We start from the raw sequence: 144,179 nt of genomic DNA, 5'->3' as shown, positions 1-144,179 counted from the left end.
AAATACTGTTACCAGGAAAATTAACATCATTCTTTGTAAGAGTATCTGTGTGGCTATTCAATTATTTAATTATACTATGTATGCTGATTTGTAACCCATTCTGTACTCTTTTCGGAGGATGGGCTAAGCAACCAAATAAATATATATATATTTTTAAATGCTTATAAACAAATTTTATGCTGAATTTCAAATCTTTGATTTATAGGTGCTATTCTAGATAGTGCCACACAAGGACGCCATTGCCTAATAGAGATGACTATATTTAATAGCTCAGTGCTGTCCTCCTGTGATCATTCCTCAGATTGCACATTGAATTGCTTAAATTTGTTAATAATAGAGACTTTCCCAACTGTGCAGAGCGACTGCCTGCTCTGCCCTCCTCAAACAGGCTGTGCAGCTGAAGCTCCTCTCCTTTTAAATATAATAATAACTTTATTCTTTTATACCGCCATAACCAAAAGTTCTAGGTGGTTTACACTAAAAAGAACTGTACAATCAGCGAAATAAGGCTTCCAACTGGATCCAGTGCTGGGTTTACTCCTTTGCAGGTAAGGACTTGGACTTCTGAGTTCCCCATTGCATTCCCTAAGAAAAGCAAGATTTAGAAGGGAGATCATAGGTCAGTTCAGGGTTTCTGACAACCTTATCCTTGATGCCTTTGATTTTCAGCACAAAGTTCAGAGGGTAGACTGGAACTGGGCAACTTGGTAGCCCTGGGTTTGTTTGCTTACCAGCCTTTAGGAAAGACTCGACAGTTTCTGCATAGCACAGACTGTTTCAGTAGATTAAGGGCTTGTTTAGCGAGTCTGAAATGTGACCTTGGATTTGCTATGCCATCCCAGGTCGACTAATCTGATCCAGTCCTGAATTTTACCCTACTGTGTGCAGTATCACTGAATTGGGCTTCCCAGGCTCTCCTTGACTTCTGTTTTTCTTCTCTTGGCACTGCATACGCCGGGTAACTCTTTATAAATTATCTGACTTTAGAAAAGCAGTAAAAACTATTATTTTCACATGAACTGGACTGCAATTATAGACTTTTAAATTGTTATCTGAATGAGTCTAAAATGTATAGTGTATTTAGCTGCAATAGTAAACCTTGTATTACATGTGTGCATACATAGGGCAACTGATTTGGTATAAACATGTGCATATAAGTAGGATGATGGATTATTGGCAAAGCAATGCCGGCATTAATAACTCTGTAACATCACCACAGAGCTCTGTGTTTTTCAGTATAGAGCCCATGCATTGTAACGCCTCACAACTCCTTATGGTAACATCTCTACAGAAGCTAATGTTGTGTGGCGCCTTTGAAGAGGCTGATGTAGACCGCTCTGAATTGATTCCACTGTCATTAGTTGCGGTATAGAAGCTCTCAATAATCATCATCATAAAATACTGTTAGCAGGAAAATTAACATCATTCTTTGTAAGAGTATCTGTGTGTGTTATGCAATTATTTCATTATACTATGAATGCTGATTTGTAACCCATTCTGGTTTCTTTTGGGAGGATGCCCCTCAGGATTGTGGGGATCCCACGTTTTGGAGGCAGCTCAAGCCGAGTGGCTCTCGTCTTCTTTTTCTGCCCTCCTGCTAAAAAGAACTTACTGCATGCGCACTAGGAAGAAACCGATCCTCCTGCTAATTTGTTCTTGCCCATTCCAGCCTTGAAATGGTAATACAGTCTCTTGTTTTCTACAATGCTCCCAGACACAGCAGCTTAGTTACTCAGCGAGTATCCACCCACTGGCACCCTATTGCATCATTCTGTCCATTCAAACCGGAAAGGTACCGCCTCTTCCCTTAGAGAGGAACCAGATTGGCTATCTGCCATTCTTTGAAGACGTAACTAGCCCACCTAATAAGGTAGGTTGAGTTCTTGCTACTTAGCTTCCCTTATACATTTGAACTGATTAAAGGAGAGAAGGTGGGCATGGATGGCGGCATCTTTAAATTGGTGGGACCCTGAGGGATTAGTTGCCATAGTATATCCTGGTTAGAACTGATCACAGTGGGCAGATTAGCGTGGTTTAAAAATACAAAAAAAAAAAAAAAAAGGAGCAAATGGAGGTGGGAAAAAAAGCATTGTTGAAGAGAAGTAATTGATCATTTCTGAGTTGTATATTGACCATGCTGTTCTTCTGCTTGCTATCTATTTTTAAATTAACTAGGTTCTGTAGTTCAGAAGGTAACTTCCGTTGCTGCATAGCCAGTCTTCTGTGCCTTTTTATTTACGTTTTAAATTGTTAATGCTTTTTGAAAGTTGTTAAAGACTAGTTACTTTTAGCTGAGGTTTTCGACTGTTTATGTAGAAACTATGGTCTCTTAATATAGTACCTCTTTGTATTTCTATACTGGTCCTATTATCTTTATTGTGCTTGTGTAGGTTACTGTCAAGCTAGCAAGAGTATACTAGTCAAGTCTCAGCTGCCCTTTCCTATCGTTTCTGTTAAGAAAGAGGTACCATATTTAAAGGGTTGAGGGATGACCGCAGCACTATAGAATTATTGTGTGATTAGAATTGTGTTTTTTTCATATAAGAGTTAATAAGGAGCTAAATGAGGGTCAGTATCCGGCAATGGAAATCTGAAAGAAAACAACTGAAGGACTAAATTTCATTCAACAGCTATGTTTAGAAAACAACTGCCTCCAATAAGGAGTTACCCTACCTTTTAAAATGTATTTTATTATAGTATAGCACGCCATATGTGTGTCAGTGAGAGGGAAAGAAAGATGGTGTACACGGGGAATGGAAGAAAGTGGAGAATTTTTGGTCATTGGGAGAGAATGAGGTACAGATAGGGAAGTGAAAGATGAGAGGGAGAAATGTGGTGGAAAGAGAACAGTGGGAAAGATTGAAAGGGATGCAAGAGGGAGGAATGTTGGACATAGTGGTGAAGGGAATGGAGGGAGAGATGTGACATGGTGATGGAGAGGGGTGATAGAAGGAGAAATGTTGGGCATGGGGCTGGTGGGCAGGGGCAAAAGATGCTGCACATGGTCTGGGGGATGAGCCATGAGAGAGGGATAAATGCTGGACCCTGGTAGGAGGAACCAATGGACAGCAACAGAAGAATTTACAGAAGACGGGAAAGCAGAAAAAAAGAAACTGGGACCAACTTGATGGAAAAATAAGTCTCCAGACAACAAAGGTAAAAAACAGAATTTATTGACTAAAATATGTTAGCTTTGGGAAATGTATATAGCAGATGTCTTTGTATTGTGTTCAAAAGAAAAGGAAATGCATTTCTGGTTTTATTTCTACAGTGTAGTTGAAGTACTTGCTGACCCCTGGCTGTGGCTGCTGATGATCCCCAAGCACTGCAAGCAGAGGACCTCTTCTAGAGACAGCCAGAACTCCCTTCCACCAAGCGCAGCAGCCACTGGCAGCATCCATGAGACACTGAGGTGCCAGCATCTGTGACTCAGGGACGCTACTGCTGCCTGCCAAGCTTGGTAAAAGGGAGCCTTGGCCACCTTCAGAGGAAGTCCTCAGCTGACATAGCTTGGGGGGTCCTCATAAGCTGAATATTTATATTTTATATTTACATTAGAGGCTCTGGTAGAAACCATTTACAAAGTATGTATTCTTCCCAATTAATATTTCCAAATTAATAAAGTGTCTTTGCTTATTTGTAAATGGGTCTCTACCAGAGCCTTTAATTCACTAGCATAATTAAATGAAATAACTAATTCTGAAGTTTATAGGGATGGGCGGGGACGGATGGGATTTCTGTCCCCGTGCAACTCTCTAGTCCAGAGAAGAGTGGCTAAAATGGTTAAGGGGCTGGAGGAGTTGCCGTACAGTGAGAGATTGGAGAAACTGGGCCTCTTTTCCCTTGAAAAGATGAGATTGAGAGGGGACATGATCAAAACATTCACGATACTGAAGGGAATAGACTTAGTAGATAGGACAGGTTGTTCACACTCTCCAAGGAAGGGAGAACGAGAGGGCACTCTCTAAAATTGTACAACCAAATGCTTCCCAAAACCCTTCAAAAACACCCCAGGGTTACTCCCCTCCCAGCACCTGTACCCAGCCCTCTACCTACCCAAGGTAGTGTAGAGGAGAGCAACAAACCCCGGGGAAGTCCAACCTGGGTGCAGTTTGGAAAACAAACTGCACCCCAGAGTCCCCCAACAGACTGCCAGCAACATAAACATCCCCTTCAAGCCAAACAGGTTAAAAGTACAGACATTCTATAAAATCGTGTAATATTAGAACAAAAGATGAGAGCCAAAGGCAACAGACAACCACACAGTGGCTTTGCTGGCTCACAAATAGCTAGAAAAGCACATGAACAGCAAACCCCCCCCCCCAAAAAAAAATCAAGTGGCAGATCTGACAGGTTTCTTTCCAGATCTCAACACTGTAGTCCATGTCCCGCTCGGCCTAGACGTCACTGCTATCTCAGGAAGGTTCGTGCAGCCCAGATCTTTCATCTCCGACCATGCTTCTGCAACGGTGCTCACTCGCTTAGATCTTCCATTCACAGTCAACCACACCCCAAAGGGAAATAGCCAGCGAAACCTATGTCCACCTGCACGCAAAGCCTGGGTGACTTCTTTAAAGGCCTTGTGTTTCTGTAGCGTAGACCATGCTAGATCCTGAAATACTCCCACCGCCAGATCTTGCCAATGAAAAGTCGCCTGCAAAACACGCTCCTTTAAATTATAATTGCCAAAGCAAGCGATAATATCCTTAGTGCCCAGACCTCTAGTTGGCCCCAGGCTACGATGTGCCCGTAGTAAAAGCATGAGATCCGGCACGTCTGCTCCATCAGCCCACAACAATTGTTCGTAATACTCCTACACCACCATTTTGCAGTCCCGATAGGCCTCCACCTCTGGTTTGCCTTTAAAATGCAGATTACTGTGCCGGGATCGATTTTCAAGATCCTCCGCCTGCGCTTGTAAGTCTTGCAGTTCAGTAGATATACGATCGGTAGATTCTTTAATCCCAGACACCGATGTAGAAAGGGTTTCCATGTGGTCTTCAGAGCTGGAAACCCGGGCACCCAACTCACAAACATTGGAGCAGAGTTCTATGCTTTAACATCGACGTGGATCCCAATCATCTCCTCCTTCAATGCTTTAAACCACATCTGTGAGCCTCCTCCATATCTGAATGAGTCGCCTGCCCTGCCACCAGCTTTTTACTGGTCAGAATGGGAATGACCCAGGTGATCATAATCTCTTCATTCTCTTAGGGTTGTGGGTCCCCCTAGAGCTCTTCCAGTCCAATGATGCTAAAGTGTTTACAAAGTTCCCATAGGATGTGAGATGTTATTTCATTGCATCTTTCATTGAAAATTACTACCCTCAGCATCTTGCAGGAGTCTAAAAATAGGGTAACTGTAACTAGCAGTTACATTTCTGGTTTTCCATTTTCCAACTCCTGTATTTGCTGCGATCCGTATCTCCCGTAATGCACTGTCCTGGGTTGCAATTTCCAATTTCTTATCCTTTGGTTTCAGTTCTCCTTTTCTTAAATGTGTCCAGTTTTGTTTGATTTACATTTCCCACTCTGTTTCCATATTAACCACCTGTTCTGTTTTCGATGCTGATGGGGGTGATGTTGAAACTCTGCTCAGATAGAGGGAAAATGTTTCAGCGTTTATGCTATACATTTGCCACAGGAGGGCAGCACTGAGCATCTTTGCAGTGTAAAGACATTGAAGAGATACCTTCTTAATGTTCTGAATGTGATAATCATAAAAAGAATGAAAAGATACCTTTTAAATGTTCCAAATGTGATAAGTATAAAGCCAAATACTGAAGAGATACCTTTTAAATGTTCTAAATGTGATAAGCATAAAAAACAATGAAAAAATACCTTTTAAATGTCCCAAATGTGATACATATACAGACACATACTAAAGTGATACGTTTTAAATGTTCTGAATGTCACATAAAAAAAAAGAGATACCTTTTAAATGTTCTGAATGTGATAAGTATAAAGACATGGAAGAGATACATTTTAAATGTTCTATTTATTTTCAAGCATAGAATAAACAACGAGTAATCGTTGTTTATTCTATGCTTGAATATAAATAAAACTTTTTTGAACTTAAAAAATGTTCTAAATGTTATAAGCATAAAAACAATAAAGAGATACCTTTATGCTAGACATTTGCCACAGGAGGGCAGCACTGAGCATCTTTGCAGTATAAAGACATTGAAGAGATACCATCTCAATGTTCTGAATGTGATAATCATAAAAAGAATGAAAAGATACCTTTTAAATTTTCCAAATGTGATAAGTATAAAGCCAAATACTGAAGAGATACCTTTTAAATGTCCCAAATGTGATACATATACAGACACATACTAAAGTGATACATTTTAAATGTTCTGAAAGTCACATAAAAACAATAAAGAGATACCTTTTAAATGTTTTAAATGTGATAAGCATAAAAACAATGGAGAGATACCTTTATGCTAGACATTTGCCACAGGAGGGCAGCACTGAGCATGTCTGCAGTATAAAGACACTGAAGAGAAACCGTTTTAATGTTCTGAATGTTATAAGTATAAATACACTGAACAGATACTTTTTAAATGTTCTAAATGTGATAAGTATAAAGACACTGAAGAGATACATTTTAAATGTTCTAAATGTGATGTGTGTTTTTTTAGTTCAAAAAAGTTTTATTTATTTCAAGCATAGAATAAAAAACGAGTAATGGTCATGTCACAATAAAGCAGTAAAATAACAATAGTAGGGATTGTATACAGAGCCTGAAGAGAAACCGATTTAATGTTCTGAATGTGATAAGCATTAAAAAAATGAAAAGATACCTTCTCAATATTCTGAATGTGATAAGAATTAAAACAATGAAAAGATACCTTCTCAATGTTCTGAATGTGATAAGCATTAAAACAATGAAAAGATACCTTCTCAATGTTCTGAATGTGATAAGCATTAAAAACAATGAAAAGATACCTTTTAAATGTCCTGAATATGGTAAGTATACAGACGCTTACTGAAGAGATACCTTTTAAATGTAATAAATGTGATAAGTATAAAGGCACTGAAGAGATACCTTTTAAATATTCTGAATGGGTTCAGCATAAAAACAATAAAAAGATACCTTGTAAATGTTCTAAATGTGATAAGAATAGACATTGAAAAGATACCTTGTAAATGTTCTGAATTTGGTCAGCATAAAACAATGAAAAGATACCTTTTAAATATTCCGAATATGATAAATATAAAGACACATCACATTTAGAACATTTTAAAAGTATCTGTTCAATATGTGTCTTTATACTTATCATATTTGGAACATTTAAAAGGTATATTTTCATTGTTTTACACTTATCACATTCAGATCATTTAGATGGCATCTCTTCAGGATGTGTCTTTATACTTATCACATTCAGACTATTTAAAAGGTATTTCTTCATTCTTTTTATGCTTATCACATGCAAAACATTTAAAAGGTTTCTCTTTAGTGTCTTTAACATCACATTTAGAACATTTAAAATGTATCTGTTCAGTATGTTATTTTTATACTTATGACATTCAGAACATTAAAACCTTTTCATTTCAGTTTCTTTAAATTTATCACATTTAGAACATTTAAAAGGTATCTCTTCAGTATGTGCCTATAATACATATCATATTCAGAACATTTAAAGCATTTCTTTTCAGTGTCTTTATGCTTATGACATTCAGAACATTTAAATGGTATTTCTTCATTATGTGTCTTTATATGATATTGCAGAGACAAAGCATGCCTATAATACATATGACATTCAAAACTTTAAACTGTTTCTCTTGAGTGTCTTTCAACTTACCACATTTAGAACATGTAAATGGTTTCTCTACAGTGTCTTTAAACAAATGTATCTGTTCAGGTTTTTTTTCATACATATGACATTCAGAATATTTAAACGGTTTCTCTTCACTGTCTTTATACTGCAGAGATGCTCAGTGCTGCCCTCCTGTGGCAAATGTCTAGCATAAAGGCTGATCCATTTATCCCCCTATCTGAGCAGAATTTCAACATCACTCCCGATTAATTAGGCTCATACTTTATCACATTATATTTAGAGAATGCCCTCTTCCCCAACTATGGAAAGCATTTAGAACATTGGTTCTTAACCTTGTTGTCATTTTTGCAACAAAGTCTGTTTCCTTTCTTCATTTTTATGTCCAGCATCCTCGAAAAGGATTGCTCACAAAGATATGTTGTAACAAACGGTATGAAAATTTCCAGAGCTTTCTTAGCAATAACAGGGTATGTTACCAATTGTTGACACCAAAACGTTGAGAGCGTTGTTGTTCTGAAGAGTTGCTGTTGAACCTGGCTCTGCTGAATTTCAATGATTTCATCGAGGTATTCATCATTGACATCTGTTGTCTCAACACTAAACGTGAACGGCTGTCTCACCTATGCTGGATATGACTCTCTTGTAGGGAAGTATCTGTCGAGAGACTTTGCAAGCTCATCTAAGTGCGTGGCAATAGTTTGCTTCAGTTCCGCAAGTACAGAAATGTCTCCTATTCCAGATACATCTTCGATCTTACTTACACAGTTGTCTAGCAGGGGAAAGTTTGCGAAGTTATCATTTTCTGTTCGTCATTTCCATAATGGTAGCTTTTTTTGAAAAGCTTTCAGGTTTTCTTCCGCCTTGATGATGTTGACTCCACCACCCTGCATCTGCTTATTGAGATGATTGAGAGCTGCAAAGATATCAGCCAGAATTTTTGAAGCAATCTGCATGACAATGTTGCTGCTCTTGCAGAAACAGAGCTAATTCCACAAGCATGGCAAAAACACAATTCAGCACCTGTCCCAGGGATAACCACCGAACGTTAGAATGGTACAGAAGTACCTCAAATTCAGATCCCATTTCTTTACACAGCTCCTTGAAGATGCGATGCTTCAGAGCATTATTTCGTACATAGTTCACACATTCCACAACAATTTTTAAAACTTCTGCCAGTTTTGGAGGCAAGGTTTTTGTTGCCAACGCATGCCTGTGCAGAATGCAGGTAAGAAACTTCGTACGATGCTGTGAGGATCGGTTTGTTGATGGGTACAAAGCCGAGAACATGCAGAGTAGCCTTTTCATCGAATCTTGCTCTCTTCACCTTGAATTCAGTGAGCGTTGTGTTCTTATATTTTCCATCTCCATGCAGCTTAAGGAAGTGTTCCCTTAGTTTTGCAGGAGCTAGACTAGAATTACTCAACTTGGCATTACAAATCATGCAATTAGGACACTGACTCCCATCACGTTCCGTTATACATGTGAATCCATATTGTACATATTCATCAGACCACTTTCGTATTTTGCTCGACATAGTTAGTAAGGGATTAAAATATTAAGAAATGTATCACACGACGTACCATCACAACAGTTACAATTCGACTACTGTGCGCATCAAATCCCCTGCAGCACAGATAGGCCAAGCGATGTTGCGTGATCACCTGCAGCCAATTATGGACAAGCGGGGCGTATCATCACGAATCATAAGCGCTTCGGTCACGTTCAATCATCTATCAGTTAAATCACAAATTTTGATCAGGAATTGATTGATGTATATAAGGCGTTAGTTACAGATTGATAGATCAAGAAACCGAGTACACGATCAGTCTTGATCAAAATCACTGAATAACTGACAGATGATTGAACGTGACCGAAGCACTTTATGAGTTGGAGGTGTGTTTTGACCTCCGCCGGACCTGCGAAACTGACTCACCGAACCCCTGGGGTTCAGTCGAACCCAGGTTAAGAACCACTGATTTAGAAGGTATCTCTTCAGTGTCTTTATACTTATCACATTTAAAACGTTTTAAAAGTATGTTCAGTATAAGTTTAAAAAATGAAGAGAAACCGATTTAATGTTCTGAATGTGATAAGTATAAAGACACTGTAGAGAAACATTTTAATGTTCTAAATGTAATAAGTATTAAGACAATGAAGACAAACTAATGTATCATAACACCTTTACAGAAGCTCATGTAGACCACTCTGAATTGACTCCACTGTCATTAGTAGCGGTATAGAAACTCTCAATAATCATAATCATAAAATACTGTTACCAGGAAAATTAACATCATTCTTTTTAAGAGCATCTGTGTGCGCTATGCAGTTATTTAATTATACTATATATGCTGATTTGTAACCCATTCTGTGCTCTTTTGGGAGGATGGGCTAAGCAACCAAATAAATATGTTTTTTTTTTAATGCATATAAAGAAATTTTATGCTGAATTTCAAATCTTAGATTTATAGGTGCTATTCTAGATAGTGCAACACGAGTGCACCATCGCCTACAAGAAATGACTAATTTTAACAGCTCAGTGCTGTCCTCCTGTGGTCATTCCTCAGATTGCACATTGAATTGTTTAAATCTGTTAATAATAGAGACTTTCCCAACTGTGCAGAGCGACTGCCTGCTCTGCCCTCCTCAAACTGGCTGTGCAGCTGAAGCTCCTCTACGTTTAAATATAATAATAACTTTATTCTTTTATCCCACCATAACCAAAAGTTCTAGGTGGTTTACACAAAAAAGAGCTGTACAATCAGCAAAATAAGGCTTCCAACTGGATCCAGTGCTGGGTTTACTCCCTTGCAGGTAAGGACTTGGACTTCTGAGTTCCCCATTGCATTCCCTAAGAAAAGCAAGATTTAGAAGGGGGATCATAGGTCAGTTCTAGGTTTCTGACAACCTTATCCTTGATGCCTTTGATTTTCAGCACAAAGTTCAGTGGGTAGCCTGGAACTGGGCAATTTGCATGCAGAGACTTGTTCTAATTGTCCACTGATTTCTTGAAACAATCAGCCTGGCACTCAGTGGGGATAAAAGGTGGACTGGATCCATTCATTAACTAATCCAGGGAGGGATGGATGCTTCAAATATTGCTGTGTTTCCACTGCATTTGAAATGGGTCATACAGGACATCACTGTCTCTTAGCTAATGATGTTTATAGCTTCCCTGGGCTCGACAACAGTGGCACCAGGTCTTCAGGGCAATGGGAGCCTAAGGAGAAGGGATGGGATTGAGCACCTGACACTCCTGGAGTTTGGAGAAGAGTACAGTTCCTCTGAAGAACATCTTGCTGTTAGATATTTTTAGAGAGGGTATATCCTAGTATCAGTGGGTTCAGTGGGTAGCCTGGAACTGGGCAACTTGGTAGCCCTGGTTTGCTTGCTTACCAGCCTTTAGGGAAAACTCTACAGCTTCTGCATAGCACAGGCTGTTTCAGTAGCCAACCTGAGGGCTGGTCTAGCAAGTCTCAAATGTGACCTTGGATTTGCTGCACCATCCCAGGTCGACTAATCTGATCCAGTCCTGAATTTTACCCTACTCCGTGCAGAGACTTGTTCTAATTGTCCACTGCTTTTCTTCAGATAATCAGCCTGGCTTTCAGTGGGGATTAAAGGTGGACTGGATCCATTCATTAACTAATCCAGAGAGGGATGGAGGCTTCAAATATTCCTGTGTTTCCACTGCATTTGAAATGGGTCATACAAGACATCTTAGCTAATGAGGCTAAAAGTTTCCCTGGGCTAGACAGCAGTGGCACCAGGTATTCTTGGCGATGGGTACCTAAGCAGAAGGAATGTGAATGTGAATCGACACTCCTGGAGTACAGATCCTCTGGGAACTCTGATGAGCCAAGCCTATCCCGCTGAGGCGTTTGCTGTGTATTTTCCACTACACCTGACCTGTTTCTGTTTGCAATGGTAATTATTGGCAGGGAGCTTATCCAGGCACAGGAACTGTGGCTGGTGCCTCCTGACAAGAAGCATGCCATAGAATATTTGGGGTGAAAAAGGGAAGTATAAGTGCATCATCTCATATTCACCGCCCTCCCTAGATGAATGAATTGGCGTAATAATAATATCCAACCTATTAAACAAAGATGTATATCACTGATGCCTGACATAACATGTCCGGAATCACAAAATTCTGAGGGTTCCAGGATAATTATTCTAGAATCAGAGAAAGATGGGGCTGGGAGAGACCGCGGGGATTCTGTTTTTCTTATCTTGGCACTGCATACTCCGGGTAACTCTATATAAATTATCAGACTTTAGAAAAGCAGTAAAAACTTTTATTTTCACATGAACTGGACTGAAATTATAGACTCTGACTTCTAAATTGTTACCTGAACGAGTCTAAAATGAATAGTGTATTTAGCTGCAATAGTAAACCTTGTATTACATGTGTGCATACATAGGGCAACTGATTTGTTATAAACATGTACATATAAGTAGGCATTAATAACTCTGTAACATCACCACAGAGCTCTGTGTATTTCAGTATAGAGCCCATGCATTGTAACACCTCACAACTCGTACAGACTCCCAGATTAACATGCCAAGTAAAGTGATTATTCCAGTAAGTTTCTTCTAGTTATCTAGTGATTGAGAGATGGGGAAAGGGAGAGAGAGCAGAGAAAGTTTCCTGCACAGAATCTCTCTGAGATGAAGAGAAGTGGCATTGTGAGTATTAAAAGTGCAAGTTTAGTTTAGACATCCCGGCCAAGTTATGTTTCTCTGAATTCTAAATTGAACAGAAGCTGACACAAACTCAAAAGTGACTGGGCTAATGGCCAGCTGCTGCAGTTGGTTGGTTTTTCCAACCACCACCTGTGGTAGTGAAAAACCGATATCCAGAAGGAGCAACAGGAAGCTGCACGATCGAGATAGCGGCGATATTCACACCACTATCTCTCCACTGGCAGCCACACGAAAGGATGACTCATCTGGATGGTTCTCTGTGACGGTCTCTCCCATAGCCCCTCCTCCTCTGAGCTCCAGGCATTTTGGCCCAAATTCACTAAACCTCAAAACAGTGTGCGATCCATTTCCGTTTGCATGCCGGCCGACAAATTCACTAAAGGCCTGCATGCAAATGGGGACGATCGTTAACACGCCCCCTACCCACGCCCAGAGCGATCCCCGCACTTGCGCACACCCTGACGGCAGTGACAAGAAAAGCAACCTCCTGTCACTGCTATCAGGGCTCAGCCCCAATCTCTCCTGCCTGCTCCCGGACTCTCCTGCTCTCTGCCGCCGTTCCCTGCAGTGCAAGCCTCTATTTATATGTTTGGTTTATGTATATCACATGGAGTCTTACATCACATCCCATTGTCACTCTATCACATTACTTATGTCATTGTTTTTATTCATTTATCATCACACCATATGTCCATTTTTCATGTCTTTATACATCTGTAATTGTATATTCTTAGCAATCTTTATTTATATTTGTTCAAACCCCAGAGGAAGATGTGTTTACTGAAACACGGACCGTGGCGGGTCCTTAGGTTTGTTTGTAGGGTGGTAACACTGACCGCATTTATATTTGATATAATAAAAATAGTCTGCATCTTGTACATTTTCTCTGCAGTCCTTTTTGGTTTTTGTTTGTAGGATTTTTTTCTTTTGTTTTCGGTAACTCCGTTACTGACAGGTCTGCAGCAGTCGGGTTTGCCAGTAGTAAAACCGATTCGAAATAGCCAAGCAATTGTTAGTGAATCAATCGCTTGGCTATTTTGCATGGGGTTTTGCTAATTTGCATGGGAGGATCGCTACAGGCTTTAGTGAATGGGGTTGGAGAGAAATTTGGACGCAAAGGGCTCCAAGTTTCCAAGTGTATTAATTTTTTAATATCCCGACCATCAAGTGAATATCTGGCCGGTTAACAATGTTTTGTATAGGCTAAAAATATTATAAGATAAAGTGAACATAGATGACATAGACTAGACAGACTGGATAGTGAGGAAAGTGGGGGGAGGAGGGGAGAAGTTACAAAATTTAGAGAGAAAGGGGGGGGTGGGGAAAGGATAGAACGAAAGGGATAGGGTGGCATTGTTGAAGCAAGTACTCATTCGCAGTAGGAGGTAGAGAAAAGGAGAGGGAGAAACAAAAAAGAAGATTTGAAAAAAGTGATCTAGGTTCAATTGAAAGCGTCTTGAAATAAGAATGTCTTTAAGCCTGACTTGAATTTAATTAGATTTTGTTCGTCCCGTAGCAATTGTGGGAGAGAATTCCATAGTGTGGGGGCGGTTACTGCAAACCCAACAGTACACGATCAGTTTCCTTAGTGAATTTGGGCCTTTGTCCCTGATTTTGTGCATGTACACATACACGCGTGTGCACACACAAGCCACAGCAAATAAATAGTACCAAACAGTTCAGTACTTGCCCAGGGGAGTTCCTTGCAAAGCTCAGAGTTACAAAAGCAGGATCAAACCAGGAAAAACAGGGTTTAAATCCCACTGACCCCAATAGCAATCTTTTCATCCTTCATTGCCTTGGGTACAGAACCTGTTTGTACCTACTTGAAAAATTGAAGGTGGACAAAGCAATGGAAGCGGATGAGACCCATCCCAGGATATTGAGGGAGCTTAGAGAGGTTCTGGTGGTCCTATTAAAGATTTGGTCAATAAATCTTTGGAGACGGGAGTGGTTCCTGGGGATTGGAGAAGAGTAGTTTTGGTGCCAATTCACAAAAGTTGTCACAAGAGATGAAGCAGGAAACTGCGGTTCTTGGAAAAATAATGGAAGCGTTACTGAAAGAAAGGATAGTGAAATTCCTAGAATCATATGGGTTACAGGATCCAAGGCAACATGGCTTTACTAAAGGTAAATCGTGCCAAACAAATCTGATTGAATTTTTTGATTAGGTGACAAGAGAATTGGACCAAGGACATATGCTAGATGTAATTTACTTAGATTTCAGCAAAGCCCTTGAACAAACCTGATGGGCTGAAGTTAAGACCTAAAACGGTGAACTGGATTAGAAACTGGTTGACGGACAGAAGCCAGAGGGTGGTGGTTAATGGAATTCGCTTGGAGGAGGGAAAAGTGAGTAATGGAGACCTTCAAGGATCGGTGCTGGGGCCAATCCTATTCAATATGTTTATGAGTGACATTGCCGAAGGGTTAGAAGGTTCGCCTTTTTGCAGATGATACCAAGATTTGTAACAGAGTAGACACCGAGGAGGGAGTGGAAAACTTGAAAAAGGATCTGCAAAAGTTAGAGGAATGGTCTAATATCTGGCAACTAAAATTCAATTCAGAGTAATGTATTTGGGGATTAATAATCGGAAGGAGCTGTATATGCTGGAGGTGAGAGGCTGATATGCACAGATGGGGAGAGGGACCTTGGGGTGATAGTGTCCGAAGATCTAAAGACGAAAAAACAGTGTGACAAGGCGGTGGCTGCTGCCAGAAGGATGCTGGGCTGTATAAAGAGAAGGTGTTGATGCCCCTGTACAAGTCATTGGTGAGGCCCCACTTGGAGTATTGTGTTCAGTTTTGGAGACCGTATCTGGCGAAGGACGTAAGAAGACTTGAGGCGGTCCAGAGGAGGGCGACGAAAATGATAAGAGGTTTTCACCAAAAGACTTATGAGGAGAGACTGAAAACCCGGAATATGTATACCCTAGAGCAGGAATGTCCACCCTTTTGGCTTCCCTGGGCTGCACTGGCGCCAAAAAATTTTTCTGTGGCTGCGCAAATGTTGCAGCAAGACATAGGAGGGAGCTGGCAAGACAGTAAACACCCGGGGGCAGCAGAGGAAAACACTGCATCGCTCTTGACCGGGGCCGCCCAAAATACTTCACGGTGTCGCATGCGGCCCTCGGGCCACAGGTTGGACACCCCTGCCCTAGAGGAAAGGAGGGACAGGGGAGATATGTTCAGACATTTAAATACTTGAAGGTATTAACGTAGAACAATATCTTTTCCAGAGAAAGGAAAATGGTAAAAAACCAGAGGACATAATTTGAGGATGAGGGGTGGTAGATTCAAGAGCAATGTTAGGAAATTCTACTTTACGGAGAGGGTGGTGAATGCCTGGAATGCGCTCCTGGTGGAATGGTTGTGGAGAGGAAAACGGTGACAGAGTTCAAAGAAGCGTGGGATGAACACAGAGGATCTAGAATCAGAAAATAATAGTAAATATTGTAGAACTAAGGCCAGTACTGGGCAGACTTGCACAGTCTGTGTCTGTATATGACCATTTGGTGCTGGATGGGCTGGGAAGAGCTTCAGTGGCTGGGATGGTGTATGTGGGCTGGAGTGGGCTTTGGCAGGGACTTCAGTAGTTGGAACCTAAGAACAGTCCCGGGCAGAGCTTTGGATTCCTGACCAGAAATAGCTAAGAAGAAAAAAAAACCCAACAACAAATTTTTAGGTTGAATCAGGTTGGGCAGACCGGATGGATAATTCAGGTCTTTATCTGCCGTCATCTACTATGTTACTTCAAAGGTATTAACATAGAGCAAAATCTTTTCCAGAGAAAAGAAAATGGTAAAACCAAAGGACAAAATTTAAGGTTGAGGGGTGGTAGACTCAAAAGTAATATTAGGAAATTCTTCTTAGCAGAGAGAGTAATTGATGCATGATACCTATGTGGGATCCCTACGAGGGTCGAACTAGAACATCAGTCGCTAGGTATAGACTTAAGAGGATGGGTCAGCAGACTTGATGGGATGATTGAGACCTGCATCGTGTTGGACTTTAAGAATAAATGGGACTTTAAAAATAAATGGGATGCCTATAGGGGATCCCTAAGAGAGTCAATCTGAATAAATAGTTACTAGGTATAGATAGACTTAAGAGGAAGGGACAGTAGGGTGGGCAGACTTGAAGGCTATAGCCCTTTTCTGCCGTCATCATCTATGTTTCTATGGAATGCGTTCCCGAGGGAGGAAGCAGAGTTCAAACAAGCATGGGATGAACACAGAGGATCTAGAATCAGAAAATAATGGTGTACTGTATATTGAAGAACTAAGGCCAGTACTGGGCAGACTTGCACGATAGAGGATGGGCTGGGTAGGGCTTCGATGGCTGGGATGGTTTAGATGGACTGGAGTGAGTTTCGATTGAAATTCCAGTAGACAGAGCCTAAGCACAGTACCAGGCAGAGCTCTGGATTTCTGGCCAAGAAATATCTATGGAAAATGACCATTTAAATTAAATGTTTAATTTATAGAGCGTGATTGGATGTGTCAACTACTAGGATTTTAACCCAGAAATGGATAAATATAAGTTCCGAAAAGGTCTATCTGTGAAAGCTTGGCTGGCTCAATGGTTGAGTGCTGGGTTAGTAACAGGGAGCTGAGGGTTCAAGCCTCAGCTAAGGAGAAGGGTTGATACCGTACCAAAAGAAGAGGATAGTAAACTGAAATTGAGGGTTCAAGTCTTTTTGTGTCTACTACTAGGATTTGAACCTAGAAATGGATAAATATAAGTTCCGAAAAGATCTAGATGTGAAAGCTTGGCTGGCTCAATGGTTGAGTGCTGGGTTAGTAACAGGGAGCTGAGGGTTCAAGCCTCAGATAAGGAGAAGGGTTGATACCGTACCAAAAGAAGATGATAGTAAACTGAAATTGAGGGTTCAAGTCTTTTTGTGTCTACTACTAAGATTTGAACCTTAAAATGGATAAATATAAGTTCCGAAAAGGTATAGATGTGAAAGCCTGACTGGCTCAATGGTTGAGTGCTGGGTTAGTAACAAGAGACTGAGGGTTCGAGTCTCAGCTAAGGAGTGCTGGATTAGTAACAGGAGATGTAGGGATGATGCTGTGCCAAGAGAAGAGGGTAGTAACCTGAAGTTGAGGGTTCAAATATTTTTGGGTCTACTACTAGGATTATTTTGAACCTAGAAATGGATAAATATAAGTTCCAAAAGGGTCTAGATGTGCATGCCTGGCTGGCTCAAGGGTTGAGTGCTGGATTAATAACAGGGCTGAAACTACTCAAATTTAGTCCATTTTTCATAGTGAAAAGTAGCATAATCCCCAACTGCTGCTGGTGGCTCTTGCAAAGATGTGAAGGGAAAAGGATGAAGGTTCAAGTCTCAGTTTAAGTGAAATTTAGTTCATAGTAAAAAGTAGCTTAAAATGTCTACTAGATTTCTTGCTTTCACTGTAGTTACTGAACTTCCTCTGCCCCTTCTTCCTCCTCCGCCCCATACACCCACCTCTTCCAGTCTATCTAATTCCTTCACTTACCTGCTATTGTCCCATCTAGCTTTGGACTAAGCTAGACTCGAACCTGTGACCTCCTATATTGAGGTCAAGCCCTTTAGCCACTGAGCCACCAGTCAGGCAGGTACTAGGTGTTTTCGGTTTCTTCCCTTTATTCTTTTCATGCTTTGATTTGGATTAAAATTCAAACATCCAGTCCCGGGAGTCGAACCCAGGTTTCTTCGCTGCAAGGTAACAAAGCATTCCTCTAGTCCAACACTGGACTCATGAAAGTTGGGTTAATTTTTCTCTTCATTATACTTCTCCTTCCTTGATTTGGATTTTTAAAATTCAAATATCCTGTCCTGGGAGTCGAACCCAGGACTCTTCGGTGCAAGGTAACAAAGCATTCCTCTAGTCCAACACTGGACTCATTAAAATTGGGCTAATTTTTCTCTTCCTTATACTTCTCCTTCCTTGATTTGGATTTTTAAAAATTCAAATATCCTGCCCTGGGAGTCGAACCCAGGACTCTTCAGTGCAAGGTAACAAAGCATTCCTCTAGTCCAACACTGGACTCATGAAAATTGGATTAATTTTTCTCTTCCTTATACTTCTCCTTCCTTGATTTGGATTTTTAAAATTCAAATATCCTGCCCTGGGAGTCGAACCCAGGACTCTTCGGTGCAAGGTAACAAAGCATTCCTCTAGTCCACCACTGGACTCGTGAAAATTGGGTTAATTTTTCTCTTCCTTATACTTATCCTTCTTTGATTTCAATTAAAAATTCAAACAGCCAGTCAGGGGAGTTCAACTCAGTACTCTTTGGTGCAAGATAACAAATATTCCTCTAGTCCACAACTGGATTGGTGATGGTTGGTTCACTTTTTCTCTTTCTTATACGTCTCCTTCCTTGATATGGATTTTTAAAATTCAAACACCCGGTCCTGGGAGTCGAACCCAGGACTCTTTGTTACAAGGTAACAATCTTTCCACTAGTCCACAACTGGACTGGTAAGAATGGGCTTACTTTTTCTCCCCCTTATACCTCTCCTCCCATCATTCTGGTTTAACTTTCAAACAACTCAAGAAATAGGGGATTTCAACCCACATCTTTTAAGTACAGGTTAGGTACACAGCCACCAAGCCACAAGCTGCTTCATATAATGCTACTAATTTTGCTCCCTCTTATACCTCTCATTCATAATATGAATTTAAAATTCAAACAGCTAGTCAAGGATGGGAATTGAACCCAGGTCTCTCTGGAACAAGGTAACACACTAGTCCACTACTCCATCACTGGACTGTCAAAAAACGTTGTGCTTTTTTCAGTTTTTGTAAATTGGTAACACTGGTGCTGATTGAGGGCAATTATCCGGTCACATGATTACAAATTGCTTCAGTGCTTCTCAGGTAGTACCAGGGTGGTCTGTGGGCAGAGTGAGAGGTCTCCAGTGTTACTCAGTTATCAGATGATCTTTTTTTTAATTCCATAATCACAGAACTACCCAGGTATAGAGTTAAGACAGTATAAAGAAGTTTCTAAGTGTATTTGAATAGCACTAGCTCTGACTGCCTCTCTGGATAAATGCACTGACTGTGTTTAATCTACTGTGGTAAGATTTACAAAAAAAACAACAAAACACTGATCACCTCAGCTGTTCTTCTTTTCCCTATGATTTGTTGCAGCATATCTCAACTATAGAAAATAAAAGATCTCAAGTGATGGGATTATTCTCAAATCCCAGGCTCTCCACTGATGTCGTGTACAGTCTTACAGAGGTGTGAGGGCTTAAAGTCTGGGAAGCTATTGATTCAGAGACCAATTTACAAAAACTGAAAAAAGCACAATGTTACATTAGCTGTTAGTGAGCCAAATTTTGACAGTCCAGTGATGGAGTAGTGGACTAGTGTGTTACCTTGTTCCAGAGAGACCTGGGTTCAATTCCCATCCTTGACTAGCTGTTTGAATTTTAAATTCATATTATGAATGAGAGGTATAAGAGGGAGCAAAATTAGTAGCATTATATGAAGCAGCTTGTGGCTTGGTGGCTGTGTACCTAACCTGTACTTAAAGGTTGTGGGTTGAAAGCCCCTATTTCTTGAGTTGTTTGAAAGTTAAACCAGAATGATAGGAGGACAGGTATAAGGGGGAGAAAAAGTAAGCCCATTCTTACCAGTCCAGTTGTGGACTAGTGGAAAGATTGTTACCTTGTAGCAAAGAGTCCTGGGTTCGACTCCCAGGACAGGATATTTGAATTTTAAAAATCCAAATCAAGGAAGGAGAAGTATAAGGAAGAGAAAAATTAGCCCAATTTTAATGAGTCCAGTGTTGGACTAGAGGAATGCTTTGTTACCTTGCACCGAAGAGTCCTGGGTTTGACTCCCAGGACAGGATATTTGAATTTTAAAAATCCAAATCAAGGAAGGAGAAGTATAAGGAAGAGAAAAATTAACCCAACTTTCATGAGTCCAGTGTTGGACTAGAGGAATGCTTTGTTACCTTGCACCGAAGAGTCCTGAGTTCGACTCCCAGGACAGGATATTTGAATTTTAAAAATCCAAATCAAGGAAGGAGAAGTATAAGGAAGAGAAAAATTAACCCAATTTTCATGAGTCCAGTGTTGGACTAGAGGAATGCTTTGTTACCTTGCAGCGAAGAAACCTGGGTTTGACTCCCGGGACTGGATGTTTGAATTTTAATCCAAATCAAAGCATGAAAAGAATAAAGGGAAGAAACCGAAAACATCTAGTACCTGCCTGACTGGTGGCTCAGTGGCTAAAGAGCTTGACCTCAATATAGGAGGTCACAGGTTCGAGTCTAGCTTAGTCCAAAGCTAGATGGGACAATAGCAGGTAAGTGAAGGAATTAGATAGACTGGAAGAGGTGGGTGTATGGGGCGAAGGAGGAAGAAGGGGCAGAGGAGGTTCAGTAACTACAGTGAAAGCAAGAAATCTAGTAGACATTTTAAGCTACTTTTTACTATGAACTAAATTTCACTTAAACTGAGACTTGAACCTTCATCCTTTTCCCTTCACATCTTTGCAAGAGCCACCATCAGCAGTTGGGGATTATGCTACTTTTCACTATGAAAAATGGACTAAATTTGAGTAAAACTACCCCCTTGTCTTCACATGGAGTAGTTTCAGCCCTGTTATTAATCCAGCACTCAACCCTTGAGCCAGCCAGGCATGCACATCTAGACCCTTTTGGAACTTATATTTATCCATTTCTAGGTTCAAAATAATCCTAGTAGTAGACCCAAAAATATTTGAACCCTCAACTTCAGGTTACTACCTTCTTCTCTTGGCACAGCATCATCCCTACATCTCCTGTTACTAATCCAGCACTCCTTAGCTGAGACTCGAAACCCTCAGTCTCTTGTTACTAACCCAGCACTCAACCATTGAGCCAGCCAAGCTTTCACATCTAGACCTTTTCGGAACTTATATTTATCCATTTCAAGGTTCAAATCTTAGTAGTAGACACAAAAAGACTTGAACCCTTAACTTCAGGTTACTACCATGTTCTTTTGGCACGGTATCATCCCTACTCCTTAGCTGAGGTTTGAACCCTCAGCTCTCTGTTACTAACCCAGCACTCAACCATTGAGCCAGCCAAGCTTTCACATCTAGACCTTTTCGGAACTTATATTTATCCATTTCAAGGTTCAAATCTTAGTAGTAGATACAAAAAGACTTGAACCCTTAACTTCAGGTTACTACCATGTTCTTTTGGCACGGTATCATCCCTACTCCTTAGCTGAGGTTTGAACCCTCAGCTCTCTGTTACTAACCCAGCACTCAACCATTGAGCCAGCCAAGCTTTCACATCTAGACCTTTTCGGAACTTATATTTATCCATTTCTGGGTTAAAATCCTAGTAGTTGACACATCCAATCACGCTCTATAAATTAAACATTTAATTTAAATGGTCATTTTCCATAGATATTTCTTGGCCAGAAATCCAGAGCTCTGCCTGGTACTGTGCTTAGGCTCTGTCTACTGGAATCTCAATCAAAACTCACTCCAGTCCATCTAAACCATCGAAGCCCTCCCCAGCCCATCCTCAACCGTGCAAGTCTGCCCAGTACTGGACTTAGTTCTTCAATATATACTATTATTTTCTGATTCTAGATCCTCTGTGTTCATCCCACGCTTCTTTGAACTCTGTCACCGTTTTCCTCTCCACAACCATTCCACCAGGAGCGCATTCCAGGCATTCACCACCCTCTCCGTAAAGTAGAATTTCCTAACATGGCTCTTGAATCTACCACCCCTCATCCTCAAATTATGTCCTCTGGTTTTTTACCATTTTCCTTTCTCTGGAAAAGATTTTGTTCTACGTTAATACCTTCAAGTATTTAAATGTCTGAACATATCTCCCCTGTCCCTCCTTTCCTCTAGGGCAGGGGTGTCCAACCTGTGGCCCGAGGGCCGCATGCGACACCGTGAAGTATTTTGGGCGGCCCCGGTCAAGAGCGATGCAGTGTTTTCCTCTGCTGCCCCTGGGTGTTTACTGTCTTGCCAGCTCCCTCCTATGTCTTGCTGCAACATTTGCGCAGCCACAGAAAAATTTTTTGGCGCCAGTGCAGCCCAGGGAAGCCAAAAGGGTGGACATTCCTGCTCTAGGGTATACATATTCCGGGTTTTCAGTCTCTCCTCATAAGTCTTTTGGTGAAAACCTCTTATCATTTTCGTCGCCCTCCTCTGGACCGCCTCAAGTCTTCTTACATCCTTCGCCAGATACGGTCTCCAAAACTGAACACAATACTCCAAGTGGGGCCTCACCAATGACTTTTACAGGGGCATCAACACCTTCTCTTTATACAGCCCAGCATCCTTCTGGCAGCAGCCACCGCCTTGTCACACTGTTTTTTCGTCTTTAGATCTTCGGACACTATCACCCCAAGGTCCCTCTCCCCATCTGTGCATATCAGCCTCTCACCTCCAGCATATACAGCTCCTTCTGATTATTAATCCCCAAATGCATTACTCTGAATTGAATTTTAGTTGCCAGATATTAGACCATTCCTCTAACTTTTGCAGATCCTTTTTCAAGTTTTCCACTCCCTCCTCGGTGTCTACTCTGTTACAAATCTTGGTATCATCCGCAAAAAGGCGAACCTTCTAACCCTTCGGCAATGTCACTCATAAACATATTGAATAGGATTGGCCCCAGCACCAATCCTTGAGGGTCTCCATTATTCACCTTTCCTTCCTCCAAGCGAATTCCATTAACCACCACCTTGGCATCTGTCCGTCAACGAGTTTCTAATCCAGTTCACCGTTTTAGGTCTTAACTTAAGCTCATCAGGTTTGTTCAAGGGCTTTGCTGAAATCTTAATAAATTACATCTAGCATATGTCCTTGGTCCGATTCTCTTATCACCTAATCAAAAAATTCAATCAGATTTGTTTGGCACGATTAACCTTTAGTAAAGCCATGTTGCCTTGGATCCTGTAACCCATATGATTCTAGGAATTTCACTATCCTTTCTTTTAGTAACGCTTCCATTATTTTTCCAATAACCGCAGTTTCCTGCTTCATCTCTTGTGACAACTTTTGTGAATTGGCACCATATCCGCTCTTCTCCAATCCCTAGGAACCACTCCCGTCTCCAAAGATTTATTGACCAAATCTTTAATAGGACCACCAGAACCTCTCTAAGCTCCCTCAATATCCTGGAATGGGTCTCATCCGCTTCCATTGCTTTGTCCACCTTCAATTTTTCAAGTAGGTACAAACAGGTTCTGTACCCAGGGCAATGAAGGATGAAAAGATTGCAATTGGGGTCAGTGGGATTTAAACCTTGTTTTTCCTGGTTTGATCCTGCTTTTGTAACTCTGAGCTTTGCAGGGAACTCCCCTGGACAAGTCCTGAACTGTTTGGTACTGTTTATTTGCTGTGGCTTGTGTGTGCACACGCGTGTATGTGTACATGCACAAAATCAGGGACAAAGGCCCAAATTCACTAAGCAAACCGATCGTGTACTGTTCGGGTTTGCGAGCCCTTTGCGTCCAAATTTCTCTCCAACCCCATTCACTAAAGCCTGTAGCGATCCTCCCATGCAAATTAGCAAAACCCCATGCAAAATAGCCAAGCGATTGATTCACTAACAATTGCTTGGCTATTTCGAATCGGTTTTACTACTGGCAAACCCGACTGCTGCAGACCTGTCAGTAACTGAGTTACCGAAAACAAAAGAAAAAATCCAACAAACAAAAACCAAAAAGGACTGCAGAGAAAATGTACAAGATGCAGACTATTTTTATTATATCAAATATAAATGCGGTCAGTGTTACCAGCCTTCAAACAAACCTAAGGACCCGCCACGGTCCATGTTTCAGTAAACACATCTTCCTCTGGGATTTGAACAAATATAAATAAAGATTGCTAAGAATATACAATTACAGATGTATAAAGACATGAAAAATGGACATATGGTGTGATGATAAATGAATAAAAACAATGACATAAGTAATGTGATAGAGTGACAATGGGATGTGACGTAAGACTCCATGTGATATACATAAACCAAACATATAAATAGAGGCTTGCACTGCAGGGAACGGCGGCAGAGAGCAGGAGAGTCCGGGAGCAGGCAGGAGAGATTGGGGCTGAGCCCTGATAGCAGTGACAGGAGGTTACTTTTCTTGTCACTGCCGTCAGGGAGTGCGCAAGAGCGGGGATCGTTCTGGCCGTGGTTAGGGGGCTTGTTAACGATCGTCCCCATTTGCATGCAGGCCTTTAGTGAATTCATCGGCCGGCATGCAAACGGAAATGGATCGCACACTGTTTTGAGGTTTTGTGAATTTGGGCCAAAATTCCTAGAGTTCAGAGGAGGAGGGGCTATGGGAGAGACCGTCACAGAGAACCATCCAGATGAGTCATCCTTTCTTGTGGCTGCCAGTGGAGAGATAGTGGTGTGAATATCACCGCTATCTCGATCGTGCAGCTTCCTGTTGCTCCTTCTGGATATCGGTTTTTCACTACCACAGATGGTGGTTGGAAAAACCAACCAACTGCAGCAGCTGGCCATTAGCCCAGTCACTTTTGAATTTGTGTCAGCTTCTGTTCAATTTAGAATTCAGAGAAACATAACTTGGCCGGGATGTCTAAACTAAACTTGCACTTTTAATACTCACAATGCCACTTCTCTTCATCTCAGAGAGATTCTGTGCAGGAAACTTTCTCAGCTCTCTCTCCCTTTCCCCATCTCTCAATCACTAGATAACTAGAAGAAACTTACTGGAATTATCACTTTACTTGGCATGTTAATCTGGGAGTCTGTACGAGTTGTGAGGTGTTACAATGCATGGGCTCTATACTGAAATACACAGTGCTCTGTGGTGATGTTACAGAGTTATTAATGGCAGGCATGGTTATGCCAATAATCCATCATCCTACTTATATGCACATGTTTATAACAAATCAGTTGCCCTATGTATGCACACATGTAATACAAGGTTTACTATTGCAGCTAAATACACTATACATTTTAGACTCGTTCAGGTAACAATTTAGAAGTCAGAGTCTATAATTTCAGTCCAATTCATGTGAAAATAAAAGTTTTTACTGCTTTTCTAAAGTCTGATAATTTATATAGAGTTACCCGGGGTATGCAGTGCCAAGATAAGAAAAACAGAATCCCCGCAGTCTCTCACAGCCCCATCTTTCTCCGATTCTAGAATAATTATCCTGGAACCATAACCCTCAGAATTTTGTGATTCCGGACATATTATTATTATGCCAGTTCATTCATCTGGGGAGGGTGGTGAATAGGAGATGATGCACTTATTCTTCCCTTTTTCACCCCAAATATTCTATGGCATGCTTCTTGTCAGGAGGCACCAGCCACAGTTCCTGTGCCTGGATAAGCTCCCTGCCAATAATTACCATTGCAAACAGAAACAGGTCAGGTGTTGTGGAAAATACACAGCAAACGCCTCAGCGGGACAGGCTTGGCTCATCAGAGTTCCCAGAGGAACTGTACTCTTCTCCAAACTCCAGGAGTGTCGATTCACATTCCCATTCCTTCTGCTTAGGTACCCATTGCCATGAACACCTGGTGCCACTGCTGTCTAGCCCAGGGAAGCTTTTAGCCTCATTAGCTAAGATGTCCTGTACGACCCATTTCAAATGCAGTGGAAACACAGGAATATTTGAAGCCTCCATCCCTCTCTGGATTAGTTAATGAATGAATATGGATTAGTTAATGAAAACAGGAAGCAGAGAGTGGGCATAAATGGGAAGTTCTCAGACTGGGAGAAAGTGACTAGTGGTGTGCCCCAGGGCTCGGTACTTGGGCCGATTCTATTTAATATATATATCAATGACCTGGAAGGCGGAATATCCAGTGAGATCATTAAGTTTGCAGACGACACAAAGCTATGCCGGGAAATCAGATCGCAGGAAGATAGCGAGGAACTCCAGAGCGACTTGTATCAGCTAGAGAAATGGGCAGAGCAATGGCAGATGAAGTTCAACGTGGAGAAATGCAAAGTAATGCATTTAGGTAGTAAGAATAAGGAACACGAGTATAGAATGTCAGGAGCAACTCTGGGTAAGAGCGAACAAGAAAAGGACCTGGGTGTACTGATAGATAGGACCCTGAAGCCGTCGGCACAATGTGCGGCAGCGGCAAAGAAAGCAAACAGAATGTTGGGCATGATAAAGAAAGGAATCACGAGTAGATCGGAGAAAGTCATAATGCCGCTTTATAGAGCAATGGTCAGACCACACTTGGAATACTGTGTACAACATTGGTCTCCCAACCTAAAGAAGGATATAAAACTGCTGGAGAGGGTGCAGAGACGAGCAACGAAACTAATAAGAGGTATGGAGAAATTGGAATATGAGGAACGACTCAAGAAACTAGGATTGTTCTCCCTTGAGAAGAGGAGGCTGCGAGGGGACATGATAGAGACGTTCAAAATACTGAAAGACATCGATAAAATAGAGCAGAAAAACAAATTATTTACATTGTCCAATGTGACACGGACAAGAGGACATGGTTTGAAGCTAAGGGGTGACAAGTCCAGGACAAATGTCAGGAAGTTCTGCTTTACGCAGCGAGTGGTGGACGCATGGAATGCTCTTCCACAGGAGGTTATTAAGGAATCCACTGTGCTAGGATTCAAAGGCAAATTAGATGCACATCTCCTTATGAGAGGCATAGAGGGATATGGGTGATTAGAACAATCAGGTGTATACCTGACTGGGCCTCCGCGTGTGCGGATCGCCGGACTCGATGGACCATGGGTCTGATCCGGAGATGGCAATTCTTATGTTCTTATGTTCTTATGTTCTTATGAATGGATTCAGTCCACCTTTAAACCCCACTGAAAGCCAGGCTGATTGTCTCAAGAAAAGCAGTGGACAATTAGAACAAGTCTCTGCACGCAGTAGGGTAAAATTCAGGATTGGATCAGATTAGTCAACCTGGGATGGCGTAGCAAATCCAAGGTCACATATGAGACTTGCTATACAAGCCCTCAGGATGGCTACTGAAACAGTCTGTGCTATGCAGAAGCTGTCAAATCTTCCCTCAAGGCTGGTAAGCAAACTAACCAAGCCAGTTCCAGGCTACCCACTGAATCTAGGATATACCCTCTCTAAAAATATCTAACAGCAAGATGTTCTTCAGAGGAACTGTACTCTTCTCCAAACTCCAGGAGTGTCAGGTGCATCCTTTCTCCTTAGGCTCCCATTGCCCTGAAGACCTGGTGCCACCGTTGTCGAGCCCAGGGAAGCTTTAAACATCATTAGCTAAGAGACAGTGATGTCCTGTATGACCCATTTCAAATGCAGTGGAAACACAGGAATATTTGAAGCCTCCATCCCTCCCTGGATTAGTTAATGAATGGATCCAGTCCACCTTTTATCCCCACTGAATGCCAGGCTGATTGTTTCAAGAAAAGCAGTGGCCAATTAGAACAAGTCTCTGCATGCAAGTTGCCCAGTTCCAGGCTACCCACTGAACTTTGTGCTAAAAATCAAAGGCATCAAGGATAAGGCTGTCAGAAACCCAGAACTGACCTATGATCTCCCTTCTAAATCTTGCTTTTCTTAGGGAATGCAATGGGGAACTCAGAAATCCAAGTCCTTACCTGCAAGGGAGTAAACCCAGCACTGGATCCAGTTGGAAGCCTTATTTCGCTGATTGTACAGCTCTTTTTAGTGTAAACCACCTAGAACTTTTGGTTATGGTGGGATAAAAGAATAAAGCTATTATTATATTTAAACGTAGAGGAGCTTCAGCTGCACAGCCAGTTTGAGGAGGGCAGAGCAGGCAGTTGCTCTGCACAGTTGGGAAAGTCTCTATTATTAACAGATTTAAACAATTCAATGTGCAATCTGAGGATTGACCACAGGAGGACAGCACTGAACTGTTAAATATAGTCATTTCTAGTAGGCAATGGCGCACTCGTGTTGCACTATCTAGAATAGCACCTATAAATCTAAGATTTGAAATTCAGCATAAAATTTCTTTATATGCATTAAAAAAAAACATATTTATTTGGTTGCTTAGCCCATCCTCCCAAAAGAGCACAGAATGGGTTACAAATCAGCATATATAGTATAATTAAATAACTGCATAGCGCACACAGATGCTCTTATAAAGAATGATGTTAATTTTCCTGGTAACAGTATTTTATGATTATGATTATTGAGAGCTTCTATACCACTATTAATGACAGTGGAGTCAATTCAGAGCGGTCTACATGAGCTTCTGTAAAGGTGTTATGACACATTAGTTTGTCTTCATTGTCTTAATACTTATTACATTTAGAACATTAAAATGTTTCTCTTCAGTGTCTTTATACTTATCACATTCAGAACATTTAAAAGGTTTCTCTTCATTTTTTAAACTTATACTGAACATACTTTTAAAACGTTTTAAATGTGATAAGTATAAAGACACTGAAGAGATACCTTCTAAATCAGTGGTTCTTAACCTGGGTTCGACTGAACCCCAGGGGTTCAGTGAGTCAGTCTCGCAGGTCCGGCGGAGGTCAAAACACACCTCCGACTCATATAGAACTTCGGTCACGTTCAATCATCTATCAGTTATTCAGTGATTTTGATCAAGACTGCTCGTGTACTCGGTTTCTTGATCTATCAATCTGTAACTAACGCCTTATATACATCAATCAATTCCTGATCAAAATTTGTGATTTAACTCATAGATGATTGAACGTGACCGAAGCGCTTATGATTCGTGATGATACGCCCCGCTTGTCCATAATTGGCTGCAGGTGATCACGCAACATTGCTTGGCCTATCTGTGCTGCAGGGGATTTCATGCGCACAGTAGTCGAATTGTAACTGTTGTGATGGTACGTCGTGTGATACCTATCTTAATATTTTAATCCCTTACTAACTATGTCGAGCAAAATACAAAAGTGGTCTGATGAATATGTACAATATGGATTCACATGTATAATGGAACGTGATGGGAGTCAGTGTCCTATTTGCATGATTTGCAATGCCAAGTTGAGTAATTCTAGTCTAGCTCCGGCAAAACTAAGGGAACACTTCCTTAAGCTGCATGGAGATGGAAAATACAAGAACACAACGCTCGCTGAATTCAAGGTGAAGAGAGCAAGATTCGATGAAAAGGCTACTCTGCCTGTTCTCGGCTTTGTACCCATCAACAAACCGATCCTCACAGCATCGTACAAAGTTGCTTACCTGCATTCTGCACAGGCATGCGTTGGCAACAAAAACCTTGCCTCCAAAACTGGCAGAAGTTTTTAAAATTGTTGTGGAATGCGTGAACTATGTGCGAAATAATGCTCTGAAGCACCGCATCTTCAAGGAGCTGTGTAAAGAAATGGGATCTGAATTCGAGGTACATCTGTACCGTTCTAACGTTCGGTGGTTATCCCTGGGACGGGTGCTGAATCGTGTTTTTGCCATGCTTGTGGAATTAGCTCTGTTTTTGCAAGAGCAGCAACATTGTCATGCAGATTGCTTCAAAAATTCTGGCTGATATCTTTGCAGCTCTCAATCATCTCAATAAGCAGATGCAGGGTGGTGGAGTCAACATCATCGAAGCGGAAGAAAACCTGAAAACTTTTCAAAAAAGCTACCATCATGGAAACGACGAACAGAAAATGATAACTTCGCAAACTTTCCCCTGCTAGACAACTGTGTAAGTAAGATCGAAGATGTATCTGGAATCGGAGACATTTCTGTACCTGCGGAACTGAAGCAAACTATTGCCACACACTTAGATGAGCTTGCAAAGTCTCTCGACGGATACTTTCCCTACAAGAGAGTCATATCCAGCATAGGTGAGACAGCCGTTCACGTTTAGTGTTGAGACAACAGATGTCAATGATGAATACCTCGATGAAATCATTGAAATTCAGCAGAGCCAGGTTCAACAGCAACTCTTCAGAACAACAACGCTCTCAACGTTTTGGTGTCAACAATTGGTAACATACCCTATTATTGCTAAGAAAGCTCTGGAAATTTTCATACCGTTTGTTACAACATATCTTTGTGAGCAATCCTTTTCGAGGATGCTGGACATAAAAATGAAGAAAGGAAACAGACTTTGTTGCAAAAATGACAACAAGGTTAAAAACCAATGTTCTAAATGCTTTCCATAGTTGGGGAAGAGGGCATTCTCTAAATATAATGTGATAAAGTATGAGCCTAATTCATCGGGAGTGATGTTGAAATTCTGCTCAGGTAGGGGGATAAATGGATCAGCCTTTATGCTAGACATTTGCCACAGGAGGGCAGCACTGAGCATCTCTGCAGTATAAAGACAGTGAAGAGAAACCGTTTAAATATTCTGAATGTCATATGTATGAAAAAAAACCTGAACAGATACATTTGTTTAAAGACACTGTAGAGAAACAATTTACATGTTCTAAATGTGGTAATTAGAAAGACACTCAAGAGAAACAGTTTAAAGTTTTGAATGTCATATGTATTATAGGCATGCTTTGTCTCTGCAATATCATATAAAGACACATAATGAAGAAATACCATTTAAATGTTCTGAATGTCATAAGCATAAAGACACTGAAAAGAAATGCTTTAAATGTTCTGAATATGATATGTATTATAGGCACATACTGAAGAGATACCTTTTAAATGTTCTAAATGTCATAAATTTAAAGACACTGAAAAGAAAAGGTTTTAATGTTCTGAATGTCATAAGTATAAAAATAACATACTGAACAGATACATTTTAAATGTTCTAAATGTGATGTTAAAGACACTAAAGAGAAACCTTTTAAATGTTTTGCATGTGATAAGCATAAAAAGAATGAAGAAATACCTTTAAATTAGTCTGAATGTGATAAGTATAAAGACACATCCTGAAGAGATACCTTTTAAATGTTCTGAACGTGATAATCATAACAAAAATGAAGAGATGCCTTCTAAATGATCTGAATGTGATAAGTGTAAAACAATGAAAAGATACCTTTTAAATGTTCCAAATATGATAAGTATAAAGACACATATAGAACAGATACTTTTAAAATGTTCTAAATGTGATGTGTCTTTATATTTATCATATTCGGAACATTTAAAAGGTATCTTTTCATTATTTTATGCTTATCACATTCAGAACATTTAAAATGTATCTTTTTATTGTTTGAATGCTGATCACATTTAGAACATTTAAAAGGTATCTTTTCATTGTTTATATTCTGATCACATTCAGAACTTTTAGAAGGTATATTTTTATTGTTTTTATGCTGAACCCATTCAGGACATTTAAAAGGTATCTTTTCATTGTTTTAAATGCTTATCACATTCAGAACATTGAGAAGGTATCTTTTCATTGTTTTAATGCTTATCGCATTCAGAACATTAAATTGGTTTCTCTTCAGGCTCTGTATACAATCCCTACTATTGTTATTTTACTGCTTTGTTGTGACATGACCATTACTCGTTGTTTATTCTATGCTTGAAAATAAATAAAACTTTTTTGAACTAAAAAAACACACATCACATTTAGAACATTTAAAATGTATCTCTTCAGTGTCTTTATACTTATCACATTTAGAACATTTAAAAAGTATCTGTTCAGTGTCTTTATACTTATAACATTCAGAACATTAAAACGGTTTCTCTTCAGTGTCTTTATACTGCAGACATGCTCAGTGCTGCCCTCCTGTGGCAAATGTCTAGCATAAAGGTATCTCTCCATTGTTTTTATGTTTATCACATTTAAAACATTGAAATGGTATCTCTTTATTTTTTTATGTGACATTCAAAACATTTAAAAGGTATCTCTTTATTGTTTTTATGTGACATTCAGAACATTGAAAACGTATCACTTTAGTATGTGTCTGTATATGTATCACATTTGGGACATTTAAAAGGTATTTTTTCATTGTTTTTTATGCTTATCACATTTTGAACATTTAAAAGGTATCTCTTCAGTATTTGGCTTTATACTTATCACATTTGGAAAATTTAAAAGGTATCTTTTCAATCTTTTTATGATTATCACATTCAGAACATTTAGATGGTATCTCTTCAATGTCTTTATACTGCAAAGATGCTCAGTGCTGCCCTCCTGTGGCAAATGTCTAGCATAAAGGTATCTCTTTATTGTTTTTATGCTTATAACATTTAGAACATTTTTTAAGTTCAAAAAAGTTTTATTTATTTTCAAGCATAGAATAAACAACGATTACTCGTTGTTTATTCTATGCTTGAAAATAAATAGAACATTTAAAATGTATCTCTTCCGTCTTTATACTTATCACATTCAGAACATTTAGAAGGTATCTCTTTATTGTTTTTATGCTTATCACATTTAGAATATTTTAAAGGTATCTCATCAGTGTCCTTATATTTAACACATTTAAATCATTGAAATTGTATCTCTTTTTTCTTTTTATGTGACATTCAAAACATTTAAAAGGTATCTCTTTATTGTTTTTATGTGACATTCAAAACATTTAAAAGGTATCTCTTTATTGTTTTTATGTGACATTCAGAACATTTGAAAATGTATCACTTTAGTATGTGTCTGTATATGTATCACATTTGGGACATTTAAAAGGTATTTTTTCATTGTTTTTTATGCTTATCACATTTAGAACATTTAAAAGGTATCTTTTCATTCTTTTTATGATTATCACATTCAGAACATTGAGATGGTATCTCTTCAATGTCTTTATACTGCAAAGATGCTCAGTGCTGCCCTCCTGTGGCAAATGTATAGCATAAACGCTGAAACATTTTCCCTCTATCTGAGCAGAGTTTCAACATCAGCCCCATCAGCATTGAAAACAGAACAGGTGGTTAATATGGAAACAGAGTGGGAAATGTAAATCAAACAAAACTGGACACATTTAAGGAAAGGAGAACTGAAACCAAAGGATAAGAAATTGGAAATTGCAACCCAGGACAGTGCATTACGGGAGATACGGATCGCAGCAAATACAGGAGTTGGAAAATGGAAAACCAGAAATGTAACTGCTAGTTACAGTTACCCTATTTTTAGACACCTGCAAGGTGCTGAGGGTAGTAATTTTCAATGAAAGATGCAATGAAATAACATCTCACATCCTATGGGAACTTTGTAAACACTTTAGCATCATTGGACTGGAAGAGCACTGAGAGGACCCACAACCCTAATGAAGAGATTATGATCACCTGGGTCATCCCCATTCTGACCAGTAAAAAGCTGGGGCTGGGCAGGCGACTCATTCAGATATGGAGGAGGCTCACAGATGTGGTTTAAAGCATTGAAGGAGGAGATGATTGGGATCCACGTCGATGTTAAAGCGTAGAACTCCGCTCTGATGTTAGTGAGTTGGGTGCATGGGTTTCCACCTCTGAAGACCACATGGAAACCCTTTCTACATCGGTGTCTGGGATTAAAGAATCTACCGATCGTATATCTACTGAACTGCAAGACTTACAAGCGCAGGCGGAGGATCTTGAAAATCGATCCCTGCACAGTAATCTGCATTTTAAAGGCAAACCAGAGGTGGAGGCCTATCGGGACTGCAAAATGGTGGTGTAGGAGTATTACGAACAATTGTTGTGGGCTGATGGAGCAGAAGTGCCGGATCTCATGCTTTTACTACGGGCACATCGTAGCCTGGGGCCAACTAGAGGTCTGGGCACTAAGGATATTATCTTTTGCTTTGGCAATTATAATTTAAAGGAGCGTGTTTTGCAGGCGACTTTTCATTGGCAAGATCTGGCTGTGGGAGTATTTCAGGATCTAGCATGGTCTACGCTACAGAAACGCAAGGCCTTTAAAGAAGTCACCCAGGCTTTGCGTGCAGGTGGACATAGGTTTCGCTGGCTATTTCCCTTTGGGGTGTGGTTGACTGTGAATGGAAGATCTAAGCGAGTGAGCACCGTTGCAGAAGCATGGTCGGAGATGCAAGATCTGGGCTGCACGAACCTTCCTGAGATAGCAGTGACGTCTAGGCCGAGCGGGACATGGACTACAGTGTTGAGATCTGGAAAGAAACCTGTCAGATCTGCCACTTGATTTTTTTTTTTTTTGGGGGGGGGGGGCTGTTCATCGGCTTTTCTAGCTATTTGTGAGCCAGCAAAGCTACTGTGTGGTTGTCTGTTGCCTTTGGCTCTCATCTTTTGTTCTAATATTACACGATTTTATAGAATGTCTGTACTTTTAACCTGTTTGGCTTGAAGGGGATGTTTATGTTGCTGGCAGTCTGTTGGGGATCCTGGGTTGCAGTTTGTTTTCCATCAGTTTGGGAAGGGTTGGACTTCCCCGGGGTTTGTTGCTCTCCTCTACACTACCTTGGGTAGGTAGAGGGCTGGGTACAGGTGCTGGGAGGGGAGTAACCCTGGGGTGTTTTTGAAGGGTTTTGGGAAGCATTTGGTTGTACAATTTTAGAGAGTGCCCTCTCGTTCTCCCTACCTTGGAGAAGGTGAACAACCTGTCCTATCTACTAAGTCTATTCCCTTCAGTATTTTGAATGTTTCGATCATGTCCCCTCTCAATCTCATCTTTTCAAGGGAGAAGAGGCCCAGTTTCTCCAATCTCTCACTGTACGGCAACTCCTCCAGCCCCTTAACCATTTTAGCCACTCTTCTCTGGACTAGAGAGTTGCACGGGGACAGAAATCCCATCCGTCCCAGCCCATCCCTATAAACTTCAGAATTAGTTATTTCATTTAATTATGCTAGTGAATTAAAGGCTCATGGATGCTGCCAGTGGCTGCAGCGCTTGGTGGAAGGGAGTTCTGGCTGTCTCTAGAAGAGGTCCTCTGCTTGCAGTGCTTGGGGATCATCAGCAGCCACAGCCAGGGGTCAGCAAGTACTTAAACTACACTGTAGAAATAAAACCAGAAATGCATTTCCTTTTCTTTTGAACACAATACAAAGACATCTGCTATATACATTTCCCAAAGCTAACATATTTTAGTCAATAAATTCTGTTTTTTACCTTTGTTGTCTGGAGACTTATTTTTCCATCAAGTTGGTCCCAGTTTCTTTTTTTTTTTTGCTTTCCCGTCTTCTGTAAATTCTTCTGTTGCTGTCCATTGGTTCCTCCTACCAGGGTCCAGCATTTATCCCTCTCTCATGTCTCATCCCCCGGACCATGTGCAGCATCTTTTGCCCCTGCCCACCAGCCCCATGCCCAACATTTCTCCTTCTATAACCCCTCTCTAGCACCATGTCACATCTCTCCCTCCATTCCCTTCACCACTATGTCCAACATTCCTCCCTCTTGCATCCCTTTCAATCTTTCCCACTGTTCCCTTTCCACCACATTTCTCCCTCTCATCTTTCACTTCCCTATCTGTACCTCCCTCACTCCCTCCCTATGACTAAAAATTCACCACTTGCTTCCATTCCCCGTGTACACCATTTTTCTTTCCCTCTCACTGACACACATATGGCGTGCTATACTATAATAAAATACATTTTAAAAGGTAGGGTAACTCCTTATTGGAGGCAGTTGTTTTCTAAACATAGCTGTTGAATGAAATTTAGTCTTTCAGTTGTTTTCTTTCAGATTTCCATTGCTGGATATTGACCCTCATTTAGCTCCTTATTAACTCTTATATGAAAAAAACACAATTCTAATCACACAATAATTCTATAGTGCTGCGGTCATCCCTCAACCCTTTAAATATGGTACCTCTTTCTTAACAGAAACGATAGGAAAGGGCAGCTGAGACTTGACTAGTATACTCCTGCTAGCTTGACAGTAACCTACACAAGCACAATCGAGATAATAGGACCAGTATAGAAATACAAAGAGGTGCTATATTAAGAGACCATAGTTTCTACATAAACACTCGAAAACCTCAGCTAAAAGTAACTAGTCTTTAACAACTTTCAAAAAGCATTAGCGATTTAAAACGTAAATAAAAAGGCACAGAAGACTGGCTATGCAGCAACGGAAGTTACCTTCTGAACTACAGAACCTAGTTAATTTAAAAATAGATAGCAAGCAGAACAGCATGGTCAATATACAACTCAGAAACGATCAATTACTTCTCTTCAACAATGCTTTTGTTCCCACCTCCATTTGCTCCTTTTTTTTTTTTGTATTTTTAAACCACGCTAATCTGCCCACTGTGATCAGTTCTAACCAGGATATACTACGGCAACTAATCCCTCAGGGTCCCACCAATTTAAAGATGCCTCCATCCACGCCCACCTTCTCCCCTTTAATCAGTTCAAATGTATAAGGGAAGCTAAGTAGCAAGAGCTCAACCTACCTTATTAGGTGGGCTAGTTACGTCTTCAAAGAATGGCAGACAGCCAATCTGGTTCCTCTCTAATGGAAGAGGCGGTACTTTTCCGGTTTGAATGGACAGAATGATGCAATAGGGTGCCAGTGGGTGGATACTCGCTGAGTAACTAAGCTGCTGTGGCTGGGAGCATTGTAGAAAACAAGAGACTGTATTACCATTTCAAGGCTGGAATGGGCAAGAACAAATTAGCAGGAGCATCGGTTTCTTCCTAGTGCGCACGCAGTAAGTTCTTTTTATCAGGAGGGCAGAAAAAGAAGACGAGAGCCACTCAGCTCGAGCTGCCTCCAACCCCACAGGATCCCCGCAACCCTGAGGGACATCCTCCCAAAAGAGTACAGAATGGGTTACAAATCGGCATACATAGTATAATTAAATAACTGCATAGCACACACAGATACTCTTACAAAGAATGATGTTAATTTTCCTGGTAACAGTATTTTATGATGATGATTATTGAGAGCTTCTATAACGCAACTAATGACAGTGGAATCAATTCAGAGCGGTCTACATGAGCCTCTTCAAAGGCACCACACAACATGAGCTTCTGTAAAGGTGTTATGATACATTAGCTTCTGTAGAGATGTTACCATAAGGAGTTGTGAGGCGTTACAATGCATGGGCTCTATACTGAAAAACACAGAGCTCTGTGGTGATGTTACAGAGTTATTAATGCTGGGCATTGCTATGCCAATAATCCATCATCCTACTTATATGCACATGTTTATACCAAATCAGTTGCCCTATGTATGCACACATGTAATACAAGGTTTACTATTGCAGCTAAATACACTATACATTTTAGACTCATTCAGGTAACAATTTAAAAGTCTATAATTGCAGTCCAGTTCATGTGAAAATAATAGTTTTTTACTGCTTTTCTAAAGTCAGATAATTTATAAAGAGTTACCCGGCGTATGCAGTGCCAAGAGAAGAAAAACAGAAGTCAAGGAGAGCCTGGGAAGCCCAATTCAGTGATACTGCACACAGTAGGGTAAAATTCAGGACTGGATCAGATTAGTCGACCTGGGATGGCATAGCAAATCCAAGGTCACATTTGAGACTCGCTAAACAAGCCCTCAATCTACTGAAACAGTCTGTGCTATGCAGAAACTGTCGAGTCTTCCCTAAAGGCTGGTAAGCAAACAAACCCAGGGCAACCAAGTTGCCCAGTTCCAGTCTACCCTCTGAGCTTTGTGCTGAAAATCAAAGGCATCAAGGATAAGGTTGTCAGAAACCCTGACCTATGATCTCCCTTCTAAATCTTGCTTTTCTTAGGGAATGCAAAGGGGAACTCAGAAGTCCAAGTCCTTACCTGCAAAGGAGTAAACCCAGCACTGGATCCAGTTGGAAGCCTTATTTCGCTGATTGTACAGCTCTTTTTAGTGTAAACCACCTAGAACTTTTGGTTATGGCGGTATAAAAGAATAAAGTTATTATTATATTTAAAAGGAGAGGAGCTTCAGCTGCACAGCCTGTTTGAGGAGGGCAGAGCAGGCAGTCGCTCTGAACAGTTGGGAAAGTCTCTATTATTAACAAATTTAAGCAATTCAATGTGCAATCTGAGGAATGATCACAGGAGGACAGCACTGAGCTATTAAATATAGTAATCTCTATTAGGTAATGGCGTCCTCGTGTGGCACTATCTAGAATAGCACCTATAAATCTAAGATTTGAAATTCGGCATAAAATTTGTTTATAAGCATTTAAAAATATATATATATTTATTTGGTTGCTTAGCCCATCCTCCGAAAAGAGTACAGAATGGGTTACAAATCAGCATACATAGTATAATTAAATAATTGAATAGCCACACAGATACTCTTACAAAGAATGATGTTAATTTTCCTGGTAACAGTATTTTATGATTATGATTATTGAGAGCTTCTATACCGCTACTAATGACAGTGGAGTCAATTCAGAGCGGTCTACATGAGCTTCTGTAAAGGTGTTATGATACATTAGTTTCTCTTCATTGTCTTAATACTTATTACATTTAGAACATTTAAATGGTTTCTCTTCAGTGTCTTTATACTTATCACATTTAGAACATTGAAAACGTTTCTCTTCAGTGTGTTTATACTTATCACATTCAGAACATTTAAATTGTTTCTCTTCATTTTTTATTCTTATACTGAACATACTTTTAAAATGTTCTAAATGTGATAAGTATAAAAAATTAAGAGAAACATTTTAAATGTTCTAAATGTGATAAGTATAAAGACACTGAAGAGATACCTTCTAAATGCGTTCCATAGTTGGGGAAGTGGGCATTCTCTAAATATAATGTGATAAAGTATGAACCTAATCCATCGGGAGAGATGTTGAAAACTCTGCTCAGGTAGGTAGGTAAATGGTTCAGCCTTTATGCTAGACATTTGCCACAGGAGGGCAGCAATGAGCATCTCTGCAGGATAAAGATACTGAAGAGAAAAAGTTTTAATGTTCTGAATGTCATATGTATAAAAATAATATGCTGAACAGATACATTTTAAATGTTCTAAATGTGATAAGTTTAAAGACACTGAAGAGATACCTTTTGAATAGTCTGAATGTGATAAGAATAAAGACACATCCTGAAGAGATACCTTTTAAATGTTCTGAATGAGATAAGCATAAAACAATGAAAATATTCCTTTTAAATGTTCTGAATGTGATAAGTATAAAGACACATACTGTTAAAATGTTCTAAATGTGATATGTCTTTATACTTATCACATTCAGAACATTTAAAAGGTATCTTTTCATTATTTTATGCTTATCACATTCAGCACATTTAAAAAGTCTTTATTGTTTTTATGATTATCATGTTCAAACATTTAAAAAGTATCTCTTCAGTGTCTTTATACTTATCACATTTAGAACATATAGAAGGTATTTCTTCAGTGTCTTTATACGTATCACATTCAGAACATTTAAAAGGTATCTCTTCATTGTTTATATGCTTATCACATTCAGAACATTTAATAAATATCTCTTCAGTGTCTTTATATTTATCAAATTCAGAACATTTAGAAGGTATCTCTTTATTGTCTTTATACTTATCACATATAGAACATATAGAAGGTATCTCTTTAGTGTCTTTATATTTATCACATTTAAAACACTTAAAAGGTATCTCTTCAGTATCTGTCTTAATACTTATCACATTCAGAACAATTAAAATGTATCTCTTCATTGTTTTTATGCTTACCACATTCAGAACATTTAGAAGATATCTCTTCAGTGTCTTTATATTTATCACATTTAGAACATTTCAAATATCTCTTTATTGTTTTTATACTTGTGACATTCAGAACATTTAAAAGGTATCTATTCATTTTTTTATATTTATATTTAGAACATTTAGAAAGTATATCTTCAGTGTCTTTTATACTTAACACATTGAGAACATTTAGAATGTATCTCTTCAGTGTCTTTATATTATCACATTCAGAACATTTAAAAGGTATCTCTTCATTGTCTTTACGTTATCACATTCAGAACATTTAAAAGGTATCTCTTCAGTATATCTGTATACTTATCACATTCGGGATATTTAAAATGTATCTTTTCATTGTTTATATGAATATCACATTTAGAACAATTAGAAGGTATCTCTTTAATGTCTTTATACTTATCACATTTAGCATATTTAAAAAGTATATCTTCAGTATGTGTCTGTATACGATATTGCTGAAACAAAGAATGCCTAAATACATATCACAATCTGAAGATTTAGAAGGTACCTCGTCGGTCTCTTTATACTTATCAAATTTAGAACATTTAAAAGGTATCTGTTCAGTATATGTCTTTATACCTATGACACACAGACTATTTAAAGATTTCTCTTCGGTGTCTTTCTACTTTTGACATTCAGAACATTTAAAAGGTATCTCTTCATTGATTTTATGCTTACTACATTTAGAACTTTGAAAAGGTATCTCTTCAGTATGTCTTTATACTTATCACATTCAGAACATTTAAACTGTTTCACTTTAGTATCTTTATTCTGCAAAGATGCTCAGTGCTGCCCTCCTGTGGCAAACGTATAGCATAGAGGCTGAACCATTTTTCCCCTTCCTGAGCAGAGTTTCAACATTACCCCCCACAGCATGAAAAGAAACAGGTGGTTAATGTGGAAAGAGAGTGGGAAATGTAAATCAAACAAAACTGGACACACTTAAGGAAAGGAGAACTGAAACAAAGGATAAGAAATTGGAAATTGCAACCCAGGACAGTGCATTACGGGAGATACGGATCGCAGCAAATACAGGAGTTAGAAAATGGAAAACCAGAAATGTAACTGCTAGGAACAGTTACCCTATTTTTAGATGCCTGCAAGGTGCTGAGGGTAGTAATTTTCAATGTAGAAAGATGCAATGAAATAACATCTCAGATCCTATGGGAACTTTGTAAACACTTTAGCATCATTGGATTGGAAGAGCCCTGGGGGAACCTACAACCCTAAGAGAATGAAGAGATTATGATCACCTGAGTCATCCCCATTCTGACCAGTCAAAAGCTGGATGCAAGAAAACTGGACACAGTGGTGAAAGAGAAAAACTCCAGATGGGCATTAATCAGCAAAGTTTCTGCCCTTAGCGGTAACTCTATAAGCTGCAGAAAAAGAAAGAAGTTCCGGTCAGCGTAGTTGCCAGATTTTTACATCCCGGTGAATGGCTGCCTAAATCGAGAGCTCTATAGGGGCTGATGAGAATTGTGGAGTTAAAAGGCTCCAGCGCATAGCAATCTCTGACTCTTGGGAGGTCGAGGGTCAGTAATGTTATGGAGAAGGGGGTGAGAAGTGCTCTGCAGACCTGCCTGGAGGTCCACTGGAGAAAAATAAGATGGCGGCAGGGCAGGTGACTCATTCAGAGTTGGAGGATGAGGGTATCCCTGCTCAACAGTTGGAGAACAGCGATGAGGCTCACAGATGTGGTTTAAACATTGAAGGAGGAGATGATTGGGGTCCACGTCGATGTTAAAGCGTAGAACTCCGCTCTGATGTTAGTGAGTTGGGTGCATGAGTTTCCACCTCTGAAGACCACATGGAAACCCTTTCTACATCGGTGTCTGGGATTAAAGAATCTACCGATCGTATATCTACTGAACTGCAAGACCTACAAGCGCAGGTGGAGGATCTTGAAAATTGATCCCGGCGCTGTAATCTGCGTTTTAAAGGCATACCAAATGTGGAGACCTATCGGGACTGTAAAATGGTGGTGTGGAAATTTTGCGAATAATTGTTGCGGGCTAATGGATCACATGCTTTTACTACGGGCACATCGTAGCCTGTGGCCAACTAGAGGTCCTGGCACTAAGGATGTTATCGTTTGCTTTGTCGATTACAATTTAAAGGAGCGTGTTTTGCAGGTTACTTTTCATTGGCAAGATCTGGCGGTAGGAGTATTTCAGGATCTAGCATGGTCTACGCTACAGAAATGCAAGGCCTTTAAAGAAGTCACCAGGCTTTGCGTTCAGGTGGACATAGGTTTCGCTGGCTATTTCACTTTGGGGTGTGGTTGACTGTGAATGGAAGATCTAAGCGAGTGAGCACCGTTGCAGAAGCGTGGTCGGAGATGCAAGATCTGGGCTGCACGAACCTTTCTGAGATAGCAGTGACGTCTAGGCCGAGCGGGACATGGACTACAGTGTTGAGATCTGGAAAGAAACCTGTCAGATCTGACACTTGATTTTCTTTTTTTTTTGGAGGGGGGGGGTGCTTTTCAGGGGATTTTCTAGCTATTTGTGAGCCAGCAAAGCCACTGTGTTGTTGTCTGTTGCCTTTGGCTCTCATCTTTTGTTCTAATATTAGACGATTTTATAGAATGTCTGTATTTTTAACCTATTTGGCTCGAAGTGGGATGTTTATGTTGCTGGCAGTCTGTGGGGGATTCTGGGGTGCAGTTTGTTTTCCATCGGTTTGGGAAGGGTTGGACTTTCCCAGGGTTTGTTGCTCTCCTCTACACTACCTTGGGTAGGTAGAGAGTGCCCTCTTGTTCTCCCTACCTTGGAGAGGGTGAACAACCTGTCCTATCCACTAAGTCTATTCCCTTTAGTACCTTGAATGTTTCGATCATATCCCCTCTCAATCTCCTCTTTTCAAGGGAGAAGAGGCCCAGTTTCTTCAATCTCTAACTGTCGGCAACTCCTCCAGCCCCTTAACCATTTTAGTCACTCTTCTCTGGACTATAGAGTTGCACGGGGGACAGAAATCCCACCCGTCCCCGTGAGGAATCCCTCCATCCCCGCCCGTCCCTGTGAAGAATCCCATCCGTTCCTGCCCATCCCTATAAACTTCAGAATTAGTCATTTCATTTAATTATGCTACTGAATTAAAGACTCTGGTAGAGACCCTTTATTAATTTGGAAATATTAATTGGGAAGAATACATACTTTGTAAATGGTTTCTACCAGAGCCTCTAATGTAAATATAAAATATAAATACTCAACTTATGAGGACCCCCCAAGCTATGTCAGCTGAGGACTTCCTCTGAAGGTGGCCAAGGCTCCCTTTTACCAAGCTTGGCAGGCAGCAGTAGCGTCCCTGAGTCACAGATGCTGGCACCTCAGTGTCTCATGGATGCTGCCAGTGGCTGCTGCACTTGGTGGAAGGAAGTTCTGGCTGTCTCTAGAAGAGGTCCTCTGCTTGCAGTGCTTGGGGATCATCAGCAGCCACAGCCAGGGGTCAGCAAGTACTTCAACTACACTGTAGAAATAAAACCAGAAATGCATTTCCTTTTCTTTTGAACACAATACAAAGACATCTGCTATATACATTTCCCAAAGCTAACATATTTTAGTCAATAAATTCTGTTTTTTACCTTTGTTGTCTAGAGACTTATTTTTCCATCAAGTTGGTCCCAGTTTCTTTTTTTCTGCTTTCCCGTCTTCTGTAAATTCTTCTGTTGCTGTCCATTGGTTCCTCCTACCAGGGTCCAGCATTTATCCCTCTCTCATGTCTCATCCCCCGGACCATGTGCAGCATCTTTTGCCCCTGCCCATCAGCCCCATGCCCAACATTTCTCTTTCTATCACCCCTCTCCAGCACCATGCCACATCTCTCCCTCCATTCCCTTCACCACTATGTCCAACATTCCTCCCTCTTGCATCCCTTTCAATCTTTCCCACTGTTCCCTTTCCACCACATTTCTCCCTCTCATCTTTCACTTCCCTATCTGTAACTCCTTCTCTCCCAATGACCAAAAATTCTCCACTTTCTTCCATTCCCCGTGTACACCATCTTTCTTTCCCTCTCACTGACACACATATGGTGTGCTATACTATAAAAAAGACATTTTAAAAGGTAGGATAACTCCTTATTGGGGCCAGTTGTTTTCTAAACATAGCTGGTGAATGAAATTTAGTCCTACAGTTATTTTCTTTCAGATTTCCATTGCCGGGTATTGACTTTCATTTAGCTCCTTATTATCTCATATGAAAAAACCACAATTCTAATCACACAATAATTCTATAGTGCTGCGGTCATCCCTCAACCCTTTAAATATGATACCTCTTTCTTAACAGAAATGATAGGAAAGAGTAAAAGAGACTTGACTAGTATACTTGTTTCCCTCTCCTGTTAGCTTGACAGTAAACTACACAAGAAAACACTATATACATTTCTTTATCAGGCACAGCAACAAACGGTTCAGCATGCACAACCGAGATAATAGGACCAGTATAGAAATACAAAGATATACTATATTAAGAGACTTTAGTTTCTACATAAACACTCGAAAACCCCAGCTAAAAGTAACTAATCTTTAACAACTTTCAAAAAGCATTAACGATTTAAAACGTAAATAAAAAGGCACAGAATACTAGCCATGCAGCAACGGAAGTTACCGTCTGAACTACAGAACCTAGTTAATTTAAAAATAGGGAGCAAACATAACAACAGTACGTTCACTATACAATGCAGAAACGATCAATTACTTCTCTTCAACAATGCTTTTGTTCCCACCTCCGTTTGCTCCTTTTTTTTTTTGTATTTTTAAACCACGGTAATCTGCCAACTGTGATCAGTTCTAACCAGGATATACTATGGCAACTAATCCCTCGGGGTCCCACCAATTTAAAGATGCCTCCATCCACGCCCACCTTCTCCCCTTTAATCAGTTCAAATGGATAAGGGAAGCTAAGTAGCAAGAGCTCAACCTACCTTATTAGGTGGGCTAGTTACATCTTTAAAGAATGGCAGACAGCCAATCTGGTTCCTCTCTAAGGGAAGAGGCGGTACCTTTCTGGTTTGAATGGACAGAATGATGCAATAGGGCACCAGTGGGTGGATACTCGCTGAGTAACTAAGCTGCTGTGGCTGGGTGCATTGTAGAAAACAAGAGACTGTATTACTATTTAAAAGCTGGAATGTGCAAGAACAAATTAGCAGGAGGATCGGTTTCTTCCTAGTGCGCATGCAGTAAGTTCTTTTTAGCAGGAGGGCAGAAAAAGAAGACGAGAGCCACTCGGCTTGAGCTACCTCCAAAACGTGGGATCCTCACAACCCTGAGGGGCATCCTCCCAAAAGAAACCAGAATGAGTTACAAATCAGCATTCATAGTATAATGAAATAATTGCATAACACACACAGATACTCTTACAAAGAATGATGTTAATTTTCCTGGTAACAGTATTTTATGATGATGATTATTGAGAGCTTCTATACCGCAACTAATGACAGTGGAGTCAATTCAGAGCGGTCTATATGAGCTTCTGTAAAGGTGTTATGATACATTAGTTTCTCTTCATTGTCTTAATACTTATTACATTTAGAACATTTAAATGATTTCTCTTCGGTGTCTTTATATTTATCACATTCAGAACATTTAAAAGGTATCTCTTCAGTATATCTGTATACTTATCACATTCGGGATATTTAAAAGGTATCTTTTCATTGTTTTTATGAATATCACATTCAGAACAATTAGAAGGTATCTCTTCAGAGTCTTTATACTTATCACATTTAGCATATTTAAAAAGTATCTCTTCAAAATGTGTCTGTATATGATATTGCTGAGACAAAGAATGCCTAAAATACATATCACAATCAGAAGATTTAGAAGGTACCTCTTCAGTCTCTTTATACTTATCACATTTAGAACATTTAAAAGGTATCTGTTCAGTATATGTCTTTATACCTATGACACACAGACTATTTAAAGATTTCTCTTCAGTGTCTTTCTTTTTTTGACATTCAGAACATTTAAAAGGTATCTCTTCAGTATATCTGTATACTTATCATATTCGGGACATTTAAAATGTATCTTTTCATTGTTTTTCTGCTTATCACATTCAGAACATTTAAAAGGTATCTCTTTATTGTTTTTATATTTGTGACATTCAGAACATTTAGAAGGTATCTCTTCAGTGTCTTTATATTTATCACATTTAGAACACTTAAAAGGTATCTCTTCAGTATCTGTCTTAATACTTATCACATTCAGAACATTTAAAATATATCTCTTCATTGATTTTATGCTTACCACATTCAGAACATTTAGAAGATATCTCTTCAGTGTCTTTATACTTATCACATTTAGAACATTTAAAATATCTCTTTATTGTTTTTATACTTGTGACATTCAGAACATTTAAAAGGTATCTCTTCATTTTTTTTATACTTATATTTAGAACATTTAGAAAGTATATCTTCAGTGTCTTTATACTTAACACTTTGAGAACATTTAGAATGTATCTCTTCAGTGTCTTTATATTATCACATTCAGAACATTTAAAAGGTATCTCTTCATTGTCTTTACGTTATCACATTCAGAACATTTAAAAGGTATCTCTTCAGTATATCTGTATACTTATCACATTCGGGATATTTAAAAGGTATCTTTTCATTGTTTTTATGAATATCACATTTAGAACAATTAGAAGGTATCTCTTCAATGTCTTTATACTTATCACATTTAGCATATTTAAAAAGTATATCTTCAGTATGTGTCTGTATACGATATTGCTGAAACAAAGAATGCCTAAATACATATCACAATCTGAAGATTTAGAAGGTACCTCGTCGGTCTCTTTAAACTTATCACATTTAGAACATTTAAAAGGTATCTGTTCAGTATATGTCTTTATACCTATGACACACAGACTATTTAAAGATTTCTCTTCGTTGTCTTTCTACTTTTGACATTCAGAACATTTAAAAGGTATCTCTTCAGTATATCTGTATACTTATCATATTCGGGACATTTAAAAGGTATCTTTTCATTGTTTTTCTGCTTATCACATTCAGAACATTTAAAAGGTATCTCTTTATTGTTTTTATATTTGTGACATTCAGAACATTTAGAAGGTATCTCTTCAGTGTCTTTCTACTTATCACATTCAGAACATTGAGAAGGTATCTCTTCAGTGGTTTTATGATTATCACATTTAGAACTTTGAAATGGTATCTCTTCAGTATGTCTTTATACTTATCACATTCGGAACATTTAAACCGTTTCACTTTAGTATCTTTATTCTGCAGAGATGCTCAGTGCTGCCCTCCTGTGGCAAATGTATAGCATAAAGGCTGAACCATTTTTTCCCTACCTGAGCAGAGTTTCAACATTACCCCCACCAGCATGAAAAGAAACAGGTGGTTAATGTGGAAACAGAGTGGGAAATGTAAATCAAACAAAACTGGACACATTTAAGGAAAGGAGAACTGAAACCAAAGGATAAGAAATTGGAAATTGCAACCCAGGACAGTGCATTACAGGAGATACGGATCGCAGCAAATACAGGAGTTAGAAAATGGAAAACCAGAAATGTAACTGCTAGGAACAGTTACCCTATTTTTAGACGCCTGCAAGGTGCTGAGGGTAGTAATTTTCAATGTAGAAAGATGCCATGAAATAACATCTCAGATCCTATGGGAACTTTGTAAACACTTTAGCATCATTAGATTGGAAGAGCCCTGGGGGGACCCACAACCCTAAGAGAATGAAGAGATTATGATCACCTGGGTCATCCCCATTCTGACCAGTAAAAAGCTGGATGCCGGGAAACTGGACACAATGGTGAAAGAGAAAAACTCCAGATGTGCATTAATCAGCAAAGTGTCTGCCCTTAGCGGTAACTCTATAAGCTGCAGGAAAAGAAAGAAGATCCTCAAGTACCAAGAGATACAGGCAGAATAGTTGCCAGATTTTACTCTGTAGACCTGTAGACCCCCCCCCCCCTCCCAGTTCCATCCAACAATTTTTGATTTTTTCATTGCTGTTGACAGTGTGTAGCCTTCTGCAAGAAAGCGCACAAGCAACGATACTGGACTACGTATCCTATGCAAAAGTGACCCATTTGGAGACACTGCTCCTGAGAGAAATTGACTTATCTGTGTGTCCTGTAACCAGAGCATTTTTTAAAAAAAATTCTAATCACAAAAACACTCTACTTTTCTATGCTCTTGGATTAAGGGCGGTTGTCACTTATTATTGCATCCCCCCACATCATTTCTCTGTTCAGCTGTTTGATATGTATTCTTTAGTTGGGTGTCTGTTTCATCACTTAGTTTTTCCTCCAGCCATCCGTGCTGTATTCATATGGCCTCAGACTACAGGGATCTGAAATTTACAATAGCAAGGCAGTTGTGTTCTATTGGTCCTTTTTTTCATATTCCAGAAAGACGGGAAAAGTTAAAACACACCTGTCATCTAACTATAAATACTTTCTGGAATCACTATGAAATTTCCCTCCCCTGATTTTTAGGGCATCCGCTAAAAATCAGGGGAGGGAAATTTCATAGTGATTCCAGAAAGTATTTCTTCACAGAACGGGTGGTCGATTGCTGGAACGAACTCCCACTGCAGGTGATTGAGGCCAACAGTGTGTTAGAGTTTAAAAGTAAATGGGATTTTCACGTAGGATCTCTAAAGATGTAAAGGGGGGGGGTCTGTAAAATCAAAGGGGTGGGTCATGAGAGTGGGCAGAATTGATGGGCTATGGCCCTTTTCTGCTGTCATCTTCTATGTTTCTATGTTTCTAAGTATAAAATACAAATACACCTTGTATTTCTGGAAAGAATATACAAGCAATTTTAAAATTAGAGAACCTTTACCAGAACCAGAAGTATAGATGGAGCCAGGAAAACACAGTAGAAAGTGTGAATGATAAAGTGTAGGGTTACCCTATGGCTCCAGAAAAAGGAGGACGGATTAAGGCATCTGGGTTTTACTTCCAGTGAAAACAATGGAAGTAAAACTCAGATGACTCAATCTGTCCTCCTTTTTCTGGAGCCATAGGGTAACCCTAATAAAGTGTCCTAATCCCCTGAGTTTATATTGTACCCCCAAGTCTCTCTATTCTTTCCCTCCCTCACATGAAATCCTCCATAGTATCCTGATCTCTATTCATAAGAACATAAGAACATAAGAAGCGCCATCTCCGGATCAGACCTTCGGTCCATCAAGTCCGGCGATCCGCACACGCGGAGGCCCTGCCAGGTATACACCTGGCTTATTTTATAGCCAACCATATCTTTATATGCCTCTCTCAAGGAGATATGCATCTATTTTGCTTTTGAAGCCTAGGACTGTCGATTGTGCAATAATCTCTCCTGGGAGAGTATTCCAGATGTCAACCACTCTCTGTGTGAAGCAGAACTTCCTGATATTAGTCCTGAACTTGTCCCCCCTTAGCTTCATTTCATGTCCTCTTGTCCGCGTCAAATTGGACAATGTAAATAATCTCTGCTCTATTTTGTCGATTCCTTTCAGTATTTTGAAGGTCTCGATCATATCCCCACGCAGTCTCCTCTTCTCAAGGGAGAACAATCCCAGTGTTTTAAGTCGATCCTCATATTCCAGTTTCTCCATACCCTTCACCAGTTTAGTCGCTCGTCTCTGCACCCTCTCCAGCAGTTTTATATCTTTCTTTAGGTAGGGAGACCAATGTTGGACACAGTATTCCAAGTGGGGTCTGACCATTGCCCTATAAAGCGGCATTATAACTTTCTCCGATCTACTTGAGATTCCTTTCTTTATCATGCCCAACATTCTATTTGCCTTCTTTGCCGCTGCCGCGCATTGTGCCGACGGCTTCAGGGTCCTATCTATCAGTACACCCAGATCCCTTTCTTGTTCACTTTTTCCCAGAGTTGCACCTGACATTCTGTACTCGTATTCCTTATTTTTACTGCCTAAATGCATTACCTTGCATTTCTCCACGTTGAACTTCATCTGCCATTTCTCCGCCCATTTTTCTAACCGACACAAATCTCTCTGGAGTTCCTCACTGTCCTCCTGCGATCTGATTGCCCGGCAGAGTTTTGTGTCGTCTGCAAACTTGATGATCTCACTGGATGTTCCGTTTTCCAGGTCATTGATATAAATATTAAAAAGGATCGGCCCAAGTACCGAGCCCTGGGGTACACCACTAGTCACTTTCTCCCAGTCGGAGAACTTCCCATTAATGCCCACTCTCTGCTTCCTGTTATCCAGCCATTTGCCTATCCATCTTTGTATATCTCCCTCTATGCCATGGCTTTGTAGTTTCCTGAGAAGTCTTTCGTGTGGGACTTTATCAAATGCTTTCTGGAAGTCCAAGTATATTATGTCCACCGGCTTTCCACTATCAATTTGCTTGTTTACGGTCTCAAAGAATTGGAGTAAATTCGTCAAACACGATTTCGCTTTCCTGAATCCATGTTGACTGGGTTTCATCAAGTCGTGTGTGTCCAAGTGCTGAACTATGCTATCCTTGATCAGTGATTCAATCATCTTGCCGGGGACAGACGTAAGACTCACAGGTCTATAGTTGCCCGGTTCTCCTCTCGATCCTTTCTTGAAAATTGGCGTGACGTTCGCTTTCCTCCAGTCGTCTGGTATCTGACCAGTTCTGATTGACAGGTTTGCAAGTTTTTTGCAATAACTCTCCGATTTCAACCTTCAATTCCTTCAAAACTCTCGGGTGAATTTCATCCGGTCCAGGGGATTTGTCACTTTTAAGTTTGTCGATCTGGTAGTATATCTGATCTAAGTTCACTTCAAATGTGGTTCACTTCCTGAACTCACTTCAAGTTTGTTTTCAGAACTATGCTGTCCAGTCAAACTCATTAGCTGGAGTCTCAGTCCCAGGTACTGAACAGATGAGAGATTTAAAGTAGAGGGGCTGGAATTAAAAGCGAGGAAATGCATTTCCTGATTCCTACCCTTACAACAGAGCTGTAACATTACCCAGTTCCAGGAAGTCCTGGTTTTGAATTTATGTCCCAAGGTATTGTGGGACTTGTAGTCCCTGATCCTAAATCAGTACTGCAGATCCCATAGGGTCAGAAATCTAGGCCAGGCCCAAAATTTCCCTCCTGGAAATGGATATCTTAGAAACTCTGTTATAAGAAGTTTGGTTGGCTAGGGGCGGCAAACTGCAATACTGGAGGGCTGTGAACCTGTCAGGGTTTCAGGATATCCTTAGTAAATACGCTTGATTATATTTGCATACAAAAATAAGATATGCTAGTTACCGACATCATTATGAATATCCTGGAATCCTGGATACTTTGCTGCATTCCAGGACTGCAGTTTGAAACCCCTAAAATCTCACCTTGGCTTCTGGGGCCAGGTTAACTATTAATCAGCTTGGGCAATCAGGGCTGCTGAAAGCTTCACAGGAGACACATGGGGCAGGATAGGAAGGAAGTGCTTCTGCCCTAGTACTGCTCCCGCCTCCCTTTATAGCCTATTGGCTGGAATATCTGACCACTATGCTACAGGAGGAAGAGAGAGCTACTAGAAACAAGGATAAGCCACATCCTGACTGCAGCTGTCAATGGGGGTAAGTGAATCGCAAGAGGTTATTTCCCAGGACAGAGAACTCTGCAAAAAAGAAGAGTGATGAAGGGAGAGGGATAGATGGATTAGGAAGAGGCCAAAAGAGACTATGAGGAAAAAATAAACCAAGGAGGTGAAGAACTTCAAGCTGTTCTTTTGATATATTAAGGGGAAACGACCCGCGAAGGAAGCGGTGGGACCGTTGGATGATCATGGAATAAAGGGAGCGCTAAAGGAGGACAAAGCAATCGCCGACAAACTGAACACATTTTTTTGCGTCTGTATTTACCGAAGAAGATGTATACAGCATACTGGAACCCATCAGGCTATATGCTGGAAATGAAGACGAAAAGCTGACAGGATTGACGGTTAGTCTACAGGAGGTATGTAGGCAGCTTGATAGGCTTAAGAGCGATAAATTTCCGAGACCGGGGATCCATCTGAGACCGGCATCCATCCGAGGGTCATGAAGGAAGTGAAAGGGACCATAGTTGAACTGCTTCAACTAATAGCCAATCTGTCGATCAAATCGGGAAAGATATCGGAAGACTGGAAGGTGGCAAATGTTATGCCGATCTTCAAGAAAGGTTCGAGGGGAGATCTGGGAAACTACAGATCGGTGAGTCTGACCTCGGTACCGGGAAAGATGGTAGAGTCGCTAATAAAGGATCGCATCATTGATCACCTTGATGGACAGGGGCTGATGAGGAGCAGTCAGCACGTTTTTAGCAAAGGCAGATCGTGTTTGATGAAATTGCTGCACTTCTTTGAGGGAGTAAACAGACAGATAGACAAGGGTGACCCGGTCAACATTGTATATCTGGATTTTCAGAAGGCGTAAACGACTACTTCGGAAAATTACGAGCCATAGAATTGAGGGTGAAATACTCATGTAGATTAAAAACTGGCTGGATCATAGGAAACAGAGAGTGGGGGTTAATGGACAATACTCGGACTGGAAGGGCGTCACCAGTGGGGTGCCGCAGGGCTCGGTGCTTGGACCCGTGCTTCTCAACATCTTTATAAATGATCTAGACATTGGTATGACGAGTGAGGTGATTAAATTTGCGAATGATACAAAGTTATTCAGAATAGTGAAGACACAGGGAGATTGCGAAGATCTGCAACGTGACATAATCAGACTTGAGGAATGGGCGTCAACATGGCAGATGAGGTTCAACGTGGATAAGTGTAAAGTGATGCATGTCGGTAACAAAAATCTCATGCACAGATACAGGATGTCCGGGTCGGTACTTGGAGAGACCTCCCAGGAAAGAGACTTGGGAGTTCTGATCGACAAGTTGATGAAGCCGTCCACGCAATGTGCGACTGCGGCAAAAAGGGTGAACAGAATGCTAGGAATGATAAAGAAGGGGATCAGAAACAGATCGGAGAAGGTTATCATGCCGCTGTACCGGGCCATGATGTGCCCTCACCTAGAGTACTGTGTCCAGCACTGGTCACCGTATATGAAGAAGGACACGGTACTACTCGAAAGGGTCCAGAAAAGAACAATTAAGATGGTTAAACGGCAGGAAGAGTTGCCGTACAGTGAAAGATTAGAGAAACTGGGCCTTTTCTCCCTCGAACAGAGGAGATTGAGAGGGGACATGATTGAAACATTCAAGGTACTGAAGGGAAAAGACTTAGTAGATAAAGACAGGTTGTTCACCCTCTCCAAGGTAGGGAGAACGAGAGGGCACTCTCTAAAGTTGAAAAGGGATAGATTCTGTACGAACGTAAGGAAGTTATTCACCCAGAGAGTGGTAGAAACCTGGAACGCTCTTCCGGAGTCTGTCATGGGGGAAAACACCCTCCAGGGATTCAAGACAAAGTTAGACAAGTTCATAATGAACAAGGACGTATGCCGGTAGGACTAGTCTCAGTTAGGGTGACCAGAGGGCCGCAGCGTGAGCGGATTGCTGGGCATGATGGACCACTGGTCTGACCCAGCAGCAGCAATTCTTATGTTCTTATGAATTGATATTGGAACTCTGATGGGCTAAGCCTGTCCCGCTGAGGCGTTTGCTGTGTATTTCCACTACACCTGACCTGTTTCTGTTCGCAATGCTAATCTTATCCAGGCACAGTACCTTGGGCTGGTGCCTCCTGAGAAGAAGCACGTCACAGAATATTCTGGATGGAAAAGAGGAGTATAAGTGCATCATCTCCTATCCACCGCCCTCCCCAAGAGTGACAGATGAATGAACTGGAGTAATAATAATAATATTGAACCCATTAAACTAAGATGAATATTACTGATACCATGTCCAGAATCACAAATTTCTGAGGGTAATGGTTCCAGGATAATAAACATAGAAACATGACGCCAGATAAAGGCCAAATGGCCCATCCATTCTGCCCATCCACAGTAAGCATTATCGCTTTCTCTCTCTGAGAGATCTCACGTGCCTATCCCAGGCCCTCTTGAATTCAGAGACAGTCTCTGTTTCCACCACCTCTTCCGGGAGACTGTTCCACGCATCTACCACCCTTTCTTAGTAAAAAGTAGCTTAAAATGTCTACTACAGTTATTAGATCACTGTAGTTACTGAACCTCCTCTGCCCCTTCTTCCTCCTCCCCCCCCCCATGCACCCACCTCTTCCAGTCTATCTAATTCCTTCACTTACCTGCTATTGTCCCATCTAGCTTTGGACTAAGCTAGACTCGAACCTGTGACCTCCTCTATTGAGGAAAAGCCCTTTAGCCACTGAGCCACCAGTCAGGCAGGTACTAGGTGTTTTCGGTTTCTTCCCTTTATTCCTTTCATGCTTTGATTTGGATTTAAAATTCAAACATCCAGTCCCGGCAGTCAAACCCAGGACTCTTCGGTGCAAGGTAACAAAGCATTCCTCTAGTCCACCACTGGACTCATGAAAATTGGGTTAATTTTTCTCTTCCTTATACTTTTCCTTCTTTGATTTCAATTTAAAATTCAAACAGCCAGTCAGGGGAGTTCAACTCAGTACTCTTTGGTGCAAGATAACAAATATTCCTCTAGTCCACAACTGGATTGGTGATGGTTGGTTCACTTTTTCTCTTTCTTATACGTCTCCTTCCTTGATATGGATTTTAAAAGTCAAACATCCAGTCCTGGGAGTTGAACCCCGGACTCTTTGCTACAAGATAACAATCTTTCCTCTAGTCCACAACTGGACTGGTAAGAATTGACTCACTTTTTATCCCCCTTATACCTCTCCTCCCATCATTCTGGTTTAACTTCCAAACAACTCAAGAAATAGGGGATTTCAACCCACAACCTTTAAGTACTGATCATGTACACAGCCACCATGCTACAAGCTGCTTCATATAATGCTGCTAAATTTGCTCCCTATTATACCTCTCAATCCCTAATATGAATTTAAAATTCAAACAGCTAGTCCGGGATGGGATTTGAACCCAGATATCTCTGGTACAAAGTAACAAACTATTCCACTACTCCATCACTGGACTGTCAAAGTTTGGCTCACTAATAGCTAATTGTGCTTTTTTTCGACTCCCAGGACTGGATGTTTGACTTTTAAAAATCCATATCAAGGAAGGAGACGTATAAGAAAGAGAAAAAGTGAACCAACCATCACCAATCCAGTTGTGGAGTAGAGGAATATTTGTTATCTTGCACCAAAGAGTACTGAGTTGAACTCCCCTGACTGGCTGTTTGAATTTTAAATTGAAATCAAAGAAGGAAAAGTATAAGGAAGAGAAAAATTAACCCAAAACGCATGCCATTCTATTTGATTGTTGAGTCCGTGAGGTTCAAGTGAATGTAATCTTGAAATCCAATGTTGTTCCCGTCTTAACAACAACTTGTCATGGTTGCCCCCTCTTCTGGATTTAAATATCTGGTCTATGACCCAACATTTTAAGTGGTGAAACTTGTGATGCATTTCTAAGCAGTGGGCTACTAATGGTGCTTCCTTTTTATTGCATTTAAGATTAGAGCGATGTTCGTTTAATCTGGTCTTTAAACTTCTGGTTGTTTTGCCAACATAAAGTTTGCTACAAGGACATAGCAAAAGGTAAACAATGTGTGTAGTATTGCAATTACTGAAAAAATTAATAAAATATGATTTGTTATCAAAAGGATTAATGAATTTATCAGATTGGAGAATGATTTCACAATTTAAACAGCGCCCACATTTATAATGTCCTTTTAATATAGGTTTTGTAACTGTTGTGAATTTCAACTCAGATGGACTCAAAAGTTCCTTCAAGTTCTTGCCTCGTGAATATGAACTTCGGAGAGTGGTATCTTTAAATATATCCAATGTTCTCATAACACTCCAGTGTTTCTTGACAGTACGGATGATCTTAGGACTGGCGTTGGTATATTAAAAGGACATTATAAATGTGGGCGCTGTTTAAATTGTGAAATCATGATCCAATCTGATAAATTCATTAATCCTTTTGATAACAAATCATATTTTATTAATTTTTTCAGTAATTGCAATACTACACACATTGTTTACCTTTTGCTATGTCCTTGTACCACTCTGTTTTCAGTTACATGATGCATTTCTATAAGAGTTGAGCCGTTCACGAAAAAGTAAAGTTCAACTTTTCAATTTCAAAATTCCAGTATTTTTGAAATTTTTATTTTCAGGATTATATTGCATTACAAGTTTTTTACATATTGTTAGAGCACTCTCAACATTGCAGCGTTTCAGTCTGAGATCGTTTTTCGATCTCATTGGTTTAATCACTTTGACGTTTACGTTGCACCCACATGATTTACAGACGTCACTAACTGTGACATCATCATTGATTTCATTGGTTCTATTTTTCTCAGCGTCCTGTTTAAAAACAGGCGCCATTTTGTAATGCGGTTGATGAAATGAATCTTGAGCATTTAGCGAGATCACGGGTGAGTCTTTTCTGATTCAATTCTGATATACATACAGATTTCTTTGTACTTTAAGTCATTGATTCATGTCATCTCAGCTTTGTATCAAAGCTCCATTTTTATAGTTAGTGCAGTATCCGTTGTTGATACTTCATATGCGTTTGTAAACTACACACACTTTCTTTAACCATTATTGTATGACTGGCATGCTGTATCATGAATTGACATTACTCTTGATAGATTTATATATTTAAACAGTCATTGTTCAATGCTTAATGGGTCCTGATTTGCCATTAAGTGATTCATATAATGTTCTTCTCCTCTCTCTTTTTTAGAACATGTGAGCAATTTGATAAATTATTGTATACCGGCACTATACAAGCTCTATTGTTACCCCTGAAGAAGCCCATTGGAGCGAAACGGATGGGACCTCCGTCGGGTCACTAAGATAAGTGCTTGACATTTAAAAGCAATATGTTTTATTAACATTGAAATTTACTTAGAGCTGCTGGTTTATTATGCTCAATCATAATCAAGAGAGATTCTGATAGAACAATTTTTGGCAATCCAAATATTTAAAAAAATTTTCAAAAATATATAACACATATTTGATAAAGAATTAAAATCACATAAAAAACTATACAGGGGTTTTTGACCGGTGATGAAAACCAACCCCAATTGGCTATGGTCTGTTTGATCATATTCCAGGGTTTTTTTGAGGTCTTTTCTCCTCTGTTTTAAAATTACATTATATGTAATAATTGAGTGATCCATTTGCTTGTTGATCTTTGTATCGTTCTTTAGACACTCAAGCACGTTTCCATTTCATATTTCAGTTGATACTGTGTACTTAATATGGAAACCACTGACAAATCCTGGACCTCCGGCATGAGCTTTACATTTGATAAAGCTAAAACCATTATGACTGAATTTGAAACATTAAGCACTGCAGTTAGTCATATTGAAACATCAGATATCAATGACATTATTACCAAGTACAAACGCATTGTTAGATTACACAAGGATTACACAAGGATCCCCTCTTTCGCCTATACTTTTCAACCTCTTCATAGCTTCCTTAGGCACCGCCCTAGACGCCCTAAATATAACATCCTTCAGCTACGCGATGACATAACCATCCTCCTCCCCTTCGACATCCAAGACCCCGTCTCCAACGGACGCCTGAAAACAACACTGGAAACTGTAAAAAAATGGATGAAGAACCATAAGCTGAAACTGAATGCAGAGAAAACCAAATTCCTATTACTAGAGAAGGAACTAAAACCATCCCTAACAGAACTGGAAGTAAACGCAATCAAATATCCATTACAGAGCAATCTCAAAATTCTGGGAGTACAATTAGACAGATGCTGCACAATGCAGACACAAATCCACAAAATCATACAAAAAGCATTCTTCACCATGCGAAACCTAAGAAAAATAAGAAAATTCTTTACTAAAGAACACTACAAGATCGTTGTACAATCCCTCACACTTAGTACCTTAGATTACTGCAACAGCCTCTACCTACCATGCCCAAACAACATGATAAAACAGCTACAGACCGTTCAAAACACAGCCATCAGACTCATCTACTCTCTTAGCAAATTTGACCACATCACTCCCACATATGTAGACTCTCACTGGCTTCCGATAAAAGCAAGATCTCAATTCAACTTTTATTGTCTACTATTCAAAGTAACCCATGGTACTGCCCCCAGCTACCTAAATAACCGCCTATACCGCTACCGCTCACCCAGATCAAGGAAAACTCAGAACCTATTCACCTTCCCTCCTCATAATGGTACCCGACGGAAGAAACTTTACGACAGCCTACTAGCGACACAGGCAGCGAAAATTGACCCCACCATCACCAAACTGATGAGCAAAACAACAGACATCAAAGTGTTTCGAAAAGAAATCAAAACAGTTCTATTCAAAAAACACGTCCTTACTTACTAATCTCCTCCCACTCATACATGCCTTCTCCCCCGTGAATAACACATAAGTCAATCCCTCGAACCATAACTACCAAAAAATATCCAGATTCCTAAATAAGCTTCTACCACATGTATCCAATAAACTTCTTCCTTCAATGTTAGGTAATCTTCTTCTGCTACCCAAAAATACTGTTAATCTTCACTGTACCCTGTAAGCACTTGAATCTTCACTACGTAATTCCATGGGATCAACTATATCTTGGAATGTACATGAACCAAGTTTCCAAGTTTATTACAAAAATTTGATTAATCGCCTATCACATTTCCTAGGCGATGTACAATCTCATTAAAAATCAGTTGGGGAGACAAATATAACAAACAATATAATTACAGACATTGCTATACATAATTTCTACATATCATTTCAAAGCTAAGGAAGGTTTTTTAAAGGGTTACAATCATTATTAATTTAATTTAATTACATTTAAGGAAAAAACAATAGGAAGGGTAACAAATAAAATTTATATTTAATATACAGAATAAAAAGTGAAAAGTAAAAAAGTTTTAGAATATAAAATTTATACATTAAAAGCATCATTAAAAAGGAAGCTCTTAAGTTTGGATTTAAATTTATCTAGGTTCCTTTCCTCTCGAAGAAAAAGTGGGAGATCATTCCAAGATTGAGGAGCTGTTATTGAGAACCACTGTTAAATAATTCTCTGGGTAATGTCCAGATATCTTCTTATTTGTAATCCGCTTAGAACCGCAAGGCACAAGCGGAATAAAAATCACTAATGTAATGTAATTATGCTACTGGTTATTGACAGAAGTAAAAGGGTGATTAATACACATAAGGCTGTTTTAGATAATGATCTTGTGGCTTTAAAAACCAAATTAGGAAATGATGATTTTGAAATCAAATTTAAAGAGATTCAAACTCAGGTTGATAAACATAAAGATTCTGTAAGAAAGCAAAAAATGAGGAAATTAGCCAGGGATCAAAAAGATTATGAATCAGGACGAGTTTATCCCTGGATGTACAGAAACATCAATGCTGGCAATATGCCAAACCGTCCTGTTATTCCTTCCTCTCAAAGCTCTTCGGTAAACAGTGATTCATCATCGGATTTTTTAGCCACAAGAAGACAAAACTATCGGAGACAAAGAGGCGGCAGAAACAACAGAAGGGGACGCCAAAGAAATCAATATCAACCGTAGTTAATTTGTCCTCTCACACTTTAACTCCTGTTCAAGAACATGTTTTGTCTTTAGGATTATTCTTCGTACCAACCAATCATTACAATGCTTTCCAATTTCGGATAGACTTTGAAAGATTTATCAAATCATTATCATTAAAAATATTTTTTGATGGCAAACAGTCATATGATAGGTCTGTAGTTTTTGAAAGATCACAGTGGACTCCACCTTGACCCCACTTTGGCTGTTTTCAAACAGATGGTTTTAAATGAAGTAGATCAGATGTCGTTTACATTTAAAAACAACAATTTAACCAAAACCGAGTTTCAAGCTATAAAAGATTTAAGTAGAAACACTCAAATAGTAATTAAAAATGCTGACAAAGGCGGTGCAGTAGTCATATTAAATAGATCAGACTACATCGATGAAGCCTTGTCACAGTTAAACAATCCTTTAATCTACAAAGAAATTCATTTAGATCCTACACCGACTTCAGATAACCATCTCTAAAATCACCAAAACAGCATTGGACAAGGGATATTTAACAAAACGTGAACATAAATTTCTCAGTGCTCTCTATCCATCTATACCAGTTCTGTATCTTTTACCCAAAATCCACAAAAATTTGACCAAACCTCCAGGTTGGCCTATTATCTCTGCAAAGGGATCTTTACTTGAAGCCTTGTCATCCTATGTAGATAAATTTCTTAGAGATCATGTTGAAAATCACGTCACATATATCAAGGACACCACTCATTTTCTTAACACCTTAGAAGATTTCAATCAAGAACATGATGGCCACCTTTGACATCAACTCGTTGTATACCTCGATCCCCCAAGAGGAAGCAATACAAACAATCAAATTGGTTTTGGATTCTAGGCCACGCCCCCACTTTGTACCCACTGACTTTTTGTTACAACTAACTAGAATGGCCATGCAAGAAAATTATTTCTTGTTCTTAGAAAAACTGTATGTCCAATTGTCAGGAGTAGCCATGGGGGCAACATTTGCACCATCTATTGCTTGTATCTTCATGAATCAATTTGAAAATGAATGGATAGTGTCATCGCCATTCAACAGTAGAATCAAATCTTGGCACAGATTTATTGATGACATCTTCATACTGTGGACGGGAGATCTAGATGAGTTTTTGGCATTTTCAAGATGGCTCAATACTTGTAATGAAAATATCAAATTTACACACACTTATTCCTATAATAACATTTCTTTTCTAGATGTCAGTATTATACAAACCAATCAAGGCTTCATTACCAAAGTACATCATAAAAATACGGATAGAAATTCTTTTCTTCATTCCACTAGTTGTCATCCTCATGGATGCAAAAACAGTTTACCTTTCTCTCAATTTTTACGCTACAAACGCATATGCAGTACGGATTTTTCATTTCAATCATCAATTCTCAAAGACAAACTTATGGCACGAGGATATACACAGAAGCATTTGAAATTTTCATATAAAAGAGCAAAACATAACAACCGAACATTATTGCTTCAACCACATCATAAACAAGAACATAATGACAACATCTGCACGTTTGTTTCAAAATATACCAACACCAGTCCTAAGATCATCCGTACTGTCAAGAAACACTGGAGTGTTATGAGAACATTGGAACACCCAGAGACCCAGTGTTGTAATATTACAACATCACATTTAAGGCTACAAAATAAACCCTCCCCCATTTTTTTTCTTTTTAAAACTTCATGTACATTACTAATAGAACCTATTGTTCAGTTCTGCAACACCATTGGATGGTTGAATGTGTAAATAGGTCTGTTTATCTGGCCATGAAGTCATACAACCCTGTTGCCTGCTTTGGAGTATATCATCTTGTTGTTTTGGACGGGATACATCAGGACTAAAGTAAGTAAAAAGCTTGAAATATTTTTTTATGTGATCATTAATATGTGTAGATCATGCAGATTTTATGACATCATTGAATATACTGATTTTAAGAGATTTAGAGCTGGTTATTTCTATGTTGTAATTTTACAACAGTGGGTCAAAGTGATAGCAAGGTTTTGTCTGCACTCCCCTGAGACCCAGTGTTGTAATATTACAACATCACATTTAAGGCTACAAAATAAACCCTCCCCCATTTTTTTTCTTTTTAAAACTTCATGTACATTACTAATAGAACCTATTGTTCAGTTCTGCAACACCATTGGATGGTTGAATGTGTAAATAGGTCTGTTTATCTGGCCATGAAGTCATACAACCCTGTTGCCTGCTTTGGAGTAATGATGTCCATTCCCTCTGCACACCACTGGAGTACTTTCAGAAGTTTGTGACAGAAGATATGATCAACGCTCTGGCAGATAACACAAATCAGTACAGTTTTCAGAAGAAAGGATCATCTATAAACACAAACACAAAGGAAATAGAGCAAATGATTGGCATGTATCTGAAGATGGGTCTTGTCCAAATGCCTGGAGTCCGTATGTACTGGGAAGCAGACACAAGATACAGTCCTGTCGCTGATGTAATGTCACGAAACAGATTCCAGTCTCTGTTGACATCATTACATTTTGTGAACAATCTAACCGTGTCTGAGATGGAACAAAAAAGTGACAAACTCTGGAAACTCAGACCATGGCTTGATGCTTTCAGAGAGAAATGCCTAAAAGTGGTCCCTGAAGAACATAACTCTGTTGATGAAATGATGATCCCTTTCAGGGGGAAATTCAGCAGCATCAAACAGTACATGCGTGGCAAGCCAAACCCATGGGGGTTCAAGCTGTGGGCAAGGACTGGAATCTCTGGTATACTTTGTGATTTTGATGTGTACCAAGGCAGTGTGAATGGAATACGGGCAAGATCTGAACTTGGACTATCAGGGGATGTTGTGATGAAACTTGCTTCCACACTTCCACATAGTCACAACTACAAGATCTATGCAGACAACTTTTTCATCAGCATCCCATTGATAGTTAGGCTGCTGGATTGTGGAATTCATTACACAGGAACAGCCAGACAAGTGCGCCTTCCAAACTGTAATCTTGAGGATGAGAAAAGCTTGAAGAAAAAGGGAAGAGGAAGCTTTGATGTCAGAGTGGAGTCAAATCACAACATTTGTGCTGTGAAATGGTTTGACAACAGACAGGTTACACTTGTGTCTTCCTTTGCTGGCCCACAACCAGTGGAGAAGATTCAACGCTGGGACAAAACTGCCAAAAGATTTGTTGAAGTTGAGAGGCCTTATATCGTGGCTGCCTATAACAAATTCATGGGCGGAGTGGATTTGTTAGACTCATTTGCAGCAAAATACAAGTTTCCACTGAAGTCCTACCGCTGGTACCTTTACATCTTCTGGCACACCATTAACCTAGCTGTGATCAATGCTTGGCTCCTGTACAAAAGGGACTGCAAAGCTTTGGATATCCCAAAGAAACAGATGCTAAACAGGAGAATGTTTCAGGCCCAGTTGGCATCTTCTTTTATCCTGATCGGAACGGCTGGGTCAGTGTCAAAGCGAGGGCGACCATCTGCAAGCCCAGTTTCATCAAGAGGGGGCACCTTGACTTCCCAAAAGAGGCAGTTTACAGATGATGGAGGTTCTTCAGCTGCCATGACAGCCAAAAAGTCAAATGCACACCCTCCAAAGGAAGTTTGCAAGGACATGATTGGACATTTTCCCATCAAAGCCGATAGAGGACGGTGCCGACACTGTGCAAAAGGCTATACCAACACACTTTGCAGGAAGTGCAATGTTCGCCTGTGCTTTTCAGAGCAAAATAACTGTTTTTGGAACTACCATAACTGAATAAATGAACAAATAAAACATGCACATATAGGGCTCGATTCACAAAACCGTGCTATGAAGATAGCACAAGTGCTATTTCATAGCGTGGCCGTTTTTACCCGTATTTGCGCTAACATGAAATTTTTTGTGCAAAAACACGAAATTTCTTGATTACCGCTGATAGAAGTCAATGGGCGCTTCACAGGGAAAAATTTGCGTTTTTATATGATACTCATTTTTTGTATTAAATTGATAATAAAAATTACTTTTTTCTTTATTATACTATTGTTGTTGTGTATATACATAAACTTAGGTGGGTCTTTATAAGCTGTAAAGTACAAATAAACTTTTAATTATTCCTTACATGTGTTCAGAGAGAGAGTGACACTATTGAAATTCTGCTACCTTACAGGCCCAGCGTTGCAATTTTACAACATCCTCCCCAAAAGTTACTAAAATGTCAAAATTAAAAAAAAAAACACTGATTTAGGGATCACAAGCCTCCTATAACAACATGTGAACGTTCGAAAACATTTTTTTACGTTTTTTTCTATATTTGGGTCTCTGGGGGTTAAAGATACCACTATCCGAAGTTCATATTCATGAGGCAAGAACTTGAAGGAACTTTTGAGTCCATCTGAGTTGAAATCCACAACAGTTACAAAACCTATATTAAGAGGTCCATCTTGCCCAGCGGTCCTCACCCGCAGCCGCCCATCAGGCCTAATTGCCTGAACAGTGCCCCTGACTAACTTTGTAACTGCCTCTAATTCTCTAACCCTATAACCTACCTCTACTCCTATCTATACCCCTCAATCCCTTTGTCCTCCAGGTACCTATCCAAACCTTCTTTGAATCCCTGTAGCGTGCTCCTGTTAATCACATCTTCCGGCAGCGCGTTCCATGTATCCACCACCCTCTGGGTGAAAAAGAACTTCCTGGCGTTTGTTCTAAACCTTCCCCTTTTCAATTTCCCTGAGTGTCCCCTTGTACTTGTGGTTCCCCATAATTTGAAAAATCTGTCCCTGTCTACTCTTTCTATGCTCTTCATGATCTTGAAGGTTTCTATCATGTCTCCTGAATGTGATAAGCATAAAGACACATACTGAACTGATACATTTTAAATGTTTTGAATGTGATAAGCATAACACCAATGAAGAGATACCTTTATTTTCAAGTTCAAAAAAGTTTTATTTATTTTCAAGCATAGTGTTCTGAATATGATAAGTATAAAGACACTGAAGAGATACCTTTTATTTATTCTGAATGTGATAAGTATAAAGATAGTGATGAGATACTATTTAAATGTTCTGAATGTGATAAGTATAAAAACAATATAGAGATACATTTTAAATGTTCTGAATGTGATAAGCATAAAAACAATGAAAAGATACCTTTTAAATGTTCCGAATTTGATAAGTATAAAGATATATATTCAACAGGTACTTTTAAAATGTTCTAAATGCAATGTGTCTTTATACTTATCATATTCAGAACATTTAAAAGGTATCTTTCATTATTTTATGCTTATCACATTCAAAACATTTAAAAGGTATCTTTTTATTGTTTTTATGATTATCTCATTCAGAACATGTAAAAGGTATCTCTTCAGTGTCTATTCTTATCACATTTAGAACATTTAATAGGTATCTCTTTATTGTTTTTATGCTTGTGAGATTCAGAACATTTAAAATGTATCTCTTCAGTATGTGTCTGTATATTTATCACATTTGGGATATTTAAAAGATATCTTTTCATTGTTTTTATGCTTATCACATTCAGAACATTTAGGAGGTATCTCTTCAGTGTCTTTATACTTATCACATTCAGAACATTTAAAAGGTATCTCTTCAGTGTCATATATTTATCACATTTATTACATTTAGAAGGTATCTCTTCAGTGTCTTTATACTTATCACATTTATTACATTTAAAAGGTATCTCTTCAGTATGTGTCTTTATACTTATCACATTCAGAACATTTAAAAGGTATCTCTTCATTATTTTTATGCTTATTACATTCAGAACATTTAGAAGGTATCTCTTCAATGTCTTTATACTTATCACATTTAGAACATTTAAAAGGTATCTCTTCAGTGTCTATTCTTTTCACATTTAGAACATTTAAACATATCTATTGTTTTAATGCTTGTGAGATTCAGAACATTTAAAAGGTATTTCTTCAGTATATGTCTGTATATTTATCACATTCAGGATATTTAAAAGGTATGTTTTCATTGTTTTTATGCTTATCACATTCAGAACATTTAGAAGGTATCTCTTCAGTGTCTTTATACTTATCACACTTAAAATATTTAAAAGGTATCTCTTTAGTGTCTATTCTTATCACATTTAGAACATTTTTAAAAGGATCTAATTATTGTTTTTATGTGACATTCAGAATATTTAAAAGGTATTTCTTCAGTATGTGTTGGTATACTTATCACATTCGGGACATTTAAAAGGTATCTTTCATTGTTTTATGCTTATCACATTCAGAACATTTAAAAGGTATCTCTTCAGTATGTGTCTGTATATTTATCACATTTGGGATATTTAAAAAACATTTTAATTGTTTTTATGCTTATCACATTCAGAACATTTAGGAGGTCTCTCTTCAGTGTCTTTATACTTATCACATTCAAAACATTTAAAAGGTATCTCTTCAGTGTCTTTATACTTATCACATTTATTACATTTAAATGGTATCTCTTCAGTATGTGTCTTTATACTTATCACATTCAGAACATTTAAAAGGTATCTCTTCATTGTTTTTATGCTTATTACATTCAGAACATTTAGAAGGTATCTCTTCAATGTCTTTATACTTATCACATTTAGAACATTTAAAAGGTATCTCTTCAGTGTCTATTCTTATCACATTTAGAACATTTAAAAGTATCTATTGTTTTAATGCTTGTGAGATTCAGAACATTTAAAAGGTATTTCTTCAGTATATGTCTGTATATTTATCACATTCGGGATATTTAAAAGGTATCTCTTTAGTGTCTATTCTTATCACATTTAGAACATTTTTAAAAGGATCTCATTATTGTTTTTATGTGACATGCAGAATATTTAAAAGGTATTTCTTCAGTATGTGTTGGTATACTTATCACATTCGGGACATTTAAAAGGTATCTTTCATTGTTTTATGCTTATCACATTCAGAACATTTAAAAGGTATCTTTATTGTTTTTATGATTATCTCGTTCAGAACATGTAAAAGGTATCTCTTCAGTGTCTATTCTTATCACATTTAGAACATTTAATAGGCATTTCTTTATTGTTTTTATGCTTGTGAGATTCAGAACATTTAAAAGGTATCTCTTCAGTATGTGTCTGTATATTTATCACATTTGGGATATTTAAAAGATCTTTTCATTGTTTTTATGCTTATCACATTCAGAACATTTAGGAGGTCTCTCTTCAGTGTCTTTATACTTATCACATTCAAAACATTTAAAAGGTATCTCTTCAGTGTCTTTATACTTATCACATTTATTACATTTAAATGGTATCTCTTCAGTATGTGTCTTTATACTTATCACATTCAGAACATTTAAAAGGTATCTCTTCATTTTTTTTACGCTTATTACATTCAGAACATTTAGAAGGTATCTCTTCAATGTCTTTATACTTATCACATTTAGAACATTTAAAAGGTATCTCTTCAGTGTCTATTCTTATCACATTTAGAACATTTAAAAGTATCTATTGTTTTAATGCTTGTGAGATTCAGAACATTTAAAAGGTATTTCTTCAGTATATGTCTGTATATTTATCACATTCGGGATATTTAAAAGGTATGTTTTCATTGTTTTTATGCTTATCACATTCAAAACATTTAGAAGGTATCTCTTCAGTGTCTATTCTTATCACATTTAGAACATTTAAAAGGTATCTCATTATTATTTTTATGTGACATTCAGAATATTTAAAAGGTATCTCTTCAGTATGTGTTGGTATACTTATCACATTCGGGACATTTAAAAAGTATGTTTTCATTGTTTTTATGCTTATCACATTCAGAACATTTAGAAGGTATCTCTTTAGTGTCTTTATACTTATCACACTTCAAAATATTTAAAAGGTATCTCTTCAGTGTCTATTCTTATCACATTTAGAACATTTAAAAGGTATCTCATTATTGTTTTATGTGACATTCAAAATATTTAAAAGGTATCTCTTCAACATGTGTTGGTATACTTATCACATTCGGGACATTTAAATGGTATCTTTTCATTGTTTTTATGCTTATCACACTTCAAAATATTTAAAAGGTATCTCTTCAGTGTCTATTCTTATCACATTCAGAACATTTAAAATGTATCTCTTCAGTGGTTTTATGATTATCACATTCAAAACATTAAAAAGGTATCTCTTTATTGTTTTTATACTTGTGACATTCAGAACAGTTAGAAGGTATCTCTTCAGTGTCTTTATACTTATCACATTTAGAACATTAAAACCGTTTCTCTTTAGTGTCATTATACTGCAGAGATGCTCAGTGCTGCCCTCTTGTGGCAAATGTATAGCATAAAGGCTGAACCTTTTATCCCCCATCTGAGCAGTTTCAGGAATCAGTACTGCAGAGATGCTCAGTGCTGCCCTCCTGTGGCAAATATCTAGCATAAAGGCTGAACCATTTTTTCCCTATCTGAGCAGAGTTTCAACATCACCCCCATCAGCATCGAAAACAGAACAGGTGGTTAATATGGAAACAGAGCAGTAAAATAACAATAGTAGGGATTGTATACAGAGCAGCTTAAAGGATTATGCATCAATATGTCATAAACAAGCTGTAAGCTATCAGCGAGAAATAATGATACTGTCGGTACATTTAGAAGTATGGGAAAATATACATACATTATGAGAATGAACATACCAAGCAGGCCAAGTTTATGCATTAAGGTCCATATTACAGTATAGGTGACCAAATATTACAATAGGATTTGTAAGCATTGCGTCGTTCAGCATTGATTTTTTTCATATTTAACTATTAAACATACAGAGTTCCAACACACGTTATATTCAACACTCGTTGTTTATTCTAAGCTTGAAAATAAATAAAACTTTTTTGAACTTAAAAAAAAAAAATATGGAAACAGAGTGGGAAATGTAAATCAATCAAAATTTAAGGAAAGGAAAACTGAAACCAAAGGATAAGAAATTGGAAAGTTGCAACCCAGGACAATGCATTACGGGAGATACGGATCGCAGCAAATACAGAAGTGGGAAAATGGAAAACCAGAGATGTAACTGCTAGGAACAGTTACCCTAATTTTAGATACCTGCAAGGTGCTGAGGGTAGTAATTTTCAATGTAGAAAGATGCAATGAAATAACATCTCACATCTTATGGGAACTCTGTAAACACTTTAGCATCATTGGACTGGAAGAGCACTGGGGGACCCACAACCCTAAGAGAATGAAGAGATTATGATCACCTGGGTCATCCCCATTCTGACCGGTAAAAAGCTGGATGCTGGGAAACTGGACACATTGGTGAAAGAGAAAAACTCCAGATGGGCATTAATCAGCAAAGTGTCTGCCCTTAGCGGTAGCTGCAGGAAAAGAAAGAAGATCCGGTCAGAGTAGTTGCCAGATTTTTACATCCCGGTGAATGGCTGCCTAAATCGAGAGCTCCATAGGGGCTGATGAGAATTGTGGAGTTAAAAGCTTCCAGAACATAGCAATCTCTGACTCTTGGGAGGTCAAGGGTCAGTAAGGTTATGGCGAAGGGGGTGAGAAGTCCTCTGCAGACCTGCCTGGAGGTCCTCTGGAGAAAAAAAAGATGGCAGCAGGGCAGGCGACTCATTTGGATTTGGAGGATTAAGGTATCCCTGCTCAACAGTTGGAGGACAGCGAGGAGGCTCACAGATGTGGTTTAAAGCATTGAAGGAGGAGATGATTGGGGTCCACGTCGATGTTAAAGCGTAGAACTCCGCTCTGATGTTAATGAGTTGGGTGCATGAGTTTCCACCTCTGAAGACCACGTGGAAACCCTTTCTACATTGGTGTCTGGGATTAAAGAATCTACCGATCGTATATCTACTGAACTGCAAGACCTACAAGCGCAGAAGGAGGATCTTGAAAATCGATCCCGGTGCTGTAATCTGCATTTTAAAGGCATACCAGAGATGGAGACCTATCAGGACTGCAAAATGGTGATACGGGAGTTTTACGAACAATCGGTTTCTTCCTAGTGCGCAAGCAGTAAGTTCTTTTTAGCAGGAGGGCAGAAAAAGAAGACGAGAGCCACTCGGCTCGAGCTGCCTCTAACCCCATGGGATCCCCGCAACCCTGAGGGGCATCCCCCACGGGATCCCCGTGACCTGAGGTGGCATCCCCATAGGATTCCCATGACCCAAAGGGGGAACCTGCAGGATCCCCGTTCCCATGCAACTCTCTACTCTGGACCCTTTCGAGTAGTACCGTGTCCTTCTTCATGTACGGCGACAAGTGCTGTACGCAGTACTCCAGGTGAGGACGCACCATGGCCCGGTACAGTGGCATGATAACCTTCTCCGATCTGTTCGTGATCCCCTTCTTTATCATTCCTAGCATTCCATTTGCCCTTTTTGCCACCACCGCACATTGCGTGGATAGCTTCATCGACTTATCGATCAGAACTCCCAAGTCTCTTTCCTGTCTCTCCAAGTACCGCCCCGGATATCCTGTACTTGTGCTTGAGATTTTTGTTACCTACATGCATCACTTTACACTTATCCACGTTGAACCTCATCTGCAATATTGATGCCCATTCCTCGAGCTTGATTATGTCACATTGCAGATCTTCGCAATCCCCCTGTGTCTTCACTACTTTGAATAACTTTGTATCGTCCGCAAATTTAATCACCTCACTCGTCGTACCAATGTCTAGATCATTTATCAAGATGTTGAAGAGCATGGGTCCAAGCACCGAGCCCTGCGGCACCCCATTTGTGACGCTCTTCCAGTCTGAGTATTGTCCATTTACCCTCACTCTCTGTTTCCTATGCTCCAGCCAGTTTTTAATCCACGTGAGTATTTCACCCTCGATTCCATGGCTTGCAATTTTCTGAAGTAGTTGTTCATCATTTCTTTCCTGTATGTAGGCACTGAGAGTAGAGATAAGTTTGTCTTGCAGTGTATCCTGGGTATCATAGCCACTTCCTGCAGAGCTCTGCCTGAAAACTTTCTCCCTCCCCCTGCTTGCCCAGAGAGAGTGCAGGTCTCTCTTTTCCTCTGCCACTCCTTCCTCTTTTCTCTCTTGGGGTATGTCTCTTGTCTCCACTATACAGCCAGAAGCAAATAGGTTTAAGATCATAAGAAGTTGCCTCCGCTGAGTCAGACCAGAGGTCCATCGCGCCCAGCAGTTCGCTCTCGCGGTGGCCCATCAGGTCCATGACCTGTAAGTGATCCTTTGTCTAAAACCTTTCAATACCCTTTCATCATCCTATCTCTGTCTCTATCTATATCCCTCAATCCACGTATCCTTCAGGAACTTGTCCAATCCCTCTTTGAATCCCCTTAATGTACTCTGTCCTATCACATCCTCTGGAAGCGCATTCCAGGTGTCCACCACCCGCTGAGTGAAGGAAAATTTCCTAGCATTGGTTCTATACCTGTCCCCTTTCAATTTTTCCGAGTGCCCCCTTGTTCTGGTAGTTCCCAATAGGCTGAAGAATCTGTCCCTTTCCACCTTCTCTATGCCCTTCATGATCTTGTAAGTCTCTATCATGTCTCCTCTGAGTATCCGCTTTTCCAGGGTGAAGAGCCCCAGCCTTTCTAGCCTGTCTGCGTATGAAAGGTTTTCCATACCTTTTATCATTCTTGTCGCTCTTTTCTGAACCATCTCGAGTATTTCCATGTCCTTCTTTAGGTACGGCGACCAATATTAGACACAGTATTCCAGATGAGGGCGCACCATCGCGCGATACAGCGGCATGATGACGTTCCTTCGTTCTGGTTGTAATACCCGTCATTCTGTTTGCTTTCTTTGAGGCTGCTGTGCATTGTGTCGTTGACTTCATTGTTGTGTCCACCAGCACACCCAAGTCTTTTTCAAGGTTACTTCCCTCTAGTACTAATCCCCCCATTTGGTAGCTGAACATTGGATTCTTTTTTCCTATATGCATGACCTTGCATTTCCCCACATTGAAGTTCATCTGCCATTTATTCGCCCACTCCTCCAGTTTGTTCAGGTCCCTTTGTAGGTCCTCGCATTCTTCCACGGTTCTAACCCTGCTACAGAGTTTAGTGTCATCTGCAAATTTTATAACTTCACAGTTCGTCCCCGTTTCTAGGTCATTTATAAATACCTAGATGAGATTGATCAGGGAGTCTGTCTCTCCTGTGACCTAAGGCTTTCAGCTCAGTTCTGGATGTTGCTAGTGGACTTCCCTCAGGACACTGGTCAGTTTGTAGAAAGTGTTTTACAGGATTATCTGACATCGTAGGTTTTTGAGGATAGCAACAATGCCTGAAACTATCCTGCCCTGGGAATATATCATACATTATCCACTTTGGCCCTTATTGTGGATGCGATGTGGGTAGGGATGCAAAGGTTTTGGGTCATGTCCGTAGACCCCAATGCCAAACAGGAAGTCTAGAAAAAAGGACCAATGTTCCACACCAAAATCGATGACTCCGAAACCACAAAAAATGGAACACTAGTTTCTGGAGATGTAAGAAGCTTCTAATTAAGTATTTATTGTATACAAAATTCCATATAATAACAACAAAAACATATAAGGTACAGAAAGTCTGTGTCAAAGTTGTTACAGTAATTCCACCATAGGAGACCAGACCCTTCACGGGCTGTGTTTCGGCAGGACTTTGCCTTCCTCAAGGGTCCTTTGACAGGATAGAAATGAATATGAAAATAGATTAACAATAGAAATAAAAACAGTACCTGTAAAGTGTATATTGCTATTAGATCCCTAGTATGCGTCAAGTTAAGATAAAAAACTTCTATTAAAAAACCTTGTAATTGTAATCTGTGTTTTTAAAAAATTCTTTATTTATACATTTTCAAATAAATCCACAAGAATCCACTTGTTACCGAAAACAGATTATGGTTATCATATCAAATACAAGAAAACAAAATAGGAATACCCTAAAATAGGTTGTCCATAAAATTTAAGGTATTACACTTCCCCCTCCGTATACGCAAATTCTATATCTACGGATATGCATGTTCATTTTTAGGCTATTTTAAGCCCTGTAAGCCTCCCCTTAAGCCTTACCTGGTGGTCTAGCGGGTTTTCGAGGCAGGAGCGATCTTCCCACGCTCCTGCCCTGTGCAGATCGCTCACAGGAAATGGCTCGAGAGACTACGGGAGCTCAAGGCATCCATTTCTTGTGAGCGATCTACACAGGGCAGGAGCGTGGGAGGATCGCTCCTGCCTCGAAAACCCGCTAGACCACCAGGTAAGGCTTAAGGGGGAGGGGCTTTCAGGGCTTAAAATAGCCGGGGGAAGCAGGAGTTAGGAGCAAAACAGGCCCGAATATTATTCACAGTTTTTTAATATTAGTGGGCCGGCTCTGCCCCTAATCCCTGCAAATACGGAAGGGGAAGTGTATAGTTATAACATCTTTTTTAACTCTTAAGAAGTCCTCAATACCTTAGATAAAACAATAAGAAAAAAAGACAAGGAGATCTTATATTTCTAGGCCAAGTTCCTTAATCGCTTATTCCGCATTCTAAGCGATGTACAAAACATTAAAATATTAAATTACAATAATCAAAGGGAAACAGACAATGTAAATATGACTAACAAGACAAAACAAATGATACAAGAGGAAGGGAATAGGAAAAGAAATACAAGTTTAAAAATAGTAAAGAAGACATATAAGGGAAAAAAACAGTAGGGAGGGGGAGAAAAGGAAGGCAGGAGTTGGCAGAAAGGAGATATAAGGAGAAGAGAAGCTAGGTGATGGGGTCAGAGGATGGGAGCTGTGAGTAGAGATAGAGGGAGCAAGAAAGAGGTAAAGGGATCTGAAAGGGATTATTGCTCAGAAGCAAGAATGTTGCTGTAAAGAGCTGGAAGTGTCTATAAGTTTAGGAATAAAGAAGGCTTACTACTACTATTAATTATTTCTCGCTGCACAGAGTCACAAAGAGTAAGAAAACAGTCCCTGCTCGAAAGAGCTTAGAATCTAAAAAGGCAAGACAGACAAACAGGATACAGTTAAGGGAAACTGTTGGAGGGCAGAGGAGCAGGGTTAAGGATTGAAAGCTATATGAAAAAGTGTAGTTACTTACCTGTAACGTAGGTTCTCCGTGGACAGCAGGATAGTCAGCCACATATGGGTGTTGGCCCAACAGCTCCCAATTTGCGGATAAGCTCTCCAATAGCTCAGAGAGATTTTTTTTTTTTTTTCTCTCTCTGAGCACGTGCAGTGCCCGGGCCCCACTGGGCATGCCCGAGCCCTACCCCCTGCTTCCCCCTAATCCCCAGGATGTTCCTAGCTGTGGCCGGGTGGGTTGTGTGGCTGACTATCCTGCTGTCCACGGAGAACCTACGTTACAGGTAAGTAACTACACTTTATCCTAGGACAAGCAGGATGAATCAACCACATATGGGTGACTCCCTAGCCGAGGGATGTACCGACTGGACCTGTGCCTTAGCGCTCTGTGCATCCCTCGTCTGGCTGTGGAGGCCGAGCGGGGCAGGGTAATCAGGCGAACCAGGTGGAGTTGTGGAAACAAGGTTTTTGATAAAGTGCTGTGTTAACTGAGCAATAATACTCACAGAACAGTGAAACTGGTCAATGACAATCAATGAACAGTGAGAAACCAACTGGTCAACAGTGACAATTCGTACTTGCATGTGAGAATTCATACTTGCCTATTCCACATTCAGTCTAGACAGGAGTGCTGGAAGACCTACTTAATCAATATCTATCACACCCTACTTGATCAGTATTTGTCGATATTTATAACACCCTACTTGATCAGTGTTTGTCAAGGCTGTGCTAGTGGTTGCTGCCCCTCCCGGGAGGGAAGAGCCACTTCCAAGACTGCTCGGCTGAATGCATTTGGAGCGTGGAATGCTATGTCGAGGCAGTAGTGCTTGGTGAAGGTGTGCATGGAGGACCAAGTGGCTGCATCGCAGATGTCCCCTATTGGTGTGTGGTGCAGATGAGCTGTTGTGGTGGCTATGGCTCTGCGCTGGTGGGCGTGGGCTGCGCTCTTCTGTAGGTGAAGGGGATGCACTTGGATATCCAGCGCGAGAGCCTGCGTTTGGTGGCCGGCAGTTCTGGTCTGTTTTGGTCGTAGGAGACAAACAATTGAGGCTTGTCTAGTCTGTTGCATAGTCAGGGCCCCCACACAGTCCAGGAGGTGTTGCTGAGGTGGCTGTGTGCCTCCCTGTGGGGGGATGTAGAATGCCGGGAGGCAAGCTGAAGCCACCTTTGGCAAGAATTGGGGTTGGGGTCTGGGTACCACCCTGTTCTCATGGAGGAGTGTGTCGGGGGGTGATGGACCAGGGCCTGGATCTCGCCGATACATCTGGCAGACGCAATGGAGGTCAGGGTTTTCCCAGCCAGGAATACGGGATCTGCCTCCCCCGAAGGTTTGAAGGCGTCGAGGTGAGCTGATGCGGAACCAAATTGAAGTCCCATCCGGGCAGTGGTGGTCTGTCCGGTGGGTGCAGATTGGACAGTCCCTTCATGAAATTTTGTGATTACTGGATGCCTCGACATTGGTTTGTTGTCTAGGCCAGTGTGGTATGCCGCGATTGCACTTAGGTGGACCTTGATGGAAGTGGGTTTTAGGTCCCACTGAGATAAGCTCAGTATGTACTGCAGGATGTCCGGTATGGGGCAGTTGTAAGGGTCTCGCTGCGTGTCTGTGCACCGGTAGCGGAACCTTCTCCATTTCAACCCATAGCATTTTCTGGTTGAAGGTCTTCTGGCTGCCATAAGAGTGTGCTCCACGTCTTGTGGTAGGTACATCCTCTCATCATCCATGCGGTCAGGGCTAAGGAACGCAGGTCGTGGTGGAGGGTAAGGTTCCCGATTTGTGTTATGAGAACTGCACTGATCGGGAGGGGGAGAGGTGAGTGAACCGCTATCCCTTGCCGGAATGGGAACCATGGTTGCTGGGGCCCGAACAGGGCAATCATGATCACCGTTGCTCTGTCCAGAAGGATCTTCTGCAGGACTTAGGGTATGGCGAGTAGGCGTATAAGAATCCGTGGTTCCGTCGGGGCTGAGAAGGCGATGGGTTGATCTCTTTGCGCAGAAGGTCAAGTATTTTGAGTTCAGTTCGGTTGCAAACAGGTCGATGCTCGGTGTGCCCCAGGTGCTGAAGATCTTCTTCCTCGCCGCTGGGTTGAGACACCACTCATAGGGATCCAGCTGTTGGCTGAGGTTTTCTGCCAGGTCGTTCTGCTTCCCCGGGAGGTAAGTTGCCTGGATGGGGCATTGAATGGAGTTGGTGAACTCCCACATGCGGCAAGCTTCCTTGCATAGCGAGGCTGATCCTGTCCCTCCCTGCTTGTTGATATAGTGCATGGCCACCTGGTTTTCTGTTTGGGTGAGGACTGCCCTGCCTGTCACCCATTGTTTGAAGGTTTTGAGGGCATTCCCTATGGCCCTGAGCTCCAGTAGGTAGATATGGAGTGAGGACACCTGGGCCGACCATATGTCCCCTGTGCGAAGATGGAGAAGGTGTGTCCCCCCCTCCATGTTTGGAGGCATTTATGGTGGCCACCAACTGGTGAGGTGGTGGTCTGGTTTCCCTTTCGCTAAGTTATCTTGTGCCGTTCACCAGTGAAGCGTCTTGTGTATGGGCTGGCGAATGGGTATCTGGGTGGTCAGAGGTTGGGCATACTGGTCCCAGTGACATCTGAGATGCCCTTTCAGGGATCTCATGTGTAGTCTGGTGTGCTGGAAAACAAAGACCGCAGCCGAGACACAGGAGGGAGCGTGCTGACGATGAGCTGCTGGCAGGGATGCACTGGGCCAGGGATGTCATGGCATCGATCTGGTAGTCCTGTAGGACGGCCTTGGTCTGTGTGGTGGCAATGACTACCCCGATGAACGATATCCCCTGGGAGGGTATCAGGTGGGATTTCATGTAGTTGATGAGGAACCCCAGTTCTTGGAGGAGGGTTATGGTGGTTGTCGGGGCTGCCAGCTGTCGAGATAAGATAGGACGCACACCCCTTGAAGGTGAAGATGTGTCACTGCCACGCACTTTGTGAACACTCTTGGAGCCGTTGAGAGTCAAAGGGGTAGGACCTTGTACTGGAGGCGCCTGTCTTGGCTTTAGAAGCGACAAATGCCTCCTGTGGGCTGGGTGCATGGGCACGTGAGTGTATGCATCATGTAAGTCCAGGGATACTAGCCAATACTCGGGCTGTAACCTGGCCAAGACTGTACCCAGAGAGTGCATCTGGACCTTGTGTATGCACCTATTGAGCTTGCAGAGATCCAGGATCGAGCGTTGTCCTTGTCCATGGGGACGCGGGGGTTCCTGGAGTAGAAACCCCTTGGTGATGTCCTCTGTTCGGCACCGCCTCTATTGATTCTGCCGAAGCAGGTCCTCACCTTGCTACAGGAAAATTGGGTTGTCAGATGGAGGGTGCCCCGCCCACTCGGGGGGGGGGGGGTGAGGGAGTGGAAACGAATTTGGAATCCCTGCTTGATGATGCTGAGAGCCCATTGGTCGATGGTGATCCTGAGCCAAGCCTTCGCAGACAATCTGATCCTGCTGGGCCGGAGGGTGGTCAAGGTTCTGTTTTTGTTTTGGGGAGAGGGCTGCCCTTGGATGCCCCTGCCCCTCGGGCGGTGCTTGTTTGTGTAGCAGTTATGTTACTGTTGCGAACGCTGGGGCACAGACTGCTGCCAGTGTGGACTGGCTTGGTGGTGAGCTGGAGTCCCTGTTTTATTTTATTTATTTATTTTCTCTCAATGGCCTCCTGATAAAGCAGCATCTGGAACTTGAGCGCAGCAATTCGTGCGCTCAGCATTGTGCCCTCGAAGGTCTTTTTCCCCGTGGAATCCAGGGTTTTTCAGGTCCTTCCCTGATGGGGCGTTGGAGGGGGGGGGTCGTGCTGCCCTGTTTCTCTTAAGTGCCAAGGCTACCGCAATGTCCATGTATGGCTGCTGCGGGTTGTCGAATCCCCAGGCCGGAAAGATCTGGTACTTCAGTCCCAGTCTCCTTGATGTTGGTTACCCTGAAGAGGGAGTCAGCCAAATCTCGTCTCTGCAGTCCAGGAGGTTCTGTGGACTGGAATCGCCACTGCCTGCCTGAAGTACTGGTACTGGTAGTTCAGGCATTGTAGTACTCTGTCTTGGGTATTTGTGGTCCACCCATGTGGATCTTGAGAAAGGCTGTGAGTTTCTGGAGGAACTTGGGGTGAGTCCTCGTTTGTGGGTTTTCTTTTTTCTTTTTTAATAGTTATTTATTTATTTATTTATTTTTGTGGGTGGTGACTCGGGGCGTGGCTGGAGGCCGGTGTGTAGCTTGTTCCTCCGTTGCTTGGGTGCATGGCATGCCGCTGGAACGCGCCATGTTGTTGTGCGTGGCTCCCTCTAAAGGGGGGCATTGTGGGGAGTGTAGCCCGCTGAGAGAGGAGTGGGTCAGCAGGAGGGTTAACTGAGGCTGCTGGTCCCACCGCTGGTGGTTCGCAGGTTCATGTGCTGCTCCACTTCACTGGTTGGGTGGCTCCATGTACCCCACTGACATTCTCTGTCTTTCTTGAGAGGGGGGGAGAGCCTGTAGAGAGGGGGCAGGATGCACCCTTTCATCTGTGCCAGTGTTCCTGGCTGCGTTTCCCACTGTGCCTGGAGGCAGAGAAAGAGGAGTGATAATGCCTCTTGAGTGGGCTTCTCCTGCTGTACTGCCTATTGTATATTAAACTGTATCGCGCTGCATATGCCTTTCTCCTAGGACAAGCAAGATGAGTCAGCCACATGTGTGGCTGACTATCCTGCTGTCCACGGAGAACCTACGTTACAGGTAAGTAACTACACTTTCCAATACAATATCAAAAAGCAAAGGAGACAAAGGACATCCTTGTCTAACTCCCCGCTGCAACTTTAACAAGGAATTCAATGACAGCATATTGACGAAATGAAACAGCGTCGGCCAGTTTATATCTACTGCCTGTGGTCACGTGATAGATGCTAATGGCGTCGCAATACCTCAATGCGTAGTGTATAGTCTGTACACTAAGATGATGTACTTATTTTTCCTACATTAATAAATTCTGATTTTTAAAAAAAATTGTTGCTCTTTAATTTCAGAAGATATGCTGGGGCCCCCAAAGTCTACCAGTTTCAGACAGGCATGTGGCCCCCTGTGACATGGGTGCCTAGGGCTGATGCCCAGTGAAGCAGGAGCATTAGTGATCAGGGGTGTAAGAGAGGCAGATGGAAGAAAGGTAAGCTGATCTTGAATGTGGGCAGCGGTACATTTGATGAGCATAACTGATCTTCTCGCTCCCAGTTTTAGAAAGTTTATTGATGCAACAATTTATCCCTCTTTATCTGTCTGTCTCCATAAAGGATGTTTGCAGGGGAAAGAGACAACCCAAGGACAATCTTCATGAAAGGTGGATTTGATCTCTCAGACAGTCCCCTTCTCTCCCCTCCCCCTCCCCCTCCCCCCCTCCGGCTTGCTGCCAATGAAGTCAGATCAGATTATGAAGGATTACAACTTGTCCATCTGTTCCTTCCTTCTCTACACACAGAGACAGCAGCATGCACTGAGGACCAGCATCCCAGGACACAAGGTTCCTGTTGCGTCAGATCAGTTAAGAGTCAACATTTGGAACTCAGGTTCTGCTGCATCAAAGGTAAGAGAAAGTGAAGCCCTAGATTCCTGGGGGTGTTCATCTCCCTTATGGTACTGACTAGATAACTTGATTTGCTCAGTTCAGGAGAAGACTGGATTTGGATTTTGTTACCATCAACTCTCATAACTCCAGGAGTGGTTGCAGCTGAGAGAGTAGCTGTCTTTCTGCTTGGTAGCTGAGCAGTTTCAAATGTGTGTAATTCCATGTGTAGGATGTCACACTGAGAGAGCATGACAGCCTGAGAGAAGAAAGTAAGAACTGTGAATTTCAGAAAAGCAGAGTGATCGGGCCCTGGAGGCAGACTTTGGTCCTTTGATGGTCACTGCTAGTTCCAACAGATCAGATTTTCAGAATAACTCTAAGGAATATGCAAGGGAGAGATTTGTAGACAGTGGAGATAATGGCATGCAGATCTCTTATGCATATTCATTAGGGATATCCTGAAAACTTGGCCCATTGACAGTCCACGAGAACCAGAAGTGAAGACTAAGAGCCTAGATTCCTCCGTTTACGCACCAAGATAGAGCCTTTACTCTCTCCCCCCCCCCCCCACCTCTTAAATTCTGCAGCCTCAGAAGCCTAAGCCCAAAGTACTACAGATTCACCTGACGAGGTTGCTCCAGTACTGGATTTGCCCCATTGCATGCTGGGACTTGTACACTTGCTTTTCTTGGGGAAATCGGAACTACAAGTCCCTGCATGGAATGCCGTAAATTCAGGACTAAATGAATTTGTGATATGAATCTGGATCCAGTTGGCAAACTTAGATAAGTTCACGACATTATTAGTTGCATACTTTCATGCAACATTGGCCAGATTATCCTTGTCTCATCTCTCAGGCAGGTGAGGGGGTTGCAACACCAACTGACGATGTCTCTTGTGGATGAGACGGCAGGAGACCTGCTTGTTAGAGACACTGACCAGAAGCCTGAAGTGATCCGAGTCATAGGAGGTAAAAGGACAAGAACATTGCGCTATTCTGATCAATCGCCTTTAGCTCCGACCCCAGCCCAGGGCATGATGGGGCATTTATATGATCATTCATAACCTTGACGTCCACGGTGTTTAAATTAGATTCCCTGATTATCTAGCCTCTCTCGCCATTCCTTACACTCATCGTATGTTCTTCATTCCTTGAATAACTATTTCCTGACACTTCCAAACCCCAGGCAAGCTTACCTCGAATCCAACAGACACTGTGCCTTTATATTTCATGGCCCCTGAATCTTGGAACTCGCTTCTGTTAGATATTAATAGCATTACCTCCTTTAAAGAATTGAAAAGGGGATTTAAGCTTTTAATACCTAATTGATGCCCTGTAGCTGCAGTTTTCTCTCTCTGGCATTGTTTCCCTCAAAAGATCAATTTATGGCTTTAACTTGGATGAGTGGAAGTGTGCCTATCGCCTCTGCCTGATTTGTGTGAATGCCGTGACATTATTGAGGGTGAGAGGTGCCTGGGGCGGTGGCACCCCCTCCTGCCATGTTCCCAGCGTGAGCAGTAACCCCAACCTACTTCTCACGCCAGCATCAGCTCTTCCTCTGATGTCACTTCCTAGGCGTGGGCCCAGGAAGTGACATCATAAAAAGAGCTGACACTGGTACAAGCAACAGGTTGGGGTTGTTACTCATGCCGTGAACATTAAAGAGTTATAGGGGGAAGGGGCATGCGGGCATGCTCAGCAGGAAGAGCGGGGGAGTGGCACCCCCAGCAAAATAGCATCCAAGGTGGACCACCCCCCTTGCCCACCCTTTACTGTGCCATTTTACTTCTTTTTTAAAAAAATATATTGTAGCTCTTTTCAGTTTCCATGTTTAGAACATAAGAACATAAGAATTGCCACTGCTGAGCCACACCAGTGGTCCATCATGCCCAGCAGTCCACTCCCGCAGTAGCCCCTAGGTCAAAGACCAGTGCCCTAACTGAGACTAGCCCTACCTGCGTACGTTCTGGTTCAGCAGGAACTTGTCTAACTTTGTCTTGAATCCCTGGAGGGTGTTTTCCCCTATAACAGCCTCCGGAAGAGCGTTCCAGTTTTCCACCACTCTCTGGGTGAAGAACTTCCTTACATTTGTACATAATCTATCCCCTTTCAACTTTAGAGAGTGCCCTCTCGTTCTCCCTACCTTGGAGAGGGTGAATAACCTGACTTTAGATTATACACTGCCTGGTGGCTCTTGTCAGTGAGGGTTAGAGTTACCACATGGCTCCAGAAAAAAGGAGGACAGATTTATTAAAAATTTGATAACACACTTTACATTAAAATAAATGATATTATGTTAATACTAACTTGCAAGAAACACAGGGAAAAAAGGGAGAGAAGTACAATTTTTAAAAGCAAAGAAACATTCAAGGTAAGCACATTAAGGGAGGGAAGGGCCTTATAAGGCTAGTTTCTGGTATTTTGGAGAGTCTATCTGTTAATGGATAATATCAATTTAGGATTTCAACCATTTCAGAACCTAATTCTGAAAAGCATGGTTAAATAGAAAAGTTTTAAGGACAATTTTAAATTTACCTAACTGTTTTTCTTCTCTTAAAAAAAGACAGAAGACGATTCCAAAGTTGTGGGGCTGTTATAGAGACATCCGGCTTTTACTTCCATTGAAAGCAATAGAAATAAAGCCTGAATGTCTCAATCCATCCTCCTTTTTCTGGAGCCACATAGTAAACCTAGTAAGGGTGGTATAGAAAGTTCACATCTACTGCCTACCATTCTTTTAAGAAACCTGGAAACAAAGGTCTTTATCTACCTTCATTTTTCTATCTAGTCTTGCCTATCCATGCCATCTATTTATTTAAAAATGTATATACCTCATACAACTATACAGTTTACATATCACATACGTATCTTGTGTTCCCTATGATTTCCATACATATAACATAGACGTAACTGGACAACTCCCTTAACATCCCCCCAAATCAAATTTCAACAGTTGAAAAAGTGGGGAAAAATTAGATTAAAAGATCCATTCCATGGTAGATGACAAAAATCAATCAACATATACAGGCAAACGTTAAATCATACATTCCTGTCAGAGGGTTCTGAAGAAGATATTTTCAAATGGAATAAGCATTAGCAAATAATTGCGTTTTCAGCATATTCTTAATATGTATCCTCCCAGTACAGAATCGTAGAATACCAGGCAAGGCATACCAGAGTTTTTACACTGGCCACCCCTTAGAGATCCAATGTATTTGTCCCAAGCTTTCTTGATTCCAACTCTACTGGGAGGCAGTTCCATGCATTCACCACCCTTTCCTTGTGAAATTTTTGTCCCCCAAGATTGCTTCATCTTATACCCCCTCATTCCAGAGTTTCTTGTAAATTGAAAGAGACTCATCTCATGCTCATTCCCTAGATTCTCACCTTCTCCTCTAATTTATTGTGTTTTTATTTTATTTAAGATTTGATTCACAGTAATCATCCTTCACATCTGAGAAGACAGAGGAGCTTGAAGAGGAAAGGTGAGCCTCAAAAGTCCGCTGGTCAACAAACAGTTCTAGTGCAGCAGCTCCCAAACTTGGTCCTGGAGGCGTCCCAGACAGTCAGGTTTCCAGGATATCCACAATAAATATTCATGAGAGAGATTTGCATGCTGTGGCTGGGGGGCCTCCAAGACCAGGTTTGAGAACCACTGTTGAAGCAGACCTAGCGTGACTTCTTTATTCACCCAAGTAGCCGGAGACCACTAAATAGCTCCAACCCAGCAAGAATAGCATGCTTGAGAGATACAGTCCTAGTTCTAGGGAAATCAGGACTACATATCCCAGCATGCAACAGCATAATTCCAGGATTAGATTAGCTTGTTTCTTCTGACATGAAACCAGGAGACAACACTTGTTCCTGACAAAGCTGGAGTTGGAGGGGGGGGGGGGGGACGGGAATGCAACTAAGGCAATTGCCACACAGGTGCCTTGAGCCTGTCTGAAGGAGGTACAGCCTGCTGGTGCCATTTGGGTAAGGTTGCTAACTGTATCCAGATTTAATTGACAGTTTGATCCAGTCCTTTGTTTATCCCATTGCATGCAGGGACTTGTAGTTCTGAATTTCCCAATTGCATTCCCTAAGAAAAGTAAACTCAAGACTGGATCAACCCTGTTGGACAAATCTGGATCCAGTTGGCAACCGTAGCTTTGAACTCCACTCCCAAATTTCTTGTCTTCAGATATAGACTCAAGGGCTGGTCAGCATGTGATCCAAATACCCTGCGAGGACCTAAAGGATGGCTTCCTTCGATTGCGGGAGGAGAATCTGCTATTGAAAGAGAATGCCAGAAAGCAGGAGGGTACCATAAAAAGGTAGTGAGGGAGTTTATTAATTAAATATATTTCTCCCTTTTCAGGTACATCAAGTATTTCCATGTGCTCAGATAATCTACTGGAGGCAGTGGAAAATGAAGTGACTTGTTCATGGTCACAAGAAGCACCAGTGGGATTTGAACCCTGGCTTCCTTGATTCCCAGCCACTACGTTAATCAATAGACTTCTCCACATTCTAGATTATAACAAATATACAATTCCTTGTTACCATTTCTCTACTTACAGAATGGGAGTACAGATTCTCCGCTTAGCCTCTAAACATAAATGGACAGAGAATGGCAAGGCCCTGAGGCGGAGCCCGAGAGTCCCAGGGGTAGAGGATGAGATTGAAGACCTACAAGATCAGCTGAGGGCACTGGAGCAGCAAAACAGGAATCTGAGGAACAGGCTGACTATGTACAAGCTGCGGCAGCAGGTCCAAGGATTTGCCTGTCGACACTGCTCTTATGGATCCATCCAGGCACGCATCAACTCGGGTCTGCGGAGGACAAAGACAGAGGGCCAGCTGCTGGAGAGAACTAGAAGAGGTGAAAAGACTGGGGAGGGAGCTTACATTACCAAGAAGGTAAAGAACTGAGCTAGCCTGGAAACCTTGTGTCAAGGCAAAATATACCTTTATCATGGAAAATATACATTGGGTAGATTTGCAAACAATGTGTATCCATTATATTCAAATCTATCTCATGCATATTTATTAGAAAATCCTAAAAACATGACTGACTAGATGTGCTTCCAGGAGAGAACAGTGCTTTAAGAAATGTGGTCTCTAGATATTGGCATAATACAAACCCTGATGGACCAGGAATAGCTCTCAAAACAAGTAAGAAGGAAGTGAAAATCCTGACATCAGATTTTTCATTATTCGATGCTCTCTCCTGCTACCTTGATTCTCCTTGTCTCTTCCCCTGACTCCAAGCCACAGGCCCTGGTTAATGTTCAGGATCAAAGAGAGGAACTTACATGTAATGGGGTAAAACTTGGGCTATATTAACCCTGTTGGTTGAATCTGGAGGATTCTCAGTGCTGAGGGAGTGAGGGATAAAGCCTGGGACAAGCACAGAACATCCTAAGCAGTGGAAATATGAGGGGAAAACTAGGAATATTTATTCATTTAGTTCATAAAATGTATTACATCTATGTGGCATAAATACATATGAGGCGAATCTCTCAATTGAAAGGAAACTCCAGAGTGAGAGGGAATAGGATGAATTTAATTTAAAACTTTTTATTGAAGGAATCAAATAAGTATCTACTATAATAAAACGCTAAGCACGCATGCGCACTCCTACCTGCGTGATCTGTGATCCATAAGTCTGTGGCAGGCAGGAGTGCACATGCACGCATAAAACAGTCCCTGCGGTCTTGCCGGCTCCCCCCTCACTCACAGTAATTTATTTGTTGGCACCACCATCTTGCACCCCTCCTCGAAGCACCCGATGCCCCGTTGACCCTCTCATCGCGGTCTGACCCTCCCATCCCTTCCCGCCGTCTGACCGGCTCACTTAGTCCCTTGCCGCCCCCCTTCCCTTCCCGCGGTCCCGACAAACCTGCCAACTGAAGCAGCGTCTGCAGCACTCTGCACACGCTACTTCGGGGCCTTCTACTACCCTGATTTGCTCTGCTGCATCTCTGATGATGTCATCAGGGACGTTCCAGAGTAAATCAGGGCAGTAGAAGGCCCTGAAGCATGGATGCTGCTTCAGTCGGCAGGTTTGTCGGGACCGCGGGAAGGGAAAGGGGGGCGGCAAGGGACTAAGGGAGCCAGCCAGACCGCGGGAAGGGAAAGGGGGGTTAGGGGAAAACGCTGCTGCTGCACAGGGAAGTGGTGTGGGGGGAGGGAAATGGAGGAGGAGGGAATGCTGCTGCTGTACAGGGAAGTGGGGGGGAGGAAAATGCTGCTGCTGCTGCACAGAAAAATGGAGGGGGAGGAATAGAAGGAAAGACAGACAGTGGGAGGGAGGGAGACAGAAAGAAAAGAAGAAAGACACAGGGGCAGGGAGAGACACAGAAAGACAGACAGACAAAGGGGGCTAGGGAGAGAGTCAGACAGAAAGAAATACAGTGGGAGGGAGAGAGACAGAAATAAAGAAAGACAGACAGACATATATTCTAGCACCCATTAATGTAATGGGCTTAAATACTAGTACAATAATATAATACAATAAGAAATTCAGTACAATTAGATTCACAATACTAATTTTCATACATATTTCTATCATTCCTCCAAAATATATTTCCAAATTACCTATTTCATACCTCTATACATTCCCCCCTATATCCATCCCCCCTTTCCCTTCCCCACCCCCTTTTTCCCCCTTACCTACCCCCATTGTTTTTATTTCAATTATAACATTGTAATTAATGAATTAAGCAAATATACAATTCAAGTATTTCCATACATATTACTATCACCCTCCCATTCCCTCCCTTCCCCCAGAATGAAAGGTGACACATTACCAGATGTTGAAATGCAATGAATGTTTCCATTAAGAATCATAATTTGTGCTCTAGAGGAAAGATTTTGAATATATGGGTCCCAAATTTTCAAAAAGATACAAGTTTGTCTAGGAAATGTACGAACCTCCCAAACCTCAAATAAAACTAAACAGGTGATAGGTTCAGGAGTAATCTAAGGAAAAGAAAGCATGGGACAGGTACATGGGATCTCTTAGGGAGAGGAGGATATTGTGGATGCTGTGGATGGGCCATTTGGCCTTTATCTGCTATCATGTTTCTATCACAAAAATCAAAACTCACTAGGAATATTTAGTCATTTAGTTCAATTTGATAATATATCTTAATAAAATGTGGTATGTTAAAAACATGTAAATTTAAAAAAATCATAAAATGTATTACATCATAAAAATTAAACCATATGTATGGAAAACAAACAAAACAACCCTTAAAAACAGAACATATAACACTACAAAATAGAGACCCTCTTGTCCCATCGGATTTAGTGAAAAATACTCATCTATAGGAAAAAGCAAATCAATGAATAGAAGAGTTGACCTACGGTAGGAACATCCACATGTTCACTAGTTGAAGAAATGTCACATAATTGCTCTCTAGCCGAAAAGCTAAAGGCAGAAATTTCCATATCTTGGTCCCAAATAGGCAAAGACTCTGTCAAGTGAGCCTAAAAGGAGACGGAGATCTTTGAAGGGGGATGGGATGGGCACAAGGATGCAATAGATCTGATAAGTAATGCGGACACACTACTACTACTAGTTATTATTTCTAAAGCGCTGAAAGGCGTACACATTTTAACATACAATAGACGGTCCCTGCTCAGAAGAACTTACAATCTAATTTCAGGACATTTCGGGGTTGGGGAGATTATGGTAGAGGAAATGATACAGTAGATATAATAATAATAATAATAACTTTATTCTTCTATACCGCCACAATCTTGCGACTTCTAGGCGGTTTACAATCAAGAGAGCTGGACATTCAGCGAGTTAAAATGTGCAGATAGTCAGAGGAAATACAGAGTGCGGAAACCTTAAGGGAGCAAAATTATAGATATACAATTTGCTGAGCGAGAGTATACGGTATACAGATTGGAAGAAATTTCCAAGTGGGCCTGTTGGGAGAAGGCCGTGCAATTCAAAAAATACAGGTACAGATATAGGTATCTGACAACCGTGATTGGGAGTTAGGAATTGAAAACAGATTCAAAAAAGTGGGCCTTTAGCTTGGATTTGAACACTGCCAGGGACGGAGCACGACGTATTGATTCAGGCATCCTGTTCTAGGCATACGGCGCCGCAAGAAAGAAGGGACGGAGTCTGGAGTTGGCAGTGGAAGAGAAGGGTATTAAGGATTTGTTTCTCAACCAGATGAGCATATTTGCAGCAACACAGGAGACATGTGGTCAAAAGGTCTCTTGTTTGTTATTAATTGATTTAACTGCCTTTTGATAACAACAAAAGGTTATGTACCGGTATCATAAGACATAACAAAACCGCAAAAATAAATATTTCAAACAACAACGCAATATACAAATGCAATAAAAAAAATCAGAATAAGACATCACAGGACATAGGAAAAAAAAATCCGATACAAACAAAAAAAATGTAGAGGAACACTCAGATAAAAATGATTAAAAATGCTAAAATATAAGATGACATAAAAAGCAAAGAAATGAAGATCTCAGGACAGGGGATTATGGCAGAGAAAGTAAACGCAGGTTGGAAAGAGAATATCAGAGTTGCTTGAAAGAAACAGAAAATCCAGTAGTTCCTTAACCCATCCAGGTATACCAAAAGTTTCAAGTTTATTAGGTTTTAATATACTGCCTATCAAAGTTATCTAAGTGGTTTTGCAATTTTCCCTATCTGTCCCAGTGGGCTCACAATCTATCTAATGTACCTGGGACTATGAAGGACTGAGTGACTTGCCCAGGGTCACAAGGAGCAGCACAGGGCTTGAACCCACAATCCCAGAGTGCTGAGGCTGTAGCTTCAACCACTGCACCACACACGCCTCTAGAAATAGTGAATCTAGGTTAGGCCTTAGTATTGTATTAGGTAGGAACTGTGGTATTGCAATAGAGAAGGTGAATAAGCAGCCGCTCCAAGGGCTTGAAAGTCTGTAGGCGCCCTTATATTATGCATGATATCTTATATGTGCTCTTCCTCTGTCCCCCATTCCAGTGATAAAGGTGAGAGAACCAGAGTCGAGGCCCTCTCCTCAGACAGCACCTCCACAATATGAATACAGCTTGACAAAGGAACAGAGAGCTGAGATTGAGCAACTGTGAGTCCCCCCTGCTCCCCCACTTCTACTTCTGGGGATGAAGGGCTATGCATTTATGCATGATGGATCTCTGATGCGAGCCAGATGGGATAGGAAGGAAGAGAGGGGCTACGCATAGCAATTCTGATAAAAGTCAGATGTAGGATGAGGTGAGGCGAAAGGCCATGCATGATAGCTTCCTGATGAGAGCCAGATTGGGGCAGGAGTGAGGAGAGAAGCTGCTCATGAAGACTTCTTGATGAGAGACAATTAGTAAAAGGTTTTTGACTATAGGTCATTAGCGATGAGTCAAAACCTTGAGGGGAGGAGAGAGAGAAAGATCCACTCACTCTGCATCCTTTGTTCCGGCAGTGTGCAAGCTATACAGGAACAGCCTGGCCAAGTGGCAAAGGTGGAGCTTGGGCTTCAGACCTCAGAGGAGACGGACTGTGAGGAGAAACTGTCTTTCCAGCATCTCAAGCAGGCAGAGGCACAAAGGTACAGCCCTGTCTCCTGAGCTCTTGGTGCTCCTCCCTCCCTCCCCATCCACCCACCAGGTTAACATCCTGTCAGACCCTAAAAGAGGTCTGGAATCTGGACCCCTGGAGTGGAGCTCAATGCTGGTGAGAGGTAGAGTTAAGCAGGTTTCTGGACTTAGAAATCCAGACACATAGCCCCGCCCTGTTCTGACTCCAGTCCTGCCCCATTTTACCCCAGACCCTGCCCCTACAAATCCTCATATTTCTTCTTGACCTCCAGGCCGCATTTGGAGAGCCTCCAAGCATGCACGGATGTGTGTGACGTCATCTGTGCATGCTCAGAGGCCCTCCAGACACGGTTGGAGGTCGGCGATTTCCAAAACCTGGATAAACTACTGGGTTTTGGAAAGTCCATCCGGGCAGCCAGACAGTTCTCTCAAAAAAAAAAAAGACATGTCAAGGTTTTCCCAGATGTCTGGTAACCCTAGTAAGAGGGCAATTACTTCATGACACCAATATGAATAGTATCTGCAGGAGATCCATGGTGAAGCAAGATCATACTAACAGGATACCAATGTTTGGGCAAAAGCCAAAAAGTATATAAGAACAGCCATACTGGGTCAGACCAATGGTCCATCTAGCCCAGTATCCTGTTTTCACAGTGGCCAATTCAGGTCACAATTACCTGGAAGAAACCCAAAGAGCATAGCAAAATTCCATGCAGAATCCCAAAGAATAGCAAGATTCTGGAATCTCAAATAGTAGCAACATTCCATGCTAACGATTCCAGGGCAAGCAGTGGCTTCCACATGGCTGTCTCAATAACAGACTATGGACTTTTCCTCCAGGAACCACTGTAACCACCTCCTCTGGCAATAAGTTTCAGATCTTAACTATTCTTTCAGTTAAAAAAAAAAATGTCCTCCTATTTGTTTTAAAAGTATTGCCATATAATTTCATTGAGTGTCCCCTGGTCTTTGTACTTTTAGAAAGATTGACTTTAAACAATAATTATCTGTAGAGTTACTGCAGTTGACTTGATAAAACACTCATCGTCTTCTCTTGGATCTGTGCTACGTCCTGGATGAATTTGGTGGCAGAGTGTGTGGTGAATACTGACGGTACCCCACTTGCTCTGCCATGTCCCCAGGGACTCCCTAACTTACCCTCCACCATCTGCTTTTGCTTTCAGGATGGCAATCTGTGAGAATGTGGAGATGATCCGACTGCAGAGGCTGACGTGGGAGAAAAGCGTGGAGGTCTCTGCAATGAAAAAGATGTTTCTGCAGCTCAAGGAGGCAAGACACCCCCTTGTTCTCTATCTGGCTGCAACTTTCCCTCTAAGGTACATGGGAGTCCATCACCAGCATTGCTACTACCACGGCTGGTGCAGAAATATCATGGTTTCAATCATGAGGGGCAGGCAGGTCCTCAGAGAACAATGGAAATTGTGATATTGCTCCATCACAAAGGTAGGATAATCCCACGCACCTTAGAGCAGTGGTCCCCAACCCTGTCCTGGAGGACCACCAGCCAGTTGGGTTTTTGGAATAGCCCCAATGAATATGCATGAGAGATTTGCATATAATAGAGTTGACAGGCATGCAAATCTACTCCATGCATATTCATTAGGGCTATCCTGAAAACCCAACTGGCTGGTGGTCCTCCAAGACAGGATTAGGAACCACTGCCTTAGAGGAAAGATTCTCTGATTGTCTACCCCTGCTTCTCTCTAAATGACTTTCCTCTCTCCCTTACAGACTTATGAGACACAACTACAGGAGGTAAGCACCCTTGGATCTCTCAATGTCCATACTTCCGCCTCTTGTGTGCTGGAGACCTCACTCCATTTACTCAGTGCCTGACACTCTCTCACCCCATCAGTCAGTTTATCTTCTCATGTCCTAGAGTTTCTTCTTGTCAGTTAGTCTCAGGTGCTTTCCCTTTCTCCACTCTTGTCCTAGGGCTCCCTCCACACATCAGTGCTCAACTATATCTCTATCTCTCTCTTTAGAGACATCAGACCCTGGCATCAGCTCATACGACCCTCCTGGCCCAGGTGGAGGGGCTCAGTGCCCAGCTGCAGGTGGAGCAGCAGAAGGTTGTGACCTTAGAAAGCCAACTAGGGAGCATGTCCAGCCTGCAGAAGTCATTAAAGGAGGTCAGTTACAAGTGATGGAGTGGAGTAGGGTGGAGTAGAAAGAAAGATGCCACCACATTAAATAAGAGAGATTTGGAGTCTGTTCTTTGATCTAAGGAATGATGAGGGCAAAAGCATATAGGCGCCAGAGTTGATTCTCCTAACGATGGATGTGAGCATCAGTGGTTGGGAAACCCATTATCTAAGACAGGCTCGAGGCCTGTGGTCGAAGGAGGAGGGTCAATGGTCCATCATTTAGCTAGAAAACAGAGTGCTCCACCTGGCTCTACTCTCATGAAAGGCAAGCTGATCCAAGTGATGTCTGACAATATGACAGCAGTTCCTTATGTGAATTGTCAGGGAGGAACCAAGAAAGGGTTTGCCAACTGTACAGATTATCTGTGATACATGTGCTGTTGAATAGCATATTGTAATAATCTCAGTTCCAGGAGCAAGTTGAGGACCTGGAGAAGGAGCGGGACCTCCTGAAAGAGAGCAATGAGCTGCTGATGAAGAGGTAAGGGGCCTGCCTCACATTTCAAATGCCTAGCAAAAGGTGGGGGTTGACGGAGGGAATAAGTCACCCTAGAAGTAAAGAAGAATTTGCTCCTTGAATTCTACAGACATTTGGGGTTTTGGGGACTCTCCTTCATCTCTCTTCTTACTCTTGGTGATGATCCTTGATACTTAACTATTCTGTAGTTCTTCACCATCCTCCCATTATCTTCACAATATTCTGGGACCTCTGTTTCTTTTGAGGCTGGCTGTAATTCACTTCCTCTCCTTGGAATCAATCCCAGCACTGCTCCTTGTGACACTGGACATGTCACTCAATCCTTCATTGTCCCAGGTACAAAATAAGTTCTTGTATACAGTTTATATATAAACCAAGGGTAGTGGTCAATGAAAATCTCTCTGAGGAAAGGGATCTTACCAGTGGTGTGCCTCAAGGTTTGGATCTTGGATCTATTCTTGTTAACATTTTTGTAAGCAATATTACTGAAGGGCTGTCAGGTAAGATTTGCCTCTTTGCAGATAATACCAAAATCTGCAATAGAATAGACACCCTGGATAGTGTGAATAACATGAAGAAAGACCTAGCAAAGCTTGGAGAATGGTCTAAAATTTGGCAGCTAAGATTTAATGGTAAGAAATGCAAGGTCATACCTTTGGGCTGCAAAAACCTGAGGAAACGGTACAGTTTAGGGGGTAAAGAAGTTTCGTGCATGAATGAGGAGCGGAACTTGGGTGTGATAGTATGTGATGATCTTAAGGTAGTCAAACAGGTTGAAAAGATGACGGCAAAAGTTAGAAGGATGAAAGGGTGCATAGGAAGAGGTATGACCAGTAGGAAAAAGGAGGTATTGATGCCCCTGTATAAGACTCTGGTGAGACCTCATTTAGAATATTGTGCACAATTCTTGATATCACACCCTCAAAAAGATATAAACAGGATGGAGTTGGTCCAGAGGAAGTCTACTAAAATGGTCGGTGGTCTTTATCATAAGATGTATAGAGACAGACTTAAAGATCTCAATATGAATACTTTTGAGGAAAGGCGGGAGAGGGAAGATATGATTGAGATGTTTAAATACCTACGTGACACAAATGCACATGAGGTGAGTATCTTTCTTTTCAAAGAAAGTTCCAGAATGAGAGGGCTTAGATTAGAATGAAGTTAAGAGGTGATAGGCTCAGGAGTAATCTAAGGAAACACTTTTTTTTAACAGATTGAGTGGTAGATGCATGGAATAGTCTCTCGGTAGAGATAGCAGAGACAAACATAATCTGAGTTCAAGAAAGTGTGGGATAGGCACATGGGATCTCTTAGGGAGAGGAGGAGATAGTGGATAGGCAGACTGGATGAACCATTTGACCTTTATTTGCCTTCATGTTTCTATGAATGTGTAACCACAAAAAGGCAGTATACAAGTCCCATCTCCCCTTTTGTTTTCTTTTTCTGCAGTGCCATGAACACAGAGCATCTCCACAACTGGAAGGTCATAGAGGAACTTTGGCAAGAAATATCATGTCTGCGGAAAGAGCTCAGTTCGGCCATGGAGGGGAAAAGGGACGTGCTGGATGCACTGGAGAAGGAGAGAGGTGTGAAGGTGAAGGAGCCCAAGATTTATGATGAGAGAGTAAATAACACCTAACTATAATCTTGCTTTCTCTTCCAGGTCATAATGAGGAGCTTCAGCAGGAAGTCAATAAAATGCAACTACAGCTCCTGAAGCATAAGCAGGAAGTGGAAAGCCCCCAGCAAAAGGAGGAGGCCATTTTGAATCATGATACAACAGGAAGTTCACATACAGAAAAGAGGCACCATCCCAACACATCCAAGGTGTGAAACAAAACTTGTCATAGGGGTAGAGGGGTAAGGGGCATCAACATTCAAAAGGTGCAGTGATCAGATCATCTATAGATCATGGGAGAAGATAGGATCAGAGAGTGGAAAGCTAATATGGTCCTTATCGCTTCTGTCAACTTGTAGATTCGCTTAGTTTAATTTAACTAGAACTACAGATTCAGTCAGAGATTAGACAAAGCTTGTCAGGCATGGCTAAGGCAATTCTGTTTGGAGGCACGGGGATCAACGACAGGTCTTAACTCTTAAGGTCTCTTCTCACCAGATATCTCTATGAATCTTGATTACCTTCTGAGGTTCCTCCTAGCCCTATCTTTCTAAGATTTAAAACTGACCCTAGATCTGGGGAGCTTTTCCTTGTGGTAAGAAGTTGGTGTCACCAAAGAAGTGGGAGGTGCTTTCTGTCTTTGTGTGGTTGATAGATGTGGTGTTCTCTGTGTGCTTTCCTATTCTAAATGGCATTCCTTTTTTATTTTATTTTAACTTAAATACGCTAGTGTTTATGTAAACCGCTGAGAACTCTGAGTAAGATTTGGCGGTTTATCAAATTTGAATAAACATAAATGTAACCAGGTTGTGCTGCTGACTTTTCCTCTGCAGTCAAAAATCTTGGATGCTCTGGGGCAGTCAGGTCTCCCCAGTAATGGAACAGGAAAAGAGGAGAGTGTGGAGGAGGCTGCCTGGAAAGGGAACCCCGTGAAGAAGCTTCATGAGCTGGAGGCAGCTCATTCAGAGACAATCTTGGAGCTAGAGAAGACCAGGAATATGTTGATTCTTCAGCATAAAATCAATCAAGATTACCAGGTGGGATACTAAGATTAACAGGGCTACATGGGGGAATAGGGAAAGGGAATGGGGTCTTGTATACTGCCTTTTTGCGGCTTTGGCATTTCAAAGCTTACATTTAATGCAGTGGGCACTGGAAGATGAACCCCTCTCTTTTAACACGCGCTAATGCATGCATATTATCCTATGGATGCATTATCAGTTAGTGCACACATTGATTTAGCGCACGCCTTTGTAAAAGAGGGCCTAAGTGACTTATCCAGGGTCACAAAGAGCAGCAAAGAAATAAGATAATGTCCCTGATATGTTGTACAATGGTGCCACCTTTTAGCGATTTGTTTGTATTACAGGGAAGGATGGTGACATTTTTTATGTTATCCTAATAGGAAATTTTTGTTTTTAATTTTTATTTGTGGATCCACTGAAACATTTGGGTCATCCTTTTTTGTTTGCTGTACAGTGTTTTATGATTTTCTGGAGAATGGGAGTGGTGGAATTACAGGAAGGTCTGTGAGGCTACTTCTGGGGAAATCTTTACAGAGGGGAGAGAAAATGGGGGAAGAATGAGGACAATGTACAGTCGGTGGGGGTGGGGGTGGGGAAGGCAGATAATTGTCTTTAGCCCCAGAAGTTATACCTCTTCAAACTTTTTCTGTAAAAAAAAAAAAAAAAAAAGAAAGCAAAATGGGGAAAGGAAAAACAAAGCCAGGAAGCACCGTGAGCCATTGAAATGTTTGTACTGACAGTTTACTGCAGTCAGCGAGTATAATGCTTCAGTTGTTCATGATGCACTCTGTTCCTACTTGTCCTTATTCAAAAAGGACTTTTTTCAGTTTTGTGTATTTAGAAAAAGTCATTTTTGAATAACACCCTAGAGATAAGGATGTGACCTTGTATTTTGCTGGCTAATTGCAGTTTTGTGTGTCAGAGCTGTAGACCTGAGAGAAGGACTTCAGATTTTTACATTTCATTACACACTTTTCTAAATCTGAGCTCAAGACGAGATATAATCACATAGGTAGGTCCCTGCCCCAAAGGGCTTGCTTTATGAGTTGGTAATAGAAATGAAACTACTTGCCCCAGAGCACAAGGAGGATCAGTGGGAGAAGTGGGATTTGAACCCTGGTTCTAATCACTAGGCCACTTGCTTTCATGCTGGGATACTGGATGTTTGATCTTCACTGAAATCCTGCCGTTACGCTTTGTGCCTCCATCTGCTTGGCTCTCAGGGGGAACTGAAGGCTGTGACACTGGAGGCTGAGAAGGGACAGCAAGAACACGAGGAGAAGGTGAAAGAGATCACTCAGCTCTTAGACCGCCGAAGCACCCGCATTGAGCAGTTGCAAGGTAATTCCAGCAGGGCTCCATCAGGGCACTCAAGTCAGGATTTTGCCCCGTTCCCATCCAGCCTTTCTTCTCACATTTTATCGTACAGCCTTCAATGGGGAAACATGAATACTTTTCTCCCCTCACTCTTTCACCATTTTGCTCTCTTCCAAAAGACACTGTACCATATACAGCTTCTCTGCTTAATCCATCTAATCCAACAGGACACCATTATAGGAAGAGCTGAGGGCAGAGATCATGTATCATCAGGGAGCCATTTTACACAGCCTCTCTCCTTACCCATTCTCATCTGGCTGTCATCAGAGATAGGGTTACCATATGGCTCCAGAAAAAGGAGGATGGATTGAGACATCTGGGTTTTACTTCCAATCCAGGTCACTAGTACCTGGCCAAAACCCAAGGAGTAGCAATATTCCATGCTACTGATCCAGGGCAAGCAGTGGCTTCCCCCATGTCTTTCTCAATAACAGACTATGGACTTTTCCTCCAAGAATTTGTCCAAACCTTTCTGAAAACCAGCTATGGTATCTGCTCTTACCACAACCTCTGGGAATGCATTCCAGAGTTTAACTATTCTCTGAGTGAAAAAATATTTTTGCCCATTGGTTTTAAAACTATTTCCTTGTAACTTCATTGAGTGTCCCCTTAGTCCTTGTAGTTTTTGACGGAGTGAAAAATCGATCCACTTGTACCTGAGTGGAGTAGAACAGGTACATGTCAAAAATTACAAAGACTAGGGGATACTCAATGAAGTTACAGGGAAATACTTTTAAAACCAATAGGAATAAATATTTTTTCACTCAGAAAATAATTAAGCTCTGGAACACTTTGCCAGAGGTTGTGGTAAGAGCGGAGAGTATAGCTGGTTTTAAGAAAGGTTTGGACAAGTTCCTAGAGGAAAAGTTCATAGTCTGTTATTGAGAAAGACATGGGGGAAAGCCACTGCTTGACCTGGATCAGTAGCATGGAATATTGCTACTCCTTGGGTTTTGGCCAAGTACTAGTGACCTGGATTGGCTACTTGGCTTGATGGACCATTGGTCTGACCCAGTAAGGCTATTCTTATGTAGGGCTCATAATCTGCAATAAACATGCCACAAAGGCCTCTACCATGTACTTTTTCTCCACTCTTCTCCAGAGCAACTGAAGGACATTGCCTACGGCACCTGGCCCCGTGCCTCACTCAGAGCCACTAATGGCAAGGAGCACAGAGACACAAACACACCGCCTCTTCGCCGTGGAGAAAACCTATTTGAGCTGCACCTCAACAGGGCTTTCTTCACCCTTGAGGCACTTAGGGAGAAGATGGGGGATCCCCACCCTGCTACCTTCTTTACCTACTCTCTCTATGACTATGAGACACAGTGCACTCCAGTTGTGACTGGCACAGAGCCACGGTATGATTTCACCTCACAGTATGCAGTGCGCGGGGACTCTTCTTTCTTGCATTATTTGCAGGGGGCCTCAGCCCGGCTGGACCTCCATCAAGCCCTGGGGACAGACCATTGGCTACTGGGAAGTTGCTGGCTCCAGCTTCACCTAGTGCTGAAGACTCAAGAGAGGGTTTATGGCACTGCAACCCTGTCTGGTAAGGGGGCTTGGTCTGTTTGCTGGTAGGATGGGGGTAAGAGAGAGATCATAGCCTGGAAACAAAAATAAAATAGACAGTAAGACTTCCTGTCTCTCCTGTCCAATCCTTACTGTATTCTCACAGCTCCAGGCTGATCCTGGCCCTGGATTTACCCTGTTGCATGCTGGGATTTGTAGTGGATGAAGGGTCACCCTCCAGCTCCAGCTCCTCAGAGACAGGTTGAATTAGTGCTGATTTAACTCACACTAGGTGGTAAGATTGTCCTGTCTCTTCTCTGAGAGCTTCCATGAAGTGCCTGTATTAATATTTATTTTGGATGAAAGATTGTATGATACCTGAGTTCTAATCTTGCACCTCCATCTTTTTTCTTCCTTCCACCTCAGGGACAAACGGGGAGGAACTGGGGATATTGGAGTACTGGATGAGACTGCGTTTCCCTATCAGTCAAACCCTGTACTTATCCCAGGAGAGAGAGAAAGCACTGGCTTACCTATCCACTAATATAGAAAGCCACCAGGAGTCACAAAACAGAGATGAGGGACATCGGGAAGTAAGGATAAACCTTATATCACATAGTTGTAGAGGCTCACTCATTCCTCCTTTAGCTCGTCTCACATATTATGGAATCTTTTTTTGCAGGCCTACAATTTCCCAGTCATGAAGGGACAGAGGAATGAGCTTCTAGTGCGGATTTCCAGATGCCAGGCACTCAAGAGCCGTTGCCCAGGGTCCCCGCCTAGCCCTTATGCTATTTACCGCTTCTACGACTTTCCTGATCATGACACTCTCATTGTCCCCTGGAGCAGAAACCCTCAGTTCAGTGACAGTACAACCTTCCCTGTACACATGACCTTCAACCTGGATTGCTACCTGAGGTTGGAGGCTCTTTGGGTGTACGTGTTTGATGATGAGGAGCCAGATCCAGGATGGTACCTTGGGAAGGTCCAGGTGCCTTTACTGCCATTGGCATATGGAAGAAACATCAAAGGTGGGGGCTTGCCTGGTAGGGGAGGGAAATGGGTAGCATTGAGCAGGGCTCTGCTCTAGGAAGGATATAAGAGGAAGTGGCATATCTGAAATTACTGATGCTTGACTTCCATATAGGAACAGTAGAAACATAGAAATAGACAGCAGATAAGGGCCACGGCCCATCAAGTCTGCCCACCCTACTGTCCCTCCCCTACCTTTGCCCTGTGAATAGATCCCATGTGTCGATCCCATTTGGCTTTAAAATCAGGCACGCTACTGGCCTCAATCACCTGCAGTGGAAGACTATTCCAGCGATCAACCACCCTTTCAGTGAAAAAGAATTTCCTGGTGTCACCTCGTAGTTTCCCGCCTCTAATTTTCCACGGATGCCCTCTTGTTGTCGCGGGACCCCTGAAAAAGAAGATATCTTTCTCAGCCTCGATGCGGCCCGTGAGATACTTGAATGTCTTGATCATGTCCCCCCCTCTCTCTGCGCTCCTCGAGCGAGTACAGCCGCAATTTTTCTAGCCGTTCCTCGTACGGGAGATCCTTGAGTCCCGAGACCATCCGGGTGGCCATTCTCTGAACCGACTCCAGTCTCAGCACATTCTTGCGATAATGCGGCCTCCAGAATTGCACACAGTATTCCAGGTGGGGTCTCACCATGGATCTATACAATGGCATAATGACTTCCGGCTTACGGCTGACGAAACCCCTGCGTATGCAACCTATGATTTGTCTTGCCTTGGATGAAGCTTGCTCCACTTGATTGGCAGCCTTCATATCCTCACCGACGATCACCCCCAAGTCTCGTTCTGCTACCGTTCTTGCTAGGATCTCGCCATCTTGTGGACAGAAAGAAGATTACAACCCTTTATTGAAAGAATGTTTATTGAAGTTCAACCAATAAAATAACAAATTCAGTATATCAGAAAAAAAAGAAAAAGAAAGTAATACAGCAAAATGTCATTAAACCCTTTCCCCAGCCTCCCCAACAATATGCTGGGAGGAAATGTCATGCAATCAAATGAAAATCTTCAAAGAATCCTAATGCAGAGGAGTCGCATAAATACCAAACTATCTCAGCCAGTTTGGTCAATTGATCCGTGGACTTGGGTAGTAGACGTCCATGTAAGAGTTCCTGCATATAGTCCAATTCAACTTCCCACCCACCACTCTATATCTTACTCAGGAACCATTCTCCACCCCTGCTGCTAAGGCACTTCACATCTTGCAATGTTTAACAGACATCTGAGGTGATGGTGATTAAGGGGTCCTTATTAAACAGCCCTTTGGGCTAGATTCACTAAGCAAACCGATCATGTACAGATCGGTTTGCGAGCCCTTTGCGACCCGATTTCCCTCCGGCCTGATTCACTAACCTCTCCTGCGATCCACATCCAATCCGTGCATGCAAATGAGGGAAAATGCATGCAAAGTAGACAGGGACGCAATTCACCAAATAAATTTTTGAAACTGACTGGGCTGGCTGATCAACCCAAGAAGTGACTGCTGGGGACCAGTCGCAAACATATTTCTGACTCTCCAGCTCCATTGAAGCCCTGCTCTCTGCTGCCCTGAATCTGCTGCCACCCCGATGCTCTTCCCCAGATTTCTCCTGCCTGCTCTGCCTTGAATCGCTGCCCTGCTCTTCCCCAATCTCTCCTGTCCACTCTGCCCCGATCTCTCCTGCCTGCTCTCTCCCGAATCACTGCCCTGCTCTTCCCTGGACCTCTCTTGCCCTTCCCTGCACTGCGACACCATGGTTTTAACCCACGGGTTTAAAGTGGGTTAAAACCATGGGCTCGCTGGGTTACAAAAAAATAAAAGTTAAAAAAAAGTCGCAGCTCAGAGGGGTCTTAGACGCATGCGCAGACCATCTACAAGCATAGATGGTCTGCGCATGCATCAGGATTGCTCTTCTGTGATTCACGTGGTTGATTGGGGGCATGCCTCCGATCGGCCTAATTAGCATAAGGACGTGTTGTGAATAGGGAGCCCGGACACAGACCAGCAAGGTAACGTGGGCTTAGTGAATCTAACCCTTTGAGTCTACAGAAGGGTAAAAGTCCAAAACAAAAAATACTGTGGAATCCAATGTTATTGATGTAGGCTTTTATTAAAACAAAAAAATCTCAGTTGTAAAAAAACCCCCACTAAAGTAAATCCACAATTATAGTTGATGAAGAGGCATAATTATGGATTTACTTCAGTGTTTTGTTTTGTTTTTTTACAGCTAAGATTTTTTGTTTTAATAAAAGCCTACATCAATAACATTGGACTCCACAGTGCTTTTTGTATGGAGTCCTTATGCCACGTAGCCTATTGTATAGGGCCTGTATGGCACTTAACACTCAGTAATTCTTTAGCGCACCTTAGTAAAAGGAATCATTGTTTTAATTTGCTATAGATTTTAATTGTGTATAGAGTGTCCTGTAATCTGCATAGGCTAGACTCAGTTAGGGCACTGGTCTTTGACCTAAGGGTCGCCGCGTGAGCGAACTGCTGGGCACGATGGACCACTGGTCTGACCCAGCAGCGGCAATTCTTATGTTCAGACTATAAATATTTTAAATGTTTATAGGAATGCAGAAACCTCTAGCTCCCAGTACTTGTATTCCTGTCTCTGCCTGTCTCTGAAGGTATAGAGGAGGTGCACTAGATTTGTTTCATGCTGCTGGGACTTTTCAGTTAATGGAGGCAGTAAGTCTTGAGTCACTTGTACCAAACAGCTATGCAGTATTTTTATGCTTCTCTTCAAACCCCCACCCCCCACCCCCATCTTTCACCTTCGTGGTTTTGTTTTTCTCTCCTTCAGGAGACTTTCTTCTAATAGCTCCAGATGGTTCTCCCAACGGGTCCATCCACCTGAGCTTGGAGTGGAAGTTCCTCTACCAGTGCCCAGGGTGGCCTCTCCTCCTAAGTGTGGACTGCACAGTCGAGAAACCCCTAGAGACCTGGATAGAAGAGGAGCGGTCAGCACTGGACATGCAGGTAATATGATGTTTCTGCATTTAGGGAGACCTCTTTACCACCATCACACTTTATGGCAAAGTGTGGGGGGGACTGTTATCAGGATGGAAGATCGTTACTCAGGATGGGGGAGAGGCCTCTAATCTCTTCCTGATCTTCACACTTCTGCAGCAGATGAGTTATGACAGTCCATAACGAGGAAGGTGAAATTCTTCCAGAGAAGTTCAACAGAAGCCTCAAGTTTGGTGAGCTAAACCACAGTTAAGCTCTGGTATGCGTTGCCAGAGGATGTGGTAAGAGCAGTGGCGTACCAAGGGGGGGCGGTCCGCCCCGGGTGGAGCCTTAGGGGAGGTGCACAGCCAGCCCGGTCCCTATCGCGCTCCCACCCTCCCAGCGAGAGCAGCAAACCTAACCTCCAGTAGCGTCGGCTTCTTCGCAGCTTTCTCCTCCCTCTGCCGCGTCACTGATGACGTCACAGCGATGCTGCACCGGCAGAAGAAAGCCGCGAAGCAGCCGACGCTACTGGAGGTTAGGTTTGCTGCTCTCGCTGGGAGGGTCGGAAAGGTTCACTTGGGGGGGGAGAGAGATAGGAGGGTCAACGGGGGTTCGGCTGGAAGGGGAGAGAAGCGGTCTGTCTCGGGTGCTCCAAGGCCTGGTGCCATTATCTTCTTCGGGCAGCAGCAGCGTTTACAATTTGCTGCTGTTGCCGGCTTCATGCCTTCCTCTCTGACGGGTCCTGCTTACTTCCTGTTTTCATGAAGACAGGACCCGACAGAGAGGAAGGCCTGAAGCCGGCAACAGCAATTGTGAATGCTGCTGCTGCCCGAAGAAATTCAGGACACCAGGCCTTGGGTGACAGAAGGAGGAAAGGGAGCAGAGGGGGAGAGAATTGGGGAGAGTGTTGCTCTACCCAACTGGAGGGAATGAAAGGAGATGCCAGGGCTTAAAGGGAAGAAGAGACGCCAGGGCATGGAGGGAAGGAGGAAGGTATGCCAGATCAAGGGAAAAGGAAGGGGGAAAGGAAGGAGGAGATGTCAGAGCATGGAGGGGGAGGGAGAGATGGAAGAAAAGGAAAGGAGAGAGATGCTGGGAATCAGGGAAGGGATGATGCCAGACTGTGAGGTGGGAAGGAAAGAAAGGAGAAGAGAGAGATGCCAGAGCATAGGGGAGGGGTTGGTGACAGAGAGAGAAAAACGGAGAGGTGACAGAGTTGAAATCAATCATGTACAAAGGAGAGAAGAGGCACGGGATAGATAGTTTATGGAAGGAGCATAGAAAGAGGGAAGATGCCATATGGAAGAGAGAGAGAGATGGTGCTCACTGGATAGAAAGAGCACAGAGGGCAGTGAATGGAAGGGGCGAGATAGAGGGTGAACAGTAGATGGAAGGGGTAGAGAGAGGGAAACAGACACTGAATGGAAGTGTGGGGGAGAGGAAGTACAGCTGCTGAATGGAAGTGTGAGGGAAAGGGGGAACAGATGCTGGAAGGAAGTGGGGAGGAGAAAGAAAAAAAAGGGCACATGCAGGATTGAGGGAAGAGGATAGAGTTAGTTACTGGAAGGAGTGAGGGAAAGAGGTGGCAAGCTATAGGTAGACACAGTGAAAGAGGGAAATTGAGGACTGAATAGTAAAAAAGAATTTAGACAAAGGCAGAAAATAAATTGAGAAGGAAGACCAGGGAAGAACAGGAGAAAGGGAGAGAGAGATGCCAGAGTAGGGGGGAAGGAGAGGAGACAGATACCAGACCAATGGGGTGAAAGGAGAGATGGAAGGGGGAAGCATACAGTTTCTGGAAGGGGCATAGGAGAGAAGATGCCATATAGGGACAGAGAGATGGCAGACAGTGGATGGAAGGAAGAGAGTAACAAGAAGATGAGGAAAGCAGAAACCAGAGAAGACAAAGGTAGAACAAAAATTTTCTATTTATTTATTGCTTTAGGAGACATGTGTCACTGTTTCTGTGGTATTGCATTGTATGCAGAGTCCAGCTTCTTGTTGGTTCAATTTAACCTTTGTCTATGTATTTCTATTTTATTCCCCCTTTTACAAAACTGGAGCGTTTTTTAGCGCCAGCCGTGGTGGTAGCAGCTCTGATGCTCAGAATTCTATGAGCGTCAGAGCTGTTACCACCGTGGCTAAAATCCACACTACAGTTTTTGTAAAAGGAAACTATGAAGCAATGAGGAAAATGGTAAGGAAGAAACTTAGGAACACTTCCAAGAAATGGAGGATGGTAGAACATGCCTGGTCTTTTTTCAAGGACACGGTGAGCGAGGCGCAAAATCTGTACATCCCCAGATTCAGAAAGGGGAGCAAAAAGAGTCGAATAAAGGACCCGATATGGATGACTAAAATAGTGAAGGAAGCGATAAGTAATAAGAAAAATTCATTCAGGAGATGGAAAAAGGACAAAACTGAAGGGAACTGGATAGAGCACAGGAAGTATCAAAAACAATGTCACCGTGTGGTTCGAAAAGCCAAAAGAGAGTATGAAGAGAGGTTAGCCAGGGAGGCTCGAAATTTCAAACCGTTCTTCAGATATGTTAAAGGGAAACAGCCAGCTAGGGAGGAGGTGGGACCGCTGAATGATGGAGTCGGGAAGGGAGTAGTGAAGGAGGAGAAAGAAGTCGCGGAAAGACTGAACATGTTCTTTTCGTCTGTATTTACGAACGAAGACACAACCAACATACCGGAACCTGAGCAATTCTTCAATGGAAATCAAGCAGAAAAATTAACATTCATGGAAGTGAGCCTTGAAGATGTGCGCAGGCAGATAGATAAACTAAAAATTGACAAATCTCCAGGTCCGGACGGAATCCATCCAAGGGTTCTGAAGGAACTAAAGGAGGAGATAGCAGAACTACTGCAGCAAATATGCAACCTATCCCTGAAAACAGGCGTGATCCCGGAGGATTGGAAGATGGCCAACATCAAGCCCATCTTTAAAAAGGGATCAAGAGGTGACCCGGGAAACTACAGACCGGTGAGTCTGACCTCGGTTCCGGGAAAAATGGCGAAAGCACTGATAAAAGAAAACATTGATGATCACTTGGAAAGAAACAAACTTTTGATAACCAGCCAACATGGTTTCTGCAGGGGGAGATCGTGCCTAAACAACTTACTACACTTCTTCGAAGGAATTAACAAACAGATGGACAGAGGTGACCCCATAGACATCATATACCTTGATTTCCAAAAAGCCTTTGACAAGGTGCCTCATGAACGATTACTCCGGAAACTGAAGAACCATGGGGTGGACGGAGACGTACATAGATGGATCAGAAACTGGTTGGCAGGTAGGAAACAAAGGGTAGGGTTGAAGGGCCACTACTCTGACTGGAGGAGGGTCACAAGTGGTGTTCCGCAGGGCTCGGTGCTCGGGCCGCTGTTATTTAATATATTCATAAATGATCTAGAAACAGGGATGAAGTGTGAGATAATAAAATTTGCAGATGACACCAAACTATTTAGGGGAGCTCGGACTAAAGAGGACTGTGAGGAATTGCAAAGAGACTTGAACAAACTAGGGGAATGGGCGACAAAATGGCAAATGAAGTTCAACGTTGAGAAATGTAAAGTATTGCATGTGGGAAGCAGAAACCCGAGGTACAACTATACGATGGGAGGGATGTTATTGAATGAGAGTACCCAAGAGAGGGACTTGGGGATAATGGTGGACAGGTCAATGAAGCCGACGGCACAGTGCGCAGCGGCTGCTAAGAGAGCGAATAGAATGCTAGGTATAATCAAGAAGGGTATTACAACCAGGACAAAAGAAGTTATCCTGCCGCTGTATCGGGCGATGGTGCGCCCACACCTGGAATACTGCGTCCAGTTTTGATCGCCATACCTTAAGAAGGATATGGCGTTACTCGAGAGAGTTCAGAGAAGAGCGACACGTCTGATAAAAGGGATGGAAAACCTTTCATACGCTGAGAGATTGGAGAAACTGGGTCTCTTTTCCCTGGAGAAGAGGAGACTTAGAGGGGATATGATAGAGACTTATAAGATCATGAGGGGCATAGAGAAAGAGTAGAGAGGGACAGATTCTTCAAACTTTCAAAAAATAAAAGAACAAGAGGGCATTCAGAAAAGTTGAAAGGGGAAAGATTCAATACAAATGACAGGAAGTTCTTCTTTACCCAACGTGTGTTGGACACTTGGAATGCGCTTCCAGAGGACGTTATAGGGCAGAATACAGTACTGGGATTTAAGAGAGGATTGGACATTTTCCTGCTGGAAAAGGGAATAGAAGGGTATAAATAGAGGATTACTGCTCAGGTCCTGGACCTGTTGGGCCGCCGCGTGAGCGGACTGCTGGGAAAGATGGACCTCAGGTCTGACCCAGCAGAGGCATTGCTTATGTTCTTATGTAAGTTTGTGATTACTTATTCCATACTAGGCGAAGGTGTTTTCTGTGTTCTGTGTATTTGAAAGGCATGGTTTTCTGTTAGGATTGACTGCAGGATTGATCTGTATTAGTCTGGCTTGTTTAGTTTTACAATGGGTGTATTGCTGTTGTACTTCTCACTGCAGTATGTATGTAAGATGCTGCCTTTTCCTAGGTACTCATATGTGACGTGTGGCTTGTTACTAAAAATCATGCTTTTCGTACAGATGGGGGGGGGTGCCAAAAAATGATGGGCCCCGGGTATCACACATGCTAGGTACGCCACTGGGTAAGAGTGGTTAATGTAGCTGGTTTTAAGAAAGGTTTGGACAAGTTCCTGGAGGAAAAGTCCATAGTCTGATGTTGAGACAGACAAGGGGGAAAACCAATGCTTGCCCTGGATCGGTGGCATGGAATGCTGTTACTATTTGAGTTTTTGCCAGGTAGTTGTGACTTGGATTGGCCACTGTGAAGACGGGATACTGGGCTAGATGGACCATTGGTCTGATCAGTAAGGCTATTCTTATGTTCTTCTATGGCACAAAGTTGAGACGTGAACTTGAGTACAATTAAGTCCTTTCAGATCTCACAACCGTCAGAGATGTGTAGCGAAAAGAAATCTTTGAGGCTCCTCAGTAGCTGTGCATTGATTTTGATTCTCAGGTCTGGTCTTTTGCTCCCTGAGAGATCCTCTGTAGCTGGGATTGCTTCAGAGGCAGCAGGTACAGTCTCCAGGGGATAAAAGTTGAAACTATAGTTCATAGTCCTGGATTCCTTTTCTGGATCCAAGGATTGAAAGAAAACTACAGGAATTTCAAAGAAAAACAACTTGTGGTTCAGCCCTGTAGCCAAGGGCTGTGCGAGTGGTATGATCACACAGCCAATTTGCCATCTTTTCTCTTTGGGGAAGTAGACAGGAGAGAGCATCAGTAGGAAAGCTACAAGTCCCAGATACAGATGCAATTGAAGGAGTTTTTTTAGCTGTAGAAATGTGTAAACTTGTTTATAATTCAGGAAATATCTAGTAGCTGAATTTAATTTAGTATTCATTTTAAAGAAAGACTATTTTTTTTCCAAACACAGGCTCCTTTTCTGTTTAAAACCTGAACGAGATATCCCTGATGCCTCCCTTTCCCCCCCCCCCCCGCCCAATAGAAGCCATGTTATCAGATCATATTGGATTTGTGGAGGTTGCAGCTCATGAAATCTCCATGTTATACGCGTTGTCCTTAATTTTTTGAAATGGATAGAATTGGGTGAAAAAATTACGTGAAGATTAAAAACTACAAAATTCTGGTGTTCCTCCCAAAGTTAGTGAAGCATATGCATGGGGGGGGGAGGGGGAGAGGTGTGATGCAAGTTTGGTAACTGTCACAAGAAATGCATGTGAGGTGCAAACGAGGCTGTTTAAAATACTACTTTTTATTGATATTAATTATGTAAAATATGATAAATGCTTTCTTTTGGGGATTTATATTGTCTGGTCATCGTCTGACAACTAAAATTCAATGCGAAGAAGTGCAGAGTGATGCATGGGGGGGGGGGAGAAATCCGAGGAACCGTATGTGCTGGAAGGCGAGAGGCTGATAAGCACAGATGGAGAGAGGGAACTTGGGGTAATTGTTTCTGAGGATCTAAAGTCATCTAAACCAGTGTTCTTCAACTGGTGCCGGTCCGCAGAAATTTTCTGCCGGTCCACAGAGCTGGCACATCCATCAAGCCCAAGACAGCGTTCTTCAGCCACCAGTCCACGGTGCGATGAATGTGGCTTCTTCGGGCTGGCTCCCCGAGTGCTGCAGTGTACAAAGCCATGGGAAAATGCTCCTATGCGCGGCCTGCACCTGAACCGGAAGCCTTCTCTCTGACGTCGCCCACAGCTTTGTGCAATGCAACACTCAGGGAGCCAGCCCGAAGACACAGCGTTGATCGCACAATGGACCGGCCCAAAGATAACACCGGGGGGCAGGCCAGAAGGCAAGGCACATGGAGGGAGAGAGACAACAACGGTAGGGGAAATGCTTTTATTTTTTTTTACTTAGTGATTGATTTGTCTGTTTTTTTAATTTAGTGACTGATCTGTCTGTTCAGGAAGAAACATAGAAACATAGAAAAAGACGGCAGATAAGGGCCGCAGCCCATCTAGTCTGCCCACCCCAATGACCCTCCCCTATTTATCTCTGTGCAGAGATCAAACGTGACGATCCCATTTCTTCTTAAAATCAGGCACGCTGCTTGCCTCGATCACCTGAAGCGGAAGTCTATTCCAGCGATCAACCACTCTTTCGGTGAAAAAGTATTTCCTGGTGTTGCCGTGCAATTTCCCGCCCCTGATTTTCCATGGATGTCCTCTTGTCGCCGTCGGACCTTTGAAAAAGAAGATATCTTCTTCTACTTCGATAAGGCCCGTGAGGTATTTGAACGTCTCGATCATGTCTCCCCTCTCTCTGCGTTCCTCGAGTGAGTATAGCTGTAATTTATCCAGCCGTTCCTCGTACGGGAGATCCTTGAGTCCCGAGACCATCCGGGTGGCCATTCGCTGGACTGACTCAAGCCTCAGTACATCCTTGTGGTAATGAGGCCTCCAGAATTGTACGCAGTATTCCAGATGAGGCCTCACCATGGATCTATACAATGGCATAATGACTTCAGGCTTGCGGCTGACGAAACTCCTATGTATACATCCTATGATCTGCCTAGCCTTAGATGAAGCCCGCTCACTTGATTGGCAGTCTTCACTGATGAATACCCCCAAGTCCCGTTCTGCAACAGTCCTTGCTAGGATCTCGCCATTTAGGGTGTAAGTCTCGCATGGATTTTAACTGCCAAGGTGCATGACTTTGCATTTCTTGGCATTGAAGCTCAGTTGCCAGGTCCTAGTCCATTGCTCCAATAGGAGTAGGTCGTGTTTCATATTGTCCGTTGTGCTCTTGCTTGTTATGTTACACAGTTTGGCGTCATCGGCGAATAACGTTATTTTACCACGAAGCCCCTCAGCCAAGTCTTTTATAAAGATATTAAAAAGGATCGGGCCCAAGACCGAGCCCTGCGGCACTCCGCTGATCACTGCCGTCGTTACGGAGGGGGTGCCATTCACCACCACCCTCTGAAGCCTACCACCAAGCCAGTCCCCAACCCATTTAGTCAAAGTGTCACCTAATCCTATAGAACTCATTTTGCACAATAACCTGCGGTGAGGGACACTATCAAATGCTTTGCTGAAGTCCAAGTATACAATGCCCAAGGACTCTCCAACATCGAGCTTCCCCGTCACCCAGTCAAAGAAGCTGATCAAGTTGGATTGGCAGGATTTCCCCTTGGTAAATCCATGCTGACGGGGATCCCGCAGATTCTCCTCATCCAGGATCATATCTAATTGGTGTTTAATTAGAGTTTCCATTAGTTTGCTCACTATTGATGTGAGACTCACTGGTCTGTAGTTCTCAGCCTCTGTCCTGCAACCTTTTTTGCATTTGTTTCTTTTCCTCTGGGGTTGTACTGCTTGCAGAGTCTTGCATCTTAGGGTTTGTTTGTAAATATTAGTGTTTTTGGTCCTGCACAGTAGCGTACTTAGCATATGTGACACCCGGGGCTCATCATTTTTTGACACCCCCCCTCATCTGTATGAAAACATGATTTTTAGTAACAATCCACACGGCACACATGAGTACCTGGGAAAAGGCAGCATCTTACATACTGCAATGAGCAGTACAACATCAATACACCCACTGTAAAACTAAACAAGCCAGACTAGTACAGATCAATCCTAACAAAAAACCATGTCTTTCGAACACACAAAACACCTTCGCCTAGTATGGAATATGTAATCACAAACTAACCCCTCCCTCTTTTACAAAACTGTAGTGTGGATTTTAGTCATGGAGGTAACAGATCTGACGCTCATAGAATTATAGCGTCAGAGCTGCTACCACCACAGCTGGCGTTAAAAAACGCTCCACAGTTTTGTAAAAAGGGGGATAAAATAGAAATACATAGACAAAGGTTAAATTGAGCCAGCAAGAAGCTGGACTCTGCATACAATGCACCACAGAAACAGTGACACTTGTCTCCTAAAGCAATAAATAAATAGAAAATGTTTTTCTACCTTTGTCTTCTGTGGTTTCTGCTTTCCTCATCTTCTTGTAACTCTCTTCCTTCCATCCACTGTCTACCGTCTCTCTTCCTCTATATGGCATCTTCTCTCCTTCTAGGCCCCTTCCAGAAACTGTATGCCTCCCCCTTCCATCTCTCCTTTCACCCCCATTGGTCTGGCATCTCTCTTCTCTCCTTCCCTCTCCCACACCTCTTCTCTGCAATCCCTTTCACTTTTTTCCCTCATTTTCCTTTTTAATTTATTTTCTGCATCTGTCTAGATTACGTTCTTACTACCCTCTCATCAATTTCCTTTTTTACTGTCTACCTAAAGCTTGCCACCTTTTTCCCTCACCCCTCCAGTGTTTCCCTAACTCAATCCTTTTCTCCCCATCATATGCCATCCTTTTATTTATCCCCCTCCTTCCATCATGTACCCTTTTTCTCTAACCCTTCCATCTAGTACCTTCTCCTCTCTCTGTCCACTTCCATCCAGCGTCTGCTCCCCTCTTTCTCTCCTCCCATTTCCTTTCTGCATTTGCTCCCTTATCTCTCCCATCTGCACTTCCATCCAGCATAGGCTCCCCACTACCATCCAATGTCTGCCCTTTCTCTCTCCATCCACCCCTCTTCAATCAGCATCTGCCCTTTCTTTCCCTCCAATATCCTTCCCCCTTTCTCTGTACATCAATTCCATCAGCACCACCCTTCCATACCACCCTGCCCCCTTTCTTTCCTTCCACCACTCTTCCATTCCAGCAGTCCTGCTCCTTTCTCTCCCTTCATGCAGCAAGGTCCCCCAATGACTGTAGCTGCTGGCTGCCAGTCCACCCCACTCTGACATACTTGCTCTGGAGCGGACTCAGCAGCCGCATGCTGGAAGGTCCCGTGATGACTCATCTGCTGGCTCTGCTCCAGAAGAAGTAAGTTACGTCGGAGGGGGTGGACCCGGCAGACGCAGGGAGTTGAGGCAAAGTCCTGCAATGACTGCGTCTGCCGGGTCCACCTCCTCCGACGTAACTTACTTCTTCTGGAGCAGAGCCAGAAGGATGTTAGGCTGTATAGAAAGAGGAGTAACCAGCAGAAGGGAGGTGCTGATGCCCCTGTATAGGTCATTGGTGAGGCCACACTTGAGCATTGTGTTGTTTTGGAGGCTGTATCTGGCGAAGGATAAAAAAAGACTTGAAGCAATCCAGAGGAAGGCGACAAAAATGGTAAGGGGTTTGAACCAAAAGAAGTATAAGAGACTGGAAAACCTAAATATGTATACTCTGGAGGAGAGGAGGAACAGGGAGATATGATACAGATGTTTAAATACTTGAAAGGCATTAATATATGTAGAACCAAATTTTTTCCAGAGAAGAAAAAAAATGGTAAAACTAGAGAGGTTACGGGGAGGAAGACTGAGCAATGTTATGAAATTCTTCTTCACAGAGAGGGTGGTAGATGCCTGGAATGCCCTCCCAAGGGAGGTGGTAGAGAGGAAAATGGTGATGGAATTCAAAAAAGCGAGGGATAAAAATACAGGATCTCTAATTAGAAAATGAAGGATGTAAATTAAAGAACTAAGGCCGGTATTGGACAGACTTGCACGGTCTGTGTTCCATATATGGTGATTTGGTGTAGGATGGGCTGGGGAGGGCATCAATGTCAACTCCACTAATATGGAACATGAGGATATTACTGGACAGACTTTACGGTAGATATCCTGCAAACAACGGGATAGGCTGGAGTGAGCTTGGACGGCAACTTCAGCATTTGGAACCTAGGACAATACCAGACTTTACAGTCTACGGCCCAGAAATATCAAAGAAGAGATAAGTTAATCTAATCATGTATTTTTTAATGGATATAACTTATGGGCAGACTGGATTGACCGTTCAGGTCTTTTATCTGCTGTCATGTACTTTGTTACTATCTATGTCTTCCATTCACAGTTTAAGAACTCAGTGCGATATTCAATAAACAAGCTTTTCTGTGATATCCATCTGATTTGTTTCCCCCAATTTCCAGCAAAGGGCTGCAGTAACTTTCCCAGGTGCCACCACAGAAAGATGGAGGAAGAGAGCAAAGATGGCCGGAAAAGAGAGTAGGGTACGTCCAGTCTGGAGGACTGAGAGATGCACCCCTGCAGGAGCCCTGGAGGAGACAGGAGTGGTAGAACAGCTGTGGAAGTGAGCAGGGTAAGATCAAGAAGAAAGTGACGCCCCAGACTAGAACTGTTTTGCATTCCTGTCTCCCCCTCCCCCCCCCCCCCCGCCCCGTTTTCAGGTGACACAAGCAAAGCCACAGCAGTTGTTGGAAGATCAACAGAAGAAGGGGGATTCTCAGCACTTCAGGGAGGGGCATGGTGCACCATGCTTGACAGAAACGAAGGCATCTGAAGGATTTGGTAAGTGAATGAGATAGTGAAACAATGGAAAATTACAACATATAGTTCAAAGTCAGATCCTTAAACTGGTGGGAGATTTCCTTATTGCTCACCTGGAAATGCAAATGTCTTTTCCTTTACATCGGTTTACATTGATGAACCACTACTAGTGCCATCAGGTGGAGAGAGAGCAGACTGTAGCCCCTTTTCTCCATTAATAGGATTCTCTGTTATCCCTTTGGGGAAAAGAGAAATTAACCCTCTTAGTTTTTGGTTTAGGTAATTAAAATGCTTGTTATGGCAAGCACCTCCTAGAATCTTAATATCCACAGGTCCCACTATTAAAGAAACAGTAGCCCCGAGCCAGCTCTTTCATTGTGTCCAGGAAGAGGTAATTTGTATTGTTTGTCACCCCCCAATCACTTTGAAATGTAGGCGTTTAGGTGTTTGCCCCAGTGGGAATTGGTGGCTGATAATTGTGTATTTCAAATGGGCAATGGGAGGGGAGATTGGCTAGGAAGCGTCTATTTCAAACGTCACCACCTTAGTCTGATCATGAAAATCTCTTCTGTCTTCCTCCCCCTCCCATGATAGATGCCACGATCGATTCTCTGTCCACGGATAGTGATGAGGTTATTATAGCAGCCAGGTCACAGAGACACACCAAATTGGTAAGGATAAAAGTGGGCTGAAACAGCACAATCCAAGGTCCTGCTTTTCTAGCAAAGGCTAGCTATTAAGTTAAAATGCTATTGTACCTTGCAGACCTACTATGTCTTTCAAGCAAGAGAAATAAGTACAGCAGGGCTTATCAATCTAAAATTATGCAACCCCCCCCCCTCCAGAAGTGCAGAATAACAATGTACCTATGGAAAGTTTCAAAGGCGCATCCCATGAGACCCTCTTCTATCAGACATAAGATGGCATCTCACTGGCTGGTATGAACACAGTGGTATAATTTACAAGACTTATTTTTATCAGCAGTCTGATCAGATCCGCATTGAGGTGGCATCGTTGACTTTTGACTCCCAGTCGCAAGTGGCTGCTGCTGAGAGCATACAGCAAGTGTATGTGGAATACCACTTTCAAGGCCTCCCTCTGGAAGAAACAGAGACTCCGTTCTCCCTGCGCAAGCCAAGGGCTTGGGAGGAGATTCACTTCAACTACAGCAGAGGTTGGAGATTATTGTTTTACAAATCCATGTCCTATGTATAGCCTGCAATTTAGATGTTCTCTATAGTACACTCTATGGCTAATTTCATTTACTGGTATTAATGCAAGTTGAGTTTGACACATACATTTTAACAGGCAATAATATTATATAAATATATATATATATATTTTATTATAGCCCGCTACATCCACAGTTCTGAGTGGGTTACATAACAACAGTCATAATAACTAATGTCAAAGCAGCTCACAATTAACATACACAGTATTAAAACACATCGCATGTCAACAAATATCTAGACAAGACCAAACAAACAGAAACATGAATCAAGGGGAGGGTACAACTCATGAAATCCTTTAAAGAGAAAAGATACATCTCCAAATTTAACATAAATTAAAACATTAAAATGTAGACTTTTTCTTGTATTTACTATATATAAATATATATACAAAAAACAAAAACAGGCCAGCCTGCCAAAAAGTCAAGAAAAAATTCATTCATTTATATTCCCTCTCAAATAACATAGTTTTTGTGTGTTTTCTAAATTGCATCACATCTGAAGACTGCTTAATTTCAATTGGCTCCTTATATTTATATTGTTTGAAAGTTTTCAATATTTGAAGAAATATCAAAAGTACAAAGACATGATGCAATTTGAATTTTCATTACAACAATAAACAGAACTAGAAACTGTTCCTCCCCCCATTTGTCCAAGATATCAAAAGTACAACAAAATGTCCCTCTACCTATAGTGATCGAGGTGGATGCAGAGGAGAACATGGAGCGCCGAGAATTTCTGGCAGCACTACTGGAAGAGGGAGGAAGGTAAAAATTCAACCCAGCTTCCTTCAAGACCACTTCTTTCTTTGGAAGGCTACATAGAGAAAACCATATGCATCCCTAGTTGCAGGTGGGCTCTGAGCTGAATTCAGATACACCTTTCTCTCTTTCAAGTACAATACATTAATTTTCCTTAACAAAACTTCAAAAACTGAATGGAATGTACATGGAACAATATGGCATAAAATTCCAGGACAACAACTGGGCCTGGGAGAATTTGGGCCATTTGTGATTGAAATCCAGCCTTGATGCTGGTTTGTGGCATTTACCGAGAAGACAGAAGGCTAAACAATTTTGTCCCTGTTCATCCCCTAGCAATACATCAGGAGCGGCTGAGTTATGAAGCAGGGTTGAATTTTGGATAGGGCAAGGGATCCGTTTCAGTAAAAGCAAGTTGCGGTGGGGAAAGGAAGAGAATCCTATCTATGCACCTATGCCAATCCTGAAAAAGTCATACTTTAATTGAGACTGCAACAGACAAATGAGTCAGTGTTTTATTGTGCATGGGATGAAGGCCTTGTGAACTATGTATGTGACAGGAGAGCCATGAATACTGGAGCTGAAGTCACAGAGATTTGCTGTCACTATAATCAGAAAGCCAGCACAGGAGCGGGGCAGAGATTAGGATAAAAGATCTGGGTTTATAGAAGAACAAGGGGTACTTAGTTGTATTGTAGAAAACCAATAAATATTCAGAGGCAGCTGCAATTTTGGGAACAGTACCTTAAAAAGAGAGAAATTAATTAGCTCGCTAAAATATTTCTTAGCACATTCTGATTATTCCAGTCATATGAAATGTCTGCAGCACCAGATGCAGCATTTTCGTCGTCTCCAGACCAGTGTATCACAAACTGTGTGCCTCCTGAGATTTCAGGAATGCCGTGAGATGCTGGGGAGGAAAAGTGCCGGATCTGGCTGACTGTCTACAGGTCATACTTCTTGCGGTGAGAGGCACATCCTATAAGCAATCAGCCGGCACCAGCGCCTCTCCTTTCCGTGTGTCTTCGGGCCCATCTGAAAGGCCTTTGTGCATGTGCAGACGTTGACATGATGACATCACTCATGTGTGTGATGTCATCACTTCGACATCCAGCCACTTCCGGATTCCTCGAGCCGCAGCCACTACGTTTAGTGTGTTGTGGCTAAACATTTTGCAAGACCTTTTAATCATGGCAAGTTGCAAAACATAAGAATGGAAAGACTTGGTTTTAAAAAAACCAGTTTCTGCAATCTGGGTCTCCCATGGTAAGTGTGGCATGGTGGTTAAAGCTACAGGCTCAGCACCCTGGGTTTGTGGGTTCAAACCCATGCTGCTCCTTGTGACACTGGGCAAGTCACTTAATTGCCCCTTGCCCCAGGTACATTAGAAAAAATGGGAGCCCTCCAGGACAGAGAGGGAAAGATGCTTGCTTAGCTGACTAAATTCATGTAAACTGTTCCGAGCTCCCCTGGGAGAAATTGAATAAATAAATAAGTGCCCATTTGAAGGAATATTCTTTAGAACAGTAGTTCCCAACCCTGTCCTGGAGGACCACCAGCCAGTCAGGTTTTCAGGATAGCCTTAATGAATATGCATGAGAGAGATTTGCAAGTAATGGAGTGACAGGTATGCAAATCTGTTCCATGCATATTCATCAAGGCTATCCTGAAAACCCGATTGGCCTGGTGGTCCTCCAGGACATGGTTGGGAACCACTGCTTTAGAACAAATGACACGATGGATAGTTTAAAAAAGGAAATTGCCTAAGGAAAGAGATACGAGCATGTGGCCATGTAGGAGTTTAAAAATGGAAGAAATAGGACTCGGTTTTGTCTTTTTTTTCAAGGGAGACTCCCAGGGCAAAACATCACTCCAGACTCACACAGTTTAAGACTTCATTCAATTTAATTTCCTATGAGGAAAGGCTAAAGTGCATAGGGATCTTCAGCCTGGAGAAGAAATGGCTCAGAGGAGGTATGATAGAGGTCTATAAAATACTGAGTGGAGTGGAACGAAGAAATGGGAATCGTTGGTTTACTCTTTCCAAAAATATGAGGACGAGGGAGCATGTGATGAAACTACTAAGTAGCAGATTTAAAACATAACTGGAGAAAATATTTCTTCACTCAACAAGTAGTTAAACTCTGGAATTTGTTGCCAGAGAATGTAGTGAAAGCGGTTAGCTTAGCAGGATTCAAGAAAGGTTTGGATAATTTCCTAAAAGAGCCATTATTAAGATGGCTTGAGGAGATCCACTACTTATTCCTAGGGTAAGCAGCATAAAATCAGTTTTTCTCCTTGGGATCTTGCCAGGTACTTGTGACCTGGGTTAGCCACTGTTGGAAACAGGATACTGGGCTTGATGGACCTTCAGTCTGTCCCAGTATGACAACTCATGTTCTAATTCTTCTATTCCACCTAAACCTTCAAAGCAGATCACAGTGTACAGCTCTACTGTATTGACAAACTATTGCAATTCTATACAGTTAAAATAAAACCTGCTACTCCAACAACCAATTTAAAAGAGATCAAATTTATGTCACTTAACTAAAGAGTTTGACTAAATATACAAGTTTTCAAAACTTTTCTAAAAGCTTTTTATAAGGACTGGTGTCATAATTCTACTGTATCATAAGAACATAAGAATAGACTTACTGGGTCAGACTAATGGCCCATCATGCTCAGTAGCCCATTCTCACTGTGGCCAATCCAGGTCACTAGTAACTGTTCAAAACCCAAAGAGTATCAAGATTCCATGCTACTGATCCAGGGCAAGCAGTGGCTTCCCATGTCTTCCTCAATAACAGGCTTTGGACTTTTCCTCCAGGAAATTGTCCAAATCCTTCTTAAAATCAGCTACGCTATCCGCTCTTACCAACTGTCTGTTCCCTGGCCTAAGATCGTTTTCCCCCCTAGTGTTATAGAGGCAGATGTCCTTAGTGACAGAAGATGAAGTCTAATATCATCGAAGTACTGCAGATTTCTATGAAAAGTATAGAACCTTGCACCATTTCTCTAGCGCAGCATATAGGTTGAACACAGTTCTTCTATTCAAATGAAAGGCCCTGTTCCTTTGTCCTCTAATTCCTTTTCCCTCTATTACCCAAAATGATGCTGAAGACTAATGCCAATGGTCCATCGCTCCTATCCTCAGGTTAAGGTTCACAGTGGTGAGTGAGCCCTTGGCTGAACAAGGTGAAGAGGAGTGCCAAGACGTGGGGTATGCCTATCTGGACTTGGGTCCCATTCTATGTGCTGGAAAGGATCTGGCAGAACAGACCCTGGACAGTGAGTATAAATCTAGACAGCAAAATACATGTCACACAGGGGAAGGAGGACGGAAGGTAGTGAACTCCTTGCTTTGTTTTTTTTACAGCTAATAGATAAGTTATTTGCATTATACAGGTATGTTCAATGTAATTAAGAAAAAAAAAAAAATATGGAAAAAATGCTACCAAGAACCCAGTGAAGAAGATATGTGTTTGCTAAGTCAGTATATTGAATGGAATGGAATGAGTAGATGTGAATCGCATGTTTACTCTTTCCAAAAATACTAGGACTAGAAGGCATAGTGAAACTACTAAATAGTAGGTTTAAAACAAACCAGAGAAAATATTTCTTCACTCAACAGTTAATTAAACTCTGGAATTCATTGCCGCACAATGTAGCAAAATCAGTTAGCTTAGTGGGGTTTAAAAAAGGTCTGGATAATTTCCTAAAAGAGAAGTCCAAAGGCCATTATTGAGATGGCTTGGGGAAATCTACTGCTTATTCCTAGGATAAGCAACATAAAATCTGTTTTACTACTTGAAGGGGTATGGGTGGGGAGACTCCCCGAACTACCAATCTACTCTGCTCTGAAAGTATACCAAAACAAGTTAAACATTTTAATTGCAAGAAAAACAGTGAAGGTGACATGAGGTGCTCAATTCCTTTATTGTGTCTTATTGAGACTCAACACGTACATGTTTTGGCAAAAAGGAGTCTGAGTAATAATCATGTAAAGGAGTTTAGCAAGTATCACCTATTCTTATTGCCTTGACAATAATGTCCTTGATATAGTATACTTCTATGACAGGCTTATTTGATAAATGAAATTAGAAACGTAGAAACAGATGGCAGAAAAGGGCCATGGCCCATCTACTCTGCCCACACTAATGACCCATCCCCTAACTTCCTCCATGAAGAGAACCCACATGCCAATCCCATCTTTTCTTAAAATCTGGCACGCTGCTGGCCTCAATTACCTGTAGTGGAAGATTATTCCAGCGATCAACCACCCTTTCGTTGAAGAAATATTTTCTGGTGTCGCCATGAAATTTCCCTCCCCTGATTTTCAACGGATGCCCTCTTGTTGCCGTGGGTCCTTTAAGAAAAAAGAGATCTTCTTCCACATCGATACGGCCCGTGACATATTTGAACGTCTCTATCATGTCTTCCCCCTCTCTGTGTTCCTCAAGTGAGTATAGCTGCAACTTACCCAGCTGTTCCTCATACGGGAGATCCTTGAGTCCTGAGACTGAGACCATCCTGGTGGCCATTCGCTAAACCGACTCAACTCTCAGCACATCTTTTTGATAATGTGGCCTCCAGAATTGTACACAATATTCCAGATGGGGTCTCACCATGGATCTGTACAACGGCATTATGACCTCGGGATTACGGCTGACAAAGCTTCTACGGATACAACCCATGATTTGTCTGGCCTTGGATGAAGCTTTCTCCACTTGATTGGCAGTCTTCATGTCTTCGCTAATAATCACCCCCAAGTCACGTTCAGCTACAGTCCTTGCTAGGATCTCACCATTTAGGGTGTAAGTCCTGCATGGATATTTGCCGCCAAGGTGCATGACCTTGCATTTTTGGCATTGAAACTTAGTTGCCTTTGACCAATGCTCTAGCAGGAATAGGTCTTGCGTCATACTGTCGGGCATTGAGCTTTTGTCGGGCACTGTGCTTTTGCCTACTATGTTGCATAGTTTGGCGTCATCAGCGAATAATGTAATTTTACCTCAAAGCCCTTTAGCCAAGTCTCTTACAAAGATGTTAAATAGGATCAGGCCCAAGACCAAGCCCTGCGGTACTCCGCTGATAACCTCCGTTGTATCGGAGAGGGTACCGTTTACCACTACCCTCTGAAGTCTACCTCTAAGCCAGTCCTTAACCCATGCAGTTAACGTTTCACCTAATCCCATCGAACTCATCTTGCTCAATAACCTGCGGTGTGGGACGCTATCAAACGCTTTGCTGAAGTCCAAGTACACGACGTCCAGGGACTCCCCTATATCCAGCTTTCTTGTTACCCAGTCGAAGAAGCTGATCAGATTTGATTGGCAGGACCTTCCCTTAATAAAACCATGTTGATGGGGATCTCGTAGATTCTCCTCGTTCAGGATTGCATCTAATTGGCGTTTGATTAGTGTTTCCATAAGTTTACTCACTATCGATGTGACTTGAGTGAACTTGATAATAAAGCATCATATACTCTTTCTCAATGCTTGTATCAAAAATTGATACATGCGTTGAGAGAGTGTATGCTGTGTGATTATTACTCAGACTCCTGAAGCAGGCCTTTTTAGGCCGAAACACATACATGTCGATTCTCAATAAGATACAATAAAGGAATTGAGCACCTCAGGCCACTTTCACTTTTCTTCTTACCTTTCTACTTTGGGAAGGTAGTATCTCCTGTTTCCCTGTGGTGAAACATTTTAATTGAACATCGAAACAATCAAAATAACCATACCCATCAGAAACATTTATGGAACTCAAATATTCCCTCAATGTGTTATAGCTATAGATTATTGTTCATACCCTTAAGGTCTAACATCAAAATCTCAGTTTTGACTCGAACTTTCTGATTAATAAAGTAGGCAGGGGAATAAGTACTGACAGGGTCGAGTTCCAGAACGACACACCTATCTACTAGAAAAGATATTAGCAAGATAAGAACCTAATCTCTTATTCTTGTGTAATAGGTGTGTCATTCTGGACAGTCGGGATGTACAAAAGCAGAAATCTAGGGCACGACCTCTGCTGTTAACACTGAGGACCCAAAGTGTACTGCTGTGCTGCTATGTCCACTCTGTAGAACATATGCAAAATGGACCATAAGAACATAAGAATTACCGCTGCTGGGTCAGACCAGTGGTCCTTCGTGCCCAGCTGTCCGCTCACAAACTGGCCCTCTGGTCAAAGACCAGCGCCCTGAGACTAGCCCTACCTGCGTACGTCCCGGTTCAGCAGGAACTTGTCTAACTTTATCTTGAATCCCTGGAGGTAACAGACTCCGGAAGAGCGTTCCGGTTTTTTACCACTCTGGGTGAAGAACTTCCTTACATTTGTATGGAATCTATCCCCTTTCAATTACAGAGAGTGCCCTTTCATTCTCCCTACCTTGGAGAGGATGAACAACCTGTCCTTATTTACTAAGTCTATTCCCCTCAGTACCTTGAATGTTTCGATCATGTCCCCTCTCAATCTCCTCTGCTCAAGGAAGAAGAGGCCCGGTTTCTCTAATCTTTCGCTATAAGGCAACTCCTCCAGCCCCTTAACCATCTTAGTTACTCTTCTTTGGACCCTCTCGAGTAGTACCATGTCCTTCTTCATGTACGGCGACCAGTGCTGGACGCAGTACTCCAGGTGAGGGCGCACCATGGCCTGGTACAGCGGCATTTTTTAAAAAATTTTTTAATTTTTATTTATTTCAATTTTTCTATATCGTTCTCCCCAGGGGAGTTCAGAACGGTTTACATGAATTTATTCAGGTACTCAATCATTTTTCCCTGTCTGTCCCGGCGGGCTCACAATCTACCTAATGTACCTGGGGCATTATAACCTTCTCCGATCTGTTCGTGATCCCCTTCTTTATCATTCCTAGATTCTGTTCGCCCTTTTCGCTGCCGCCGCACATTGCATGGACGGCTTCATCGATTTATCGATCAGAACTCCCAAGTCTCTTTCCTGGGAGGTCTCTCCAAGTACCGCCCCAGACATCCTGTATTCGTGCATGAGATTTTTGTTACCGACATGCATCACCTTACACTTATCCACGTTGAACTTCATCTGCCATGTTGATGCTCATTCCTCGAGCCTGATTATGTCACTTTGCAGATCTTCGCAATCCCCCTGCGTCTTCACTACTCTGAATAACTTTGTATCGTCCGCCAATTTAATCACCTCACTCGTCATACCTATGTCCAGATCGTTTATAAAGATGTTGAAGAGCACGGGTCCAAACACTGAGCCCTACGGCACCCCACTGGTGACGTTCTTCCAGTCCGAGTATTGTCCATTTACCCCCATTCTCTGTTTCCTATGCTCCAGCCAGTTTTTAATCCACGTATTTCACTGATTCCATGGCTCGCAATTTTCCGAAGGAGTCGTTCATGTGGAACCTTGTCAAATGCCTTCTGAAAATCCAGATATACAATGTCGACCGGGTCGCCCTTGTCTATCTGCTTGTTTACTCCCTCGAAGAAGTGCAGCATGTTTGTCAAACAAGATCTACCTTTGCAGAAACTGTGCTGGCTGGTCCTCATCAGACCGTGTCTGTCAAGGTGATCAATAATGCGGTCCTTTATCAGCGCCTCTACCATCTTTCCCGGTACCGATGTCAGACTCACCAGTCTGTAGTTTCCCGGGTCTACCCTCGAACCTTTTTTGAAGATCGGCATAACATTCGCCACCTTCCAGTCCTCTGGAATCTTTCCCGATTTAATCGACAGATTGGCTATTAGCTGAAGTAGTTCAGCTATAGTCCCTTTCAGTTCCTTGATGACCCTCGGATGGATTCCATCCGGTCCTGGGGATTTATCACTCTTAAGCCTATCAATCTGCCTACATACCTCTTCTAGACTGACCGTTAACCCTGTCAGTTTCCCATTTTTGCTTCCAGCATATAGCCTGATGGGTTCCGGTATGCTGTTTATATTCTCTTCGGTAAATACAGACGCAAAAAATGTGTTCAGTCTGTCGGCAATTGCTTTGTCCTCCTTTAGCGCTCCCTTTATTCCTTGGTCATCTAACGGTCCCACCGCTTCCTTTGCAGGCCGTTTTCCCTTAATATATCGAAAGAACGGCTTGAAGTTTTTCACCTCTTTGGCTATTTTTTCCTTGTAGTCTCTTTTGACCCCTTTTACCACCTTATGGCACCTGCGTTGATGTTGTTTGTGCTTATTCCAGTTTTCATCAGTTTTTGACCTTTTCCATTCCTTAAACAAAGTTTTTTTTGTCTCTGATCGCTTCCTTTACCTCTACAGTGAGCCACGCCAGTTCTTTGTTCTTTTTTGATCCCTTGTTGATATGTGGTATATATAGATTTTGTGCCTCGGTGACCGTATCCTTAAAAAGGGACCAAGCTTCCTCTAGTGTTTTTACAGTGTTCATCCTCTTCCTTAATCTTCTTCCCCACCATGCGCCTCACCCCTTCGTAATTCCCTTTTCAGAAGTTCAGTGCCGTGGAGTCAACCATCGTGTAGTGCTGGACCACTTTTTTGCCCCTGCGTCCAAGTCGAAGCGGATCATATTGTGATCGCTGTTTCCCAGTGTCCCTTCTATTTCTACACCTTGTGCCTATCCTCGCAGTCCATTTATAATTAAGTCCAGAATTGAGTTTCCTCTTGTATTTTCCTTGACAAGTTGTTCCTGGAAGCAATCGCCTACAGCATCCAAGAACTTGGTCTCTCTAGCGCAGCTGGAGGTGCCTAGGTTCCAGTCTATCCCCTGATAGTTGAAGTCGTCCTTGAAAAGTGCGTTGCCTCCCTTGCAGTTGCGTTTAATCTCATCCATCATTTCTCCATCAATTTCCTCGGACTGCCCTGGGGGTCGGTAATAGATTCCTATCCTCGTTTCCGGTCCATTTGTTCCTGGAATTTTGACCCACAAAGACTCTAACTCAGGGGTGCCCACACTTTTTTGACTCGCGAGCTACTTTTAAAATGACCAAGTCAAAATGATCTACCAACAATAAAATAAAAAAAAAAAACACAACACACACTGTACACATAGAATTGTTAATTATCATTCCTATTCCGGGGTTTTTTCAAAGAGGTCAAAGCAGATGACTCTATGCACTGTCACCTCAGTAACAACCATACAAAAATATACAAATACCCACCCCCTCCCTTTTTACTAAACCACAATAGCATTTTTTAGCGCAGGGAGCTGCGCTGAATGCCCAGCGCTGCTCTTGACGCTCATAGGCTCCCTGCGCTAAAAACCACTATTGCGGTTTAGTAAAAGGGGACCATATTGTAAAATATAGACAGCAGATATAAATTCAGACACATTTTGATCACTAAATTTAAAATAAAATCATTTTTCCTACCTTGTCTGGTGATTTCATGAGTCTCTGGTTGCACTTTCTTCTTCTGACTGTGCATCCAATCTTTCTTTCAGCCTGTATGCTTCCTCTTCTCCAAACCTCATTCCCTCCCCCAACTTTTTCTTCCTCTCTCCCTGTCCTTCCCCAAGCCACTGCCACTGTCATCGGGGAACAGGACCCAAACGCCACCAATGGATAACAGGCACCAAAGCCAACGCCGCCCCATGCTCTCTCTGCTTCGGGCTGATCAATCTTCCTCTCCCCGACGTCAATTCTGCCGTCGGAGAGGAAGTTCCGCCCAGCCAGGCAGCGATTGGCTTGCCCGAACTTCCTCTCCGACGGCAGAATTTACGTCGGGGAGAGGAAGATTGATTGCCCCGATAGATCGCCAAGGCAAAGGAGTCCTGGATGATCGACTCACTTTGCCTTGGCGAGCTATCGGTTGATCGCAATCGACCTATTGGGCACCCCTGCTCTAACTTATCTGTCTGTTGTGGCATGTTCTCTCCAGTAGATTTAATTCCCTCTTTGACGTATACGGCAATGCCTCCTCCTTTTTGAGTCACTGTGTCTCTGCGGTATAGTTTGTATCCCGGTAGCACTGTGTCCCAGACATTTTCCTCAGTCCACCATGTTTCCACGATGCCGATGATATCGTTATCCTTTTGTGCCACAGCTTCTAATTCACCCATCTTATTTCTTAGGCTCCAGGTTGCTGTCCTATACAGAGCAGATCAGAAAGACACATTCTGGCTCGTGTGCAAAAGGAAAAACTGAAGGGGGCAACAGAGCCCTCAAGAGGATTTGAAAACCTGGAATGGATTCCTTCTGAATGGCTCTTGAGCATGGGGAGAATACCCTACTGTCCAGACTGACACACCTATTGCACTATTCATTGCCATTTAGCAATACTTAAAAATGTTTCTTTTACTACTTTTTACCCCATAATTAATGCTCTCCAGAAAGCCATAACATCAGAAAGATTACCATTGCTGGTTTTCTTCTATACCAAACTCGCTCACAAACAGGCAAATCATAATGTCAGATGCAACTTAACTATCCAGAATGTGAGTAAAGACATGCTAAGTGATAAATATTAGGTATGAATCTCTATGCCCAAGTCTCTTTTTTTCTGATGCAGTTCTCAATGCCCCGGACCAGGACACTGTCATTGGCACATTGAAGGTATCAGTGGAGGCTGCAACGACCCTCTGTGCAATCCAAAGAGAGAAGAGGTGGCCATTGGCTCCTTATGGCCCCCAATGACTGAAGGCTTCTCATTTCCACAAACCGGCAAAGCATGATGTCACCTCAGATTCCCAGCAGCTGAAAAGGGAACATACAATAGCCCAGGATAGGATGTCTATCACATTTTAATGGTAATAGTACTTTATTCCATCAAACTCCCTAATACAGGTTCGAAGTGGAGAGTTCCAAGTTTCCAAGTTTATTAATATATTTGATAAATCGCTTATTTGAATTACTAAGCGATGTACATAGTCAAAATATAATATAGTAAAAAGAAACAAAGAATTTAACAATACATTTTCATATAAAACAGACATGAATCGGGAGGGAAGGAGTAAAAATTACAATTTTCAGTTTATGGTAGAAAGTGGAAAAAAACAATAGGGTAGGGGTAATTAAACCACAGCATGATTAAAATCTCACTGAGAATTAAATGTTAAAAGCATCTTTGAATAGATAAGATTTTAAAAGTTTTTTAAAAATTATGAGTTGCATGGGGACAGAAATCAAGCCCGTCCTTCGTGGAATCAAACCCATTCCCGCCCGTCCCTATAAACTTCAGAAGTTATTTCATTTAATTATGCTACTGAATTAAAGGCTCTATTTGGAAATATTAATTGGAAAGAATACATACTTTGTAAATGGGTCTCTGCCACAGCCTCTAATGTAAATATAAATACTCCAGCTGATAAGGACCCCCAAGCAATGTCAGCTGAGGACTTCATCTGAAGATATCCGGGGGTCCCTTTTGCCAAGTTTGGCAGGCAGCAGTAGTATCCCTGAGTCACAGATGCTGGCACCTCAGTGGTTCAGGGATGCTGCCAGAGACTGCTGCTCTTGGTGGAGGAGAGTTCTGGCCATCTTTGGAGGAGGCCCTCAGCTGGCGGTGCTTGGGGGATCCCCACCAGCCACAGCAAAGGTCAGCAAGTACTTCAGCACTGTAGAAATAAAACCAGAAATGCATTTTCTTTTCTTTTGAACACAATACAAAGACATCTGCTATATACATTTCCCAAAGCTAACAAATAACTTTTTTTACCTTTGTTGTCTGGAGACTTATTTTTCCATCAAGTTGGTCCAAGTTTATCTTTTTTCTGCTTTCCCGTCTTCTGCAAATTTTTCTGTTGTTGTCCATTGGTTCTTCCTACCTTGGTCCAGCATTTCTCCCTCTGTTCCCTTCCATTGTACAGCATCCTTCCTCCCTTCTGTTCTGGATCAAACTCCCTCTTTTTCCCCTCCCCACTGCTGCACAGCTCCTACGTTTTGACATTATCAGTAGGGGACTGGCTTTCCCATTTTTCTCAGTATGGCAGGGAATTGCCAATGGCATCATCATATATCTCCAACAGAATACTTTCGGAGGATTTAGCTTTCAGCACTTCTCAGACATATTGATTGGTTAGCCGCCTTAGACCTCAAAGCTGGATATTCTCACATCTCTATTCTTTCTTCCCACTGGAGATTTGAGCTTTATATTGTCCTCAACCAACATTACCGGTACAAAGTTCTGCCTTTTGGCCTAACATCAACATTCCATGTGTTCACACAGTGTTTGGCGGTGGTAGCCACAGACTTCAGAAACAATCATTACAGGCCATTTCCTTACCTAGACGACTGCCTCTTTGTAGCACAAACCAGAGAGCAATTGCTTCTTAATGTAACCAAGGTTATAAATAAAATTTAAAAAGTATTTCTGTAGCTTTAAGAATTCTGAGCTGTACGTGTCACTTTTGGAATTTTGGACAGCACAGCTCGCTCTCTCCAGGAAGTCAGCAGTGCGGCTAGTATTCTAAACTACCAAGGAGAGCAGTTGAGTTTGGGTGGGTTTTGACTATAGACAGCTGTATGTTAGAAGTTATGCGTTTTGGGAGATATAATTGGAGTATTTTGGAGATATTATTGGAGTATTTTGGAGCATTATTCCATGTTTGGGTTGTGTTTTTTTTTTTTCCAAATGTTAACCTTGGTGACATACACTAGGGTCTTGGTGTTTTTAAGAGGTTTATTAAAATATTAGTGATTGTGGGTGGGTATAGTTTAGGGCAGGGGTAGGGAACTCCGGTCCTCGAGAGCTGTATTCCAGTCAGGTTTTCCCCAATGAATATGCATTGAAAGCAGTGCATGCAAATAGATCTCATGCATATTCATTGGAGAAATCCTGAAAACCCGACTGGAATATGGCTCTCGAGGACCGGAGTTCCCTACCCCTGGTTTAGGGCTATCTCAATTATTGATTCTTTTATATAGCTAGTTTTTAAGTGAAATCTTGGGGAATAGTTAGGGTTTTCCTTTATTGATTTGTTAATAGATAGAGTAGTAGGGATCAACAAGAACTGCATTCAAATTCTAGCCCAAGCAAGAAAGAAGAAGAGAAAAATAAACACCTGTTTGCCTGCAGTTATCTGTACTGGAGCGGTGTGTGATTAGACAATTAGAAAAAAACTTCTTCTGAGCTACAATTGTGGTAACTGTAATATATTGTTAATTTTAATGCATATTAAATTTGCTTTATTTAAAATTTTTGAGTGAAAGGAAATTTTTTTATGCACCTTTGGCTAAATTCCCGAGTCACTAGAAATAGACTGAGTTACATTAATATTCAAGCCACTGTACACACTCTACAAGTGCTGGTTTTCATAATCAATTTTGACAAATCAAAACTCCAGCTGTATTGCATTGAGGCTCAACTAGCCACGGTCTCTCCCAAAGCCTATCTATTGGAAGAGGGTCATCAAGCAATCTTTACTGAGCAAAACAGATGGGATTTCTGCTCTCCCAGTACACAGTGTTGCACTTCTTAGGCCACAGGGCTGCTTCTCTTGCTCTTATTCAACATGCCTGGCTCTACTTGCGTTCCCTGCAATGGCATCCTAACTTAACTGAGCTCAGATTATTCAGTCACTGGCAACCTTGATTCCTCTACCACTAAAGGTTTCTTGTACTTGTTAGATCCATTCTCTGTTTTTCGAGCGCAGATGCCCATTCCAGTCTCCACCTCTTCTACTCACCATTACCACATATGCCTCAAAACAAGGTTGGGGGGGGGGGGCACACCTCAATCACCTCCAGACTCAAGGTCAATGGTCTGACAGAGAAACTCCCTTTCCCATAAAGCTTCTGGAACTTCGAGCAATTGCTATGCACTAAGTACATTTAGTCCTTGGAATTGCACTACACGATGGTTGACTCCAACAGACAACCATGTACAAATGTTCTATCTGAATAAAAAAGTAGACTCTGGGTCTTACCCCTTTGCAGAGCAACCTTCCGTCTATGGACCTTTGCAGTTGCACTCTCTCTTTCTACAACAAAGTAAGTGGAGTACGTTCCAGGGAGATGAGCATCACAGCAGACTCCCTCAGCTGGAAACTTGATCCTCTCAAGTGGACTTTAAAATCTAGAAGTAGTGCATCACATCTTTCAACAGTGGGGCATTTCCACACTAGATCTGTTTGATTCTGCAACAAATGATTCGAGTATCCAGTATTGCTCTCTCTCCCTAGTCCTCATGCAGTCGCTATGGATGGTTTTTTTTTTTTAATACCATGTAATCTCAGTCTGTTCTATGCTTTTCCTGTTTCTGTTAATTTCCACGGTTCTCCAAGGGACTATTGGAGACAGAGCCTAGCTATTTCTCATTCCTTCTCACTGGCCGACAACGTTGGTATCTGAAGGAGAGAAAAGCACAGGAGAGGGGAGGAAGAGGCAGGGGAGAGCAAGGGGCATCGGCGAGAGGTAGCTCCGATCACCCCCTGTCATCCACCGGAGCTCCTCCTTACGAGGGGTGGGACCAACGGAGCTGAGTTAATCAGGCTTGGGCAGGCAAGCAGGAAAGGAGAAGCAGGAGAGAAAAGCGCAGGAGAGATCAGGAGAGGGGAAGAAGAGGCAGGAGAGAGCAAGGGGCATCGGTGAGAGGTAGCTCCGCCCACCCCATGACGTCATCCACCAGAGCTCCTCCTTATAAGAGGAGGGGCCAATGGAGCTGAGTTAATCAGGCTTGTGCAGGCAAGCAGGAAAGAAGCAGAAGGAAAGAAAAGCACAGGAGAGGGGAAGAAGAGGCAGGAGAGAGCAAGGGGCATCGGTGAGAGGTAGCTCCGCCCACCTTCCGACATCATCCACCGGAGCCAACACACTCAGCCGTTCGGCACGCGAAGGCAAGCGTTAAGTAAGAGCGCCTTTGCGAAGAACCTTAAGGGACGAGTCACTGCAAAGAAGAACAGAGGGCAACCACAGCAGACACAGAGGACACACAAGCAACAAGCGTAGCAGGTTTAAAATCAGGAGAGAGACCTCACAGTAACACCAAGGACGCTACATAAGGAAACAGGGAGAAACCACTTCAGACAGCAGACCGGTGAGAGCACAGCAATGGAAGCAGCAGACAGAAGCAGTATGCTGAGCTACCCAGTTTTCTGTACCGTTTGCCATATGTATGCCTACCTCCCCTCTGGGAGGCAGTTTTATGTATGCACTCGGTGCGAGGAACTGGAGGGCCTGAAGAAACAAGTCAGACTCCTGGAAGGCAGAATACTGGAACTAGAAGCACTTCGAGCAGTGGAGGAGGAAGACAGAGAGGCAGAAAACTTCAAGACAGAGGAAACCATTGAGGAAGAAGTCCGGGAGTTAGAGACGTTCATCGAGGAGGCATACAGGAAGGCCGTGGAGAATCACCAGCAACAGTGGAACTGCCAAGATTCCGCGGCTGGAGAGACAATAGAGAGGACAGCGATCGTCGTGGGGGACTCTATCATCAGACAAGTCGACAGCCACATAGCAGGAGGAAGACAGGATCGGCTAGTGACCTGCCTACCCGGAGCCAAGATAGAAGATATAGTGAGCTGCATCGACAGGATCATCGACAGCGTAGAAGAGGAAAATATGTCGGTGGTGATCCATTTGGGGACAAACAACATGAGCAACAGGAATTACAGCAGAGAAGGACTGAAGGGCCAGTTCTGGATGCTAGGAGGGAAGCTGAAGACCAGAACGCTGAGGGTAGCATTCTCAGAGATCCTGCCGGTACCCAGGGCCAACGAGAAGAGGCAGACAGAGCTGCAAGCAGTCGAGTGGATGAGGCGCTGGTGTGAGGAAGAATGATTTCACTTTGTGCGCAACTGGACGACAAGCTATACTGAAAGGATTGACTCCACCTCAGCGGAGACGGAACAAGGCTACTTGCAAGCAACATCAAAGAGAAGTTGAGAAATTTTTAAACTAGGAAGACCGGGAAAGCCGACAGTCGACGAAGAGTCCTAAGTGGTGAGCAAGAGATCCATTATGCGATACTGGAGATGCCAAAAGAACCTTCAAGACTTTGAATCCCACGGCACTGCAAAGTTTTCACAGCCATGAAAAGAATAGAAACCTTGGACTAGCTATGGTTCACTATTATGTAGCTTCATATAGAATACAGCACAGTTACTTACCGTAACAGGTGTTATCCAGGGACAGCAGGCATATATTCTCACATGTGGGTGACGTCATCTACGGAGCCCCAGCACGGACAGCTTTTCAAGCAAACTTGATTGAAGTTTCAAGTTTGCTACACTGCACCATGCATGTGCATGCCTTCTTGCCCACTAGAGGGCGCATCCCCACCTCGTGGTCCTCAGTTCCATAACCAGCAAAGAAGCCATCCCCGGGGAGGTGGGCAGGTTGTGAGAATATATGCCTGCTGTCCCTGGATAACACCTGTTACGGTAACTGTGCTTTATCCCAGGACAAGCAGGCATGATATTCTCACATGTGGGTGACCTCCAAGCCAACCAAAAAAGGGCAGGTGGGAGGATGGCAATTTAGGAAAACAGGTTACGTAACACCGACTGGCCAAACCGGCCGTCGCTTCTGGACAAAGTGTCCAGACAGTAGTGGGAGGTGAACGTATGAACCGAAGACCAAGTGGCAGCTTTACATATGTCCTCCACAGGAGTAGACCGGAGGAAAGCAACAGAAGCTGCCATAGCCCTGACCTTATGCCCCGTGACTCGACCATGGAGCGTGAGACCAGCCTGAGCGTAGCAAAAAGAAATACAAGCAGCCAACCAGTTGGACAAGGTGCGCTTGGAAACAGGATGTCCCAACCGATTAGGATCAAAGGACAAAAACAATTGAGGAACCTTCCGATGAGACTTGGTACGTTGGAGATAAAAGGCCAACGCCCTCTTACAGTCAAGCGTGTGAAGCGCCGCCTCACCAGGATGAGAGTGGGGCTTCGGGAAGAACACCGGAAGGACAATAGACTGATTGAGGTGGAAATCAGACACAACCTTAGGTAGAAATTTCGGATGGGTGCGAAGAACCACCTTGTCATGATGGAACACAGTAAAGGGCGGGTCCGCAACCAAAGCCTGAAGCTCACTAATTCGACGAGCAGACGTGAGCGCAAGTAAAAAGACCACCTTCCAAATGAGAAACTTAGGAAGAGACTTGTCAATTGGCTCAAAGGGAGGTTTCATCAGCTGAGCCAAGACCACATTCAGATCCCAAACTACAGGAGGAGGTTTCAGAGGAGGATTAACGTTAACTAAACCTCTCATGAAACGCACCACCAGAGGATGCAGAGAGAGAGAACGTCCCTCTAGATGCCGATGGAAAGCAGCAATAGCACTGAGATGCAGCCCAGAATTGGACAAATGCAGCAAATATTCCAGAACCGAGGACACCGGAACCAAACTCGGGTCCAAATGTTGCGAGGCACACCAGGATGAAAATCTGGTCCACTTCTGGGAATAACAAAGCCGAGTCGAGGCCTTGCGCGAGGCTTCCAACACCTCTCTGACCGCCGAAGTCAGGGGGAAAGGAACCAAGCCGTCAGATGTAATGACTGAACATTGGGATGCAACAGCGAACCCCGACTCTGAGACAGCAGAGAGGGAAAAACTGGCAGAAGTAGAGGCTCCCTGGCACTGAGTTGAAGGAGCAGGGAAAACCAGTGCTGACGAAGCCAACGTGGCGCTATGAGAATCATAGTGGCTCTGGATGACTTGAGGTGAACCAACGTCCTCAAGATCAGAGGAAAAGGAGGAAACGCATAAAGGAATCTCCCTCCCCAGTCGAGAAGGAAGACATCTGCCTCGAGACGGTCCTGGGAGTAAATCCGGGAATAGAGGGGCAGTTTGCGAGTCTCCGGGGAAGCAAAGAGATCCACCTGAGGGGTCCCCCAGCGGTCGAAGACCTCGCGTAGGACTCGGGAGTTTAGCGACCACTCGTGCGGCTGGAGAAGACGACTGAGTTTGTCTGCGAGACAATTCTTTTCTCCCTGAATGTAGATCGCCCGCAGGAAGATGTTCTGGGAGGTCGCCCATTCCCAAAGGCGCAAGGCTTCCCGGCACAGAGACCAAGAGCCCGTTCCCCCTTGTTTGTTTACATAATACATGGCCACTTGGTTGTCCGTCCGTACCAGGACTACCTGATTGCGCAGCAGATGACAGAACGCTCGAGCTGCCAGGAAAATGGCGCGAAGCTCCAACACATTGATGTGACAACGACGGTCCTCCGCCGACCATAGCGCTTGAGTCCGCAGACCGTCGAGGTGAGCTCCCCACGCGTACTCCGAAGAGTCCGTTGTCAGGACCTTGCGATGTGGAGGAACGAGAAAGAGCAAACCCCCGGAAAGATTGGAAGAGTCGGTCCACCAACGGAGCGATCGTTTCAAGGAAGGAGTCACCGTTACAGGAAGGGAGAGCGGGTCTCGATCCTGACGCCACTGGGAGGCCAAGGTCCACTGAGGGAGTTTCAGATGCAATCGGGCAAACGGTGTGACATGAACTGTCGAAGCCATGTGGCCAAGTAGAATCATCAGCCTGTGGGCAGATACGGAGCGCTGCAGCAAAATCTGACGGGCCAGGCGAAGCAGAGCCTCCAGTCTCGACGAGGGAAGGAACGCCCGAAGGCGAACCGTGTCCAGCACGGCCCCGATAAACTGAAGGGATTGAGCCGGGCACAGCTGCGATTTGGGAAAATTTACCTCGAATCCCAGACGTTGAAGAAAAATGATAGTCTGTCGGGTCGCTGAGATAACCCCCTCCCGGGATGAATCCTTGATCAGCCAATCGTCCAGGTAGGGGAAGACCTGCAGCCCCTGAGATCTCAGGGCAGCCACGACCACCACCATACACTTCGTAAAGACCCGAGGAGACGAGGCCAGCCCGAAGGGAAGGACGCGATACTGGAGGTGCAACTCCCCCACCTGGAACCGTAAGAACTTGCGGAAGGCGGGATGCACCGGAACATGAGTATATGCTTCCTTCAGGTCCAGGGAGCACATCCAGTCCCCCGAGTCTAACAGACAGAGGGTACAGGACTGGGAGGGACAACATACGGAACTTCTCCCGGACAAGAAACTTGTTGAGCCCTCGGAGGTCCAGAATTGGGCGTAAGTCCCCTGTCTTTTTCGGGACCAAGAAGTACCGGGAGTAAAACCCCCGTCCCCTTTGGTTCGGGGGAACAGGCTCCACCGCCCAAAGGCTCAACAAGGACTTGGCTTCCGACAGGAGAAGAGGAAGCTGGTCTCGACAGGCAAGAGAAGCCCCCGGCGGATGTTCCGGCGGCCTGGCTAAGAAGTTTAGCGAGTAACCCTCGGAGATGATCCGGAGCACCCAAGCGTCCGACGTGATCTGGGCCCAGGCTGGAAGAAAGGCCTGTAATCGGCCCCCGATAGGAAGGGGGTACTTTGACAGTGCGGAGGGGGCCCACCCCCAACCGCTCATCATGTCAAAAAGACGGAGCGGGTTTCGACGCTCCTTGCGCCTGAGGCTTTGGTTGGGACGTTCTGCCCTGCTGCTGGGGATGCCGGGGCGGAGGCTTGGAGAAGGCCGGCGTCGACTTCTGCGGGTACCGCCGCGGAGGAGGTCTAAACGGCTTCTGCGGCGGGGCCCGGGGTTTAGGACGGACCAATGAGGCGATAGAGCGCTCATGCTCAGACAAGCGTTTGGTCGCCGCCTCCAAGGACTCATCGAACAACTCGGAGCCAACACAGGGAAGGTTGGCCAGGCGTTCCTGCAAGTTCGGGTCCATATCTAACATACGCAGCCATGCGAGACGGCGCATCGCCACTGCAAAGGCGGACACGCGAGAGGCCAACTCAAAGGCATCATAGACTGCGTGAAAGAGGTAGAGGCGCAGCTGGGATAAATTGGCCATAAAGGCGCCAAAATCCTCCTTATGGGAATCAGGCATGACTCCATAATACCTGGGCAACGCCTTGACCATCTGCCTTAAATAGGAGGAGACGGTGAATGCGTAATTAAGGACCCTGGCGGCCATCAAGGAGTTAGAATAGAGGCGACGACCAAACTTGTCCAGGGTCCGTCCCTCCCACCCGAGGGGAACCGCAGCCGAGACCCGAGAAGGCTGGGACTTCTTCAACGCCGACTCCACCAGCAACGACTGGTGAGACAACTGCGCTTTATCGAAGCCCTTGCAGGGGACTGTGCGGTACTTCGACTCCATCTTGGACGGAACAGCTGTGACTGTAAGAGGGGAGTCCAAGTTCCTCAGGAAGGTCTGGTGTAGAACCTTGTTAAGAGGCAGCCGGGGGGTCTCTCTGGGAGGAGAGGGCAAATCCTGCTCCTCCAAAAACTCCTTCGTATATTGAGACCCTGACGCCAGATCAAGGTCCAAGGCTCTTCCCATATCAAGGACAAATCTGGAAAAGGAAGAGGGCTTCGAAGGAGGCGAGGGAGAACGAGAAGTCTTCGTCGCCAAGAAGGAAGGGGAAGCCTCACGGGAATAACGAGGCTCCCTCCCCGTGCCCGACCCCGACCCCCAAGAGGCCGCACCAAGCGATCTCGACGGGGTCGGGGACCGGCCACGCCCCGAGGAACCCTTGCGGGAAGTTCCCGGGGTATGAGGGATCGAGGCACGCCCCCTCCATCTCGGCAAGGAGTCCCTCGAGTACTCAACCTCGGAGGAACGGAGAAGCCTCGGATTATCGAGGCGAAGCTCGGAGACCCGAAGGGTCTCGGCCCCAGTCGTCGAGGAGCGACCACGTCGTCGAGGAGAAACCCGTTGACGTTTGGGCTTCCTCGACCGACGCTTCGCCCGAGGGCGAGGAGCCCCGGGAGGACCTCGACGAGGACGAAGAGGAAGAGATCCTCCGAACCCTCTGCCCCTTGTCCCGAGGCCGCACGCTCCGCTCAGGCTGGTCAGCTGAGGTCGAGGGCAAGGCCGGGGTCGAGGCCGAAGCCGTCCCGGGGGCCGAAGTCGAGGGTACCGAGACCGAGGCCGCCGACGCCGGGGCCACCGAAGGCAGCTGGAGGTGCACGAGGGCACCGGACAGCTCCGAGGTAATAAGCGCACGGAGTAAGTCCTGAAAGGCCGGTACCCCCATCATGGCAGGCAGATCTGGGGCCGGCGGGTGCTCCCTCGAGGGCGACCTCGGTCTCGAGTATTCCCGCGGGGCACCCGATTTTGACGCTCGGGGCGGGGCCGAGGACGACCCACCCGCCCCCGTCGAGGATCCAGAGGATGGCTTCTTCGAGGCTGGAAGAGAAGCAGGAAGTGAGGACTTACCCTTCGTCGACTTCGGGGTCGAGGAGACCGGCTTCGACGAAGCGGGCTGACGGGGCGAGGTCGAGGGAGACGAAGCCGAGGTCAAGGCCGGGGCCGAAGCCGAGGCCGACGTCGAGGCCTTCCCCGCCCCGGAGTCCACCGCAAAGAGCTCCGCCATCCGAGCGCGACGGCGGCGGAGGGCCCTGGTTTGAAAAGTAGAGCACCGAGTACAAGAATCGGTCGGGTGCTCAGGGCCCAAACAAAGCAAGCACCACCGGTGAGGATCGGTAATTGACAGGAGACGATCGCACCGGGTGCACTTTTTAAAACCCGTCAAAGGACGGGACATGGACACAAAACCCGGCTGGGAACGAACGAGGTCCCGCGGCCGCAGCTACCGAGAGCCCCCGGAGCCGACGGAAGAAAATAAAGATATATATATATTTTTTTTTCGACGAAACTCGATACACAATCAAAGAAAAAAGCAAAATAAGCACAGCGACCAAGAGAAAAACACTCAGCCGCGGTGTCAGAAGGCTAAACACGAAGAGCACAATTTCCACAGGGCTTCTGGCTCCGCGGAAAAGACTGAACTGAGGACCATGAGGTGGGGATGCGCCCTCTAGTGGGCAAGAAGGCATGCACATGTGTGGTGCAGTGTAGCAAACTTGAAACTTCAATCAAGTTTGCTTGAAAAGCTGTCCGCGCTGGGGCTCCGTAGATGACGTCACCCACATGTGAGAATATCATGCCTGCTTGTCCTGGGATAATGAGCTGTACAGCTAACTTATAAAGACTCACATTTTAATACTTGTATTAAGGCTAATTCTATAAAAGGGCACCAATTCTTCACACTAAATTATAAAATAGGTGCACTTACACACACATATGACATAAATTGGCATGTGTTAGATGCTATGCTGAAATTATTTTTATAAAGAGCAAAACTCCAAACACATTCTGGACGATTCACAGTTCTCAACTGCCATTAACAAACATCAAACTCGCTATGAACTAGTTCCAAGAAAGCTAACCAACCATATTCTCAATAAGTACACTAGAGTAAGACTTGCTCTCCCAACAATCAATAGAATGCACTCATTTTCCCTCTCCCTCCCTCCCACTGGGATCACCCAATGAAAGTCGGCACTGCAGCTAGAGATTCAAAATTCCACTATTGCATTATTGCCACGGTGCTATTTTATAAAATAGATGTGCTAGTCACGTGGCATGTAACAGGAAATTGGCTGGAGCAGGGACGTGTAATGGGCATGCACCTTACAGACTTATCAAGTTTGCATGAATTGCTAGCCGCACTTAGTAATACAGTAAATGAAGCAGAAAAAGACAAATGGTCCATCCAGTCTGCCTTGCAATTAATTACATGCATTACAATTACATGATTAAATGTTATTTCTGGGCCATAGACCTTTGAAGTCTACCTAGTACTGTCTTTAGGATCCAACTATTGGAATTGCCGTTGAAGCTCATTACAGCCTAGCCAATACATCTCCCTTGCGGGATTCAGACATTGAAAGTTTGCCCATTCATATTCTAATTAAAGATCTTCTGTGTTCATTCCATGCTTTTTTGAATTCCTTCACTGTTTTTTTCTCCACCATGCCAGGTCAATGGTTGAGATTACTGATTGTGTTCTCCCTTGTATCAAAATGAGATCCCAGATATTACAGGGACTGGAAGAAAAATAGGCTGCTCTTTGCATAGTGTACTACCTAATCCAGGGTCCTCCAGGAGGTGAATCACTCAGCAAGTGGCCTTCCTCAGACTTGGTTTTTATGAGCCATACATTCAGAGAGGGATGAACCAGAATTTTTTTCCTTGTAATAACTATCACCTTAGAGAATTATCATTGTTGTGTTACTCCTGGCAGAAATCTACGTTACTGCGCAATGCAGAATTTACGCAATATTCCCCAAGGATGCAGAATTACCTGAGGTCTGCACAGATTTTGGTATCAGATCAGCACTCCATCAATATGGGCCGAATCACTACCAACATCATCTTCAGGCAGCCTGCATGGGCTCTGCAAATTCCCTCTGCCGCAGTCCCACCCTTGATGATGTCACTTTCTCTTACTTTGGCACTCAGAAAAATCTGTTCATACTTTTATGGTTGAAGGATGAAACTTTTGGCCTCTTTCATACCTCAGTGTAAATGGAACACCTTCCTTAGCTCTACTCCTTGGACGCTCTCAAATTTTAAAAGCTGCTGAAATATAGCCTCCTTAGCTGTTCTTGTGAGGAACCAACCAACCCAGCCACATAGGGCAGGAGTCCTCTCATTTAATACTGTTCTATGGGGGGGGGGGGGGGAGACAGCAGACATCATCTGGCTCAAAACATCTGCATTCTCTGGTCCTGAAACCACTGTGTTCTTCTGATAATCCTTGGCCCATGGCCTATCAGTCTCATATTGAAATCTAGTGTTATGCTGAACCTTAAAACAGAGGCTCCTGAGCAGATTCGCTCCCATGGCAATCTGAATTACTTAACTTCCATAGAGTGTCTTTCTTTGTGTAGATAAACAAGTAGATAATGGAAACAAATGGCTATAAGTGAAAACTCTGAAAGTGCCTTTTTAGGAAGCACTACTAAGTAATGCCATTGTTGGTTTCAACTTCTCATTTCAGATTTGCTGCAAATACCACAATAATAAGGAGAAATTAGGTTCGTACCCGCTAATTTTCTCTCTTTTAGACTCTACAGATAGGCACAGTTCACTGATGGCCAATTTGTACCTTTGCTTAATCTTTGTAAACCGCATAGAACTTCACAGTACTGCGGTATATAAGGAGAAATTAGGTTCTTACCTGCTAATTTACTTTCTTTTAGCTTCTCCAGACCAGTAGAGGTTAATCTTTACGAATGGGTATATATCCAATCATGACCAGCAGGTAGAGACTGAAAACAAAACTGTGGGACAGTATATAATATACTCCCTTCTCTATTTACATCAATCTGCCGAATAACCAAGCAGAACCAAGAACTGGAAAACAGAAAGAAAACAATACTCCGAACAGGAGTAACAATTAACATACCCAAGTGCTGTTGGAAAATGCAGAGGAGAAATACCCGAAGGAAAATGTCCCCACAGCTCGCCAGCTAAGCCAGCCGAGCCACAGCCGCTGTTCTTTAATTCTCCCCGGCCCTAGAAAAATACTAGAACCCGCAGCAAAAAACAAAAACTGCCCACGAAACAGCCCCAACAACAACAACAACAGACAGGGTGGGGACCTGTACTGGTCTGGAGAAGCTAAAAGAAAGTAAATTAGCAGGTAAGAACCTAATTTCTCCTTCTTTAGCACTCTCCAGACCAGTAGAGGTTAATATTTACGAATGGGACGTACCAAAGCAGTCCCTCACACGGGCGGGACCCCCGAAGGGCTGACACCAGAATACACACACCGAACACCGCGTCCTGACGCGCCAGAACATCTACCCAAAAGAGTCTGACAAAGGAATACAAGGAAGACCAAACCGCAGCCTTACAAATGTCCACTGGAGGCACAAGCGACGACTCAGCCCAAGAAGCCGCCTGACCCCGAGTAGAATGAGCTTTGAGAAACTCCGGAACGGGCTGCTGCCCCAGAAGAGAAGCGGAAGCAATAGTCTCCTTGATCTAGCATGCAATAGTAGCCCTAGAAGCGCCAGCCCCCTAAGAGGACCAGTCAGAAGGACAAAGAGATGATTTTATTTCCTGATCTCCTGGGTCCGTTGCACATAAGAGCGAAGGACACGACCAACATCCAACTTGCTCAGCTGTCTTTGCTCAGAAGAGCCCTCCCAACTACCCAAGACCGGGAGGACCACAGATTGATTGACATGAAAAGGAAAAACTACTTTCGGCAGAAAAGGAAGGAACAGGCCTCAAGACAACCTGCTCCCTAGAAAACTCCAAGAAGGGAGCCCTACAAGAGAAAACCTGTAGCTCAGAAACACACCTAGCGGAAGAAATGTCCACCAAAAAGACCGTCTTCAGAGTAAGGTCCTTCAAAGAGCAGCCGCCCAACGGTTCGAAGGGCGGGTGCATCAGAATAGAGAGAACCAGACTGAGATTCCAAGAGGGAATAGAGGACCGCACGGGAGGCCTGAGCACCTTGGCCGCCCGCAAAAAGCGAATCACATCAGGAATGGCTGTCAAACGCTGACTCGTCACAAACCCCTGAAAGGCTGACAAGGCCACAAGCTGAACCCGGAGAGAAGCCGAAGCCAGGCCTCTATCCAGGCTATCTTGCAAGAACTCTAGGATGTTAGGCACAGAAACGCGAAGAGAGACCACTCCCCGCACCTGGCACCACCCCTCAAAGAAGTGCCAAATCCACACAGAAGCCTGAGAGGTAGAAAGCCTCCAGGACCCCAAGAGTATAGAAATCACCCTATCTGAATACCCCTTCTTACCAAGGCGACCCCTTTCAAAAGCCAAGCCGTAAGACAGAAGGGAGACGGGTCGAACATGGGAATGGGACCCTGCGTCAGAAGGTCATCCAAGGGAGGCAGAGGAAGAGGATCCGCCACCAGAGTGTCACCAGATCTGCGTATCACAGATGCTGAGGCCAATCTGGAGCCACCAGAACCAACAGACCCGGATGGCGAACAATGCGGAGAAGAACTCTGCCCACTAATGGCCACAGAGGGAACATGCACAACAGCCCCTCTGTTGGCCATGGTTGAACCAGAGCATCCAGACCCTCGGCCAGTCCATCCCTGCGACGACTGAAGAAGCGGAACACCTCGGCATTGCCACTCGTGGCCATCAGGTCCATCAGGGACTGACCCCAAGCCTGCATTATCAACTGAAAAGCCACAGGGCTGAGACACCACTCTCTGTGATCTAAGATGTGACTGAGGAAGTTCGCCTGAACATTCTCCACCCCGGCCATGTGAGAGGCCGAGAGGTCCAGAAGGCGTGACTCCGTCCCAAAGCATGAGCCGAGCCGCCTCCTCCGCCACCTGAGCGCTCTTGGTGCCTCAACGATTGACAAAAGCCACCGCTGTGGCATTATCAGACCGGACTCTGACCAACTTGCCCATCAAGAGGGAGCGGAAGGCTAACAGCGCCAGAGGGACGGCTCTGGTCTCCAACATGTTGATCGACCAGGACGCCTCCTCCATGAACCAGGTGCTGAGTGACCTAGACACTGAGCACCCCCAACTGAGGAGACTGGCATCCGTGAGAAGCACCGTCCACTGCGATAGATCCAGACTCATCCTCTGGACCAGATGAGAGGTCTGGAGCCACCAAAGAAGACTGCAGCGCGCCAAGCCTCGCAGAGGGACAGGGACCTCCAAACTGAGCCTCTGGGGTGACCATCTACGGAGCAGAGCATACTGAAGAGACACATGTGGGCCCGCGCCCACCTCACAACATCCAGGAACACTGCCATCGACCCCAAGACTTGGAGGAAATCCTGCGCCCGAGGACACCGGGACGCCAAAAGAAGGCGAATCTGAGATTGCAATTTGCTTACCCGGGCCTCCGGAAGGAAGACCTTCCCCAAGGAGGTGTCGAACAGAACCCCAAGGTACTCCAGATGCTGAGCGGGGACCAACCGACTCTTGGAAAGGTTGACCACCCAGCCCAGTGACCGGAGAAACTCAACCACCCGAGCCGTAACTCGGGTGCTCTCCTGCAACGACTTCGCCCGAAACAACCAGTCATCCCAGAAGGGGTGCACCAGAATGCCCTCTGACTGCAAAACCGCCGTGACGACCACCATCAACTTGGCGAACATCCGGGGAGTCGTGGCCAGGCCCAAGGGAAGCACACAGAACTGATAGTGCAGATCCAATATTGCAAAGCAAAGAAAGAGCTGAGGAGAGGCCCGAATGAAACAGGCAAGTAGGCCTCCGCCAGAGCGAGAGAAGTCAGGAACTCCCCCGGCTGAACCGCCAGAAGGACAGACTGCAGTGTGTCCATGCGAATAAAAGGGAATTCTGAGAGTCCTGTTGACCTCAGTTTAAACCAAGGATGGGCCGAAAGGTCCCCTCCCTTTAGGGCCCCATAAAGGAAATGGCGTACCAGCCGATACCGCACTCCTGAGGGGACACTGGACAACTGCTTTGAGATCTAGCAAGCGCTGAAGGGTCTGGCGAAAGGCTAGCGTCTCCCATGCCACCTGACATGGAGAGGCTAGATATGATCCGGCAGAGAGCGGGCAAAATTCAAGTACATAACCGTCCCGCACCACCACCAGGACCCACTGATCGGACGTGATCTTGGCCCACTTGGGAAACAAGTTGCGAAGCCGGGTACCCACGGGAACCAAAGGGGGCGCCGACAAAGAGACATCGCGCAGGACGGGCAGCAGGGGAACCGTGGGGGAACTCCCAGCCCCCCGACGGGCCCCCTGAAAAGACTGCATGCGCTAAGCCAACCGACCCCAGGGAAAAACCGGAAGCCTGGAAAGAAGCAGTCCCATGCCCCAGGCGAAACTTGCGAAATTCCCGCAGACGCCCCCGGGCAATGCCAACCCGAGATGCCGGGCGGGCACGGTCCTCAGGCAGACGGGGCACCTCAGAGTCCGTCAGAGTCTGAACCACTGGATCTAAGTCCTCTCTAAACAAAAAACAACCCCCCGAAAGGGAAATTTTGGGAAGCTCAGTTTTGGACGCGGCAACCGCCGACCAAGCGCGAAGCCACAAGGTACAGCGTGCGGCCACCAAAAGTCCCAGACTTAGCAGCACCAAGAGAACCAATGTTGCCTGGGCCACCGTGGCGCAATCAGAATCATGGTGGCCTGTTCAAGCTTGAACAAGGTCCTGAGCATGAGAGGCAGAGGAGGGAAAGCATACAGGAAGAGATTGGACCAATCCAGGAGAAATGCATCCGCTGCCAGATGGTGAGGAGAGTAGAGTCTGGAACAGAAGTAGGGCAGCTGATGATTGTGAGGCGCTGCAAAGAGGTCTATCTGAGGAGTGCCCCACTGAGCGAAGATGGACTGCAGAGTAAAAGGATCAAGTGTCCACTCGTGAGGCTGGAGAATTCTGCTGAGCTTGTCCGCTAAGGAATTCTGTTCTCCCTGAATGTAGATAGCTTTTAGGAATAGGTGGTGATCTGTGGCCCAAGCCCAAATCTTCTGGGCTTCCTGGCACAAGAGGCGAGAGCCCGTCCCACCCTGCTTGTTGATGTAGTACATCGCAACTTGATTGTCTGTGCACAGTAGAAGGACCTGAGGAAAGAGAAGATGCTGGAAGGCCTTGAGGGCATAAAACATCGCTCTGAGTTCCAGGAAGTTGATGTGATGTTTCATTTCCTGGGCTGTCCAAAGTCCTTGAGTTTGGAATTCGTTCAAATGAGCTCCCCAGGCATAAGGGGAGGCGTCGGTGGTGATGACAAGTTGATGAGGAGGTAGATGGAACAAAAGACCTCTGGAGAGATTTGAGGATATCAACCACCATTGTAGAGACTGATGAAGAGAGGATGTCACATATATGTGTCGTGAGCAAGGATCCTTCGCTTGGGACCACTGGGTCGCTAGGGTCCATTGAGGAGTGCGTAGGTGGAGACGTGCAAAGGGTGTGACATGAACTGTGGAGGCCATGTGACCCAAGAGTATCATCATTTGCTTGGCAGAGATGGAACGTTGATGAAGCACCTGCTGACACAGAGATTGGAGAGTGTGAAGACGGTTGGACGGCAGAAAAGCTCTCATGAGGACTGTGTCCAGCACCGCTCCAACGAATTGAATTCTCTGAGTGGGGATAATATGAGATTTGGGTAGATTGATCTCGAACCCCAGAAGTTGTAGAAACATGATGGTCTGGTTGGTGGCCTGGAGTATCTGAGAAGAATTGGCCTTTATCAACCAATCGTCCAGGTAAGGAAACACCTGAAGGTGGTGGGAACGTAGAAAGGCGGCCACCACAATCAGACATTTGGTGAACACTCTTGGAGAGGAGGCCAGACCGAAGGGTAGCACCTTGTATTGGTAATGACAATGGTTGATCATGAAGCGGAGGTACTGTCTGGAGGCCAGATTGACCGGTATGTGAGTGTATGCTTCTTTGAGATCTAGGTAACATAGCCAGTCGCCTTGATTGAGAAGAGGATAAAGAGTAGCTAGAGAAAGCATCTTGAATTTCTCTTTTACCAAGCATTTGTTGAGATCGCGAAGATCTAAAATGGGTCTGAGATCTCCTGTCTTTTTGGGAACTAGAAAGTAACGGGAGTAAAATCCCTGCCCCTTTTGATCCAGAGGAACCTCCTCTATGGCGTTCAGAAGAAGGAGGGATTGAACCTCTTAAAGAAGGAGGGAAAACTGAGAAGTGTTCAAAGCAAAGCAGACTCTCTTGGCAGACTTTGGGCAGGAAGAGTCTGGAAATTGAGAGAGTAGCCGTGGCGGATGATGTTGAGGACCCACTGATCCGAGGTGATGATTTCCCAACGGCTTATGAAATGAGTAAGGCGTCCTCCTATGGGCTGCTGAAGATGGGCAGAAGGAGGGAGACTGGCTATGTCCTGGAGAACCAAGTCAAAAGGGTTGAGTTGATTTCTGTGAAGGGGGAGGTTTCACCTGCTGTTGCTGCTGTGCTGGTCTAGCAGCTTGCCTCTGTTGTTGCCTCTGACGCCTGGGTTGCTGCTGGGTCTGAGGTAAAGGACGAGCCACAAATCTATGTTGATAGGCCGATTGTTGGCGAAAAGGCCTAGTAGGTGGAGTCTTCTTCTTTGTCTTAAGGAGAGTGTCCCATCGAGTCTCATGAGCTGAGAGTTTCTGAGTAGTGGAGTCCATGGATTCTCCAAACAGCTCATCCCCCAAACAAGGTGCATTGGCTAGTCTATTTGATGATTGACATCGAGTTCTGAAACTCTGAGCCAGGCCAGTCGCCGCATAGCTACCGACATAGCCGTGGCCCTAGAGGTCAGCTCAAAGGTGTCATAGATTGATCTGACCATGAACTTGCGCAGTTGTAAGAGTGATGAAGAAGTTTGGCGAAAGGCAGATTTTTTATGGTCAGGGAGATATTTCTCAAAAGATGACAAAGTCTGATTGAGATGCTTAAGGTAAAAAGAAAAATGGAAAGCATAGTTCTCTGATCTATTTGCTAGCATCGCATTTTGATACAACCTCTTGCCAAACTTATCCATGGCCTTACCTTCTCTGCCAGGAGGGACAGAAGCATATACACTAGCCCCCGTGGATTTCTTTAAAGTAGATTCCACCAGTAAGGACTCATGGGGGAGTTGTGGCTTGTCAAAGCCTGGAATAGGTATGACCTTATATAAGGAGTCCAGTTTGCGGGGAGCTCCTGGGAAGGTCAAGGGTGTCTCTAGATTTTTGTAAAATGTCTCTCTTAATATGTCATGGAGAGGCAGTTTAAGAAATTCCCTTGGAGGCTGGTCAAAATCCAGAGCATCAAGAAATGCCTTGGATTTTTTGGATTCAGCCTCCAAGGGAATAGAGAAAGATTCACACATCTCTTTGAGAAAAGAGGTAAAAGAAGTTGCATCAGGTTTGGAGGATGGATCCAAAACAGAAGGATCCTCTTCTCCTGATGAACACTCTCCCTCTGAGAGAAGAGGGTCCTCCGAATCGCCCCACAGATCAGGGTCCCGCACTTGAAAAC

The 144,179-nt window shown here is 43.0% G+C and overlaps 1 protein-coding gene across 1 annotated transcript; it reads left to right on the top strand.

The window, feature by feature from the left end:
* The first annotated feature begins 78,804 nt into the window (after positions 1-78,804).
* RPGRIP1 (RPGR interacting protein 1) lies at positions 78,805-124,122 on the top strand. The gene is made up of 25 exons (XM_033923178.1): positions 78,805-78,975; positions 79,819-79,927; positions 82,384-82,443; positions 83,145-83,277; positions 83,524-83,825; positions 87,957-88,059; positions 88,411-88,536; positions 89,710-89,815; positions 90,278-90,301; positions 90,532-90,678; positions 91,101-91,174; positions 92,624-92,760; positions 92,838-93,001; positions 93,626-93,829; positions 95,041-95,158; positions 96,297-96,746; positions 97,133-97,299; positions 97,419-97,737; positions 100,537-100,712; positions 111,184-111,259; positions 112,136-112,212; positions 112,523-112,715; positions 113,465-113,537; positions 116,686-116,819; positions 123,998-124,122. Exons 1-25 carry the CDS (start codon positions 78,805-78,807, stop codon positions 124,120-124,122), a joined length of 3,768 nt encoding a protein of 1,255 aa, XP_033779069.1.
* The last annotated feature ends 20,057 nt before the right edge of the window (positions 124,123-144,179 follow it).

Source organism: Geotrypetes seraphini, chromosome 16 (assembly GCF_902459505.1).
Source record: "Geotrypetes seraphini chromosome 16, aGeoSer1.1, whole genome shotgun sequence".
NCBI lineage: Eukaryota > Metazoa > Chordata > Amphibia > Gymnophiona > Dermophiidae > Geotrypetes > Geotrypetes seraphini.
Note: the sequence above shows the minus strand (reverse complement) of the source record. Positions and strands in the feature narration are given on the sequence as shown.

Excerpts from the sequence above, each read along its gene's own strand:
- RPGRIP1 (XM_033923178.1), top strand. The coding sequence starts at position 78,805 with ATGAAGTCAGATCAGATTATGAAGGATTACAACTTGTCCATCTGTTCC. Across the intron at positions 90,679-91,100 it reads TGCAGAAGTCATTAAAGGAG|TTCCAGGAGCAAGTTGAGGA; the intron begins GTCAGTTACAAG and ends TAATAATCTCAG. Across the intron at positions 97,738-100,536 it reads ATATGGAAGAAACATCAAAG|GAGACTTTCTTCTAATAGCT; the intron begins GTGGGGGCTTGC and ends TCTCTCCTTCAG.